General features: G+C 46.9%; 21 protein-coding genes, 1 long non-coding RNA gene and 14 other non-coding genes across 38 annotated transcripts in view; 18 read left to right on the top strand and 18 right to left on the bottom strand.

Annotated features, from left to right (window-relative positions):
- LOC122490300 (histone H2B type 1-M) overlaps positions 1-3,872 on the top strand; it is a 5,155-nt gene extending 1,283 nt beyond the window's left edge. Inside the window, exon 2 of one of the 2 annotated variants that reach the window (XM_043592909.1) lies at positions 3,496-3,872. The gene's annotated coding sequence lies outside the window, so the exon portion shown is untranslated. Of the gene's footprint in view, positions 1-1,987; positions 2,344-3,495 lie in introns of those variants that run through there. The other variant, XM_043592910.1, reaches the window with a different exon arrangement.
- Positions 3,873-17,255: 13,383 nt separating this feature from the next.
- LOC122490303 (histone H2B type 1-C/E/F/G/I) lies at positions 17,256-17,697 on the top strand. Its single transcript, XM_043592914.1, has one exon. The coding sequence runs from the start codon at positions 17,271-17,273 to the stop codon at positions 17,649-17,651; it is 381 nt and encodes a 126-aa protein (XP_043448849.1). The 5' UTR covers positions 17,256-17,270; the 3' UTR covers positions 17,652-17,697.
- A 5,606-nt stretch (positions 17,698-23,303) lies between these two features.
- On the bottom strand, positions 23,304-24,119 carry LOC122490318 (histone H4). The gene has a single exon (XM_043592931.1). It carries the CDS (start codon positions 23,677-23,679, stop codon positions 23,368-23,370), a length of 312 nt encoding a protein of 103 aa, XP_043448866.1. The 5' UTR covers positions 23,680-24,119; the 3' UTR covers positions 23,304-23,367.
- A 5,487-nt stretch (positions 24,120-29,606) lies between these two features.
- On the top strand, positions 29,607-30,299 carry LOC122490283 (histone H1.4-like). Its single transcript, XM_043592893.1, has one exon. The coding sequence runs from the start codon at positions 29,622-29,624 to the stop codon at positions 30,204-30,206; it is 585 nt and encodes a 194-aa protein (XP_043448828.1). The 5' UTR covers positions 29,607-29,621; the 3' UTR covers positions 30,207-30,299.
- Positions 30,271-31,349, bottom strand: LOC122490255 (histone H3.1-like). Its single transcript, XM_043592852.1, has 2 exons — positions 31,329-31,349; positions 30,271-30,801 (listed from the first exon to the last, which is right to left on the bottom strand). Exons 1-2 carry the CDS (start codon positions 31,347-31,349, stop codon positions 30,391-30,393), a joined length of 432 nt encoding a protein of 143 aa, XP_043448787.1. The 3' UTR covers positions 30,271-30,390.
- An 843-nt stretch (positions 31,350-32,192) lies between these two features.
- Positions 32,193-32,668, bottom strand: LOC122490291 (histone H2A type 1-E). The gene has a single exon (XM_043592901.1). The coding sequence runs from the start codon at positions 32,651-32,653 to the stop codon at positions 32,261-32,263; it is 393 nt and encodes a 130-aa protein (XP_043448836.1). The 5' UTR covers positions 32,654-32,668; the 3' UTR covers positions 32,193-32,260.
- A 292-nt stretch (positions 32,669-32,960) lies between these two features.
- Positions 32,961-33,371, top strand: LOC122490308 (histone H2B type 1-K-like). The gene has a single exon (XM_043592919.1). It carries the CDS (start codon positions 32,976-32,978, stop codon positions 33,354-33,356), a length of 381 nt encoding a protein of 126 aa, XP_043448854.1. The 5' UTR covers positions 32,961-32,975; the 3' UTR covers positions 33,357-33,371.
- Positions 33,372-36,024: 2,653 nt separating this feature from the next.
- Positions 36,025-37,508, bottom strand: LOC122490307 (histone H2B type 1-C/E/F/G/I). The gene has a single exon (XM_043592917.1). It carries the CDS (start codon positions 37,487-37,489, stop codon positions 37,109-37,111), a length of 381 nt encoding a protein of 126 aa, XP_043448852.1. The 5' UTR covers positions 37,490-37,508; the 3' UTR covers positions 36,025-37,108.
- A 303-nt stretch (positions 37,509-37,811) lies between these two features.
- Positions 37,812-57,992, top strand: LOC122490290 (histone H2A type 1-B). Of its 2 annotated transcripts, XM_043592899.1 has the most exons (2): positions 37,812-38,194; positions 57,894-57,992. In XM_043592899.1, the coding sequence occupies exons 1-2, from the start codon at positions 37,827-37,829 to the stop codon at positions 57,907-57,909; spliced, it is 384 nt and encodes a 127-aa protein (XP_043448834.1). In that variant the 5' UTR covers positions 37,812-37,826; the 3' UTR covers positions 57,910-57,992. The 2 variants fall into 2 exon arrangements, with proteins under 2 accessions (XP_043448834.1, XP_043448833.1); XM_043592898.1 differs by lacking the exon at positions 57,894-57,992 and having other exon boundaries at positions 37,812-38,280.
- LOC122490213 lies at positions 38,351-50,076 on the top strand. Its single transcript, XM_043592827.1, has 6 exons — positions 38,351-39,491; positions 41,068-41,090; positions 44,868-45,176; positions 47,910-48,025; positions 48,182-48,319; positions 49,551-50,076. Exons 1-6 carry the CDS (start codon positions 39,085-39,087, stop codon positions 49,962-49,964), a joined length of 1,407 nt encoding a protein of 468 aa, XP_043448762.1. The 5' UTR covers positions 38,351-39,084; the 3' UTR covers positions 49,965-50,076.
- Positions 44,115-45,242, top strand: LOC122490317 (histone H4). The gene has a single exon (XM_043592929.1). It carries the CDS (start codon positions 44,870-44,872, stop codon positions 45,179-45,181), a length of 312 nt encoding a protein of 103 aa, XP_043448864.1. The 5' UTR covers positions 44,115-44,869; the 3' UTR covers positions 45,182-45,242.
- On the bottom strand, positions 47,294-49,128 carry LOC122490284 (histone H2B type 1-C/E/F/G/I-like). The gene has a single exon (XM_043592894.1). The coding sequence runs from the start codon at positions 48,445-48,447 to the stop codon at positions 47,911-47,913; it is 537 nt and encodes a 178-aa protein (XP_043448829.1). The 5' UTR covers positions 48,448-49,128; the 3' UTR covers positions 47,294-47,910.
- On the bottom strand, positions 52,724-59,008 carry LOC122490277 (histone H1.3). The gene is made up of 2 exons (XM_043592886.1): positions 56,948-59,008; positions 52,724-55,014 (listed from the first exon to the last, which is right to left on the bottom strand). The coding sequence occupies exon 1, from the start codon at positions 58,935-58,937 to the stop codon at positions 58,269-58,271; it is 669 nt and encodes a 222-aa protein (XP_043448821.1). The 5' UTR covers positions 58,938-59,008; the 3' UTR covers positions 52,724-55,014; positions 56,948-58,268.
- LOC122489049 (histone H2A-beta, sperm-like) lies at positions 56,607-57,880 on the top strand (the record flags this gene model as incomplete). Its single annotated transcript, XM_043590548.1, has 2 exons — positions 56,607-56,615; positions 57,488-57,880. Coding segments are annotated over exons 1-2 (402 nt in total), but the record flags the coding sequence as incomplete, so codon positions are not given.
- Positions 59,009-63,846: 4,838 nt separating the features above from the next.
- Positions 63,847-64,201, top strand: LOC122490314 (histone H4). The gene has a single exon (XM_043592925.1). It carries the CDS (start codon positions 63,865-63,867, stop codon positions 64,174-64,176), a length of 312 nt encoding a protein of 103 aa, XP_043448860.1. The 5' UTR covers positions 63,847-63,864; the 3' UTR covers positions 64,177-64,201.
- An 11,112-nt stretch (positions 64,202-75,313) lies between these two features.
- Positions 75,314-85,392, bottom strand: LOC122490254. The gene is made up of 4 exons (XM_043592850.1): positions 84,986-85,392; positions 77,062-77,194; positions 76,785-76,905; positions 75,314-75,918 (listed from the first exon to the last, which is right to left on the bottom strand). The coding sequence occupies exons 1-4, from the start codon at positions 85,390-85,392 to the stop codon at positions 75,368-75,370; spliced, it is 1,212 nt and encodes a 403-aa protein (XP_043448785.1). The 3' UTR covers positions 75,314-75,367.
- LOC122490305 (histone H2B type 1-C/E/F/G/I) lies at positions 76,766-77,963 on the top strand. The gene is made up of 2 exons (XM_043592915.1): positions 76,766-77,185; positions 77,858-77,963. The coding sequence occupies exon 1, from the start codon at positions 76,796-76,798 to the stop codon at positions 77,174-77,176; it is 381 nt and encodes a 126-aa protein (XP_043448850.1). The 5' UTR covers positions 76,766-76,795; the 3' UTR covers positions 77,177-77,185; positions 77,858-77,963.
- A 976-nt stretch (positions 85,393-86,368) lies between the features above and the next one.
- Positions 86,369-86,904, bottom strand: LOC122490293 (histone H2A type 1-B). The gene has a single exon (XM_043592903.1). It carries the CDS (start codon positions 86,792-86,794, stop codon positions 86,402-86,404), a length of 393 nt encoding a protein of 130 aa, XP_043448838.1. The 5' UTR covers positions 86,795-86,904; the 3' UTR covers positions 86,369-86,401.
- A 51-nt stretch (positions 86,905-86,955) lies between these two features.
- LOC122490301 (histone H2B type 1-C/E/F/G/I) lies at positions 86,956-90,416 on the top strand. The gene has a single exon (XM_043592911.1). It carries the CDS (start codon positions 87,188-87,190, stop codon positions 87,566-87,568), a length of 381 nt encoding a protein of 126 aa, XP_043448846.1. The 5' UTR covers positions 86,956-87,187; the 3' UTR covers positions 87,569-90,416.
- A 5,030-nt stretch (positions 90,417-95,446) lies between these two features.
- On the bottom strand, positions 95,447-95,859 carry LOC122490316 (histone H4). The gene has a single exon (XM_043592928.1). It carries the CDS (start codon positions 95,843-95,845, stop codon positions 95,534-95,536), a length of 312 nt encoding a protein of 103 aa, XP_043448863.1. The 5' UTR covers positions 95,846-95,859; the 3' UTR covers positions 95,447-95,533.
- LOC122490270 lies at positions 95,832-104,277 on the top strand. Its single transcript, XM_043592876.1, has 3 exons — positions 95,832-96,294; positions 97,924-98,062; positions 99,155-104,277. Exon 3 carries the CDS (start codon positions 101,471-101,473, stop codon positions 102,584-102,586), a length of 1,116 nt encoding a protein of 371 aa, XP_043448811.1. The 5' UTR covers positions 95,832-96,294; positions 97,924-98,062; positions 99,155-101,470; the 3' UTR covers positions 102,587-104,277.
- TRNAM-CAU lies at positions 96,608-96,679 on the top strand. The gene has a single exon. It is a non-coding gene; the product is annotated as a tRNA-Met (tRNA).
- Positions 104,278-105,354: 1,077 nt separating the features above from the next.
- LOC122490326 lies at positions 105,355-106,969 on the top strand. The gene is made up of 2 exons (XR_006299128.1): positions 105,355-105,651; positions 106,437-106,969. It is a non-coding gene; the product is annotated as an uncharacterized LOC122490326 (long non-coding RNA).
- A 1,249-nt stretch (positions 106,970-108,218) lies between these two features.
- Positions 108,219-108,291, top strand: TRNAR-UCG. Its single transcript has one exon. It is a non-coding gene; the product is annotated as a tRNA-Arg (tRNA).
- A 4,437-nt stretch (positions 108,292-112,728) lies between these two features.
- On the bottom strand, positions 112,729-112,810 carry TRNAS-GCU. Its single transcript has one exon. It is a non-coding gene; the product is annotated as a tRNA-Ser (tRNA).
- A 4,244-nt stretch (positions 112,811-117,054) lies between these two features.
- TRNAQ-UUG lies at positions 117,055-117,126 on the bottom strand. Its single transcript has one exon. It is a non-coding gene; the product is annotated as a tRNA-Gln (tRNA).
- Positions 117,127-117,601: 475 nt separating this feature from the next.
- On the bottom strand, positions 117,602-117,673 carry TRNAQ-UUG. The gene has a single exon. It is a non-coding gene; the product is annotated as a tRNA-Gln (tRNA).
- A 1,149-nt stretch (positions 117,674-118,822) lies between these two features.
- Positions 118,823-118,904, bottom strand: TRNAS-UGA. The gene has a single exon. It is a non-coding gene; the product is annotated as a tRNA-Ser (tRNA).
- A 395-nt stretch (positions 118,905-119,299) lies between these two features.
- Positions 119,300-119,371, bottom strand: TRNAM-CAU. The gene has a single exon. It is a non-coding gene; the product is annotated as a tRNA-Met (tRNA).
- A 408-nt stretch (positions 119,372-119,779) lies between these two features.
- Positions 119,780-119,850, bottom strand: TRNAG-GCC. Its single transcript has one exon. It is a non-coding gene; the product is annotated as a tRNA-Gly (tRNA).
- Positions 119,851-122,973: 3,123 nt separating this feature from the next.
- TRNAW-CCA lies at positions 122,974-123,045 on the bottom strand. The gene has a single exon. It is a non-coding gene; the product is annotated as a tRNA-Trp (tRNA).
- A 2,151-nt stretch (positions 123,046-125,196) lies between these two features.
- Positions 125,197-125,269, top strand: TRNAR-UCG. Its single transcript has one exon. It is a non-coding gene; the product is annotated as a tRNA-Arg (tRNA).
- Positions 125,270-128,026: 2,757 nt separating this feature from the next.
- TRNAS-AGA lies at positions 128,027-128,108 on the top strand. Its single transcript has one exon. It is a non-coding gene; the product is annotated as a tRNA-Ser (tRNA).
- Positions 128,109-128,436: 328 nt separating this feature from the next.
- Positions 128,437-128,509, top strand: TRNAR-ACG. The gene has a single exon. It is a non-coding gene; the product is annotated as a tRNA-Arg (tRNA).
- A 1,475-nt stretch (positions 128,510-129,984) lies between these two features.
- On the bottom strand, positions 129,985-130,056 carry TRNAM-CAU. The gene has a single exon. It is a non-coding gene; the product is annotated as a tRNA-Met (tRNA).
- Positions 130,057-131,145: 1,089 nt separating this feature from the next.
- Positions 131,146-131,217, bottom strand: TRNAW-CCA. The gene has a single exon. It is a non-coding gene; the product is annotated as a tRNA-Trp (tRNA).
- Positions 131,218-135,298: the final 4,081 nt, after the last annotated feature.

Raw genomic sequence — 135,298 nt, 5'->3', positions numbered from 1 at the left:
AGGTGTGTGACTGTGATGAGGTGATGGTCCCCCCCCCCCCCCCCCGGGGACCGAGGCCCCCTTCTCAGCACCCTGGCCGCTTCCCTGGCGTACCCTTGAGGTGAGGCCGGAGTGAAGGTTGGAAGGGAAGGAAAGCCTTTCAGGCAGGCAGCGGTTTCTGTTGCACAAGCTTCGCTGGCCTGAAGGGTTTCAGCTGCTGGGGAGTGAGGAAAATGTAGACTTTCTTTATTATTCGCCAAGAAACCTGATGAGAAATCTTTCCTGGTGACGCTGACACACCTGCCGGGTCACATCCTCAGGGTAGAAGGTGAGCTAGAAACGAGCACACACACAGACACACACACATGCACACAGACCCACACTCGCCATGGATTGATGGCAAGGAAGAGGGTGCCCCGAGCCTTGGTGCTGAGCAAGGTAGATTCTGCCACCGGCAATCTGGACTACTATCCATTGGTTTCTGGCATCAATATCACAGGGATTCAAACACCCAGGTTGAGAATTAATTTAGGGATCAAGCCCAAGCTGGCTTTGTGCCCCTGAGCACCTGGATAATGCAAACGCAAATCCTCTCTGGGGGAATCAGCTTCATTGTAGGCCTCAACAAATCCCCCATAGGACAGCTGGAAGAAAAGGAATGAGAGGCTTCATACAGGACATTAGCACATTATTCAACAAGACACTGTGACCCAGAATAAGAGCAGGGAAATAAACAGAGTAAAAGGAAATTGACAGATACAGATTTCAAGTGGCTCACTTTAATTTCTCTAAAAAGAAAAAAAAAGAATTTGAAATATGCCAAAGGACTAACATGCTAGTAAGATCCTTGACATATGTCAAAATTCCCCACTAAATTGTTACATGGCGATAGTTCACAGTATTTCTAATAAATTAGTTCATTCAAGAGATAGTTACTGAACGTCTTTGGGTCAGACACTGGCACGGGCACTAGAAATACAAAAAGAGACGACGTTGTCCCAGACCATCTGGAGCCCTCAGATTTGTAGAAGATCAAGAAAACTTACAGCTAATTGCTTCCTTTTTTTTTTTTTTTTTTAAATTCATTACAATCTAAAAAAGTGTTTATCACTCTTTGGAACTCTGCTGGCAGGGGAATAGACTTATACATGAACTACAAAGCTCATTAAATTAAGGTAAAATATTCATCTCAATATTTGAGTACTAAACAGAATCTAGAAATACCAACAGACATAGTGCAAAGTTCAAGTACACTCCCAATAAACCCCCCTCATGTCTGGCACCAACTGCAAAGTTGAAGGGTCTCCAAAACCATCCTCGGATTTGATCATTCACTAGATGACTCACAGAATCCACTAAACTTTATTGCACCCAAGGTTGGGGGGTATTAATTACATCAAAAGGATACAGATTACACATAAGCCAAGGTGAAAGGCGCATGGAGCACAGGCTTCCCAACTCAGAGCTTCTGGTAGGTCCTTTCCCAGTGGAGGCCGGGGGAGGGTTTATGTCTCCCTGCCGCACAACAATATTGGCACAACACAGACATTGCCAACCTAGGGGATTTGTCATATGAACATGGTTGACTGTCCACGTGGCTGAACTTTAGTCAGCAGGCCCTCTGGAGGTAGTCCACATGCCATATGACCCAAAGCCCCCAACATAAGTGGCATTATTACCCTATCCTGTGCAGCCCAGGGCTTCTAGGTAAACAAAGATCATCTTATCATGCAGGACATTCCATGAACCTAGAGATCCCCTCCCAGCAAAGGGCAAAGGCCACATCTCTCTTTGGATAAAATTGGTTCTTCACCATACACATCGTCATAAGAAAAACCATAGGTTTACCGTTTTGATTAGATGGCTATGACTGACCCTAACTTGAATTCTCCAACTATTTTCTTTTTTGATGGTTCTGTCAATGGTTTGGGTTTATTTAGATCAACTGTGGACCCAAAAGTTATAAGGAGATTTCTAATTGAAGGCAATGTTTTTGTACTTTATTCAGACGAACAACTTCAGCAGTCTCCTCCTTGACTTATACTCCCACTGCCCTCCACACCCTGGCGGCAGCAAAGAAGACTTAGGAGAGGTGGTGATCACGCTGGGGAAAGTTCAGAGTTCTTAACCTTCATTTTGGTGGCGTGGGCACACAGCGCTACATAGAAGAAAACGCTCCCTTTGCTTTACATGGACAGCGGCACTTGACTGACCTTTCAACAACCATGAAATTGCTACCGTGGAAAGGGAACAGGAATTGTAGAAAAGTGAAGGACTAACGTTTTCGAATTTTGTCTAAAAGTTTAACCGTGAATGTTAAGCTGCATTTCATAAATACAAAACAATAAAAGTATCACAGCCAAATGGTGGCTATTTTTTAGGAATAGGGAGAAGAAGAAAGGTGAGAGGGACTGAGAAAAAGAATGGAAGAAGCAAATGGCTACTGCGAAAGGGAGCGCCAGAGCCTGAAGACCAAGGGGAAGGCACAGAGGAAGATAGTTGGAGAAAGCCGAGGGAAAAGAGGGAGATGAAGAGCTAGACCTTGTTATGTGTTTGACCCTTCAGCTGGGAATAGAACATTTTACATACCTCAAATACGCCCCAGATTTCTTGGGTTTGGGGGTGAGTGGATGATTACAATGTTACCACATCTGAGAGACACTCTGACCAGCAAATGCACATGGCGCCCTTCAATCCGGCTCTAAACTTGCTCTGTTCGTTCTTCTTCATTACCCTTAGCATAACTGACATGAATTTGCATATTCTTGGTTTCCTCTTCCCATTCTCCAGGCTCTAAGCTCCATTGGGCAGAGTTAGTCCTTTTTGCTGCTGACTCCCCAATGCCTAAGGCTGTTCCAGACACACGGTAGGCTCTCAATTAGGATTTACAGCAATCATAACCGCTTAAAATACACATATAACAATAGGGATAGAGGATGAACTGAATTGTTGCAAATGTTTAGTAGACTTAGCGACTCAGTCTTTTTGGGTCTTACTTTCCACAACTATATAACAATAATAAAATGTTCTAATAAGTAGTGTTTTACTAAGGATTCAGTGAGGTAAATCTTATAAAAGTCTTAAAGTACTATGGACATTTATTAACACTTAACAATTGTCAGCAAGAACTATATTTTCCTTAGTTGCTGAATTAAAAGGACGATCAGAGTAGCCAATTTTTCGCAGGTCAAAAACTAAGAGACAAAATATGCTCTTTGAATGACTTGAATCCCGCCACAAGAAGTATATTTGGGGATTTGTAACGAAGATCATGTTGCTTAGGAATATCTCTTGATTAAGGATGGTTTGAGTCATTCTCTGCTCATGTGAAAATGACTAAAGGTAATATTGGAGTAGAGATACCTCATAGCGCATTATACGAACACGTGTGAAAAGAACTCTCTTCCCTATACAGATTCCTTATACAGATATCAGATATACACTGATATCAAATATCAGTGCTGATGGCAAAATGGCACCTAACACATAAACCCTTTTTTATTTCTTCAATTACAGGAGAAATATGAATGGAAAGAAGAAATGAATGTAAACACTAACTGAAAATGTGGATGAGCTCATAGAATTTATCAAGTATGAACGTCTGTTTTGCCTGAGAATGATTGATTAGTGTGCCTACCCTGCTCCAATCTAACCCATCCTGGTTTAGTGGACATGGATTCCGAAAGCATTATCTCAGTGTAAGAGCCTCAATAAAGGGCTTTAGTATTTTCATTTCACTTGTTTTAATTACAAAAACAGAATTTACTGCTGTTACAGGCCTACAGGGAATCATTATTTATAATGGACTATGTTTGCTGGAGAAGTCTAAATGAGGAGGGTAAAAAGTCTGTAAATGAGATGTTAAGATCAATAAAATTCGTGGAGAAATGGAATTCCGCATTCCTTGTTGACCCACATCATTCCCCGAGATCTCTCCTTTCTAGACACACATTTATTTTTTCACTTTATCTTCTGCTTCAAAGTCTGAGTGGGTAAGGCCTAAGCACTGTTTTGGCTCTAGTAACGATCTTGGAGGTAAGTAGCTTGATTTAGCTCAGCTGACATTAAAAAAAAATTTTTTTAATGTTTAGTTAGAGAGAGAGAGAGAGAGCGAGCGAGAGGGAGCACTAGCAGGGCGGGGGCAGAGAGCAGGAGACAAAATCCCAGGCTGGCTCCAGGCTCTGTGCTAGCTATCAGCACAGAGCCTGAGGGGGCTCGAACCCACAAACCACGAGATCATGACCTGAGCCTGAGTCCCATGGTGAACCGACTGAGCCACCCAGGCGCCCATCAGCTCACATTTATGAGGGCACCTCCAGCATCTGAATTAAGGGAAACACAATACTTCGAAGCAGTCTCAAACGTCCGCGTGCACCAAAATCACCTGAAGTATTTTTTAAAACGTAGATTGCGGGGCCCACCTCACAGATTCTGATTCACCAGATCTGTAGCAGGATCCCATTATTTGCGTCTCTATATTACCCAGGTGATGCTGATGCTGCTGGTCCAGGGAATCACACCTGGAGAACCGTGCTTTCAACTAGGAGAGGGGATTTCCTTGAAATACGAATACCAAACAGCAACACAAACCCGATCACATTCAGGTCTTAACTGAAACTGAAAAGTCCTAAAAACTGGCAGCCGCCCTCCTCCAACCTTCGCGACCCCGTGGCCCGGCAGGCCCCGCCTTCCCCCCCCCCCCCCCGGCCAGTGTCTTAGCCACGGCCCCCCGCCGGCTTCCTCATTGGTCCGTCCTGTCACGCCCCCACCCGCTGATTTCTCATTGGCCCTTCTTGCCACGCCCCCTCACGCCGGCTCCTTCCGTGGGCCGTCCTGCAACGCCCGTCCACACCGTCCTCCTATTGGGCCGTTTCCGCGGCAGCCGGTGGGCCCAACGAGCCTCACGTTGCGCCTGCGCCACGTTACGTGCTTCCGGCTCCTCGGGGCGGGGGAGGGGGGGGAACGCGCGTCATCTTGGCCCTTCCGGCCACCGACGCCAGGCTGCTTCCCGTGTCGCCCCTGCTGGGGCGCAAACCATGGCGACCCGGCCTCGCCGCGCGGCCGCTGGACGTTCGCCACAATCCAGCGGGCCGTCCGTAGATGAGAGCGCGGAACCGAGCGGTGCGCGGACCGAGCCGCGGGGCAGCAGCTTCCCTGGTCGGCCTCCTCTCCGGCGGTTTCCGAGCTGGCCCGGCCCCGCTGCCCAGTGGCCGAGGACACCCTCGCAGTGGCCGCGCAGGACGCCCGGCTTGCACAACCCCGATTTCCCGTCCTCATATTTGTAGGACACTTCCTTCGAGTATTTGAATGTTACATAGTTTCTTTTACGATATGCACACTAACCCATGTATTTAGAACTACTTTGTTTCCAAGCATGTGAGAGGCTTTTATTTTTACTATCTTAAAAAAAATACTCTTTAACTGCTCTATAGGTCGATGATGATAAAAGAGTGCAATATAGGGGCTCCTGGGGGCTCAGTTGGTTAAATGTCGGACTTTGGCTCAGTGTCCACCTCTGCGTTGACAGCGTGCAGCCTGGAACCTGCTTAGGATTCTGTCTCCCTCGCTCTCTGCCCCTCCCCCCCCCCCCAAAAAATAAACATTAAAAAAAATTTTTTTTTAAGTGCAGTATATATGAAACTGGTACCTATTTGTTCGGTACCTATTGTTACTATTCTGAAGCCAGGGTTGAAATTTTGAAATGAGTACCTTGAAATAAGTCAGATATTCTTTAGACGTTAAACGCAGGAATCACAGATGAAGTTATGTTTATCGTGTTGTTCAAATCTTCTATGAGCATAAGCATCTTCCTTGCCTTTTATATGAATTTCGAAGAGTAGTATATCGAAAGCTTGCCCTACACTTGTAGACATGAAGTAACCTTGAATCTGGCCGTTGCTGCCATACATAGCGGCTGTTTCGTCGGGTACATCAAGGCCCTGAAGGTTACATTTTATCCGTGGATTTTTATTTTATCTTTATGAATTATAGCTCTTTCTCATCTCCCGAAGTTCTATTTCATTACTTTTAAAAATGGGCCTGGTTTTGAATATCCCTTGCTTCTTGCCTGTATTATTCCATTTTTATTTCTTCAGACTTTCAGCAAATATTTCATAGTCTCTGAATTTCCATATCGGAAATTCTCTGTCTGAGGGAGAGGAGGGGATCTCTTTTGTTTGGAAGCCTGACTCCTCATAGTGTGTTTTCCTTCTCAATTAGGTCACATTTATTATGAGTTTCTATTTAGACACCCCAAATTTCTGGGAGAGTTACTGGAACGTAATGTGTGTTCAATAAATAGTGGGTGAATAGTTAGTTGGTGATAGATAGATAGATAGATAGATAATAAATAATCTGTGTACCTACAGAATAGGGGTTAAAGAGGTTTCCTTCCTGAAGTGGTTTGTTTGCCTCCACAAGGCACTAGAGGGCGCAACGAACCCGCCGTTCTTTAATCTGGAACCTTTCACTGAAATAGACTCTAGGCTTTTGGTGAAATCCTGCTTGTAAATTTCCTCTACCCTTCTCCACAGCTCCACCTCTGAGACAAAACAGGTTTCGTCTTAGAAATCTTTGCTAGATTTTTTCCCCCCTCAAGCCTAAGCTTTCTCAAACGCTCTGGCTCTCGCTTACTAGGTGTCTCCAGTTCAGTTTAAGGGTCTAGAGTCCTTTTTATCCCCAAGAGGCTGACATTGACACAGTGCAGAATCTTAACGCTACTTGCCCCCAAGGGAACCCAGTCTGCCGTATTTATCAGTAGGGCTTCGGCCACTAGCTGTTTATTGTTCTGGGAGATTTGGGGAGTTTTCCTTGGCTTTTTGTGATCTAGGCCATGACATGCTAGAGTGTTTTGGCAGTTTCTCTACTCCTTAGCTTTTTTGCTTCAGGACGGCTTTCCAGAATATTTTGTTTTCCACACTGGAACTAAAATCGCTTGTAGTGTGTACCTCTCTATCCCCACTAATACTTTGAGCTTTAAAATTTGTTTAATGTTAATATTGCTACGCTTGTTTTCTCTTGATAAGCAGTTTCCAGGCATATTTCCCTTCATTCTTATTTTCCTTTATTATGATTTTTTAAAGCCATACATGATTTATTTTCAGACTCAGGAGCACTTTCTAATGCACATTTTGAATTACATACAGCTTCTTGGTTTAGGAAAAAAATCATTAACATCATAAAAAGATAAAATATTGAACATATTCCAGAACTCTAATGTTGGGGAGGAAGAATTCCTCTGTACTTCAAAGTCCTTGTAGCTGGACTAAGAATCAAATTGATATGGGACGGGTTAACAGTTGAAAGTCAGAATTAAAGGAGTACACACACAGAATTCACACACACGTGGGAATTTCAAAGACCGGCAAAATAAAGTATGTATGTCGTCCTGAACTAAGGAGAAAGGGGTAGGGGTGTGGGACTTCAGGGGGAGGGAAGGCAATTCACAGAGGGATCAGAAGAGCACGTGTTTAGTATTTACACGTTTGCCCTGCTTTGCAAATGGATCGCTCGGATAAAATTTACCTTTGTGAATCACCCTTATTCAAGGAAAGACCCCCCCCCCCCAACTTAGGTTCTTCTGTTTGGTTAAGGGAGGGACAAAAGTTTTCTTGAGCTGCTGGGTCTCAAGTGTCTTGAACTCAAAATGTGTCAAAATGGCATGAGCCGGGAGGGTGGGGTGGGAGGTACACGTCCTGAACCCCTTCACTTTCCCCAGCTGAAACTTCCTTGGGAGTTTCCCTTATTCAAGGTTGAGCTGGCTGGTAGTTTAATCTCCTTGATCTGGTCTCTTAGTCGTGACCACAGCCAAACTCATTTCAAGAGGCAGTGATCAAGGGGTATTCTCCAAGGTAGGCCCATGGTTCAAATACTCAGGTATTAAACAAGAAGCATTTCTATGGAAACAAAAGAAAAGCAATGGTTGATGATTGGATCTAATGTAAACCCAGTTTTGAGCTGGGATAACCAGCTGACAAGACTCCTATATGGCAGAGTTGAAGCCATCTTCAGACAGAGCGAGGGCAGGGACTGGCAATCCGATAGATCTTCCTAGATTGTAGTTCAGGGGTCTCTGGTGATCCTTTGAGGGGCCCATAGAGCAACTGCACACAGATTATCTACGCATGAGTTATTAGGGCAATTTCTTCACAAGTCATTTATACTTAGTTTGCAGGGCTTCGGGGGAAAAGGGGAAGTCTCAGCTCTCAAAGAATTCAAAGTCAGAAAGACGAAAGAAAAATCAAAATGTTAGCTTAGAGACTTGTGGCCAGGCGCTGGAGGACGCCAGAAGAAATCACGATCCAGTTCAGTTTATAACATATAGTATTAAAATCTAATATCTACAAAGATGTGTGATTGAAACGTATTTTCTCCGTATACTCACCCTCATTTTTTACCAAAGATAGCCATATTAACAGTATTTTGTTTGCAAAATAAGTCTAGTTTTAAGATATCTTGGCCCGATTATTTCCATAAGCACAGCAAGAAGTGTGGTTGACGGTATAGACTCTTGAAAACCTGCTTTGCTGGAACTTTTCATAAGGAATCTCGAGATCAAATTGGTAATAGCCTCTCAAGACCAGAAGCCAAGCCAAATGCTTGCCCTCAGACTTTGCCCGCGATACCTGTACATCTGGGTGAATTCCTCTCTTCTTGAGGTCCCCCAGATATCCTGAGGTTCCTGTGCCTGCCAGAAAGTAACCTTCTCTACTCACCTAGTAAGGTAGCTTGGAATTCTGTAAGCAAGGTATCACGGTGATATTTCCTGGCTTTATTGGCTCCATAAAGTCAGCCTTAGTTCCTCAAAGTTGTTGGGTCATAACTGAGTCTCTGCACACCTCTCTCAAATACGACAATCTAGTCAAAGACTCAGTAGTATGACCCTTGTTCCCAATTACGTCTTGTCATAAGGAGAAGACGTACTTATTGAACTTATATAAATAAATATATTGCCATCAAAATATAAGAATTCTCACTGAGACTTTCTGGATGGTTCAGATAGGGACAAGAGATAAAGCTTTCAATTTGTTCACAGAGGCATATTTTGTCAAATTGCTGAAGTCAGTGAGCTAAGGGAAGAGGTTTTCTTAATCTGGAAAACAAAGCAAAACATTTGTTAAAAGTCAGCAATATTTGAAAGACAAAGTCATACACAGCATAATTGTCTTCCTCAATTCGTCCGGTCCCATGTTATTCTTGTTTGCTTGAATCCAGTTTCTCCACTAGTCCTGGAAATTTTTACATAGTTCCGTTTTATGGTCTGAAGGTTACCAGAAACCCACAGAGTTTTTTCCATGAGGGTCACTACACACGAAGTACAGTTGAGGGAAACTCTATAGTGACATCTGAGTAAAAGTACAGCTGTATCTTAGAAAAGACTTAAAATGGTCGTGGTTAAGGATCTGATTTCAGTTTCATTACAAAGCAATTGACAAGGAAACTTCGTTATTTTTGGGGGACATAGAACACTTCAAGACCTCAGATTTCTAGGAGTTTCATATCATTTTAGGTGATGTATCTATATGAATACCCACTAACAAGGTTTATCGCTTCTTTCACAATGCCTCCCATGTAATTTCACATACTAAATAAGCCTAATTAGTTTAATTTCTCATCAAAAATGGTTTTTGAAATGTTACAGGGGCCCGCTAGAAAATTTCACTCAGATTATGGTCAAAAGACTTCATTTTAGAATATGATTCTGGGAAGTATGTCCAAAAAATAATAATAACAAAAGATGTGAATATTCAATCATGGATTGAATCATAAGGATCACAATCGTTGTGAAACGATCCATTTGTAACAAATATGTAACTATCCATTTAATTGTAACAGCAGTAAAAGATACCAGAGTCAAATTCAGATGGTTACATAGTTGTGAGTAAAATTTAGCTTTTTTAAATATTAACACTAGGTTTTCTTAAGTAATCAAAGACCTGATAAATATGGGAAATTATTCTGGCAAACAGAATCATTGTTTTTTTAGGCGGATAACTTAAAAGGTAAAAAAAACATTTGTTCACAATTTCTTATGAAGAGCAGAGCAATAGTTGAAGAAAATTTTGTACTTGTAGCAAAGAGAAAACAAAAACTTTGCACCCACCAGTGTGCATTTGATACTGAAACTTGTTTACTAATTTAAATTTGTCCTAATCTTAGCCAGTACTGACCACATACAAAGTTTCCTTCCAAAGAATCTTTCTCCATAAACCTACAACTTTCTCTATTTAACATTCCGATCTTGACTTGAATGTTCTGTCTTTAAGCAACCAGTCTTGTTTTAAGGCTTTCTTTTGTCTCAACAAATATGTCTTTTTATTACTCATACTTCTTACCAAAAGCACATATCTTACTTTCCTTGCATACAGAGCTGTCATTTCTAGCAGTCTTTATTACATTTATTAAAATGATTTATTACGATGATTAGTGCTTAGGGGCGACTGGGTGGCTCAGTCAGTTAAGCATCCGACTTTGGCTCAGCTCATAGGTTGAAGCCCCATATCACGCTCTGTGCTGACAGCTCAGAGCCTGGAGCCTGCCTCAGTTCTGGTGTCTCCCTCTTTCTCTGCTGGCACTTTGTCTGTCTCTCTCTCTCAAAAATAAACATCGAAAAAACCTTTTGAAAACGATTAATGCTTAGAAACCTTAATTCCTCTTGAAAACTAAGTAGGAAGCAATTGTGAACTGTTACACCACAACTCTTCATATTGGCCAATTTATGAATATGTGATATTATTTTTAGAAACATGGATTTTTTCCTAATATAATCTTTCAGTAAAGCATAAAATGTTTACTCGCAAACCTAAATTTATCTTTAGTTTCTCTGTGATAAGGCAAAAGTAGATAAACATGCTCAGTACTTAATATGTCATTATTTTGTTTTATTTGGAACAGAGCTAGATCATCAACAAACTTAACTTTTACCCATCATTTAACTTACAAAACTTTAAAAGGTTAGCTTTCCAAAGATTTTGGAAGTATTTAGTTTACCTATAAAGCTTTTTACTTATTTACATCTACATAAATTATGTGTTTTAACAATTATGCATAGACTACCCCGCAAAAACTTCATGAAGTAGGCATTCTGGTTTTTTTCTTCCTAACAAATTTTGCAACAGAAATGATGGCGGTTTGGGGTGATGATGCGGTCGTCCAGAGCCAACGGCCAAGAAAGAATTCTTGAAGATGTCTTTGGTGCAAAAAAGTGATTTTATTAAAGCATGGGGACAGGACCCATGGGCAGAAGGAGCTAAAGGGGGTTGTGACAGGTAACTCATCACATACCCTCAGGTTGGGAGGGGGTCAGGGATAGAGTAAGTCTCTAGGGTATTTTGGAAGCAAGGTTTCCAGGACCTTGAGGGGCTGGTGTTGTGAGGAAAACACCATTTATTTACCATTAAATAAAACCTCAGCCGTGAGACCCTTCAGATGTATATCAGGGGGCATAAGCTTGGAGTATAATTGCCATCATATATTTGGAGGTTAAAGATAAAGGAGGTTTGCAAAGGAATTTTTATGTGTTTCAGGAGACTTACAGGATCCTGGGGGGGGGGGGGGTCAAGATAATGTTAAGCCAAGACTTCCTTTTGCCCCCCAGCAAAGTGTCACCATCAAGGCGGCTGAGCTCCTAGAGGGAGGTCACTCTGCTGGTCTCAAGGACTTGTCACTCAGGGGTAGACAGTTAAGGAAATTTAATTTTTCATTTGGCTTAGTTTCCCATCACCATGGCAAGCACTTAAACCCCCTTCCATCTTGATGAGGGTGATATTAGGGCTCCAGGAAGTGGAGTCTATAGGTTTCCGGGGATTAGGCTGTGGATAAGATTGCCTTTTTCTTGCAGTTTACTAAGTAAGCTCTCCATAAACTGAAGGAGACTCCTGTCCTGCAGGACTGTGATCTCCACGAGTCAACCATCTGCTTTCTTTCCTTTCCCCTGTTCTTGGGTGGCCAGGAGTGTCCGAGGAATATCACACATGCCCCACCTGGTGGGGAGGGGTGGGGGGCATGCTGTGGGGGTGGACAGAGGGGAGCTGTTAGCCTGTACTTTGCCCTCAGCCCGCCCCACACCCCCTCATCAGAAATACCATGAACTTACTGGATTCAGTAAACACAAACAGGATAAAAATTTTATATTTTATGGTGATAACTCAAAAAGCACGTCTATTTTAATGAAGCCAACAAACTGCAATTAGCTTCAATACCAAATATCTTCCCAGATTCTGTGAATTTGAAAATCATTTGGATTATTTTCTACCTTTCTGAGTGTTAGAGTGCCCAATCTTTACAAGCGTGTGCCAGCTTCCAACCAACTAAATATTGTACATTTAGTTATATATAAAGCGTAAATAAATATAGTACATATTCATTGTAACAATACCATCCAGAAGTAGAGAAAATCTCTCACATTAAAACATACATGGACATATACACACATATCCTAATATTTGTGGAGAGGACATTATAGGCCCAATTATCTATATATCCAGCTATCGGTTTATTTTTTTGAAAAACTTTTCCCTAAAGTTTGCCTGGCAGAAAGATTGGCTCCTGGGTCCCAGAGAAGATGGGGGTAGAAATTTTACATTAAAAGGCAGAGACAGAGTTTTCTTCAAGGTGTATATTTGGAGCCCACCTGCCTGTTAAGGTAGTTGCTATAGTCTGGGCAAAAAAAGTCATAAATTTGCATTTTAAAAAGGCCTCTTCCCCATCCTCCCTTTTTCTTTCTTTTTTTTTTTTTTCCATTCAGTTTCAGGAGAGTGTGGGACGTGTTTACATTTCAAAGACATGATGAGATTTCTAATTTCAAGGGACATAGAAAGAGCGCAAAGAAATTTTTTTTCTAGAGTGTCAGGGTAACTGCTATTTAGAATTTACCCTCTTTTAAAACTACAGAACAATTTTCTTTCAATATCCTGATTTTTTTTTAATAGTAGCCACAAACATTTTCAAAGGAATATGCAAGATCTGAAAATTGATAAAGACAGGTGGGCTTTAACTTGTTTCTACAGTTGTGGTTGTGGTTGTGGTTTGGTAGAGATTTGTAAAATCAGGACACGTGACCCTAATCCCCCAAAGACTGGATTATAGCCGGAATATCAAGGGATGGCCCATCTTCTTAACTGAATTTGCTTCTTTATATCAGGGAGAATTGTAACTAAAATGGGAACCAAAAGATCTACACCTTTGTAAAGTCTATATGTAGCCGTTTAATCACCTTGTTTTTCTGGGCACACAATTTAAATTTGGTTTCTATTAGCCCCTGAGTATTGGCCTTTTGCAAATCATTTGCAGGAAGGCCTAGGAGACACGGTGATCATCTATTTCTTCAAGAAGGCAAAGTTGTGAATGGAGTCAAATAATCTTTCTAATTACTCTCTAAATTTGGTAGGATCTTTTTTTTTTTTAATTATTCTTTTTTTTTTTTTTCAACATTTATTTATTTTTGGGACAGAGAGAGACAGAGCATGAACGGGGGAGGGGCAGAGAGAGAGGGAGACACAGAATCGGAAACAGGCTCCAGGCTCTGAGCCATCAGCCCAGAGCCTGACGCGGGGCTCGAACTCCCGGACCGCGAGATCGTGACCTGGCTGAAGTCGGACACTTAACCGACTGCGCCACCCAGGCGCCCCTGGTAGGATCTTTTGAAAGGGGCTTTATAGTTTAAAAGCTCTGCTGTTGCCCAGGGGACACTTTTTTTTTTTCCCCCCCTGCAGGGGCGAGTAGGGAAGAGTGGATCTAGGCTACCACTGCCAAGGACATGGTGTAGCAATGCTGAGGCTTGACAGAGCCCCATTACAGAGCCTTGGAAAGTAAGAGCATGGGCACCACTACGGCCAGTCTCCGCTGCTTTTGTTAAACTCATTTCCAGGCTTTCAGTAATTACGTGAGCAACATCTATGCTCGGAACCAAGAGATTAGGCCAGTGATCTCTGTAAATCCTGCAGAGAAAGGGGAATTAGAAACAGGCAGATGCGGCCAAATTTTAAGAAGGAGAATTTGCAGTGGCTGTGGACATTTCCTTTTGTCTTGTGTCTAATTTCCGTTCTATTACCTCATCAAAGGAGTCACCAAGGTGAGCCGTTATAAGAACTCTGAGAGCTCTTTAAATATATTTTTCAACTACAGCCAATCTAAAGGATCCATTGTATGGCCATTGACAAGCAGGATCTATTAATAATGACTTAAAACAAAAAGCCTTTTAAGGGCTTACTCCAAGACACAACAGGTGTCCAAAGAGGGCACAGAGGATGCAGACTCCTGATCCAAAAGTTTAGTTCCTAATTACTCTAAGAAAGCAAAGGTGTTCAACGCACAGGCAGTGAGGACGGTATAGTGAAAAAGATGTCTCTGGTCTCCCATGAAAACATGATACACCTCCAGTCACAGACCCACGAATCAGTGATAAGTGGGTAGGCGCTTCTGGAATGGAACTTTCCAGCTCTAAGAAGTGGGGAAAGTTGAGATGACAAAGATTCCTACGGGCCAGAACTCTCATGACAAACACACCCGGGAGGTGGCACAGCCAGCCAGCCAGACAGGGAATCTAGGATCCCCAGTCTATTCAACTGGCCATCGACGTGCACCTGATAAATGTACCCTCCAATTGGTCGAGACCAAAGAGAATATTCTCATTGCTCAGAGGCCAAGCTCTTAAGACACAGACCAAAACAAAAGGAAAGTATTAACAGATCTAAGCCTTGGGTCTCATGGAGCCAAACTAATTCCTAAGAAGTATTTGCTGTGGGGTTGGGGACTGCGGGTTGTTTTACAGTGTACTTCCATACACAGGAGTTTTCTTTTTTTCTTTTTTCTTTTTTTTTTTTTTTGATGTTTATTTACTTATTTTTGAGAGAGAGAACTCAAAGTGGTAGAAGGCAGAGACAGAGAGAGAGAGAGAATCTCAAGTAGGCTGTGTGCCCTGTCAGCACAGAGCCAGATGCAGGGCTCTAACCCACGAGCCGTGAGATCATGACCTGAGCTGAAATCAAGAGTCAGATGCTTAACCGACCGAAATCCCGCAGACGCCCCCGCACAGAAGTTTTCTCGAGCTGGTGTACCTACTATCCATATAACCATTTCCAAGAGCAACTCACCTTACCGCGGGAGTTTTCTTGAGCCGGCCAGCCCTCTAACAGCTTCTAAGTGTTCAATCCATCCTCACCAATTCCGGGGTGAGGGCTTCCAAGAAGTCCCTTAGCAACGAATGACAAGGAACGTAAAAGACACAGACAAATGAAAACAAAGCCCATCTCTGGGAGGAAATGGATCGGTTACCAAAGGGTACCCGGCCAAATCAACCAAAGAGCCCTTTAGCCCAAAGAACTAGTTCCACAAATATTTTCTCCTGCTAATCTAAATGTCAACAGAAAGAAAAAGGACGCTCACCACTCTTGCTCCATCAGACTCCACAGACAGAGACTCCAAGAGGCTGACGTGGTAAGAAATGTGACCTTCCAGCTACATGTCAGACGACCCAAGGATCTCTAAGCTGCTGCAGTATCTAGGACAAACAGTGTCCAGTGAGTTAGAGTACCCTGTAGACTATGCCAGCCTTTGGGGAGCATGAATTTCTGTCTGTCCCTTCAAAGTTCCTTCTACACAAGTTGGCATGAAAAGATTTACAGGAGAAAAGCAAATTTAAGGTATACATACAGGGAATCCACAAATACATGGAAATTCCAAAGATAGGCTAAATGAGGTCAATAAATCATTCTCAACTAGGGGGCAGGGGGTAGGGGGTTGAGATTACAGAGGAAGGGAACGCACTTCATAAGGCAATGAGAACAGATGTTTGGTCATTAGATGTTTGCACTTTCATTCACATGGGATGGGGCTTCAGAGCTGACAACCAAGAAAGGATTCTTGAGATGTTTTTGGCGCAAAAAAAAGGTGACTTTATTAAAGCACAGAGACAGGACCCATGGACTGGGATTGTGAGTGCCTGGTTATACACTATGGAGTAGGAGGAGTGAAGGCAAAAGGGAGGCCTCCAGAAAGACTTGCATATGCTAAACAGGACTCCTAGTAGATGCCAGGGGCCTTGCTATTGCCAAGCTAGGGTTGTTTTCCCACTAGTAAGACCTTAACATTAGGACACTAGGGGGTTCCTGGAGAAACATTATACTCTATAATTGCCTCAAATATTTGTCAATGGGCTGCAGGTTATAAGGAAATTTAATGTTACCTGCCCTCTCCTTTAAAAAAATTTTTTTTAATGTTTATTTATTTTTGAAGGAGAGAGACAGACAGAGTGTGACTGGGGGAGGGGCAGAGAGAGAGAGACACAGAACATGAAGCAAGCTCCAGCTGAGCTGTCAGCACAGAGCCCCACGCGGGGCTCGAACTCACGAACCCCCGAGATCATGACATGAGCTGAAGTCAGCCACTTGACCCACTGAGCCACCCAGGGGATGCTACTGGCCCTTTCTTTCTTGCCTTTGTTCCCACATCACTATGGAGGGGACGGTGATGTTGGGGCTCCAGGAAACTGAATCTAAAGGTTTCTGGATATTAGATTATTGATAAGATTGCCCTTGTAATTTACCAAGATATTTGCAAACTGATGAAAATTCATATCCTGCAAGACTGATCTCTATCAGTTAACCATTTGTTTTCTTTCTGTTCATTTGTTATTAGGTAGCCAGGAGAGCCTGAGGAATATCACTCCTATCCTGTGGAGGGGGGCCTGTGCTACCTTGTGTTCTGCCCTCGGCTTGCCTCATGCTCCCTCATCAGATGGATCACTCAGAAAAATCTTATCTCTATTAATAACACTTATTTTGGGAAAGACTCTACTCCCAATTTAGATTTATCTGTATGGTTATGAGAGGGAGAAAAGTTTCTCTTGAACCTGCAGAGTCTCAAGCGTCTTCAGCTAAAAATAACCCACATGCCAGACAGGCACAGTAGAGGGGGGTGGCCAGGCCTAACCCGAAACACTATAAAATAATCAGCACTTCTTACACAAGATTGCTTCCCTGGCATTCCAAAACAAAAGAACAGGCCTTCTAATATCCAAAATTAATCAACAAATTAATCTATATTGCTACACACTAATCATAATTTGTTCTAAAATGGTTTAACGGGACTAAAGCAGCCAGGAAGAACAGGGGGAAATTTCTCTCCGGATATGACCAATAGGAGAATACAGCTCGAACCAATCAGGCCACACGACGAACCCACCAATCAGAAGTCTCAAAATGAATCCTACATTTGCATAAAGCTGCCTACAAATAAGCAGGATCCTGGCGCCAACCTCAGTTTTTCTCCTTTCGGAAGACGACAAATTTGAAATGCCTGAACCAGCGAAGTCGGCCCCGGCCCCGAAGAAGGGCTCCAAGAAGGCGGTGACCAAGGCGCAGAAGAAGGACGGCAAGAAGCGCAAGCGCAGCCGCAAGGAGAGCTACTCGGTGTACGTGTACAAGGTGCTGAAGCAGGTGCACCCCGACACCGGCATCTCGTCCAAGGCCATGGGCATCATGAACTCGTTCGTCAACGACATCTTCGAGCGCATCGCGGGCGAGGCGTCGCGCCTGGCGCATTACAACAAGCGCTCGACCATCACGTCCCGGGAGATCCAGACGGCCGTGCGCCTGCTGCTGCCCGGCGAGCTGGCCAAGCACGCCGTGTCCGAGGGCACCAAGGCCGTCACCAAGTACACCAGCTCCAAGTGAGTGCTGGGAGGCACGATCCAACCCAAAGGCTCTTTTCAGAGCCACACATTTTCACCACCAGAGCTGTGCGCTGACACGCGCTGGGGTCTTTCTGGGCATTGTTAGGTTACCGGGGACACCCGCGGGAGAACCCGCTACGGGTTCTTTGGTGGGAGATTCTGCCTTTGGCTCGGATCGCCGAGGGCTGTACAGACGGCGCCAGCAGCATAACCGCCCGTGGGCAGAACGGCTAGCGCTCACTTTACGGATCCTTGCAGGTTCTGGCCCCTTTCCTAAGGCTTGCACACGCGCGGAGGCTGCTGGCCGCTTCTCGAAGCTGACCCCGGTCGCCACATGGGAAGTGTCACTCCATGGGCGTAAGCAGCCACAAGGACATTTGAAAAGCCCGCCGTGTAAGGGCGGGACTTCCTCTCCCGGTGCCGCGGAGACTGCGGCCCGCCTTCTTTGTGGGCATCTGATCCTCTCACTGCCCTTCCCCACCCGTTTGCCCAGGACTCCAGGATCCTGCTTAGGCGTGTGTCTTGGGTCTTCAAAACGTGTTCACCGGCTGCCGCTCTCCGGTGAGGACACAACGGTTTTTAGCAAAAGTCTTTGATCTTGCTTTACCTCCTAAGCTGCTCTCAAAAAGGTGCTTGTCGTTACGTTTGGCTTTTAGGGTGTAACGGGACAATATATTCCTCTCCCGCTCCCCTCCCGGACTCCCAAGTGACTTCCAAAAACAATTCTGGATATTCAAGCGCTACAGTCGCCTCACAAGTGCAGCCCCCAGAATACGAAAGCTGGCTCAGCTGCCCCGAGTCCGTCCTTTTCCATCACTTGGCAGAATTCATCCACCTGTCCTGTCATCAGCTCTGGCCCCCAGCTCAGTTGAGCAAAAGGGCGATCCTGAGAACTCGGGGACCCAGGGAAGTCAGAGGGTGGAGAGCAGGAAACGTGGACTCAGGACATGCGTTTTACCATCCTGATGCTGGACACCAGGGTCTGGAAGGCGAGAGGTTGTGATCACGTGACGCCAAAGAACCTAAACCTGAAAAATTAAAAGCAGAATTTGTCTCCTTCCCTCTTTTCTACAGACCCTGCGACGTAGAGGCTTCCTTGTGAAAGTCAGATGAGAAAGTTTGGGTTCGTGGCACCTTCCCTGTAAATGGAAATACCAAGTACACCCAAGAATCCCTAACTCTGTCCTCCAGAAACTGCACTCGAAAATCACTAACTCTGTCCTCCAAAAACTCCTAGCCAGCCTTCCTAGCCAGTCTACCTGGTATCCCTTTATTCTCTCAAAAAGGCAAAATAAGTATGCAACACCCCCCCCCCCAAAAAAAACAAGTATTTGTTTTCACATTGCCAAATGTACAACTGCATTTCAACTTTTTGTGATCACCTTGATTTCAGTTTGAGGTAATACTAAAACTCCTCTGTCCGTAGCGAGTCTCCTTTTCATTCCAGGGAAGTAGTTTTGTGAGAAAGCATACGTGACCATGTATCATCCCTCTCGGTGCCTTTCAATGATCCGCGTGCTGGCTGCACGATATCAGACATCAAGGCCCGTAGACAGCCACTCACTGAACGCTCAAACCAAGCCTCAATGGATGATTTCCCCCCCGTTTTTTTGTTGCTTTGCTTTTTGTTTTGTTTTGTTTCTTGCTTTTTCACACTTTTTGGGATGCCCCCTGACCTCTCCAGCCTCCAGGCCTTTGCAAATGTTCTCTTCCTGAAATGTCCCTGATTCCACTTTTCTCCCCAAAACACACAGTTTTGTAATCAATAACTCTCCCTTCGGCTCGCTCAAAACGTTGTTGAGGAAGCTTCTGAACTGCCCTGTTAAAGACTCTCACAGCTGCAAAGATCTGGCCCTATTCTCAGCCCCAAATTCCTCATTACTGACTGGCTGGGACCCTCAGGACTAGTGTGGTGGAATCAGGGCCTGCTCCCTGAGACCAGCAATAAAGGATCCCTTCTCTACAGCGCAGGCAAGGAGGGAGGGGGGACCTGAACAAACCCGAGGCTGGATTAGGAGGAGGGGAAGTGGCACTGACTGCCTCATACAGACGCCTTCTAGGCAGAAACAAGGAACATCCATTTGTCGCATTGGCATTCAAGTGCCAAGCACTGAATTATGTACCCAAGATACAGAGCAGCGCTGCTAACCTTGAGTGTGCTTCAAAGTCACCTGGAGGCTTGTTAGAGGACAGAGTGCTGGCCCCACTCCCAGAGCTTCTGTCGTCTCCTTAGCTCTGAGGGATATCTGGGAACTTGGCTTTCGAGCAAGTTCCCACAGATATAAATACTGCTTCTAGCTGCTCTGCTCTGAGCACATCTGATACATGGAGAACAAGCTGACCAAAGCCCCTTCCTGTGTGGAGGTTTCTGGTGGTTAAGATGAGGTTATGCTAGATGAGGACAGAAAAATCAGAAAGCAGTTGAAGGGATTTCTTTCTGCATTTTGTCAAATGGTGATCGATTTCCTCTGTGTGGGGCGTTAAGCGACAGCAGTAGGCATGACAGACGAGAGACTGCTCTGTGGGGCTGAGATCCTAGTGGGAGAGGAGAGAGAATCAACACACTGATTCCTCAATTCGATCATTCCAAATAGGAGTTCTCACTGCTATGAAACTATGGGAAATAAACCAGGTGCTGTGATACTGACCAGGTGACGGAACCAAGGAACCAGGGGATACGACTCAACTCGCAGGCCAAGAGACTGTTGCTACAACAAAGCTCTAAGGCAGGGAGAAGTCGCTGCTCAAAAATACAAGTTCTGTGTGCTGGGAGAGTAGTAAACAAATATGAGGTGTTCGGGGAAGACACTGAGGGTTAAAGGGGGGCCTGAACATGTTGGACCTTAAGCGCCAGGAAGGCACCCACACTTTTATTGTGTCGTGAGAATCTATTAGAATTTTAAAGCACGCAGGCTGCTGTGTGGGAAATGGGATTTATGGGATTCAAGGTAGAAAGAAGCAGAAAACAGAATTGAAAAAAGATCTGGGTTTCATAGGTGAAGAAACATGTTGGTGACATTTATTGAGCACTTTCCATGTGTTTTAGAAACCGTAACAGTTTCTTTACAAAGGTTAACTCATTTCGTGCTCTCAACTTCCACGGATTATCTAGACACAACTATGCTCTCCTTCTAATCGGCTGGGGACGAGCAAGGTGTGGGGCTGGGGTTGGAAGCAGAATGTGTGCCCCCAGCCTGTATGCTTATCCACCACTTGCAATGCTGCTGAAATTCTTGCATAATGACCAAGAATTCTAGGAGAGGATGAGGTTTCAGAGACCGGGACATGGCAATGTTTCAATCCCCTAAAGCATTCCACAGAAGGTAGCAAGTAGTTGTACATGTGAATCTGGGAACCAGAGCAAAGTGGGGACCGAACATAGAAATTGTGACAAGAGTTTGGAAATAGAAATGTTGTTGTTGGCATGCAACGGAATTGGAATTTTCCCACGGGTAAAGAAGAAAGGAAAGAAAAGAAGATGGCCAGAGATCCTAAATGGTGAGGACAAAAACCAGGAGATTAGAGTCACAGAAGTCAGGAAAGTAGTGTTTCAGGAAGGAGGACGTGTGTGACCAGCCTGGTGTGATGTCTACTGAAATGACAACATGGGAGACCTTTGCATACGGTAAATGGAACCCACTGGGAATTCGAGTTACAGGGAATAACAGGCAACCCAGACATTTGGGGCAGCTTCAGGACTCAGGATTCTTGCCTTGACTCTGGGACCCACGTGTCCCTACTTTGTTTCCTCTCTCTTAGGCCATCATGTGATTGACGCTGGCATCTCCCTAGCTGCATCTAATAGATTGCCTTTTCTACAAACAAGGAAAAGGGACAGAACAGAAAGAACAGAAATAGACATGAGTGCTCAGGGTGTGTTAGGAGAACGTCTTTCAAGAGGTTTTTTTTTTATATATTGTTTAAATAATATCAAAAACACAGAGTCAGGTCTCCAGTTCCTTTTTTTATTTAAGGGATAATGGGAACTTGTAAACTTAATATATGAATTGCTCAAGGACGTAGACGACTGCATTCTTACGCCTTGTTAATATATTTTTCAAGACTGGCGATGGAAGTTCCAAGGGCCTTAACTAGGAAGATTCATGGACTTCTTCCTGAACCGGGCTGCAAATCCATGTCTCATTGTTTTCATTTACTCCCAAATCGTGTGTGATTCAGTCAGTTTGGACTTCAGGCCTCTGAAAATCATAATTTCTCAGATGGGGCTAGCTTGCATTTCCAAACTCACTTCTCAAGAATAGATACGCCTACGGCCCGCAGTGAATAAATTGGGATATTATCGTTCAATATGTGCTCTCTGTATTAGGTCTGCCCTTTCCTCTCTTCAGTTCTGCATCTCCAGATCCCAGATCCTGAAGTCCTAGACTCCAGGTTGTTGACAAGGATCCAGGGAGCCCTGGGGTTTCCCTGAATGAGCCTCGGAGGGGACGTGACTCCCATGAAATGTCTATGCCCACATGCATATTTTCTAACAGATTCTCAAAGGACTTATTCATCCACTTATTGTAAAGATCAACTCTGCTAAAGAGGACAGCACTTTCAAATATTCAGATTACAGCTGCCTAAAGTATTTGGACAGTCCATGCATTTCTAACATGAGCTCTTACCCTGCGCCCTGTCCAGAATGGAACACGGCGCAACACACAGGAACACAGGAAACAGACCCATTTGGAATCAGCTTTCCTTAAAGCGCTGTCAGGTGGACAGAGGGACTGTCCACACTGCTTCATAAACTGAGAAAACAAATCCGTGTTTGGTGTGTAAAGTGAAGGGCTGTAACCGAGACTCCATAAATTAGCTTAAGGACAATTATTCATGTCACAGGACACATCTGTTGTGATTAACTCAGCTGCTGCTGATCAATCCAGGACTCTCCCTCGAGTCGTTGCTGTGCTATCCCCCAGGCCTGAGGTCTTGTGAGGACAAACAAGATCCACACCTTATCTGGAGGCAAGAGGGGAGGTTTTAAAGCCCACACCTGGGAATGAGTTCCGCTGACTTCCTGACTCTTCCACGTGCTCACCTGTAGCCAGAAAGGCCAGCACCTGTGGCCTGGGGTTAGAAAGCTAGTAGTCCAGCTATGCCTTTATCATGAACAGCCTTCAGAGGATAAAGACCAGAGTACATTGCAAACATCCCCAAGACTCTTCAAAAAAACAAATACACCAGGACATCAGAAGATAGAGTGAAATGCTGGCGGTTAGTACAAGGTTTCCAGCAGCTTAAAAACAGGATACAGATAACCCACCGCAGGACAGCGTTCCTCTCAACAGCAGACAGGCTGAGAAGGCGGGGTTTCAATCACGAAGACCCTGGTTTAAAAAACAACTCACAGGATTGTGAGGGGGGGACGTTGGAACGGTCATCTGTAACGGAGACTAAGTGGAGAACAGGGAATGGTGTCTGAAGACTGAGATGAGCCCAGACTTGGTAGAACAAACCTGAACATGGACAGCTGCCAAGAAGATGCCTTTGAAACCGGGGGAAAAAACGGGTCCTGGAGGAAAACGGCCTAGAGAAAGCACGCAGGCGATCTCTCCACACTACCTTTCACGGATTGAACCTCACAGCCTGAAATAGATTTAAATAAACAGCAGAACCAAAAAGCATACCAACTCTTTCTGTGACTAAATAGTTGGCCCTGAAAAGGGCCTTTGGGTGAGAATCATATGCTTTTGATAGCGTGAAGGAAATACTTAGCCCCCGAAGCCATAGAGAGTGCGGCCCTGGCGCTTGAGCGCGTACACCACGTCCATGGCCGTGACCGTCTTGCGCTTGGCGTGCTCCGTGTAGGTGACGGCGTCCCGGATCACGTTCTCCAGGAACACCTTGAGCACCCCGCGGGTCTCCTCGTAGATGAGCCCGGAGATGCGCTTCACGCCGCCGCGCCGGGCCAGCCGCCGGATGGCGGGCTTCGTGATGCCCTGGATGTTGTCGCGCAGCACCTTGCGGTGGCGCTTGGCGCCCCCCTTGCCCAGACCCTTCCCGCCTTTGCCGCGACCAGACATCGTCACCACACCACCGCAACGCTACGGAAACACCACTCCCGTCGGCGTCAAGCAGCCCTTTTATAGCAAAGTGCCGGACCTGTTTGAAAACCCCGAGAGCAGGGGCGGTAACCACACTCTGGGCCCGCCCATCGCTCGTGTCTCCTTTGCTGCGAGCGGCGCCGACCGGGCGGGGCCCCTGAGGCCGAGTCTGGCCCGGAGGGGCTTCCGGGAACCCTCCCGGCTCCGCGCAGCCTTGCAGCCGGCACTCCGGGCGACGCTTCCTACACCTTCCACACAGAAGCCTCACGCTTGCCCCTCACGTCTCCCAGACCAGCCCGGAAATGCTCACCGAATCCTCGCCGTCGTCCCCGAGACGCTTGAGGTCAGCTTTGACGCTAAGCATGTCTTTATTGCCAAGTGTCTTCTGGTCTTCTCGATCGATGGATGTCTGCGTCCCTCACCGAGCCTCGCTGAATGCAAGTGTCGAGAACCCTGTGCTGCCTGCCGGGAGTCTCCAGTTTATGATCGGATGTATGGTCCCTTAGGGACAGCTTCTGGCTGCCACTGTCCCTGCATCACAGCCCAGTCCTCCCCCCAGTCGCACACGCGGAGCCAAGCTCTGGAGACAGCCTGCTGCCACGCTCTCCCTATGACCTGGGCGGTGTCTGCTCGGCTTGTTCTTTGCGAGTACGTAAGAAAGTCCAAGCTCTAGAGCAGTGAAGCTTCCAGGAGATTCTGCATGGAAAGTGTTGGAGGCTGCACGCAAGCACTCACTCGACATTATTATATGTTGTTGTGAATGCTCTCCGCTCCTCTCCTCAGTAGTCACCCCTCTAAAGTGGGTGCAGCTCCTAAACGAAGAGCGCACCCTGGTTTGCTACAACGTTCTTTTGACAACTCCTTCAAATAATAAAACACTTACACATTTGACCTGCCATTAATCTCTTTGAGAAGTTCCCGTTGACTTTGTGTAGATGTGGCCTCTCCTCCAGGCTCTGTGAGGTGCACCTGCTTCATCGAAGCTTGTTTTCTGACTTCCTGGTGCACGGGAACAAAATCCAGAGCGGGGCTCTTAGCCTCGGCTACAATGGCAGGCTTCAGGACTTCTAGGAACTGGCAGAGAACAACAGTTCCGTCTTTATTTGCGCTATTGACCAACGGAACCCTGGCATTGTCTCCACTGAGGCACACAGGCAGCAAACAGTGTGACCGGCAGGACCCGCGATGTATTCTTCTCACTGGCAGGTGCAGCCGTCAGTATTGCCAATGTCTTTCAAGCATATCACCCGTTCTACACTGTGGTAATTGTTGGTCACGAGGGCAACCTTGGGACTTTTAATGTATTAGTAAAGAAACACATATGTGAACACTTCAACAATTTTGGGTTTTGATAAGTTTGATTCTGGAATTTTAATGTAATTCTTTTCCTTTATAAATTCTCTGTACATCATTTAAGAATTCATCGTACATATATAAGCTTCATGGGATATCCAAAGAAGTCCATGACACGAAATGATCACTGAGCCTTCTTTGGGCTCTTCAGAGCCTTGAAGGACTCTGGGTTTGGAAAATATGCAGACAGGAGCACTGGGAAATGCCGTGAGCATTGGAAAGAAAACCATAGGTTAGTAACAGTAGTCAGACGTTGTGTAAAGGTACATGGCAATGGTTTCTCCACCCATCCACAACAAAGAAGTTATTTCCTCACCCTCTTTTCTTTACAGAGCTTATCTTGGAGAAAAAATAGTGCGTCTGTGTTTTCACGTTTCCCTTAGGAACATAGAGAACTTTTTCTATGGATTAAGCCCCGTCTCCTGTTTTTTCAGTGGAGAGATATTTCCTAGGTTGAGGAGCTATAGTCTGTATATAATATATTATTATCCAAGTCATCTCTAGGTGTGTAAACATGTCCCTCTGGAATTAGCTTCCCGGTCTGTCACAAGAAACACAGGACGTTGTCACCCCTGACTATCCAGAGATAAGAGGAGACATCGTTTCATTTGCTTTGCTATATAAGACATGTGATATTTTTTTCTCCTAATTGTAGTCACCACTGTGCTGAGTTATATGAAAGGAAATCTGTTAATACTCAGCATTATGTGTTCCTCTCCGTCCTCTATATTGCTAAGAAGGGTCATTTTGTTGACACTATTCTTTCACTTCTCCAACATGTGAAGGGGACCAAAACGCAATAAGTTTCATATTCCTTTATCATATCCGGTAGGATATGGTTGCTGAAACATGCATCCTTTTGTATACATTGATGTAAGGATCAAAACTCTCTGAGGAGAAATGTAGTTGGCCCACTCTGAGCCTACTGGTGAACATTGGAGCCATCTATTTATTTCCCAGTTGCTTGGACCTTCAATGGACTAAAAGTCCCCAAACAAATCAGGTGTGGCTCACTTAATAAAGAATGGGGGGTTAATAAATAGAATTTACAGAGATGACAGGTGGAAGGCTATCTTTTGATTGGAAACTACGTAGATGAGATACGTTATGTAGAGAGTATAGACAGAGGGTATCTGGTATACGGAGGTACAAAGGCAAATAACCAGCAGGCACCCAGAAATACAAGTTTGACATTTAGGCAAGAGGACAGACCTGAGGGAGAGACTTCGAAGTTACCCATAGAAAGGTAATTCATGAACCCATGAAGGGGAATGGAGCAGTACCTTGGAGACTCCCTCCATTTAGGTGGCCAAGAGACAGCCCTTCCTTTGTTGGTAAGGCACCTCCATTATTTCCCGGATCTGGGTTGTAATTCTGGCTCTTGTCTAGACTGACCACCGTCACAGCCTTCTTACGACATGGCCTCTCTGTAATTCATACTCCTCCTTGCTGTCTATGAATATTCCTCAAGTGAGTTTCAAATTCAACCATAAGAATCAAAACCTCTTAAGAGGATTAGGAATACATAAGTAAGTACACAAAGTAAAAATGATTTATGTTGAGCTGATTGCCCATCTCATCTCACCCATCTGAGTTGTGTTAATATTTAGTCTTTAGTAACATTTCTTACGTTTTTCACATTTCAGTTGAATGTGCTACAGGAAGTAATCAGTCATTTCTGGATTTTGAAGGGATCGAAAAGGAGTGTGAACCCCTCACCTTTTGAGCTTTGCTCTGTGTGTTCCCAGCATTTCTTACTTTCAACATCCTAGCAAAACACAAGACGGGTACATGCTTCAAAATAAACGTGTTAAAGAGAAAGAATTTGAAGAGTGATGAAAATAAAAATTAAATGCCTTTCCACCATAAACATATTTCCTATTCAACATTAATAATACAAACCTATCTCCTTCATAACTAAGAAATGTACTAGTGAATATAAAACACGCTTTTATAAAAATTGCCCTGGTCTCAAATGAACTGTGCGTGGAAGTGTAAGAATGCACGTGTGTGTATGAGTGTGTGTGTGAGATGCATGTGTATATTCTTTTTTTTCCCAAATAAGCCTCAATTTTAATAAGTTCCTCTACATACACATTTGCTACTGAAAATTGAACTACCACAAAAAACTTTTATTACAACTCTAATTTTTGAAACCCAGAAAATCTAGCCTATGCACTCTGCCATGACTATAATTATTCTCTCTAGCCAAACCACCCAATAGTCTCTCTATATTCCTCCTGCGCAAGTCACTTGGCTTCCAATTTGATGTTACGGGTTTGGTTTTTTTTTTATGTTTTTATGGTTGAGAGAGAGCATGAGTGGGGGAAGAGTAGAGAGAAACACACACACACACAGAATCTGAAGCAGGCTCCAGCCTCCCAGCTGCCAGCACAGAGCCCTACTCTGCAGAGCAATAGTCGGACGCTTCACCCAACTGAGCCACCCAGGAGCCCCATGGTAGGTTCACAGATCTTCATGACTTCTGGCTTCTCAAACACACAGGCACTACTCAAAACCTACTAGGACTTCCTTGGGTCATATCAAAAAGTGGAACTAAAGTATATTGAACTCACTCAAATGCAAACTACAGGATTCCTCACAAAATATTGGTACCAAGGTAGAAAAGACAACACAGAGCTAATATCACAGATTATCAAAATATCATAGTTTGTCTGTGACAGAGCAGCTCTCCCAAGCTGCTGCATACTGATTCTAAAATTACCAGCAAGAAAAACACCATATAAGGTTTATGTTTACATAGACTCGATGTCATAATTATTCTCTGTGCTGGTATCCTCAGGAGGTCTAGGATACAGGTAATAATGACATCTACATCTAGATCTTTCTACTCTGGATTCATCCGTGGAACGCTGGTTGAACTAGCGATGGTCTTTAATAAACGACATCAGGCTTTCCATCGTTTCTTTCTGAGCAGTTAACACAGTCCTTACTCCACCCCTCCTCCTGATGCTGAGTATTCGGGCCACAAGTCCCTATGGTTCCTTCTCCCTGTCCTGCTGTTGGGGTGGATATTCTGGTAGAGGGGAAGAAGTCTGATGCTAGGGTCGAGAGTCAATTTACTAAGGTTCTTTATTAATACTTCGAAGATGGTTTGACAGCTGAGCCTCCCCGGGAATTTTCTTCACTGGCCATCTGAGAAGGTTCCGGGCCACAGGATGGGTAAAGCTTCGTTGGCAAATCCATCGAAAGCCAAGTCTCAGACCGGAGCTCCCTCTAGACCTTTGGATTTCAGCAGAAAGTAATGAGCACAACTAGCTACAAAGTAGCCTGGAAAGAACGAGATAGCCGAGAAAGGGCGAGAAACACTGAGGCTCCAACAAACTATGGCGAGAGAAAGAACACGTGTATATTCTTTGATTCTGTTACTTTATTAGGTTGCCCAAGTTTATCTTCCCCAAGCATGGCAGATTTCTGTACCGAAAAGCTTATTAATATTTTAATTACCGATCGCCCCCAATAAAGTCAGGGTAAAGAAGACATTTTTTAAACCATAAGGGAGCCTCTTTTATAGCCCTCCTAGATATCCTCTGTTATCATCTGCGGGAAACATAGGCCAGACAACCAGGTCAGGACCACACATTGCTACATTTCCCATTTTCCTCAACAAATCGGGAATGCTTGAAACCCCCAAAGTAACTAACCCTCCAAATTGTCACTAGGAGCAATGATGAAGCCTTTTTGGACAAAGTAGTGACTGTCCTTGTCAGTACAAGCTCTTATTACGACCATCATTTACTATCACTCTTGCAGAGAAATGGGGAAAGAGCCTGTGCTAGTTCCCTTCCTATGAACCAGATTTTCCGGGTCAGTCTCAGTGAGAACTAAGCAGTTGTTGAACGTTCGAGAAGCCAAGAATGTAGACTGTTACTAGAGAGCAAGCTATTGACAGCAAAGACGGGAGGACTTCTATTTTATTTTTTTTTTAATTTTTTTTTTTCAACATTTATTTATTTTTGGGACAGAGAGAGACAGAGCATGAACGGGGGAGGGGCAGAGAGAGAGGGAGACACAGAATCGGAAACAGGTTCCAGGCTCTGAGCCATCAGCCCAGAGCCTGACGCGGGGCTCGAACTCACTGACCGCGAGATCGTGACCTGGCTGAAGTCGGACGCTTAACCGACTGCGCCACCCAGGCGCCCAGGACTTCTATTTTAAACGAAACTCGTGAAGTTGTCTCCCTGACCTGTGAATCTCTCAGAGTGTCAGGGGCTTTTGGAAAAGGCTGAGACTGACGTCGTAAAACCTGGAAGAAGAAAACAGGCAGATCTCAAAGCACGAGCTGTCCCGCGTCGCTATACAATAGAGTCGCTGTGATCCCTCCACGGGAAATTTTCATTTTTTTGCTTTCCTCAAGGGTAACAAACACAATTCCGGGACAGAGCTGAGACTAGGTTGCGGTCAAGTGGCAAGGCTGAGCTGGGAACCAATCAGCGCGCCGCGCCGAGCTTGTATATATACACACACACACTCCAGGGCTAGGCAGCTCAACTCCGAGACTTTATTATTATTATTGTTTTCTGTACCTTCCGCCAGCCGAGCCCAGAATGTCCGAGGCCGCGCCCGCCGCTCCGGCCCCCGCCGAGAAGACGCCCGTGAAGAAGAAGGCCCGCAAGTCCGCAGGTGCCGCCATGCGCAAGGCGTCCGGGCCGCCGGTGTCCGAGCTCATCACCAAGGCCGTGGCCGCCTCCAAGGAGCGCAGCGGCGTGTCCCTGGCCGCGCTCAAGAAGGCGCTGGCGGCCGCCGGCTACGACGTGGAGAAGAACAACAGCCGCATCAAGCTGGGCCTCAAGAGCCTGGTGAGCAAGGGCACCCTGGTGCAGACCAAGGGCACCGGCGCCTCGGGCTCGTTCAAGCTCAACAAGAAGGCGGCGTCCGGGGAGGCCAAGCCCAAAGCCAAGAAGGCGGGCGCGGCCAAGCCCAAGAAGGCTGCCGGGGCGGCCAAGAAACCCAAGAAGGCCACCGGGGCCGGCACCCCCAAGAAGAGCGCCAAGAAGACCCCGAAGAAGGCGAAGAAGCCCGCAGCGGCGGCGGCCAAGAAAGTGGCCAAGAGCCCCGCCAAGGTCAAGGCCCCGAAGCCCAAGGCGGCCAAGCCCAAGAAGGGGCCGGCAGGAACTCAGAAGTTTGGCTAACTGAGAATACCTAAAGGCTCTTTTCAGAGCCACACAATTAAGCTTATGCAAGGACTTGTAACACTTGGTTTCTCCAGGATCTTTCACAATTTAGGAGAACAAGAACAAAGCACTATCTCATAGAAAAGGTCACTGGCTCTGAAAAGAGCCTTTGGGCATTAAAGTTTTCACTGGCTGAAGGAACTTAGGCCCGCTCCCCGCGGATGCGGCGCGCCAGCTGGATGTCCTTGGGCATGATGGTGACGCGCTTGGCGTGGATGGCGCACAGGTTGGTGTCCTCGAAGAGCCCCACCAGGTAGGCCTCGCACGCCTCCTGCAGCGCCATCACGGCCGAGCTCTGGAAGCGCAGGTCGGTCTTGAAGTCCTGCGCGATCTCGCGCACCAGCCGCTGGAACGGCAGCTTGCGGATCAGCAGCTCGGTGGACTTCTGGTAGCGGCGGATCTCGCGCAGGGCCACCGTGCCGGGCCGGTAGCGGTGCGGCTTCTTGACGCCGCCGGTGGCCGGCGCGCTCTTGCGGGCCGCCTTGGTGGCCAGCTGCTTGCGCGGGGCCTTGCCGCCCGTCGACTTGCGCGCTGTCTGCTTCGTGCGAGCCGTCTAAAACTTCCCACAGCAGTTAGCTGCGGGAAAATGCAACCATACCATCCTCGGCTACTATATACCACGAGACTCCCCCTGTTTGGACAGGTATTTGTTTCCTATGGCTCCAAGTGAAGACATTGGTATTGACCTTCACTCCCCGATTCACATGACCTCTAGTACACTTAGACCCAAAATTAACATCTTCCATAAAAAAATAAAAATAACAGCTTCTTCCGATCCACCACTGCTGGTGTTTTCAACACTTTCCGGCCTCTACCTTATTTACAGTGATATATCACTTATCTACCTCGCCTGTTTCTTCACAAAGTTCTTTGGCTTTTGAAAGCAGAATCTAATACAAATTATTCCAAAGCTATCTATTGTTGGCTGAATAACAATTTAAGATATGACCTCTGAAACCGGCTTTCTTTCGATCGTTTTGAAAAGACACCCTATAGATGTTACTGGCCAAGTAGGTTTTTCTTTTAAGTTTGTTTAAGAGAGAGGTGGGGGGCAGAGAGAGAATCCCAAGCAGGCTCTACACAGATGGCCGAGAACCCCATGCCTGGCTCCAACTCGGGAACTGTGAGATCGTGACTTGAGTCCAGAGTCAGACGCTTAACCCACCGAGCCACGAAGTGCCGTGGCAAGGTAGTATTTTACCTTAATTCCACTTTAGGAAGACAAATTACACGTCTATTTCTTGATGTCTCTATTCAAACTCAGATTTTTAGGTATGTATTTATACAAGTCCTGAATGCACTGGCCATTAAGCCTGATTTGGTTTCATATTTAATGTTGTAAGGTTATAATCTTATTAACACGTACTTCCTTTACACAAACCGAAGTTTGTGTAAAATGGTGTTGAAAGATACCCAGAGTTGTAAGTGGTACAACATTACTGTGTGTTCTTAGTACCCATTGAAGGACAACGGGCTCTAGGGCATGTATTGTATTCCGATTGGCAACTGATTAGGCCCCAAGCTCATTAACGCTGGATCTGGTTTGTTTATAAAGTGTGAATTGCAGGTGATTCTCTCCATTAAAAGGCAAAGTGCTTTCAATAGCAGATATGAAAGGTCCAGTTCTCTCGTCCTGTAGGTCACTAACTAGATTTGGATCTCCATTTCCAACAAAGAGGAAACATCAACCTTCCCATTACCTGATGGTTTACAACGCTGGGGACTGCAGCACTGATCTGTTTAACCCTTGTGACACATCTCTACATCCGTCTTAGTTTACTAATGGGAACTATGTTTATGGTAACTCTGTAGTGAATGGCTTGTTCACCTTTGTGAGGAGTTGGGAGCACGTACCCCTATTCCTGGATTGACGAACTACCCTGAAGTGCATTTCCAATTAGCTACAATTAAGAAGGAAAATGTCAGCCCTTTTCATGAATACGGGGGTGGCTCTGAAAAGAGCCTTTGGTTAAAACTGTCCCCTCAATGACCTAAGGTGCTATTTTTCCAGCTTACTTGCCCTTGGCCTTGTGGTGGCTCTCGGTCTTCTTGGGCAGCAGCACGGCCTGGATGTTGGGCAGGACGCCGCCCTGCGCGATGGTGACGCGGCCCAGCAGCTTGTTGAGCTCCTCGTCGTTGCGGATGGCCAGCTGCAGGTGGCGCGGGATGATGCGCGTCTTCTTGTTGTCGCGGGCCGCGTTGCCCGCCAGCTCCAGGATCTCGGCCGTCAGGTACTCGAGCACGGCCGCCAGGTACACCGGCGCGCCGGCCCCCACCCGCTCCGCGTAGTTGCCCTTGCGGAGCAGGCGGTGCACGCGGCCCACCGGGAACTGCAGCCCGGCCCGCGACGAGCGCGTCTTGGCCTTGGCGCGAGCCTTGCCGCCCTGCTTGCCGCGTCCAGACATTTTAATACTCTCCAACCAGTTAGCTTGGTAAGGAAAAGTGAAACGGGGGCTCAGATCCTCTCAGCAAATGAGAAGCAATTATACTTGCAGGCCGAATTGTAAATGACGCGTTTTGATTGGCTAAAACTATCCAGAAGTTTGCAACCAATTACAAAGGACGCCTAACCCCACGCAATTTTCACGTAACTGCCTTACACTTTAGGACAATTTCTCCAATCAAAGTCTAACTCGTTTAACGCCTCATTCGCACAGGCGCCCTACGAATATTAGGAATGCTAGAACCAGGGCTTCTGTTATCTCAGAAGCAGAGTTTTTCATCGTCATGCCTGAACCAGCCAAGTCCGCCCCGGCCCCGAAGAAGGGCTCGAAGAAGGCGGTGACCAAGGCGCCGAAGAAGGACGGCAAGAAGCGCAAGCGCAGCCGCAAGGAGAGCTACTCGGTGTACGTGTACAAGGTGCTGAAGCAGGTGCACCCCGACACCGGCATCTCGTCCAAGGCCATGGGCATCATGAACTCGTTCGTCAACGACATCTTCGAGCGCATCGCGGGCGAGGCGTCGCGCCTGGCGCATTACAACAAGCGCTCGACCATCACGTCCCGGGAGATCCAGACGGCCGTGCGCCTGCTGCTGCCCGGGGAGCTGGCCAAGCACGCCGTGTCCGAGGGCACCAAGGCCGTCACCAAGTGCACCAGCGCCAAGTAATCCTGACAAAATGTCTTCGTATTGAACCCCAGGGTCTCTTTTAAGAGCCAGCCAGTTTTTCAGCGAGAGTTGTAATGGCTTTAATAGTTTATGTGACTGCTCAAGAGGTTTTGTTTTATTTTGCGGAAAATATCCGGCTTGCCTTGTGTGGCACCGACACCTTAAAGCACACATACATTGTCACTGGTAGAGAGAGAAAAATGTCCAACGTAGTCAACGGTGTCTTGTCTCCACCGCCCATTTTGACTAAAAGCCTGGCCAAAGTGGTGACAAGTAAGTTTCACTTAAGCTGCTGTGATGCGGTGTCCTTTACACATAGTTTCTGTGAAAAGCAAAGAGGGCTTAGATTTGGTAGGACTGCTTTGTTAGTGCTGTGTTGTGGTAAAAAGAAACTGGTTGCTTTCCACGTTCAGCATTGTACCCTTCTAGGAGTTTTATTTGCTTAAGGCAGTATAACTTGCAAATAATAGTGGGAACGGGCCTATGCACGAAAACTGAAAAATGAACATCAGTGACTCCAAGACGGGGTCACTTAATTGTACTGAGCATTCTCCCAAGGCTTGTTAAATGAAAGGTGATCGTTGGCAAAACGCCACAGTAATGATGCCGGCCGTCCAGGAAAGAAACAGCCTTTATACTGATATTTTGGTGTCTCTCCCTTAAAATTGTTATTTTCATCCAGGGTGGACTTTATGTCAGGTTTTTTCTGTCTTGACCAACAAAAGCTCTTTTTATATTTAAAAAAAAAAAATTCACAGGTCATTGGAGTTACACCGCTGCCCGGGTCCATGCAGATATATAAACTGGTAATGAAAATATGCATTTTTCTGCCTGTTGTTAGGAAACTACTTAAAGTTATAAACTGCCATGAATCCATGAATGGCATCCTACATGACTTAAATGCGAAGAATGTACGTACAAAAATTTTTTTTTAATTTTTTTTCCAACATTTATTTATTTTGGGGGGGAGAGAGAGAGACAGAGCATGAACGGGTGAGGGGCAGAGAGAGAGAGGGAGACACAGAATCGGAAACAGGCTCCAGGCTCCTAGCCATCAGCCCAGAGCCCGACGCGGGGCTCGAACTCGCGGACCGCGAGATCGTGACCTGGCTGAAGTCGGACGCTTAACCGACTGCGCCACCCAGGCGCCCCCAAAATATTTTTAGGAGTTTCACCCAGGTCGGAAAAAAGTAAAGCTATTCTGTATTCTTGTTTAATTTCTTTCATGAATAACAGACTTTCTACTCCCCACAGAACACAGATGCACACACACAATACAACATAACAAAGAATATGTAAGCCTTCAAACAATTAACAAAAGCAAGAAGGAGAGAAAAGTAAAAGAAAGAAAACTAAAACTGCAGGATTGGGCAGTTTATACCACCGTAGTCAATGATTGCTTTATGTAGTAGTCCCAGAAGGAAAGAAATATCTAAACAAAGTATATATGACTTTCCTGGGGTACAGAAGCGCCCTGAGAATGTGTACGACACTGTGCCTACGCGTTCTTCCCCCGCACAGAGCAGCAAATATATAGCGTTCTATCAAATTCTGAAAACACTATGACCTACTGCGCTAGGCAGAAAAATGCCATCCCAATTATATTTAATTTCTAATCTCTACGGATCTGTGAAGAGGTTAGGGTCCAAGACAGAGGGCAGTTAAAGTTCCAGATGGCATCAAGATTGCTAATCACCTGAATTTTAAAAAGGGAATTTATCCTGGATTATCCAAGTGACCCAATGAAATGCCATGGATGCTTAGAATGGGAAGAGGCAACCTGAGTACAGAACCAGAGAGATAGCAGGGGGCTGATGTGGCCGGAGACTTCTGGCTTTGAACACAGAGAAAAGGAATGGAAAGCCAAAGAAAGAAGATAACTTGGAGCAGCTATGAAAAGCAAGGAAACAGATTTGCTCTGAGAGACCCCAGAAAGGAATGCAGAATTCCTGACACCTTGACGTTCGTTGAGTGAGACCCATGCCCAAATGCTGATTTACGAAATTAGGAAATTATAAATTTCTACGGTTTGAAGCCACAACGTTTGTGATAATTTGTCAGACCACCAGTAGGAAATTAACACATCCACGCAGCTTAAGAATTATCGATTCCGGATTCAATGACATTCTCTAAAATTAGAGTAGATAAATATTTAAATTTAAATGTGTAGATGCACGGAAATTCTCCCTAAATATTGCAGACTCCCATAGTTTTGAAATGTCTCTAATTCTAACGGCGGCAACTTCCCATTCCTTCTTTGCTAGTGTTCAAAATGTCTGGATTTATCAGCAGTAACTCTTCTTCTTTGAGTAACACTTCCTCCACTCACTATAGTTGTATTATGTCTGATTATAATTCTTCTTCAAAAAGTTCGCATATGTTGCATGTAGAGGAGTGATGGAAAATTTTAATTCGTAACGTCCATGAAAGCCTTATGAATTGTAAAGCCCTCTCGAAGGCGAGTTTTTACCATAATTCTTGCATTTGTTTTCACAAAAGTGTCCATCGAATGGTTTATTTTAGTCATTTATTATGTAGTGACATGCTCATTTTATAAAGTAAGACACAGTGGGTGTGAGAACCAAAGTTGATTTACATGGCAGAACATGCCAACCAATGTCTTCTGACTCAAAGATGTCTAGAGAGAATTCAGACACTTCGCATCGAATACATTTCTCACCACTTTTATTAAGGACCTTAACATAGATTATCTCCTCTCTCCAGCACTAGGCTCCATATCTCATCTCCTTCCTTGGTGCCTTCTTTGTTCAGCCTTCCTTAAGTGTACGAGTTAGCCAAAAGAGAAAGCGTTGGTTGGCCTAGGAAAGGAAATCCCACATCCCTATGACTGTCAGCTGACCTCAAATTCAATTCACTTCTGTCTCCTGGAATAAATACTTTCCCTGCCTGGAAGAAATGACGCTGATAAACCTGAGACCGGCAATCCCTTGAAAGCAAGAAGCGTATCTTGTATGATTCCCAAAGTGCCAATGGAGAGAGGAAGTGCACTACCCAAATGCTTTCCAACGTAAAGGAGTAATGGCCCTTTAAATCAGTGGAGGCTGAGGGCCATGCATCATTCAGGAAAAGTTTTCAATTTTCTGGATTTTTACTAACAGAACTTAAAAGTTACACACGTCGCGGAATACTTAAAAGCCGAAACTAAGGTATTCCCAGAGACAAGTGAAGGAAACAGTAGCCACATAGAGGGCTTAAGGCACACAGGAAACAAGTTGTCAAAAATTGTAAGGTTGGGGAACAGGCAAGGTGGAATTCAGCGTGAGAACGAATGGGGGAGGGGGGGAGGGAAGAAGGGGGGCGTGGGACACAAGGGTGGAAATGATTCTGGGAGCCTAGAAGCCAGAGAGGGTGGACGGGGTGGTGGCATTGCTGTTGCCAGAGTAAGGCAACTGCTAGGGTTTCAGGAAAAGGGAACTTTCTTTTCACATCTCCCTCGCTGCCTCCAAAACCTTTAAGACCCAACTGCAAATCACATATATGCAAATTTCCAGGCCCCGTATCGTGTTGGGTAGGAAAAGTGTAGAGAAATTCTGAAGTAAAGGACATGCTTTACCAAGCACGGAGGAACAGGTCATGTTTCTACTTTCAAGAGTATCTAAGAAAACGCAGTGACAAAACTGGGAGGATGTGCTATTAGAGAAATCCTTAACGTGACAACTCTTTAGATGAGAATTGAAGTGGCTCTGAAAAGAGCCTTTGGGGTTGGTTAACAAGAAGCTTACTTGGCGAGTCTACTTGGAGCTGGTGTACTTGGTGACGGCCTTGGTGCCCTCGGACACGGCGTGCTTGGCCAGCTCGCCGGGCAGCAGCAGGCGCACGGCCGTCTGGATCTCCCGGGACGTGATGGTCGAGCGCTTGTTGTAATGCGCCAGGCGCGACGCCTCGCCCGCGATGCGCTCGAAGATGTCGTTGACGAACGAGTTCATGATGCCCATGGCCTTGGACGAGATGCCGGTGTCGGGGTGCACCTGCTTCAGCACCTTGTACACGTACACCGAGTAGCTCTCCTTGCGGCTGCGCTTGCGCTTCTTGCCGTCCTTCTTCTGCGCCTTGGTCACCGCCTTCTTCGAGCCCTTCTTCGGGGCCGGGGCGGACTTGGCTGGTTCAGGCATCTCAACTACTAACAACTCAACAGACTGACTAAAAAAAACAAACCCTAAAATGTCTGTCTCCAAGCGGAGTCTCCTCTTTTATAGGGCATCTATGCAAATAAGGTATGCAGAAATACCCCGATCTGATTTGATAACGTCTTGGGTGACGTGAATATGTAAACTTGATTGTGTCATATCTTCCTTCTTATTGGTTGGATAGCGAACGGTGATCTTTTTAACCAATCCCAGCTCGCGTTTTACACTTCCATCCACCAGTATAACTGGCATCTTTTTGCTGCTTCCAGGACATTTCTTTTTCGCTTTTCCTGCGGGCTTTCTCTCGCCGATACCACTCGCTATGTCTGGACGCGGAAAGCAGGGCGGCAAGGCTCGCGCCAAGGCCAAGACGCGCTCGTCGCGGGCCGGGCTGCAGTTCCCGGTGGGCCGCGTGCACCGCCTGCTCCGCAAAGGCAACTACTCGGAGCGGGTGGGGGCCGGCGCGCCGGTGTACCTGGCGGCCGTGCTGGAGTACCTGACGGCCGAGATCCTGGAGCTGGCGGGCAACGCGGCCCGCGACAACAAGAAGACGCGCATCATCCCGCGCCACCTGCAGCTGGCCATCCGCAACGACGAGGAGCTCAACAAGCTGCTGGGCCGCGTCACCATCGCGCAGGGCGGCGTCCTGCCCAACATCCAGGCCGTGCTGCTGCCCAAGAAGACCGAGAGCCACCACAAGGCCAAGGGCAAGTGAAACGTTTACGGAATCTGCTCTCCCAATCCCGAAAATCAAAGGCTCTTTTAAGAGCCACCCATCTTTTCTGGGAAGTGCTGAAATACTACAGAACTCCTGAGACGTTTGTTTCCTTACTTGCTAACCTTAAGTAGCCTATTTCGAAGTTTCCTATTGTAAACACTGGACAACTCCTCCCGGTGCTCCCACACAATGGTCAGATGAGTTTAAGATGTTACATGTCTAATGCCTGGAGGTTTATGAGACATTACATAAAATGCTCCCGCCAATTGCAAATGCACAAGCCATTCGCAGTAAACCAAGTGGCAATTCTCTGAGGTCGTAACTTCGGGGTGTAGGTTACGTATATAACAACGATAGTCATCGAGAGCATTATCTGTATGTTGAGATTGTTTAAAAGCGTAGTGTATACACATGTACGTAATTATATACACACTCTGGTCAAAGTTGCGGCCACAAAGTCAAACACGCATGAAAGAAATGAGAGAACAAAGGAGACATACCTGACCAATCACATATCAGGGCGGGCTTTTCGAATTCTGGGGCGGCCTGAATTCCCGCTGCAAAAAGTTGTGCGTGTCCGTCTTTTCACACAAAAAGGAAATGAATGAAGTCCGCTGAAACACACGAAATGAAACCTCGGTTTTATGAACTCAATTTAAAGTGCATTAAGAAGAAATATAAACTGGAATAACTTTTGATTCTATATTCAAATCTTACTGGAAATCCAATCATTTCTCGGAAAGGCAACCTGAGAACCAATTAGATCACAGCGCGAGGCCTGCGAACCACACTGATCTCTCCTATAAATAGGGTCAGAAACGGCTCCTCGCTACTCTCCGGTTTCCTTTTCTGTGTAATTGTCATGGCTCGCACGAAGCAGACGGCGCGCAAGTCGACGGGCGGCAAGGCCCCGCGCAAGCAGCTGGCCACCAAGGCGGCCCGCAAGAGCGCGCCGGCCACCGGCGGCGTCAAGAAGCCGCACCGCTACCGGCCCGGCACGGTGGCCCTGCGCGAGATCCGCCGCTACCAGAAGTCCACCGAGCTGCTGATCCGCAAGCTGCCGTTCCAGCGGCTGGTGCGCGAGATCGCGCAGGACTTCAAGACCGACCTGCGCTTCCAGAGCTCGGCCGTGATGGCGCTGCAGGAGGCGTGCGAGGCCTACCTGGTGGGGCTCTTCGAGGACACCAACCTGTGCGCCATCCACGCCAAGCGCGTCACCATCATGCCCAAGGACATCCAGCTGGCGCGCCGCATCCGCGGCGAGAGGGCGTAATTCCCCAAGGCTGTTCCCTCCGGACTTTGAAAAAGGCTCTTTTCAGAGCCCCCTACTTTGTCAAAAACTGTTGTAACTCTTTCTTTCCGATTGCTCCCTTGGTGAAAGTAAGTTTCTCTTTTTCAAGAATACTCTGAAACTGTATTAGATGGATCTGCCGGTTTTTATAACAAAGAATCGGCTTTGGATTCATAGTAACTCTGTGTAATGTGTAACATTCCGTTACTTAGTCTTTCAAACTGCAGTTGTTTGATGAGGGCACAGAATGGCTTGTAGGTATTAAAGGTCAAAAGGGATACTATTGTTGAGGAGATTTCCCTCTTTACATGCAGCCTTTTATATCCTTTTGGGGTTGAAAGCAAAAAGCAACGTTTACGATTTCCGTCCTCAGCAGAGTCAAAGTCTAGGTGAATCAAGTGAAATGCATTATTTCTTTTTAATGGATCTCCAGCCCACTGGATCGGCCCCAGTAGGCTACAAAGTAAATACAAACCTGATTCCTTTTGAGGTGGAGAAATTGGTCTTCATGCCATTACATTTTATGTTATCGAAGTGTCAAGTTCAAAATAATAAGGTGTCTCATTGTGCATTACTCTGATATATAACCATCAGTAAGGGAACATTGGCAAGATGAACCTGGTTCAAAGCAATATAGGACATTATCAAGATCAGCAATAGTTCAAGAAAGTGAAGGCAACTAGGAGAGTCTCCCCACAATATTCCTCTTTGACATAAAAATTGGGGGCTAAAGGCAGTTAAGCAGCAATGACAGAAAAAGTGTTGTGGGCCCTTCCCCTTTTCCGCCTTAAGACAGGATATAAATTCTATCCTGGAGACTCTTAAAAGCCCAGAGAGGGACCAGAGGAAGCCGCAGACAAACCTTACTGTTAGCTTCCTCCCATATACCTACCTTGCCATGGTTTTCGGTCCTTCAAGGCCTAAAACTGCCTTCCCTTGTCCAGTCATTTCTCCACACATTCTTTGTTGAAGACGCTGTGTAAGCTGCAGTGCTAAGGTACCTCTTCCAAGGGTTCTTCCCTGGGTTTCTCCCATGTGTACGCGAAATAAACACGTTAATAAACTTCTCATTGTTTTTATCCTGCTAATCGGTGTTTTGTAAAACGGGCCCCCAGCCAAGAACCAAGATGGATAGAGGAAAAACTCACCTCCCTTACAAAAGAATGAGGACTGGAATAAAACCAAAAGAGCAAATTTCGATCCAGAAAGTGTTATTCTTCTACAGCACAATTGCAACCTTTAGACGATCTTTTCTAATGACATGATTTTCATCCCCAACCGACAAAAATCACTGAAATTATCAACATCCTACAAGTTACCTAAATTCATAGATTTTTCACAGATCCTGGACCCTAATAAGCAGTCTACCAGAAGCACATCCCCTTGAAATAAATTTAAAAAACAAAAAGACTGGCAGGCCTTTTAAACTACGCTCATATGAGACAATGTAAAGAAATGCAGTCTATCCCTTTTCCTTAATTAGATATTTGGATATTTCTTAATAGGTTTCAGATCTGTTCCGGTCTGTGACCAGAGTCTTTCCCTTGTCCTCAGTGACCTCATGCCTGATGATGAATGTGCCTTCTCATTTGCGCTTTCCACCTCCCTGCTTACCAAGGATTTACCATGACACTGAGGGACTAGTGTCGAATCTCCCAGGCCTAAAGAAGTAGAAAGTACCAGCAGCTCTGAGACACCCTGTTTATCTCCAAGTCAGAGCCACATGACATCACTTGTTTAACTTGTTTCACAAATGTGAAATTGTGATTCAAAAAATATAAAATAAACATGTGACACAGAGTACTTAAATCGTCAATGACTGAAAAGGGCAAAATGCTCTGAAAGGTTCACAGAATATTGAAGAAATTAGGGTATTTATAAACAACTTAACACAGAAATATTGGAATAGGATTATTGAATGAGGTTAACACAAAATTAATAATGCCCAAGAAGCCATAAATCGTTGGAGTTAGAGCTGTTCCCCCAGACAGAAAATACTTACAGCTCTACCAAATAAACCCCTGCTGAATTTGATACATCCTATAATCAATAGTAAATAGTGAGATGATCAAAGTCCATGGTCCTGCAATTCTTGTGTAGTCTTTAACCTTTTATGATACTAAACATCATGGCCCATCCTTTTGTTCCCTATTTCCAAGCCTCAGATAAAGTGTCGCATACTGTGAATCCTTACTGGAAAGAAATAAAAACATAGGACCTGCAAGATAAATTTCTATGCAACTGAATGATGTGACTCCTTGACATTGTACTCATTAATCAAATACACAGTAGACACTGTAACCTTTTATTGTTTCTAGACTCCAAACTGATTCACCTGATTTTCTTATCTGTCTCTCTTGGTCTTAGGTTCCAGAAACAGTAAACCATTCTCGGGCCTTCGTTTTCATGAGATGCTTTTACATTTCCACAGTGATTACTTTGCTTCTTAAAAAAAAAAAAAAAGATAAGAGATTCTACATTCTCTTGTACAGAAGCTTAAGCTCTTTTGAACTATAATTGCATTAGCAAACATTTTTGGATGTTCTCTCTCTCAAAAAAGTATACTTTTGGAAAAAAAATATTAGCATAGAACTTCAGGAAGTCTCCATCAGCCTGCCCTTAAAGAATTCTAAGGTTGACAATTTTTCGAGTTACCCCTCTTTTCTTGCTTTGATGGGTAATGTTTTCTTTGGCAAGCCTGTGTTCGCTCCCTAACATGATTTTATTTTTTTAATTTTTTTACAATGCTTCATTTGAGTTTGGGGCCAGTCTCTGGGCAACTGTATTTCTTAGAAACACAGATGGCCCTTGAACAAGGCTAGGGGTGCTGACCCCTTGCATAGTTGAAAATCTGGATAAAACGTTTGATTCCCCAGAACTTAATGACTAACAGCCTACAGCTGACCAGTAGTCTTACAGATAACATGAACAGTTGATAAACGCATACTTTGTATATTGTATTAGATATTGTATTCTTATAATAAGGTAAGCTAGAGAAAAGAAAAATGCTATTAAGAAAATAGTATTTGCAAGCACATGGATGGAACTAGAGGGCATTATGCTCAACGAAATTAGTCAGAGAAAGACAGGTCTCATACGACTTCACGCATATGAGGAGTTTAAGATACAAAACAGATGAGCATAAGGGAAGAGAAGCAAAAATAATGTAAAAACAGGGAAGAGGACAAAATATAAGAAACTCTTAAATACACAGAACAAACAGAGGATTGCTGGAGGGGTTGTGGAGGGGGGTTGGCTACATGGGTAAAGGGCATCAAGGAAGACACTTGTTGGGATGAGCACTGGGTGTTACACGGAGGGGCTGAATCACTGAAATCTACTGAAATCATTGTCGCTCTGTATGCTAACCAACTTGGGTGTAAATTTCAAAATAAAATTAAATAAATAAATAAATAAATAAACAATAAATAAAATTATTCCTGTAAAAACAGAAAGAAAATCATAAGGAAGAGATAATACATTTGCAGCACTTTATTGTGTTTACTGAAAAACAGTGTGCATATAAGTGGATCCATGCAGTTCAAACCCCTGTTATTCAAAAGTCAACCTTACATTGAATTCCCACCATATTTCAAAGCGCATGATGGCAAGGTTGGGTGAAAAATCATGAAGCAGAGAGGGGCAAGGAAGAATCCTGGAGCAGCGCTGCCTATAGAAAATAATGCAAGCCACGTACGTTATCTTAAATTTTCCACTAACCACATTTTACAAAGTGGAAAGATGCAATCACTTTAATAATACATTCTATGTAATCCTACATCTCCAGATATATTTGTTCCAATCAATGTAAAAACATGAATAACGCAATATTTCGATTCCTTTTTTCATCCTAAATCCTCTAAACTGGGTGTACATTTCATTCAATCTGCTACTAACTTTTGATTGGAAATAACATGATTTGCATTTCCATACCATAAACTTTACTGTTGGCAAATTGAGTTCACATGTCCACGTTGTTCAAACATACGCCAAATTTTCCAATAACTGAACAGAGTAATACCTCTTCAATTTAAATTATTTAATATTAAACATTCAGTCCCTCACAGCATTAGACACATTCCGAATGCTCAAAAGAGGGTCCAGAGCACTTTATCAGACAATGCTTTCTTAAAAGGAATTGTGTTTGGGGTGTGAAGGTGGTGATGGAAGCTGGTGGTTACATGGGAAAGTATATAAATTTAAATGTAACCATGTAAGGGTAGCACTGACCTCGAAAAGCGAAGATTTGCCCATACATAGATGTAGAGGTCATTAGGAAGAAAAACAAAAACAAAAACAAAAACAAAACCTGAACATAAATCCAGATTACAAAATACCAGATTGAGGGATTTAAGAATATGGAGGGGCGACTGGGTGGCTCAGTCAGTTCAGAGACTGACTTCGGCTCAGATCATGATCACAGGGTCCATGAGTTCCAGCCCGGCATTGGACTCTGTGCTGACAGCTGGGAGCTTAGAGCCTGCTTGGGATTCTGTCTCCCCCTCGCTCTGCCCACCCCTGCTCATGATCTGCGTCTCTCTGTCTCTCAAAAACAAAAAAACGTTAAAAAAAAAATTAAGAATATCGAGAAGGAAGGCAAGCCCTGGGGCAGGAAGACAGAATTTTCTCAGGCAAAGTGGCCGTCCCTGTGTCTCACACTGGACCTGACATTTACCCTTTGACTGCCAAACCATCTTTGTGATTAACATTTCCGTCCTGCGGAGGAAGAACCTACAGTGAAAATGAGAGAACACAAGCCGCAAAGCAGGACGTGGGCCTCAGAAGGTGAAGTGCAGGGAGTGCAGGCCGCAAGCCAGGGGACAGGCCTCCCCATGAAAAGCCCCCACCCGTCACACTCGTGTTCGTGTCAGGCTGCGGACTGCAGTTCTTTTCTCGCTCCCTAAGAGCATCCTCCCAACGTCACTACTTGACCTCGATGTAAAGTGGACCAAACTGCTTGAATGGGAGGACAGAAGGGAAACACTCCAATACATTTCAGACATGCGACTAGAATTCAAACCAATGCCGAATTTCGACTGCGACTTGCCCGAGGTGTGTAAGGGTCCTCACAGTTCAGCCCGGAGAAGCAGATGTTAGCTTGACAGCTGCCATTATTTCGGTCCCTTGATTGGCCTGAGACGTTTCCTTACAGGCCCTTAAACAGAGCCTTCTTGCGTCTCCCCGGCTACGCGCGGCCTCGCGCACTTGTGGGCGGGGATAAACTCGCTGCCCCGCCCCAGGCCCCGCCCCAGGCCCCTCCGGCCCTGTTCTCAATAAGGTCCGCCACAGGGTTATAAATGAGGACTTGGTCGCTGTGTAACCTACCTTCGCTGCTCTGACTTACTCACCGGGAGACATGACTGGCCGCGGCAAAGGCGGGAAGGGCCTGGGCAAGGGGGGCGCCAAGCGCCACCGCAAGGTGCTGCGCGACAACATCCAGGGCATCACCAAGCCCGCCATCCGGCGGCTGGCCCGGCGCGGCGGCGTCAAGCGCATCTCCGGGCTCATCTACGAGGAGACCCGCGGGGTGCTCAAGGTGTTCCTGGAGAACGTGATCCGGGACGCCGTCACCTACACGGAGCACGCCAAGCGCAAGACGGTCACGGCCATGGACGTGGTGTACGCGCTCAAGCGCCAGGGCCGCACCCTCTACGGCTTCGGGGGCTAAGACTTTGCCTACGAGAAGTGAATTCTTTGCCAATCCTAAAGGCCCTTTTCAGGGCCACCTATCCATGCACTAGAAGGAGCTAGCGACGCTGTTTATTTCCTTCTCGTGGGAACTGAGGTTACTGAATGTATTTTGCGATCTGAGTTCCATGACTTCCGTATAATTTAACCATGTTTACTCCTTGTCCGGGGGCATTAAACATCAAGGCAGCCTTTAAGATTTATGTTCACGGGCTGTGTCTACATGAGATTGTTTTCTCATGTTTGAAACATTTTTCAAATCCAGTTGCTATCTGGAAATAAAGCTTGAATATGAACTGGAGGAAACACCATTAGCCTACTCTGTTCAAGAAAAAGCAAAGTGAGAATGCCCAGCTACTACGTGGTAACTAGGGGGAAGGGTTTGATGTGAGAAGCTTAGACCGAGCTGTAGACTGCGGCCACCTATAAGCAAGCCTCCTAGGTGGCACGTGGGGACTTTTTCGCGCCTTTTCTCCCTCATATTTGGATTATGTAAAATTATTGCCAATAAAATGTATATTTAAGCCACAATGATTTGGGAGTTTGTCTTAACCTTGTCACATCTATTCCCTGATATCCTATAATAAAAGCAGCAATGTTAAGTCCTCTCACAAACCCGCTGGTGCCTCCTTTAAAGCCAGAAAGGGAGCTACACAGACACCTAGCCCCGTGCTAGGGCTCAACCACCTGCAGTGTTTTCTGATGTGTCCACACTTACAGAGGAAAGGGGGAAGAGGTCTCCGAAATAATAACCAGGCAAATTGTCTTCTCTGTCTTCACTTCAAGAGAAAGTCACTGGCAGTAGCCTAATTAAAAGCACGTCAAGGTATTTGTAGCCTTTGTCTTTACCTCTTAGCATCAATTCCTGCCTCCAGGCAAATTGAACTAGAGTAATGAAGGGACAGGGGAAAGGAGGAAAACCGCTATGTTAGTGAACTTTCTTTGGGTTCTTAGCCTTGATTTTTCTTGATGGGTCCTGTGATGGACTCGTAGGGTGTCCGCCAGGATTCCCCCTCCTAGTGCTCACCCTTGTGATCTAGCCCCCTTTGGTGTGGACATGACTTGTGACTTATTTCCAACCCACAGAGTACTACAAAGGTGACTGGATGTAATATTTCTGTATATGATTATTGTTAACTGACGTGTATGTTGTGTAATATCTATCCTCCTTGACTTTAGCATGCTGGCTTTGACGGACCAAGTATCCATGGCAGCATGCACAAACGCCAAGAAACCCAGGGGCTCTTTAGAAAGGGAGGGAGGCCTAAAACCAAAAGCCTACGACCATTCAAGCCAACAGCCAGCAAGAAAGAAAATGAATTCCTCAGCCCTACAAGCACAAAGAAACAAATTCAGTTAAGCAGTGACTTTGGAAGATGATATTTCCCCACGCAAGCATCCAAGAGACCTCTATCCGAGGTAACATCTCAATAGCATCCTGATCTAGGACTCACCTAAACTCTGCCCAGACCCACAGACGCTCACATTGTACATGTGTAGTGTTTTAAGATAGTAAATTCAAATGAATTGTTGTGCAGCAACAGCTAACAGTTAGCTAACACATGTAGCGTCTTCAATCAGTGTTCCATCTAAGATACCATAACTGAAACTGCAATCATTATCTAATGGAAGACATACATTTTAAAAAGGAAAAGAAGGGAGGGGGGGAGAACAAACCTATAATGGGAATATTCCCTTTGACAACTGTGTAACCCTCACACATATCTCCAACATAAGTATACATAGGTCATGCCTTGCAGGCTTCCCTAATACCAAGCCTATAAACAATGACGTGCTCAACAGCAATACATCTAACTCATTTTTTCAGCAGCACAAAAGCAAACCGTCTACTTTTCCATAATTAACACACGAAACCCAATGATTTTCATCCATATCTTCTGTGATCCCTGCCTACCTAGATCTTTTCTTATTTTTGTTTCATTTTAGGTTTCTCTGTCTAAATGAATACAGAACGATACAGCAAAGGCAAGAAAAGAAAAACTATGTAAAAGTGGATCAAAATTAGGGTTTAGGAAAATGACTCAACATGCTGTGCAGTTCATTACATCAATAACATACAGGCAAAATAAAATGGATGATAAATTCATTTTAATGTACATTTGAAGAATTGTCGAAACAGTCTACAATAGATGCTATGATTAACTTCTGCAGTTCAGTAATACCCATGCCTAATTTACATCTATTATGGGATGAATGACATTCAGAGTTTGGTGTCCTGTGCAAAATAATTTCTCATTGCACGAGTTGGCCTTTGTGAAATACATATAATTATGTTGTTATAATGTGGGCATTGTAATGAAAACAAATATCCAAAGTACATGTACTTAAGCACAGACAACTGTAAGTTACAGCCACCCAGTGTGAAATTATTTTAAAGTCTAATGATTGAACAAAGAACCAAGTAAAAATTTAAAGAAACCACACAAAAACTATTCTTTCAGGGCTTTAGCCAAGTTCCTACTATACACATTTCACATAATATATGTGGCTCTAAAGATTAACATAAGTTCCAATAAACATCTCATACTATAACAGTTCTCACATCTTATGGAAACAGGGCTGTAAAAAGACAAAACATGCTTTTAAAGCCAGTTGAGGAACCTTGCTATTACAACTCTTTATATGCAAAAGTGAGTGGCTCTGAAAAGAGCCTTTGGGGTTCAGTAAGAGGGCGCTTCCTTGGCGAGTCTACTTGGAGCTGGTGTACTTGGTGACGGCCTTGGTGCCCTCGGACACGGCGTGCTTGGCCAGCTCGCCGGGCAGCAGCAGGCGCACGGCCGTCTGGATCTCCCGGGACGTGATGGTCGAGCGCTTGTTGTAGTGCGCCAGGCGCGACGCCTCGCCCGCGATGCGCTCGAAGATGTCGTTGACGAACGAGTTCATGATGCCCATGGCCTTGGACGAGATGCCGGTGTCGGGGTGCACCTGCTTCAGCACCTTGTACACGTACACCGAGTAGCTCTCCTTGCGGCTGCGCTTGCGCTTCTTGCCGTCCTTCTTCTGCGCCTTGGTCACCGCCTTCTTCGAGCCCTTCTTCGGGGCCGGGGCGGACTTCGCGGGCTCAGGCATGACAGACAATACCAAAAGCAGAAAAGTTGTGACCAACAAGGAAAAGAGTGAGAGGGGGGAAAAAAAATCCCGAGTATTTATATCACGTATATGCAAATGAGGCTCCAAAAGTCTGAATTTTGATTGGACCAAAACTGACCAATAGATTAATAGCATGCAAAAGCAGCGTTGCAAACCTGCTTTTTTATTGGACTAAAAAACTAACTCTTCCAGAGAATCCAATAGGTTAATTTACAATACCGCTTTATTGCTCAAAGTGCATTCACCAAAAATCAAACAAAAAAGAAAAAAGAAAACCTCTCAATAAAACCTTCTTTTAAATTATGAAAGTGGAAACTTTCGAACTGGCACGCGAAAACGAGGGAAGGAAATTCTATTATATAGCCCAGTAGAGTCCTAACTACTGCTCCTTTGGGTTTGTCATAAATTATCCAGGACACCTCGGGTCTCTTCTGACAAGAATCATAATATGCTAGACTATTATCATTAAGATATGTTGCAAAAGACTCTCGATCAGCGCCATCTTTTTCAACTTTCAGCATTGCAAACGTTTTCCTCAATGCTCACCCCATTAGACCCCGACTGACGTTTTAAATCCATTAAAACCAAACATCAGAGTCCAATCACCAGTTTGAGTCAAATACGGTATTAAAAAGAACGAGGGGCTCCAAAACATTGGAATTTTAACGTGCGAATCCGGAAATATAAAATTCCTTATGTGTTAACATTGTGTCCTAGACCATACTGGAGTGAACTAGATATTTGCTGTAAATAAAATGAAGTGGAACTCATGAGCTATTATACAGTGGGATTTTCAAATAGGACAGGAAATACCTTCCGGATGAAAACGAGATAACTATGCAGAAAATGGCGGATTTTTTAAAGAGAAATTCTCAAGTACTGTCTTGTTTCAAGAACACCGTATTTTGTATAGACAAACAGAAGAAAAATTCAACAGAATTATTTACGAGAATTATGTAGTTTGTCGGTCCTATTTGTTGTGTGCCAAGCATCACAAGGGAAACAAATAGCTTAGTGATTTTTTTCCCCCAAGGGGGCGGGAACAAGTCGGTTAATTGAAATTAACCAATCAGAAACTAGCACGGAACAGATGAAACCAATGCTAAATCTCAGGGAGCACTTCCGGAATAGAGCTCCAGTTGACTCACCGGGATGGCCCACAATCCAATCAGAGTGATTCTCCCCCTGTATAAATGCAGGGGCGAGCTGTTACCCTGGTTTCCTGACTTTGCAGTTAGGCCATGGCTCGCACGAAGCAGACGGCGCGCAAGTCGACGGGCGGCAAGGCCCCGCGCAAGCAGCTGGCCACCAAGGCGGCCCGCAAGAGCGCGCCGGCCACCGGCGGCGTCAAGAAGCCGCACCGCTACCGGCCCGGCACGGTGGCCCTGCGCGAGATCCGCCGCTACCAGAAGTCCACCGAGCTGCTGATCCGCAAGCTGCCGTTCCAGCGGCTGGTGCGCGAGATCGCGCAGGACTTCAAGACCGACCTGCGCTTCCAGAGCTCGGCCGTGATGGCGCTGCAGGAGGCGTGCGAGGCCTACCTGGTGGGGCTCTTCGAGGACACCAACCTGTGCGCCATCCACGCCAAGCGCGTCACCATCATGCCCAAGGACATCCAGCTGGCGCGCCGCATCCGCGGGGAGCGGGCGTAAACTTGATTTCCTGATTCTGTGCCAACTTTGAACCCAAAGGCTCTTTTCAGAGCCAACCACTTTGCTCTATAACAGATGCCGTGACACTTAAACAAGTAAGTTCCATTGTTAACCGAGCTCAAACAAACTTGTAGCAGGCCTGAAAGACATTTAGGGCTGTCTTAAATTAAGCTCTCAAGCCTTTGGTCTCCTGAAGTTTTCCTAGTGTGTTTAGTTACATGGTTTTACTTTCAAACCCCCTACTTCTCCGTATGTTGCATAGGTCTGGCAGGTTTCGTTCTGGCTCTCGGACTTATGGGTTTTATTCTAAACTTCGAGTATGGTCTGTTGCACGTTTTTGGTATCGTGACCGTTCCCTTGCCTCTTCCATCCTACAGGCTCTGACTTTTGCAACGTTACTTGGCGCTGTTCGAGGGGTGGCCCGTTGTGTCTTTGGGGGCCTGGGCTGAGCCTTCAAGGCTTCTGGTTATCTGTTTCTCCCAGGGTTCACCGTGTTGAACTTATAGAATCCCAAGCCCCAGAACCCTTGGTCGGCACTTACCAGAATTTGGGGACCCAACTCACTAGCAACCTCCAGACCTTTATGAAAGGTGATCAAAGATCTCCCCCTAAGCCTCTTAAGGGGAGCCAAGGTTTGGGTTATTAGCTGGAGCACAAAAAAGTAAGAGGGTAGCGTTTCCTGAGAACTTCTTGCCGTCTATCCTTCCCGGTACATCTACCAGACTAAACAACCAAGAGCGGTTTGGGTGGGTCTCAGAAAGTACCTCTGGAAATGAACGCAGGAATGAGGATCCTTTCTACTGACGCTTTTAACGCAGGAATGAAGATCCTTTTAACTGACGCTTTTTTTTTTTTAAGGTTTTAAGGAATTTCTACACCTAAATTGGGGCTCGAATTTACAACGCAAAAATCGAGTTGCATGGTCTATTGACTGAGCCTTTAACTGCCATTCAGAAAGGCACTTTTGGTTTTCCTAAATTCTCTATCTTACTCTCGATTTAAATCTTATGAGACTACCTCATATTTATCAGTAAAACATGACAATCCTTTGGAAGCTGGAGAGGTTTCTTAAATTATTCTGTTCACTGCCTATAAGAAAATGGTTTGATGCTATTATTTTTTTTTTAAAGCGTTTTTCAACGTTTATTTATTTTTTGGGACAGAGAGAGACAGAGCATGAACGGGGGAGGGGCAGAGAGAGAGGGAGACACAGAATCGGAAACAGGCTCCAGGTTCCGAGCCATCAGCCCAGAGCCCGACGCGGGGCTCGAACTCACGGACCGCGAGATCCTGACCTGGCTGAAGTCGGACGCTTAACCGACTGCGCCACCCAGGCGCCCCAGTTTGATGCTATTATTAAACAGATGTTCCTTTTCCATGAAAATAACAGGTTTCTCAATTTCCAAACCGGTAACCGAATAGAAGGGAAATCAGGAATTCTGTTCTAAAACCATTCAGGGAGTTATTTGGAAATGTAGAAGAATGTTTACTGATTGGGATACACATACTACTTGGAAGGATTTCGTCTCTCATGTATTTAAACGCTTCAGCAAATTTGAGTTTGAGATAGGAAAAGGTATCCTTAACTATAGAATTGAGAAGCTTCTATCAAAAAAACCCGAAAACTTTTAATGGACTGTTTCACCTCAAGGGTCACTAAAGAAAGGGACTACTGGGGTGGTATACTTAACATTGACAAAGCTATACATAAAGTGCACAGACAAGTCAGCCAGCGTAAAAAGTCCTAGAGGTGTTATAGAAGAAATTTTTGTTCTTGCAACTCTTTCAGACATAGAGACTTGGGAATTTGGGAATAGGGAACTCTGGATCCATATGGAAAAGAGCTTAGCTATCCATAGCTAAAATCAGTGGAGTGTTTTATATGTGTAATGTTGGATAAAGGCATTCATATTAGAGTGTGGTTTCCTACTTCCTTTGAAATTCTAGCACAGTGAGTTTTTTAATCTGTGTTCTGTCTCACCGGATGTTGGTCATCAGGATATGAGGACCCAGTGGGCACAGAAAACATCTTTTTAGGTCATTAAATCCACCAGAATATGTAGAATGGTCCTTCGCCTGAACAAACCCTCAGAAAACTTCTTAGTTAAATTGGAATTAAAAAAAATTATTGCACAAACAGATTACTGTTTACTACAGTCCTGACTATAGAAATAAAACAGTAGGGGCACCTGGGTGGCTCAGTCGGTTAACTGAAGTCGGTGTCCAACTTCGGCTCCGGTCATGATCGCTCGGTCCATGAGTTCAAAGCCCCACATTACGCTGCGTGCCAACAGCTCAGAGCCTGGAGTCTGCTTTGGATTCTGTGTCTCCCTCTCTGCCCCTCCCCTGCTCGCACTCTGTCTCTCTCAAAAATAAATAAACATTTTTTTTAAAAATGGTAGAGTTTGTGTAATTTTCATATACAATTTTCCTAAGTAGAAATAAATTTATTGAGTGGTTACAATGGGCCAGAAGTCAGGTATAAGGTTCCACAATGTAAGAAAAAATAGTAGTACTTGATATCAAATTGCTTTTTTTTTTTTTTTCCAACGTTTATTTATTTTTGGGACAGAGAGAGACAGAGCATGAACGGGGGAGGGGCAGAGAGAGAGGGAGACACAGAATCGGAAACAGGCTCCAGGCTCCGAGCCATCAGCCCAGAGCCCGACGCGGGGCTCGAACTCACGGACCGCGAGATCGTGACCTGGCTGAAGTCGGACGCTTAACCGACTGCGCCACCCAGGCGCCCCGATATCAAATTGCTTTTAATGAATTTTTATTTTATTGGAGAAAGATCACAAATTACGACTCAGGTCACATTTCATATGTACCTACTGGTAATTAAGTCGTATATGCATTTCGGGTTTATCTGGTTGCCTGAGACTACATCACTTTTTATCACTGTATAATCTCCGAATGACCAGGAACTTGCTCTCATGGAAATGATAGCTCAAATCAAGACAATTCAGAAATTTTATTTCATTTTGCATACACTTCCTACCACAACTGGCAGCAGAAGGATATTGATTTTTTATATCTGGAGATTTTTTTGCCATGAAAGCATTATAAATATTTTTGGTTTTCTTTTTGTTGTAGTAACCCCAACACCTTCGGCAGCATAGCACGAGTCAGAAAGTAAGGGAGGTAATACCTAAGTCAAGCCATGGGGAAGAGGGCCATAAAAGGGGCAGAGAGATTTATTACTCTTGGCTTCCTTCATAGAAAGACAGAAAATAAAATGACTCATTCTGATTCATATCTGGGGATAATCCCACCTATTGGACAGGATTAAAAACTCAGTCAATTAAAATGAGATATCGCCTCACACTTGGCAGAATGGCGAAAATCAAAAACACCAGAATCAACAGGTGCTGGCTAGGATGTGGAGAAAAAGGAGCCCTCACGCACTGTTGGTGGGAATGCAGAGTAGCGCAGCCACTGTGGAAAACAGTATGGAGGTTCCTCCAAAGGTTAAAAATAGAACTCCCTTAAGGCCCAATAATCACATTACTGGGTATTTATCCAAAAGATTTTGTAGAAAACACTAATTCAAAGGGGTATAGGCATTCCTTTGTTTATTGCAGCATTATTTACAATAGCCAAACTATGAAAGCAGCCCAGGTGTCCATGGATAGATGAATGAATAAAGTAGATGTGGTATATAGACAATGGAATGTTATTCAGCCATAAAAAACAGAAGGAAATCTTGCCATTTGGCAACAACTTGGATGGAGCTAGAGAGTATAATGCTAAGCGAAATAAGTCAGAGAAAGACAAGCACCATATGATTTCACTCCCATGCGGAATTTAAGAAACAAAACATGAACAAAAGGGAAAAAAGAAAGAAAGACCAACCAAGAAGCAGACTCTTAACTATAGAGAACCAACTGGTGGTTACCAGAGGCGGGGGGTAATGGGTTAAATCGAGAATGAGGATTAAAAAGAACACTTATGGGGAAAACAACAACAACAACAAAAAACCTTAGTCAATGAAAAACACAAACCTTAGAGTAGTGGAAAACCATGACTGAGGCCCTAAGGTGTAGTTTAATGAGAGAAAAGAATAGAAGCATTATAAATTTGCCATTGATAATAATGGCACCCAATTGTTAAATGTCATCAAAGCACATTATCAGAGGCGAGACATGTTAATTAGGGGAATTTATTCAAGGAGATGGAACTTGAAATGGAGCTGGGAAAACTCTCCCAGGCAGCGAGGAGAGAATGGCAGGTGAAGAAAGTTGTTTAAAAAAAAAGAAAAAGAACAAATGAGAAGGCACTGAAAAGAAAATTTGAGTTGTTATTAGTGCTAGTTAATGCAAGCAGAAAGTATTATTATGAAAAAAAAAAAAATTGACTGCAAAGTTCCCACCTGAACCTAAGGCGATGGGAAGCCAGTCACCCTATGCATAAGACAGATCACAGAATGACCAGAATTGCAGAGTTCGGGGCTGGAGAATTAGGACCCTGGGTGGGAAACAGTAGAATCATCCCAAGCCGGAGAAGATACAGAGAGCATGTGAGAAAGGCGGAAAGATCACTTACCGAGACTCTAAATAAACATCAACCTGATTTAGTGACTGAGTGACAGGAACAATTGGGGCCTCAATACAGTGACAGGAATTCAGTGTGCCGCCTCCCTTTATAAGAAGTCAGGCAATTACGAAGCAGAAGGAGAAAGTGGTTACTTCAGACTGGTCCTGAAAATTGTATTTATATTGATTGATCGATTGATTGATTGACTGGTTGTGTGCTTCTGAGAGAACTACTCACAGGGGCGCCTGTCTGATGTTTGCCATCTGTAAGTGTCAATCTCTCAGGTTTTTCTAAACCTGGGCTTTTGCAACAATAACGGACAGACAGACCCTCTTGGTTCACCAAGAGAGCATCAGAAACCCAAGCATGAGCATTTCAAGAGACCCTCAAGGGAGACCGTCCCAGGGACGTGGTCAGTGATGAAACACGGTGACTGGGAATGAGCTTCCTGTTCCCTCGTCCTCTGGGTGCAGAACACTAAGACAGCGGTGGTCTTCCTTACCCAGGACGTTAGCTGTAACAAAAATTGGGGGAAGATGGGAAAAGATTTAAATAAGTTCTGATGCCTGTGAAAACCCTGTCCTGTCCCAGGGAAAAGAATCCGAATACGAATATATGGAAACCATAGAAAAATTAGGACCTTGATGAAACCATACTTAGCTGTGTCTGAGGCATTCCAAAGGGCTTGTGAAGTAGTTAAGTCACAACGGGCCTGAAACAGAATTACAATAACTCTACTACCTTCTGGAGGAGGCTGAAAATGAAACCAAGAACTCCACTCCCTTTGTAGCTGATACAATACATGGGGCACACGACCAAGTAGAAACAAAGAAACTTGTACTTGAGACCCAGGTCCACCGTTCAGTGACAAGCCAATTCTGGGCAGATCATCCTTCCAAGCCACAATTTTCTTTTTCTTTTCTTTCTTTTTTTTAATTTATTCAGAGAGAGAGAGAGAGAGAGAGAGAGAATCGCAAGCAGGCTCCGCACTGTCAGCACGAAGCCCAGCCCAGGACTCGACACCTAACCTGAGCTGAAACAACAGCTGAACGCTTAACCAACTGAGCCACCCAGGCACCCTCAAGCCACAATTTTTTTTTTAACTGTGAAACCAGCATTTTAACTATACCTAATGCAAAAGCTTCATAGGGAGGTGGTGACAGAGTGTCCTGTAAACTGTAAGGAACTGCAGAGACACTCGTAGTCATTTTGACCACTCACTGAATGCCCCGTGCTGGCCTCATTCTCTGATCCCACCTGGCTCTGCATCAGAGTGGGCTCTCTCATCCTGTGTACGAGAAAGCGCACGGGTCTCTTGCCACTTCTCTTTTCCGATCCATACAACCTCTTGTCTTCAGAAAGATTCTTTTGAGTCAATATGTCACATTCCCCCATTTATCCAGATCTCATCCTCAAACAAGTCACTGTCATAAAGAGTTTGGGGGGCTCTTTCTGGAAAGAAATTATGAGCTGCAGCTGTGATTCGGAAAAGTTGAACCCCTGCTTAGAACAGCTAGGAAGAGGGGCGCCTGGGTGGCTCAGTCGGTTGAGCATCCAACTTCGACTCAGGTCATGATCTCACAGTCATTGAGTTCCAGCCCTGCGCTGGGCTCTGTGCTAACAGCTCATTGTCTGGAGCCTGCTTCAGATTCTGTGTCTCCCTCTCTCTCTGCCCCTCCCCCACTCACGCTGTTTCTCTTTCAAAAAGTAAATAAACATTAAAAAAAAAAAAAAAAGAACAGCTAGAAAGATACTCTCGGATACATCCCCCAGGCCTGTTTTAACAAAGTTTGAAAATAATAAATGTTAATAAGCTATTAAGCCGTAAGCGTAGGGGAGGAAGGCTGCAAATCGAGAAACAAAGTCAAAAGGGACTTGAACCTTGAGTAATCTGTGCCCACTGGAGATGTGATCAGCAGTATCTGAGTTCTTTGGACTCTAAGGACGGTCTGAGGAAATCTAGACACCTTCTCCATACTTAAAGCATACTGGATAAGAAAGCGACATTAAAATGCAGTTATCAAAGTGTATTTCTTTTAAGGATGTGTATGCAATGATGTGTTTCATCAGGGACACATCAAATAACAAGGGGCACCAGGTGTAATGATGAATGTCGTCAGTGCCAAGAGCTCAGAGTGCAAACTTCATTTCAAAATACCTTCAGTACTTGAAACTGATAAGAAAATATCTGTGGTTGTCATTACTGGAAAAGCCACAGGCACTAGCAAAATGCATTGTGATTAATTGCCTACACACATAATTGAGGGAAATGACAAATTGCATGTACTCTTTGAGAAAATAAAGATGTTTCCCCATCCACCTTTACAGCCCCATAATGATCAGATTTTTGCCAAGATTTCCCAGTAAAATCAAGTGGACTTCCTTGAAATTAAATAAATAAATAAATAAATAAATAAATAAACCAACCAACCAACCAACCAACCCACCTCGGCCCTGGTGGAAGATCAACCCATGTAGAATCCAAATGTTTTGCTCTGGTCACCGCAACTCCAACTCCGGGAACTTTCTAACAAACCACGCAGACTCCCAGAGATTTTTCTTTTATTGCGTTTCACCCTTTGTATTCTTTCATTATTCGGCATAAATATTCAAGCCAACCATGCCTCCCTGGGACCTCTCAGCAATCCAGGGGAAGGAAATCTGGCAAAGAGGATGAATAACAAACCACCAGAGAAGACTTTTACCCTTTTTAATGTTCCTTAGCCTCGGGGTGCTAAATAATCATTCAGCTTTAGAGGAGAATAGCGTGAATAGTGCCCCAAAGGAGGCCTCAAACTAACCAAGGGGGAAAAAACAAAAACAAAAACAAAAACGATTTTCTACTGCTCCACAACATACACAAGCTTTAATGTCAACCTCTAACTGGCGCAGTATTTTTCTACCACTGGGGGCCCAGCAAGTCAAGAGTACCTTCTGATTGGCTAACTCAGAACAACATCTGCAAACCAATGGGAAAGAAACATTAGGAAACATCCAGTGACTATAATGGCCCCTTCTTCAGACCGGCTTTTTACACAACAGCCCCTTCTCCAAGCACGTGGGGGCGCGGGAAGCAGGGCGGCAAGGCTCGCGCCAAGGCCAAGACGCGCTCGTCGCGGGCCGGGCTGCAGTTCCCGGTGGGCCGCGTGCACCGCCTGCTCCGCAAGGGCAACTACGCCGAGCGGGTGGGGGCCGGCGCGCCGGTGTACCTGGCGGCCGTGCTCGAGTACCTGACGGTCGAGATCCTGGAGCTGGCGGGCAACGCGGCCCGCGACAACAAGAAGACGCGCATCATCCCGCGCCACCTGCAGCTGGCCATCCGCAACGACGAGGAGCTCAACAAGCTGCTGGGCCGCGTCACCATCGCGCAGGGCGGCGTCCTAAGACCGAGAACCACCACAAAGCTTAGGGCAAATGAGGAGTTACCCACTCACGGTTCCTGCCCCAAACAAAGGTTCTTCTCAGAGCCACCAAACTTCTGGAGAACGGTAGCCCTAGTGACAGCAGCTTACAGATTAGAATTGCAAGGAGAGGCGGCAGGTTCCTCTAGAGCCACTCAATTCAAAAGCCGCGGACCAATCACCTGCTCCGGCGGGAGTATTTGAACAAGAGGAGAAAGGAAACTAAAAAGGCTGACGACGAATGAGTGTCAAGACGAAACACAAAAAGTACCTTAGAGATACCAGTTAAGCTCTTCCACTTGAAATAGTGGGGTGGCTCTGAAAAGAGCCTTTGAGAACTCGGAGGCAGGACATACCGCTACAACCTTCACTTCTTCTTAGGCGCAGCTTTCTTTGCCTTTGTCGCCTTAGGCTTGGCAGCTTTGGGCTTGGCCGCTTTGGGCTTCGGGGCCTTGGCCTTGGCGGGGCTCTTAGCCGCCTTCTTGGGTTTGGCCGCTTTCACCTTCTTCGGGCTCTTGGCCACTTTCTTGCCCGCAGCCGCCGCCGCCGCGGGCTTCTTCGCCTTCTTCGGGGTCTTCTTGGCGCTCTTCTTGGGGGTGCTGGCCCCCGTCGCCTTCTTGGGTTTCTTGGCCGCCCCGGCAGCCTTCTTGGGCTTGGCCGCGCCCGCCTTCTTGGCTTTGGGCTTGGCCTCCCCGGACGCCGCCTTCTTGTTGAGCTTGAACGAGCCCGAGGCGCCGGTGCCCTTGGTCTGCACCAGGGTGCCCTTGCTCACCAGGCTCTTGAGGCCCAGCTTGATGCGGCTGTTGTTCTTCTCCACGTCGTAGCCGGCGGCCGCCAGCGCCTTCTTGAGCGCGGCCAGGGACACGCCGCTGCGCTCCTTGGAGGCGGCCACGGCCTTGGTGATGAGCTCGGACACCGGCGGCCCGGACGCCTTGCGCTTCCCGGCGGCAGCGCCGCTCTTCTTCGCCTTCTTCTTCACAGGTGCCTTCTCTGCGGGTGCGGGCGCCACAGGAGCGACTGGCGCGGTCTCCGACATCCTTCCGCGTTGCCAACTAAGACAAAAAGTAAACTCAAACTGTCAGGGCGGCGCGTCTCGGAGGCCGGCGGCGGGGGGTTTATATAGCGAGTGGCTGAGTGATGATTGGTTGCCTGCGCCGTGCGCCGCGCCGCTCAGAAGGGCTCCTCCGCTCTGCAGTGTGGCTGTGTTTCTTTCCCCTTAAAAAAGAAGAAAAACGTAAGAAATCTGGGCATGAAATAATTAGAGATTTGGGGGAAACGGATCCGAGAGTGTTCAGGCTTCATCCCTGCCTTATTTGCTATCCCTAGTTTCAAAACCAGTACCCTGAAACTTTCCCGATTCCCCCAACTCTCTTTAAAACTTCGGTCAAATTGAGACAACTTTCAGATTTTCCTTAAAAATACTATTTCTCTCTGTTCCCATTGCACGTCTGTCTTCCAGGGCATGGATCTGCACATTCTTTTCTTTGCAAATTTATATAAGTAAGCTCATTTTTATTCGAATATACAAGGAAAAACGCTTTTTTCTCGGGAGCAGTAGCACAACTCTCCCGCAGTTGTTTGCACTAAGCCCTGGGAATTGGCAAAGGGATAGAAAATTCTACGTACACGATGGATAACTATTTTTTTTAATAGAATCTTTTTTAAGTCTTTGAGTGACCGGTGTGTAAACTGGATTTGATCCCCGTATTGGGGGGATTTAAACATTTCAGGAAGGATGGGGGGCGAGGTGGCTCCGTGGGTTTTCCAGATAAACAGTTCTTAATAGCAGCTTTCCTAAAATACTGTATAATAGGTTTTTCAGACCTAGGATCGACATTATACATCAACTGCAAAGAGGAAAAGAGAATCATGAAACAATAGAATGGCGGGTCTACATCATTCATATGAGTTGAAGAATAGAAAGTTACGTGTTTATATCCCATCCGTCTCCTTGAAACTAAATTACTTAATGACAGACAGCCTAAGATTTTTTAACTCCAATATTTAACATAGAATTTCGTACATGTTTCCTGTATTTCAAAATGAAATTTCAAGTGCAAATGTTATTTGACTCTTTTTCAACATCGCAAGTAGGGACACAAGATTAGAAAGAAAAAAATGTCATTGAAATCACTTTCTGGACTTTCATAATTCTCCCTGGGCTTTTGACTAACAGACTATGAACTACGCTGTGACAACCTAACTTACTTGGCTACCTCTGCCCACCAAAGGAGTTGAACAAACATTTCACGGCAGGTATGACCCACTTTATTATTCCGTCTCTTGTAGTTTGCAACACAACAGAGCTAATGAAATTGGGTAAATATTGGATAATGAAGCACAAATTTAATATTATCAACCAAAGAATCAGATAATGAAATTCAACTACATGCTTGTGAAAATAAATATTTTGGTGTTATGTTTCTTCTAACAAATATCCTTCTTTCCAAAAATGTAGTTATTCCAGCTTCCATCCAATGACGATTTAGGAATTTTCGCACATAAGTCCAAAATAGGATAATCAGCTTTAAAGATGTCGTCTCTCCACACTTAACTAATTTCATAAAAGTCACTTGGCTTATTTTTAATGAGTCCGGTATTGGCTGGCACTGACTGAATACAAGTCTGTGGGACTTGAGCCCGTGTTATATACCAAATACAAATACTGTGTATAAAGAGGTAAACTTACAGGATGGAATATGCAGCATTTAGTTCTCCCTCGGCAGGCATTTTAGGAGTGTCTAAAAGGGACTGTTTGTCGTCCTCTATAGCGTCATTGGCAATAGCAATGGCCCCAAACATTTTACAGGCCCTTTTCAGACCGGAGCCTACTAGCTAATATTATCTAGACCTAAAGATAGAATTTAAATTGAGATTTTTAAAAGTTTACCATTTGGGTCATCATGGTAGTCAAAACATCAATTGTTGAATAATCAGTGGAATTGTCCCCTAGGTTGCAAAGACTCAATTTCAGATAGGTGAAAAGTGGGGGCCTGGGTGGTTCAGTCGGTTGAGCATCCAACTTCGGCTCAGGTCATGATCTCACGGTTTGTGAGTTTGAGCCCCGCTTTGAGCTCTGTGCTGACAGCTCTGAGCGTGGAGCCTGCTTTGGATTCTGTGTCTCCCTCTCTCTTTCTGCCCCTCCACCACTCATGCTCTCTCTCTCTCTCTCTGTCTCTGAAAAATGAATACACCTTAAAAAGAAAAATAGGTGAAAATTTCCTACAGCAGATGTCACCACTGCATTCTTGTACAACTCTTACTGGTTCGCACATAAGGGAGAGGACATCAGGGCTATTTCCTTAATTGTAGGTAACATCTGCCCTTCCTAGAGAAGCAATAGTTGAGACTTGATTTCACCTGAAAAGTTCTTCCCCAAATGTTTAGACAAGGATGGGGTTTGGCTGTTCTAGTGACTTCTACTGTCTGAGACCCAGGTACTTATCCTCTCTGTAACTGTAGCATGGACGAGGATCTAGAAAGCTGGCTCACCCCCAGGTATTATACACTTGAAACGTCCCGCCTTTTATTTTCGTAGCCCACACAAAAAAAGTTGCGTTTATTACTTTTGAAGCCCAAATCTGCATATATGTTAAAACAATTGATTTTTCCGTTAGACCGAGACCTGAACCGTTTATTTTATACATGTAAAAATAACTGAGAGGAACTCCAGTTAGATGGGTGATGGGTAGCTCACTTATGAATTCATGTTCTCCCCATTTTGGTGTTAATCTCCCTCTCCTCATAGTAAACCACTGTGAGAGGTCTAGATAGTGCTCAGCAGGTCAGCCCAGAGCAGCTATGCTTAAATGTTCCAAAATTCAGTGAATTTCGAAGTTCAAGGAGAAAGGGGACTGTGTTGAATAAATACCAAACGAGTGAATTAAAAATAAAGGCTATTAGGCAGATAGAGCATTGTGTTAGAACCAGATGTGTTCAGAAGGACCACAAGAAATCACATCTATTTTAATTTCCTATCACGATGATCTCATCTGAGGACACTCTTCCACTTGAAACTCCTCTCCAAGGTGAACCATATCTCATTGTATTTCCTCAGAAGCGCACTACAATGTCAAAGTTGTATGACAATTTCCTTTTTATATGTTCTTCTCTATCCAGATCTGGTATACCCAGAAGGTGCCTGCGCTCTATCACACTTTGAAAATATTCCAACCCCCACTTCCTGCAGTAAGCCTCATTTTCAAATACCCTTCCCAGTCTGGACTAGAAGTTCCTCAGAAGAAGTTCACTGTCACAGCACAACCCAAGAGAACTTACATGCAATGATGAAAACGTTCTGTATCTGTACTATCACACAGACAGCCACTACCTACATACGCTATTGAGCAGTTAAATGTGGCTGGAGTGACCAAAGAGATCTTGAATTTGATTGAATTTTAATTAATGGAAATTTAAATGAGCACATGTGGCTAATGGCCAACATTGGGAAGCCCCGCTTTAAAACCACTCTTCTCAAACTTGAATAAGCGTACCATCCACTTGAAGATCCTTTTAAAAATGCCCTATCAATTCAGGAGACTTGGCGTGGGGCTGGAAAGTCTGTGTGTCTTAAGCTCCCAGGTGATGTTCATGTTGCTGAGATACAGCTGGTCCACCCATTGCTGCCAGGCAGAAACTAGTATTCTGAGCTGATGTCTGACTCCTCACCGTTTACTTTTCTCTTCCCTCTCCTAAGCTTTCAGTTCTTTGAAAGAACGTGTAGGATGGTCTTTGCAGACCTGGTATTTATACACCGATCTTGGCATGTAAGTTCTTGAATGAAGAAATTAGTGATTCTTCTTTGGTGCCTGGGACGTCACTGTGTGTTAAGTCTGCAGGTAGCTGTAACTGAGCTATATCTCAAATAGTGTCTAAGGGAAATGAATAATCTTCTGACTGCCTATATCGTAAGTACCAGCAGAGAAGGAATTTTTAATTACCTTTTATAGCACGTAGAAGTCAGGTTCTTAATGTGAATATATGGAAGATGCGTAACTGTTGGAGTTTGTCTATTAAGCATATCAATGCGTCATCTGTGTGACGCCTTAATTCACTAACCTTAACTCACTGAACGAGTTTCAGAGTTTCTTAGCGGTATTTTTATTAATCCTGTTAATTTGCAAACTTTTACTCAGCATGATGTATCTGCAATGTTTTACTGACATAGATCTGTGGTAGGTGGCAAGATCCTAAGACCAGAATTAGAAGACCTCAGTTCTACCCGGTAAAATACCACTTATGAGAACAGGGTTAGCTCTCCAAGCCTGGGATTCTTCATCTTTACAATGCAAATAGTGCTTTATAAATCTGGAATCAGAATAGAAATTCAATTCACATTTGCTCCCCTTCCTAGAGTTCCTTATCAAGAATGCTGAAAATCACGTAAACGTATATCTTCTGCCAGAGGGGAATGATTGTTCCATGATTCACCAAATTTAAATAAATGCTGCTAAAATTGTAAGAAGTCATTCTTTTACTTTTAAAAGAAACGTCACATCTAAAAGCTAATTTTAATTGTTTACAAGTTGTAATTTACCACTACAAATTACAATTACAAATTACAATTACAAATAACAATGCCTCGCTTTCATAGGCACCTGTAGGGTCACCAGCTCCTTTCTATAAATGGTAAGAGGTTACGAGACTTCTCCAATGCCGATTGTCTGAGACCACCCCCCCCCCCCCCCCCCGCAGGCACAGGACTAGCCACAGAAAGCGACAGCTCCGACCCGCGCGAGGAAACGGACGCCAGACCAGCCCACCCCCCTCCCGGCGCCCCGCCCCCGCGCTCCTCGCCCCGCCCCCTCGGCCGCGGCCCGCAAGGCGGAAGTGGGAAGAGGCGGGGCAGAGACTCGTTCCCGCCCGCGCCGTTCCGGTTTCCTAAAAGGTCCGCGACCGTAGTATATAAAGGGCTGCAGCCGCCGGTAAGGTACCACACCGTGTGACGACTCGCTACTACAGCTATGTCAGGTCGCGGCAAGGGCGGGAAGGGCCTGGGCAAGGGGGGCGCCAAGCGCCACCGCAAGGTGCTGCGCGACAACATCCAGGGCATCACCAAGCCCGCCATCCGGCGGCTGGCCCGGCGCGGCGGCGTCAAGCGCATCTCCGGCCTCATCTACGAGGAGACCCGCGGGGTGCTCAAGGTGTTCCTGGAGAACGTGATCCGGGACGCCGTCACCTACACGGAGCACGCCAAGCGCAAGACGGTCACGGCCATGGACGTGGTGTACGCGCTCAAGCGCCAGGGCCGCACCCTCTACGGCTTCGGGGGCTAAGCTTTGCACCTGCAGCCTCCGCGCAATCCCAAAAGGTCCTTCTCAGGGCCACCCACTCGGTCACACGAAGAGCTGTTAACCGAGGAAGGTTTGTCCGTGTTCCCTTTAATTCTGACTGCAGGCAGGCAGCCACGTGACCTGGCCGCGGTCATGTGCGCGGAGCCAGGGGAGGGAAGCCTCAGCTGGGAGAATGCTGCATCCAGTGCGTGTGTTCTGGCTACTTTATGGCGCGGGCTTTCTCGCCAGCGACTGCACTCTTCTCCATTTTCCTGTCCGGCAGGCAGCTGGCCTTGAGGCCACGCCGGACCTGCCCTGCTACCAGTTTTCTGACACAGAGTTCGTATTTGTCCTCATTGTTAACAGGGCCCACAAATACCACCAGTAAGTTTTGATTGGACAAGTTTGCTAGGTGCATATCCTAATCTGACAGTGATGGCCCAAATTAAGTCTCCATATTCCTCTACTGGCTCCTTCCCATCTCTATCTGTATGTCTATCACTATCTCTATATATCTATATACCTATATCTATATATAATTCAGTATCAACTTAACCCATACCTCTATCATTCACTACGTCCTTAACGTTTTATTAAATCTCCAAGTAATCTTGAGTAGGTCCACGTCTCAGTCACTCTTCATGATTATGTGACTTCACCACTCACTAAAAATACCCTTGCCGAGCGCCTGGGTGGCTCAGGCGGTTAAGCGGTTAAGCGTCAGACTAACTCAAGTCATGATCTCATGATTCGCGCGGGTTCGAGCCCACGTGGGGTTCTGCGCTGACAGCGCAGGGCCTGCTTGGAATTCTCGCTTCCTCTTTCTCTGCCCCCCCCCCCACTTGCGCGCATTCTATCTCCTCAAAAATAAAGTAAACTTAGGGAAAAAAAAAATACCCTTGCCATGGTTACCAGTGACCTGCTAATTGCCAGGTCCAAAATCACACCAAAAATGTCATCCCTGCTACAGCTAATCCTGTTGCATCACTCATCCCTCCACAATCTCCCAAGTTTCTGTGGTAGTTTTCTTCCTGACCCAGATCCTGTGTTCTCCGTGATTCTTCGGTTTGCTTTCTGGGCCCTATTCCTCTGCTTGTGATTCTTTCCAATGAACGAATGGGTGTTCTCTTCACATCAGTCCAGAGATCCTCCTTGAGCCATCTCTTCCCGACTGTTCCATCGATGGTGAGACATCCAGGCACCCAGAAAAGAACCGAGTATCAGCTGAAAAGTAGCAGAGTAGGCCACCCCAAAATATGGCACTTTGGCATGAGGATTATTTGAGCTAAAGGCACTTGGAAAACAGCAGATGCGAGAATGGGGCTCTGACCTTCCCATTTCTCTCTGAAAGCAGAGAATTATCCCGTGTGAAAGGTGTCACCCCTGTATCAGCAAGAGAAGAACGCTTGTCACCAGAAATAAGGAGTCAGGGCTGAGAGAAATCCGTACAAACAGACCTTGTTAAAAAAAGCCCCTTAACCCCCCTCTCCTACTTTTGTTTTTATTTCATGACCACTAATCTTTATTCAACCTAATCTTTGTTACAACCTAAGTATGTAAGCACTTAGGCCTAACCACTTTTTGGGGTCTTCATTTTCCTGTAAAGACCCCAGTGAACACATAAAAACATTAAATAACATTTGTATGCTTTCTCCTTGTTAATCTGTTTCATGTCAGTTTCATCCTCCGGCCCAGCCAAAGACCTCCAAAGGGCAGAGGGAAGTTATGCCTCTTCCACACAGCCTTCCAATCCTATTCTCAGTGCCTTTGTATGACCGCAGGGTCCTGACACTTGTCCGCCTGCGTCCTTCCCAGCTACAATCCCTCTGCCTCGCCACAGGGACCTGAGTGACTACACATTTCATGATGCCATCTGGGCAAGACTACAAAAAATAAAAAGCCTTCACTGGTTCTCCTAACATCTGCAGAATAAAATCCAAGTCTTGTGCTTTACCTGGTCCCGGCTCACCTGCACAGGCCATCACCAGACCCCTTCCCCCACCCCCCACGGACTTCTCTAGCTGAGAATACGGAACAACTCATCCTACTTGGAACTTTCTTTTCATCAGCCGTCTCCTTTACATATACTTCTCCATCCATAAAGAACCTTCGGCTCTTTTTGGAGGTTTCCAGGATCTTTTTCCTGAACCACTCACTCGTAGGTTCGTTGCGGGGGCCCTGTCCCTAAGGCTAAGGAAACACACAGCCTAACAAGGAAAACAGACAGAAGCTGAGCCTGTCTATCAGAGATGCACAAAAGAGCACTCAGCGGGAGGTAACTCAAAGCGGAAGTCAGAGTTTGGGGGTGTATGTACCTAATTTAGTAGGGGACAGGGAGGCAAGAAGGGCTCTTATGGAAAAGCAAATGACTTTTTGAAAGATACATGGACCCTAAAAGAATAGATGGCAGGTGTGATAGTCTCTCACAAAGTCTGTCTGGGTGTGGTACCAATTTCTCCTTTCCAACAAGACACTAGAGTTGCTCCTGAGGAGCGGACAGATTTTGGACAACCGAGTTATTTTGAGAGGATCTGTGCCAAGGTCCAGCCCCAGCAGGTCCAGGGGTTCCCGAAGGATGAACGGCGTTGGCGAAAAAAATTAAAAATAAAAAACTAAATGGACACAGACAACAACAATGTGTTAGACTGGCTGCTTTATTGTAGCAGGGGTGGCATTATATTTGTTAGCAAATTCCTTGTAGCCGCATTATCTATGTTTCTAGGCATTACCTAATTCTAAAAATGTTCCTTTGTGTGATCACCCATAAAGGAACAACATAGTTGTTTTCTTGTAACGTTCCCTCCTGCCCTTTCAAGGTCATCTAGCTCCCGACACCTCAAGTGGAACGTTTACAGGGATAGGACTTTTTAATTGTTTCTTTGAACCATTTGCAGTATAAGGAACAAAGGTATTCGCTTTGGTCTTGGGTGCCTGAAGGGAGCCAAGAGGGCCCTGGGAACCCACGCTTAATGCATTCCCAGAGAAACAATGTATGCCTAGGAACTAATGAACCATTCTGTACCTTAACCCACCAGGTCCAGTTATCATCTGGAATGCCTCCTGGGGGCCAAGCGGGCCTAGGGGTTGGAGTAACTTGTATCCATTGATACATTTCTTTGTTGCCGGAGTGGAGATTTCCAACCCATTTGCCCCCCCCCCCCCCTTGGCTGGGAAATACATGGGCCCATCCTTCCTTTAGGAAGAGAAGTCTTTATAGGGGGTGGCAAGGGCTGGATGTGGGGCCGCACAATTTCCCCGCGGACAATTTCTTTCCCCAATGGTCCTTTTCCCGGGGGGCCTGTCATGGGCAATTCCCCAACTGACAATTCCCCAGGTACTTTCATTGGTAGGGGAGCTGCCCCGACCAACGCTAAGGCCAAATTACATGAAAGCGGGAGCACAAGAAGCTTCACTTCAACTTGTGGGCCACCCTGCAGTCCCCATCCGTCCACCGCCCAGGCCCTGCCATCAGGCTGGTTCGATAGCTCGGCTTCCAGCAGATCTGCTTTTAGGCAAAGAGAGATTTCAGGAACCCAAATGCTTTCAACACAAAATTCATCCTTACGCTTTGTATAAGCACTTCTATAAAGCAGCATATTTTCGGGGGGCATATCCGGATCCCTTCACCCGTTTCAAGAGAACTGCACCTGATTCTCCCAAGCCAAAAACACACCCCTCCACACAAGTACCCAACACAACTTCAGAGTCCCCTCTCCAACTTTGGTGCTACCACACCCTTAAACAGTCGTTGGTGATGACGAATACGTTTTCCCCTCGAGATTTCTGGAAGGCTTGGACAATATCTTCATCTTAACATTCTCAGGACCCAGATAAATTATTAGCACATGTTATTCACTTAGTAAATATCTGTGCAATGACTACATGATTCAGTGAAATGAATAAGCTATCAAAGGCCACAAATAAACTTTTATACGAATTGCTCCCCTTTAAATAATATTATCTGCCCCCCTAGAACTTTTTCCTCTTACCATTTTCCTTTACACAAATATCAGGCTTGTGAGTGCCAATCACCACAGCAGCCTTTTTATTTGTTTGTTTGTTTATTTATTTATTTATTTATTTATTTTAATGTTTACTTTTGAGAGAGAGAAAGAGCGAGAGTAGAGGAGGGACAGAGAGAGGGAGACACAGAATACAAAGCAGGTTCCAGGCTCCGAGCTGTCAGCACAGAGCTTGATGCGGGGCTCGAACCTGCGAACTGTGAGATCATGACCCAAGCTGAAGTCGGATGCTCAGCCAACTGAGCCCCCCAGGCGCCCCCCACCACTGCAGACTTTTAAGATGCAGATTGCAAGCCCTTAATTTGTAAGGAAAATAATTTGATGGGTCCCAACCCTAACCCAAAGTTTTCTCACAGAAATGCTACTTTCATAAACTTATACGTATTGATAGCGAGCCAGTTTTTCATCACTGTTTACTGGGATAGCAATTGTTGCTATAGAATTCCTAAACTTTATGTTGCCAGCATGTGTTTATATAAGAGAAAGAAAATAAAAGAGGTATTAGCAGCAGCCTTTTTTTGGGGAGGGGGGGGAGCTCCACATTTGGTTCCTTTTCTTTTTTTTTTTTTTTTTGGTAATCTTTATTTTTCAGAGAGAGAGAGAGAGAAAAGAGAGAGCGGGGGAGGGGCAGAGAGCGAAGGAGGCACAGAATCCAAAGCAAGCTCCAGGCTCCGAGCTGTCAGCACAGAGCCTATCATGGGGCTTGAACCCACAAACCACAAGATCATGACCTGAACCAAAGTGGAGGCTTAACCAGCTGAGCCATTCCGGCTCATGTTTCCTTTCTTATGTGTCATGCCAAAAAAAAAAAAAAAAAAAAAAAAAACAAAACGGTTTTTCAGTTCTGTAGCTAGGGCTCCACTTACCTACAATGTAGATTTCCTAAAAGTGTATGGTGTTATATTTTTAGCAGATTGACTTATACAGTGTGAAAAATAGCTATGGCAACAGATCTTTTATGAAAATACTTAATCACCCAAATTAATCCAAATTATTTTGAGTGAAAGTGGTGTGTTTATTCAGAATTATTGGCTGCACTTCTGAATCTAAGATTAAAATTTGGATTTACCTCTATCCATTGATGTAGCCTTTAAAAAAAAAAAAAAAAAAAAAAAAAAGTAGGGATGCCCTGGTGGCTCAGTTGGTTAAGCATCCGACTTCGGCTCAGGTCATGATCTCATGGCTTGTGAGTTCAAGCCCCGCATCTGTGCTGACAGCTCAGAGCCTGGAGCCTCTTCAGATTCTGTGTCTTTCTCTCTCTCTCTCTCTCTGCCCCTCCCCTGCTCACAATCTGTCTCACAAAAATTTAAAAAAAAAAAAAAATTAAAAAAATTTTTTTAAAAAGCAAGGAAATGTATAGAAAATATCAACCATCTTGTGTAAAAAAAGAAAATATCACCCCATAAAATTTTAGCTTCAAGTACATGTGTTTCTGTTTGTTTTGTTTTGTTTTTAACCGTGGAACCTGGAGTGAAAATATTTGCAAACCACTGGTCCATTGATTTCCTTTATAAACGCATTCGGCTCCCAGCTTAGAACTTGGCCTCACTTACCGAGGCTTCTGAAGGGCAATGCTCAGGCTCCCTCCCAGCCACCATGGAGATATATGTGGCCAGGCTCCACCAATGGGTCTCACCTTCGAAAGACTTCTCTTCGAAATGGAAGGACGTGACAGCAGAGACTCTTCAGTGAAATGACTGAGTCAGTCAAATGAATAAGCTATCAAAGGCTGCCAATAAACTTTTATATGAATTGCTCTCCTTTAAATAATATTATCTGCCCCCCCAGAACTTTTTCCTCTCTCACCATTTTCCTTTACACAAATGTAAAGGAAAGCCATGGCTTCCAGGTGGATGACCCATAGCCCCAGGCCGATTCTGCAGACGAGTGTGGGGTTTTAGACCCGGAAGTATCTTCAGGCCTGGTCCCACAGCCCTCCCCGGAACGCAGTCTATCCCTTTACCCTCGCCCTTCATGTGTGATCAACCAGAGTCAGACTTTCTGGTTCCTAACTTTGAATTATAAAAAAAAAAAAAAAAAGTGTTAAATGGTTTTAAATACTTTCTGGTAGAGTTTGTGTATTTTAGGTACTTAAAGTTGTTTCACAACAGTGATGTGTAGGAGAGGTAAACTTCGCAGGAGAAAAACAAATTTTCTTTTACCTGTGCACGGGAACCTTCACAGGAAAACGAAGACCCAAAAATGTGGCTAGGCGTGTGTATTTACACACTAGGTTGGAAACGTTGCTCAAATGCTTTAGGGAGGCTGAAGAAAGATAAGGGGTATTTTAACAAGGTCTGGTTTTACAGATTACTCTCCATCTCAGGTCCCGTCTCCGATAAGAATATTCTTTCCTCCTGGGACAGGGAATTTTATCTCCTGCTTTCGGGAAGAAGAAGGAAGGTCAGAGCACCCTTCTTGCCTCTGCTGTTTTTCAAGTGCCTCAGCTGAAAAGAATCAATATGTTGATCATCAAGTCAAATTGATTTCATTTTCTTTTTTAATTTTTTTTTTAACATTTATTTACTTTTGAGACAGAGAGCATGAACAGGGGAGGGTCAGAGAAAGAGGGAGACACAGAATCTGAAACAGGCTCCAGGCTCTGAGCTGTCAGCACAGAGCCCGACGCGGGGCTCAAACCCACAGACTGGGGATCGTGACCTGAGCCGAAGTCAGACGCTTAACCGACTGAGCCACCCAGGCGCCCCTTGATTTCACTTCAATATCGAAGCAGCAATTATTGAGATGGCATGCTCTGAACCCCCACAGAGGCAAAAAGGCTTTAGTCCTTGTGGTCATGGCGGACAGAATACTACCCAGCCCAGCCCACCCATGAGGATGGGTCCAGATCCCCAGAGCCTGTGAATATGTTACCTGACCGAAAAGGACTTTGCAGATGGAATTAAATGGAGGGTCTGGGGTGGGGCGCCTGGGTGGCTCGACTGGTTAAGAGTCCAACTCTTGGGGCGCCTGGGTGGCTCAGTCGGTTGAGCGTCCAACTTCGACTCAGGTCATGATCTCGCGGTTCATGAGTTCGAGCCCTGCGTTGGGCTCTGTGCTGGCAGCTCGGAGCCCAGAGCCTGCTTCGGAGTCTGTGTTCCCCTCTCTCTCTGCCCCACCCCTGCTTGTGGTCTGTCTCTCTCTGTCTTTCAAAAATGAATAAACATTAAAAAAAATTAAAGAAGAGTCCAACTCTTGATTTTGGCTCAGGTCATGATCGCACGGTTCGTGAGTTCCAGTCCCATGTTGAGTTCTGCGCTGACAATGTGGAGCCCGCTTGGGATTCTCCCTCTCTCTCTCTCTCTCTCTCTCTGCCCCTCTCCAACTTGCTCTTTCTCAAAAATAAATAAACATTTCAATGGAGTGTCTGGAGATTAGGAGATGATTCCAGATTACACAAGGGAGCCCGGTGCAACCACAGGATTGTTGTGAAAGGAGGTATGAGAGTCACAGAAGTGGCCATGGAAGCAAAGACTGGAGCCATGTGCTTGGCAGACACAGGAAGGGGCTACGAGCCAAGGAATGTGGGTGACCTCTAGAAGCTGAAACAGGCAAGCCAAAGAATTCCCCTCTAAACCTTCACAAAGGAATGCGATCGTACCAACACCTCCATGGTAACTCCTTAGACCCATTTTGAGTTCTGACTTCCAGAAGTGTAAGCTAACAAATTTCGGGGTGTTTTTTAAGCAACTAAGATTGTGTAATAATAAAACCTAACTGAAGTAACCTTAACCTTCCTTTGTCACACTGTGAAAATTTGACTGAGATTTTACCTGGGAACTTAAACTACATTGGCCATAGTGGAACGTAGTTTCCAGAGTAAAAGGAGAAATTATTTTATCTCTAAGATGCTCAGTTTGGATTCGTAATCAAATCAATACTTAATCTCCTTCTATGTGACAAGTGAGAAGATGGACTCAGCTACCAGATGGTCAAGATCATCGAAGCATAATGGTTAAAACAATGTAGTGGTAACATTCCGGGCACAATGACCACCGGAACATAACAGAGAGCCCAGAAACCCTCACACCCAGGAGCACTTAGATGGGGCAGAGGTGGCATAAGAGACCTGCGAGGGGTGCCTGAGGGGCTCCGTCGGTGAAGCGTCCGACTTCGGCTCAGGTCATGATCTCACAGTTCGTGAGTTCGAGAGCCCCACGTCAGGCTCTGTGCTGACAACTCCGAGCCTGGAGCCTGCTTCGGATTCCGTGTCTCCCTCCCTCTCTCTCTCTGCCCCTCCCCTGCTCATGCCCTGTCTCTCTCTCTCTCAAAAAAAATAAAAAAATTTTTTAAAGAGACCTGCAGGGAAAATATGATGCTGTCTGTAAATGATGCTTGGAAAGCTGGGTAGCCACATGGAAAACAAATGAAATTAAAGCTCCCCCACCCCAAGGATTAAAAATGGAAATGTGAAAAACAAAACATAAACTCTGAGAAAACAGCATAAGTAAATATCATCATGACCTGGGATTAGAGAGGACATTTTTAAAATAAGACAGAAAAAAGAAAAGACATAAAGTAACAGATGGGTACGTGCAACTGTACCCATCTTAAAAGCAAGGAGTTCGGTTTATAAAGGCGACTACGTAAAAAGCAAAACTACAAGTCACAGAACTGAAAATGATATGAATCTAAAATCGACCAAGTGCTAGGATCCAGAATACATAAACCCACATTTGTCTAGTTAATTTAATTAATCAATATTTATTCAAATCGATAACAAAAATGGGAAAACGATCTAGAGATTGGACAAAGGCCTTGATCAGAAACTTCACAAATGAGAAAAGCCAACTGACAAGCTGGTACCACACAGATCATCCCTACGTGACCGCACGTCTTCCAACTCAGGGGTCTCTTCTGTCGCCCTGCTGTGAGGGCAGCCCAACCAGAATGAAACGCCTATCTGTGGGTTGCCCTATTTCCCTTTGAAGCCACAGGTCCCTGTGCCTTTAGCTCAGGGTGGCCTATAAATCTCAACTGACAGGGCACCTGGGTGCCTCAGTCGGTTGAGCATCTGACTCTTGATTTTGGGTCGGGTCACAGTTCGTGAGATCGAGTACCACATCAGGCTCTGTGTTGAGGGCGAAGCCTGCTTGGGATTCTCTCTCTCCCTCTCTCTCAAGATAAATGAATAAGTACTTGAATGAATGAATGAATGAATGCATGAATGCATGAATCAATCAATCAATCAATCAATCAATCAATCAATCTCAACTGACAGACTTATCCCTGGGTCTCATACTCTGATGGGGCTCCCACATACATAATTAAGTTTGTTTTTCTCCTGTTAATTTGTTTCTATAGCAATTTATAGCCAAAGAACCTCCAAGGGTAAAGGAAAATGGGTTCCTCCCTAGTAGCTTTTTCCACTAAGCCTTAAGCCCTTGAGATCCATGCAAGTTGTTATCTGGATCACTAACCTCCCTTTTTATCACCCAGCAGGAATCCATGCGTGGGTGTATGAAAACATTTCACATCCACCCATTGAAAGATACAAGTGGTTTCTAATTTAGGGCTATTGCAAATAAAGCTGCCATGAACTTCCATGTACCAGGTTGTTTTGCCCCTGCCCCTGGCAGTTTTGTGTTATTCTGTACTTCCTGCAGTCCACTTTAAAATGACATTTTTTAAGACACAAAAGTGCTGCTATGCTATCTGGGAGCCTAATAACCTTTTGAATAGTCACAAAGGAATCCCACGGTATTGCTATTATCATTTGCCAGGTTGCTTCAAGGTTCAAAAGTATTGCACCGACTGAACCATAGTTCCCGTTGTTCTGAAATCTGACTTCTGGGTTCTGTAGCCAAAGATTTACCCCACCAAGAGACTCCAGTGTTTGCTGAATAAATGCTGGTATCCCCATCCTGTGGCTCCGGCCATCGGATTTGTGTTTCCACTGACACGCAGAGCTGTTCGCTTGGTTCCTGAAAAACCTCCAGCCTTTCCTAAACCTCACAGCGGGATAAACCCTGGGATGAGGCTAAGAGTTCCCCATTACCGATGTCCCTAAGACCTGACTGCGCGTACAAATCCTGCATGGCGCTGGGGATTGTCATAGGACTCTGAATTTGTTTGAGCAAAGGTGGGAGCTGTTGCCTCCTTGGTTCTTTGAGGATTAACAGATTATTCACCACCACCTGTGAAAGCTCTGAGTCCTGCCTTAGAGACTACATGGTTCTCATACGGGGTGTAGACACATTCTGCACAACCTCGACTCTTCAGTCAGTCACGAGCTGCAACAAGCCGATTTCCGGGGGGGGGGGGGGGGGGGAGCTAAACATACTTAGCTCTCACTCCAGGCCCCCGGGTTGGTGCACTGGCGCCCCGCGCAGTTCTAGACAGGCTGCTGCCCACACTGCGGCTAGTGCTGCTGCATGAACTCTGGAACTGCTGTGGAACCCAGGTTTGGGGTACCGGTACCCGACCTCCATTTCCAGCCCAGAAAGGATGACGGTCTTTACTGGAGGATGTATTGCTCAGTAAAGAAATAAACGCACTGCCACCTCACTGCTCCCACGCACGACTCAGCACGCCTTCATGAACATCAGTGTGCGCATGCCCTATCAAACGCAGGAACCCAGTTCGCTTCCTGTCATTTCAGAATGAAATGTGAAAACCCACGCCTGGGTTCCAGGTAGGTCCGGCATCAACTGCTGCCCTTTAAAAGTGGCATCTAGCCAGCTGCTCTGTAGATTTCCCAAATCCTGAGTGGTCAATTTCGGGATTGGACATAAATTGCCGCTACTACTTCTCAGACCGGGTAAATACACCAGTCCAAGGCGGCCGTATGAACCCTTCACTACACTCCACATGGTCGAAGGCAGGAAGGAAAAGCCAAGATCTGTCAAACACCCTCCGCTGCAGGATGCAGTGCCAAGAGGCCTCCAAGGGCGCACTCTGGCCTAATCAAGGTAAGGATCCCGAAGTTTCTCGTGTTCAGGTGGAGGCCAGAGTAGGAAGCTGGGGAGTCAGCTCCCGCGACAGGTACCAATGCTACTCAAATCTTGGCAAATGCCGCTGCCCCTAGAGGTCCTCCCACATGGGGGGAGGGGAGAGATGGGAGAGGAAGTACTGCGGACATTACTGCCCAGGATACAGCTCTTTAAGTTGAAACGAGAGGTGGCTCTGAAAAGAGCCTTTGGGTTTAAGGTCGGCGATCCTTCGTTAAGAACTTAGGCCCGCTCCCCGCGGATGCGGCGCGCCAGCTGGATGTCCTTGGGCATGATGGTGACGCGCTTGGCGTGGATGGCGCACAGGTTGGTGTCCTCGAAGAGCCCCACCAGGTAGGCCTCGCACGCCTCCTGCAGCGCCATCACGGCCGAGCTCTGGAAGCGCAGGTCGGTCTTGAAGTCCTGCGCGATCTCGCGCACCAGCCGCTGGAACGGCAGCTTGCGGATCAGCAGCTCGGTGGACTTCTGGTAGCGGCGGATCTCGCGCAGGGCCACCGTGCCGGGCCGGTAGCGGTGCGGCTTCTTGACGCCGCCGGTGGCCGGCGCGCTCTTGCGGGCCGCCTTGGTGGCCAGCTGCTTGCGCGGGGCCTTGCCGCCCGTCGACTTGCGCGCCGTCTGCTTCGTGCGAGCCATAACGGGAAAATGCACACCAGACGCCCAACTGAAAGTCCCTTTGCGCTGGCTCTTATTTATAAAGGCAACGTCCTCCTGATTGGTCCGAATCTTCAAATTCCGCGCCGTGAATTGAGCAACCTGATGGGCCTTCTGATTGGCTACCAGGACTCACTTTAGAAAATCTCGTAATCCTGAAATGTACTATGTTCCCAGAGTCTTCCGTCCTTTATTCAGCCTGTAGTTAATGTTTCACGGTACCTTAACTGGTTTTGTCTTAATCCTCTTGTCTGGAATTGAATTTGGGAAGAGGCGAAAGTGAAACCTCTCCAGTTCCTGAGAGCTTTCAAAAACTCTCCGTCTGAACGTGATTGATCCGGTTCGGTATCGTCCTTTGTCATTTCTCAGTTTCTGAGCTTGAAGCCACGTGTTATATTAGCCAAGGAAGCGCCGTATCCCATAACTACCAACACACCAACAAACATTGGCATCACTTCCAGACACTCTGCTCCTAGGAAACATAAAAATCGCACCGCTGTTGAAATGTGACGGTCCTTCGCTTCGTGAAAAAGCCTCAATTTTGCCGACTTTGAGCAAACCAAACTAGTAATGCGATGGCATAATTTTCTTAAAATTTAAATACTTAATTTTTGTGTTCTCTTTATTGCATTTAGTAACCGGGTAACTGCAATTTGGCAGGCAGATGTCATAAATTTGTCAGGTTTTTGTCTCTGGGTCGGGATCTAGGGAGACACAAGACTTCATAAACAGGTATTACAGACAAGCTATACTTTTGCAGTTTTGAAAAGGAAAACTCTGATGGTGGAGAAAAGGGTCTAGACTTGCTTTCACACAAACGACCAATCAGAAAGTAGATTTAAAATCACCTTATTTGCATAAGGTGTTTCTACTGGCAGATTTGCTCCAATCAGGAGTTAAGAGAGATCAAGCCGCTATTTGCATACGAGGCATATAAAAGTAGGCCAGCCTGACGCTCAGCTTTCAGTCTGTTAGACTTTTTTGCTACGTTTGTGCGCCATGCCTGAGCCAGCCAAGTCCGCCCCGGCCCCGAAGAAGGGCTCCAAGAAGGCGGTGACCAAGGCGCAGAAGAAGGACGGCAAGAAGCGCAAGCGCAGCCGCAAGGAGAGCTACTCGGTGTACGTGTACAAGGTGCTGAAGCAGGTGCACCCCGACACCGGCATCTCGTCCAAGGCCATGGGCATCATGAACTCGTTCGTCAACGACATCTTCGAGCGCATCGCGGGCGAGGCGTCGCGTCTCGCGCACTACAACAAGCGCTCGACCATCACGTCCCGGGAGATCCAGACGGCCGTGCGCCTGCTGCTGCCCGGCGAGCTGGCCAAGCACGCCGTGTCCGAGGGCACCAAGGCCGTCACCAAGTACACCAGCTCCAAGTAGACTTGCCAAGTAAGCGTCCTGTTAGCCAACCCCAAAGGCTCTTTTCAGAGCCGCTCAACCTTTCACATGAAGAGCTTTAATCCTGGAGTGTTGGTAGTGTTAGGCAAGAGCCATGTGGCAGTTGAAATGCTCTTCTCGGTCTTTACTTTCCCATTCTAGTTTCCTCAGTAGCTTGTGTTCATGAAACATGGTATTAAGCCAGCCCTGAGCAGAAAAACTTGTTTCGAAAACAAGGCAGTGCTTGGCTGCTTAACTATTGAGAGTTTCAGAAAATGAAACTAACTTGGCAGGTTTTTCGCCAGGGCTTGTACTGAGAAGTCTTGGGCTGTCCGGATGAGCCTGGACGAGTTCTACATATTGGCATCCTTTATAGGCAAGCCTGTGTAGAAAGCACAATGTGCTTGGTGAGTCTGAGTCATTGTTCAGTGGGAAACAATAGGATGCTATATACCTGATGGCGTGAGAAACTAATTTCCTAGTAAATGGAAGGGGTTGGGAGGGAAACCACTGAACCTAAAGGATAGATGTCTATTGAAGAATAACCCCAAACTTTAGTTGTTATTCTGCAAGTAATTGAGGCATTCCGTGCTTCTTTGGAAAAGTAAACAGGATTTGTAAGAGGAAGGAGAAGGTAAAGAAGCGGCAGAGAACAGCCTGGAAACACCGCCTCTTGGTTTGCAGTGATGTCTGCCAGCCAGCACAGGAGCCAGGCCTGGGCCGTCTTCCCTTAAGAGGCTTGATAGGAATCCTCAACAGAATACACTGTCGCCTATCCATTTACAAAATACCTTGAGACTCATGTCATCAAGAGCCCTTCAGTTACTGTTCTCACTTTTGGCAACTCCACCCTCCTAGGCATTTCTCTGTTGGATCAGGGAGTGTGGAACAGAGGGGGTGGTGGTTAGTGCACGGGGTTGTAGGATCACAGATCCGAGTGTGCCTAACTTTCTTCCCTAAATGACGTGTTGAGGGGAAGGACTAGGACTCTGAGTTTATTTGTGTATTTGTTGAGAGCCTCAGAAGGTGAGCTTCAGAGAGTGACAGGTACTTGGGGAAGACCTCAGTGAGCAGGATAGAAATAATCTTTGACCTCACAGGGCTCCGAGTCTAAAATGGACATTTCAATAGGAGTCTCACAGACTAACAGAAAGGGCAAACCTCTGTCTGAAGGTCACTTTAGCATTGCCAAAAGTCAAATGGATTTAATCTTGAGTAGGACAATGACAAGGGAAGAGGACGTGGCTAGAGGGAGAGAAGATTCGATGTGCAGGAAAAAAAAAAACCACGCAGAGTTTGCATTTATGGACTAGAGTTAACAACAGGTGCTATATATTTATTTATGCTTTTCATCGGGCCATGTCTCATTTTGGGTTCACGGGGATTGTGTACAAGTTCGGTGCCTAACTAAAATGTAGGATCTTACTGAAATGCAGAAAGGAACACTATCATAGATCTTGTCCATTAATCTTCTTAAGGACTGGTTTTTGTGGACACCCTTGGGAGTGACAGACAACCTAAAATAGTCACTAGTTAAAGTAGATAAAAGACGGTTTCTCTCTCATGAACAGGTGTATAAATGTAAGCTCGGGCCTGGCATGGGGTCTCCCTAAGGAGCTCATCTCCCTTTGTGTAATGTGCGTTGGCTCTGTCATTGGAGAATATTCTCAAATATATTCTGCTATTGGATTCTGCTATGGAGGACCAACCCAAGACCAACAAACTGGATGGCCGCAACTCATAAGAAATGTTAAGTGGGTAATTCCTAAGTGAGAAACTTACGAGAAGTGTTATGGGGGTAAGCAAGAAATTGTATGAGATGGAGACAAAATTCAAAAGCTGTATTGACTAAAAATCATACATTTGTTGCCTGGCAGACATGGTGCACATAGAGAAAGCAAGCAGAGCTCGTGTGCTACTCGGAGGTGGGAAGAGATGAAAGAGAGCGAGAAATGCCAGAATTTGCGCCACACCAAATATTTATGAGGTACTCAGTATTCAGTCTTACATTGACCACCCCTTGGTGACTTCCACTTTAGCCCCATTTGCCTTCTGCAGACAAACACCCTCGTCAAGGGCATGGCTGCTTGGGATGTCACGGGCAGCCAATACGGGGAGGCTGTGTGCCCAGAAATGGCCTGCCTGGTAGTATAATTGAAGACATGAATGGGGGGTTGGGGGGTGCCTGGGTGGCTCAGTGGGTTGGGCGTCCAACTTCAGCTCAGGTCATGATCTCACCGTTCATGAGTTCGAGCCCCGCATCAGACTCTGTGCTGGCAGCTCAGAGCCTGGAGTCTGCCTTGAGTTCTGTGTCTCCCTCTTTCTCTTCCTCTCCCCCGCTGGCTCTCTCTCTCTCTCTCTCTCTCAAAAATAAATGGACATTTTTTTAAAAAAAATTTTAAAGAAGACATGCGGGTAATTTCCTACCTTTTTACTCTAGCTGTCATTCTCACACCTTGCAGCCCAAGAGGTCTGCTCCAGCTACAACTCTCTTGTTCACATTCTATCCTGAAGGAAGGAGAAACTGGCATCCCCACCATATACTGAAATCCTGAGAATGGGGTAACCCGGCCTTTGCTAATATGCCCTTGGCCAAAAATACTCGATGGCCACACTAGCTACAAAAGAAGCCGGGGGAGTGGCATTACTACATAAGAGAGGAAAAGCCAATTTCAGGGAACAACTGTGTGGCTGTCCCTGCCACAGCTCCCACCTAAAGACAGAAGGTCTCCCTCTCTCTCTGCTCCTCCCCCGCTCATGCTCTGTCTCTCTCTCCTTCAAAAATAAATAAAAACATTAAAAAAGAAAATTTTGGGGGTGCCTGGGTGGCGCAGTCGGTTAAGCGTCCGACTTCAGCCAGGTCACGATCTCGCGGTCCGTGAGTTCGAGCCCCGGGTCGGGCTCTGGGCTGATGGCTCGGAGCCTGGAGCCTGTTTCCGATTCTGTGTCTCCCTCTCTCTCTGCCCTTCCCCCGTTCATGCTCTGTCTCTCTCTGTCCCAAAAATAAATAAACGTTGAAAAAAAATTTTTTAAAGAAAATTTTTAAAGACAGAGGGAGACTGATGAGTTCCTACCTCTTCAGGGGGACACTGGAGCTTCCTGGTACAACACAACTGAATTGTAAATATTGGCAATAATTGCTTCGGCTGCAAAGAAAATAAAATGATACCAGTCTAGTTAGAATCAAATTTCCCCGTTGAGATGAACAGTGATCACCGCCACTGGGAAGCCGGGGCAGGCGGTGTGCGATCAGCACAGGCTTGGGAGATCAGGAAAACACCTGGGAAGGTAGAGGGAGGCCAACAAGGTCAGACTCAAAGCCCGTGAACAAGGTCAGGCTGAATTTGGAGTCCAGTGACAGCCCACTGTTTCCATGTACATTCTGAGGGCCACCATCCGGTATACAAGTTCCAGCCTCACCTGCCTCGGGCCTGACTTCTGCACTTTTTACCTTGGTAGCTTTTCTCAACTCATTCCGAAGATCTCACCATCAGGGTAACATTCGTTACGCACCGAACCTCCAGAAGATTCACTCCTCGCCTTTTGCTCTAAAAAGCTCTGTTCTCTCATTTGGAACCTCAAATCTCTTACTTTTGATTTTAAGTACACTATCACACAATTGAGACCCTTTCCTGAATCAGGCTGGCAGTCCTCCCTGAGCTTAACACTCGTCTATACCCGCCCTTGCCTCTTGGTTCACCATCCTCACTGTGCGCTCGGGAACCTGGAGTGATACTTTCTCAAAAAATATTAAAAACACGTGAATCAATGCCGAGTTTCCCTGGGAACCCCAGCTTGAGAACACAGAGGACCCTGTCCTCTGGCTGCTTGTCAGACCGTGACCCTGAATATGCTCCCAGCTTAGGACCTGTTCAGTCATCACTGTCCTCTTCTCTGTGGAATGATCTTCTCACAGATGCGTGCAGAACCACCTCCCTCCCAGGCTTCCTGCCTCTGCCTCGGTGGCACGTTAGTGGGGGAGTCCTCCCCACCCACCCTCTTTAAGACTACAACCTTCCACCACCCATCCCTGGCAGTCCTTAATCTTCTTGGCCTGTTTCTTCCACCCCTGAATCTCTTTACCCACCAAAATACTGTGTTTGTTTATTTTTATTTCCTGTCTCCCACAACGACAAGGACAATGTCCATGAGCTCCACCCCAAGGGAACCTTACCCATGTTACTCACTGCTCTATTTCCGGCACCTCCAATGACCGTGGGGCGCGTTGTAACCGCTCAAAAAGTTTTTGATGGGTGTTCAGATAAAGCAAAATTAAAATATGCACGTAACACACAATGGCCATGCATTGTCTAGCACCGGAGATAAAACCCATGGCTGAATTATCAAAATGAGCACCTCTGTGAAGTAGCTTACCTCGCTATGCTTCAATTTCTTTGTCGTTGTATTTGGGCTAATAATGGCCCCTCACCCATAGAGTTATTGTGTGGATTAAATAAAATGATCTATGCAGGCACCAAATTACACTTTTGAACTCATGAAGTCATGGTTCTTTTACCACCTAGACAATTCCCCGAGACAGGGATTGTTAACATCTCTACCTGGCAAGTGACCTAAGGGAAACCCAGATGCCACCCAGAGCTTGGAACAGGCCACCAGTGGGTGTAGATTCAACCAGCAACACTGCTGCTGCTGATTGGCTCACCCAGCGAAATACAGCTGGGGGGGCTCACCACTGTTCCTGATACGCGAACCTCTGGCCTAGTCCCCGAAGACGTTCATGTCTGTCGTCTTGAATTTGCAATTCAAACAAATGGAGTTTGTTACCTGAGCGTACACATTTTGCCTGTGGCCATGAAACTAGCACGTCTGAAGTATCAGGACATGAATTGCATTTCACCTCTAACCTGCACAGGTTTGCTCTTTTCTCCTTAAGCATAAAATGCTAAAAGGTCAGCTTCTATTTGCTAGACCTGGATAGAAAGAAAAGTGTGCCCTAATTTTTGTCCTGGAGCACAACTGGGACGACCTAAGTATAAAACAGAACCTGCTTAACTGAGAAACACACAGAAATTCCTATGTTCAACTGCTCCCAAAGCCTTGCATCTCAGAGCTAAAGTCTCCTAGGCCCTACTTGATCTGACTTTTTATCTCTCCGCCTTCACCTCCTCCTATTATGCCCCGCCCATTCCATGCAGCCGGAGGGGGTGGGGAACACCTCACGACTCCCCTCCCCTCTCCTCTCCCCTCGCCCCCTTTCAAATCTATGCTGAAATTGTATCCTTGTCTTCATGGGTGCCTTATCTAAATTTCAACTCCCCATAACATTCCTTATTCGACCTTCATTTTTCTTCTTACCATCTACCACGCTACCTCTGATATTCATCTGATTTGTTGTCTGTCCTTCCTGGACGTGTAAACTCCACGAGAGCTGAGAATTCTGTTTTGTTCTCCGAGCATTATTCCCAACGCACAGAACAGCACCTAGCACATTGTAAACTCTCAACAACTATATGTGTGGAGTAGATAAATTTTTAAATTCATCAGTGTTGAGAAATGTTTGTTGGGGGAATCATCACGGATCATTTTGGGCTTTAAAATGGTAGACGTGTTTTTGTTTTTTTATTTTTTTTTAATGTTTTTTTTCTTTTTGAGACAGAGACAGAGCATGAACGGGGGAGGGTCAGAGAGAGAGGGAGACACAGAATCCGAAACAGGCTCCAGGCCCCGAGCTGTCAGCAAGACCCCGACGCGGGGCTCGAACTCTTGGACCCTGAGATCATGACCTGAGCTGAAGTCGGAAGCTCAACCGACTGAGACAACCAGGCGCCCCGGTAGATGTGTTTTAAAATATTGAGAGCGGAAATGATACGATTTTTTTTTACAATGATCAAGAGGTACAGATAAAACATATTTGGCTACTGTTGATGATGTTGAAGCTGGTGCAGGGTATACAGAGTTTATCAAACCATTATTTCTTCTTGCCTATATTCTGAAATGTCGCATAATAAAAAAGTTCGAAAAATGAAAATAGCTGTGGGGGAGAAGATAATTTGACAAAGGCCACGGAGAAAGACCAGGTGAATACCCAAACAGCACTTCGAGCCCAGTGTCGGCCCAGAAGTCCAGGATGTTCCTTTTTGTAGCATCCCTTAAAATCTGGTATTACCAGGACGCCTGGGTGGTTCAGTGGGTTGAGCCTCTGACTCTTGATCTGGGGCTCAGGTCATGATCTCACGGTTCATGAGCTGAGGCCCCTGCTTGGGGCCTGTACTGTCAGCACAGAGCCTGCTTGGAATTCTCTTCCCTTTCTCTCTGCCCCTTACCCCCTACCCCACCGGTGCTCGCTCTCTCACTCTCTCTGAAAATAAATAAACTTAAAAAAAAATTTTTTTTTAATCTCGTGTTGTCAGTTGCCCAAAGCAGCCCTGTCTCTCATCATAGACTCACATTGGCCCTACCCTCAGAAATTCCTACAAAAGCCAGATATTATTCGATTCATTGCAGCGAGGTAAATAGTTATCAACCAAGCCAGAAAATCCATATATATATATATATATATATATATATATATATATATATTGTCTCTGAAAGCAAGCTACAAACCTGATTCTACAGATATAACTCCTTGCTAAACTGGGAGTCAGGAGTTAAACAGGAGCTAACCACAAGATTGGAATTTATGTCGCATCTGGTCTTGACCCTAACTTCCTGTTGGTAGCATCTGAGCTTTCATAATTACCATTCCCTAGAAGCACCCCATAGACTACAACTAAAATGGTCCTGACTGGACATCAGGCAAAGATATTTTTCACAAAACCTCTAATTGTCTGTAATGTGTCATCAATATTGAGATCACAGCTGTTAAATCAAACTATTTTCCCAGGAACGTGCAATTGATTTGGAGAACATTTAACTCTATGACATAAAGAAGCATGCTGTTTGCAAATGATTATTCCTGGTGAGAGTTCACAGGTAGCTTTCTTGATGAGGCCAAAAATATCATTTTTAAAAATGGGCTTCTTAAACTGGTGTCAGTGACAAGCACATAAGGTGAACTTGGTACAATGCAGCTTCTGACCAGGCCTGGGGGGATGGGGGGTGGGGGGCACGTGGTGATGAGAATCTTCATCCCTACAAATGCCCTTGCTGGTGGGCACACCCTTTATGAGTCAAGACTGTAGAAACCACCAGGACTGTTATAGGCTCTGTGACCAGTAAGCTCATTAGAAACCCTGAGTCTAATTCTTTTACAGTCAACGATCAGGCTGTACTGTTCTAAGTTTTTACAAAAAAAGCCAAAAAAACTCACTTCACACGATAAGGATAGGAATTAATCAAATTGAGGTCTCAAACATGAAAAAACTAAACATGCCCACAGCTCCAGTTTTCCAACTGCAAATACCCAAACCGGTGGGAACTTTGTGTAAACAGCAAACGTACAAGCACCAGCACCCACGCTCACTTTTTGGGAGTAAAGATCCACAACTTCCACATGTCCCCATTAACTAGTCACGTATGAAATAGTGGATCATCCCACTGCCAGGCCAGAGCAGCCCTGACTTCCCGAACTCACATGCCCCTTCCCCAGAGCCAGAAGGTACTACCTTAGAACTTTTCCACTAAGTAGTTTAGGGCACACCTCAAGGTGCAGAATACAGCGAAGTTTCTGAAGACAGCCAAACGCCATTCACCAGACCAACTTAAAGACAGAAGGCCAACAGGGAATCAAGTCTCGAACATTAAAACCCCCAGACGGCTTCCAGTGGAGAGTCACAGCAACTTTACAGAAAAAGTGGGTGGCTCTTAGAAGAGCCTTTGAGTTGATCGAAATCAAGAGTGGGAAAGCTTTACGCCCGCTCCCCGCGGATGCGGCGCGCCAGTTGGATGTCCTTGGGCATGATGGTGACGCGCTTGGCGTGGATGGCGCACAGGTTGGTGTCCTCGAAGAGCCCCACCAAGTAGGCCTCGCACGCCTCCTGCAGCGCCATCACGGCCGAGCTCTGGAAGCGCAGGTCGGTCTTGAAGTCCTGCGCGATCTCGCGCACCAGCCGCTGGAACGGCAGCTTGCGGATCAGCAGCTCGGTGGACTTCTGGTAGCGGCGGATCTCGCGCAGGGCCACCGTGCCGGGCCGGTAGCGGTGCGGCTTCTTGACGCCGCCAGTGGCCGGCGCGCTCTTGCGGGCCGCCTTGGTGGCCAGCTGCTTGCGCGGGGCCTTGCCGCCCGTCGACTTGCGCGCCGTCTGCTTCGTGCGAGCCATTTCAGAGAAAGCGAAGAAGTAAGCCAAACTGACAAGGAAGGCCAAAGGCGTTGCCTTTATATATACTCAGAAACATTCCGATTGGTCTCGAGTTTTTCAAAAGTCCCGCGCAATGAAACCATTGGCTAAAGACTGAATGACCTGATTGGTGAATTAAAACAGACTCCGATTGGATGACTAGTTCATCATTTCAATCCCTGTAATCTTTGTCATAGTCACCGATTTTAGGATTTCACACTAATATTCTGGCTCAATTCATCTCAAAACCAATTAAATCACTTGGAGGTCGGGGAAAAATGCCAATTCTGATTGAGGAGACCTACGTAATGGGGCCTAACGTTCCCAGGACCACGCTTTCATCACAGATTTATGTATATTTTGTTTCAGATGGTTATTTTTACTGAACTGAACCTTGAGTGGCCTAGACTGCCACTTGTGTCCACTCTGGGAAACCACAGGTAAAACGCCTCGTCCCGGAGACGACGGGAGATCACCAGTGCACAAGAAATGTTTATTGGACTTCCTTAAGGTGGCCAAATAGCATACTGCTTCTTTCAATTCAGAATTGAAAGAGCTTGCTCCGATTTTCGATCCTGTAGTTTTGCTGTTTTTAAGGGTCTTAAGGGACTCTAGGTTACCGTGCCCACCCGCCATTTTTCACAGGGTTCATTTATTAGACTCTCCTTACTTGTGGTTATTTAAGCGTTTTACTTGCGCACAACTTGGGAAACATGGGAATCCAACCTATCCTGATGAGCACTAACCCAATGCTGTACTTAAAAACTGTTAAGCTTTTTCAGAAGTCCTGTTTTCCAGGATCCCAAAGTAACGTCAACAAAATAAATTGCCATGAATGAACTGTAACCAAAGGCTGCAACCGTTTAAATTTTACGCAATTATATTGCCTCGATTTGAGTTACAAACTCTTTCATGTGAAAATGTGGACGGCTCTGAAAAGAGCCTTTGGGTTATAAAAGCTTTTAGCTTTAGTGCACACTGGGATTTAGATTCACTTGCCCTTGGCCTTGTGGTGGCTCTCGGTCTTCTTGGGCAACAGCACGGCCTGGATGTTGGGCAGGACGCCGCCCTGCGCGATGGTGACGCGGCCCAGCAGCTTGTTGAGCTCCTCGTCGTTGCGGATGGCCAGCTGCAGGTGGCGCGGGATGATGCGCGTCTTCTTGTTGTCGCGGGCCGCGTTGCCCGCCAGCTCCAGGATCTCGGCGGTCAGGTACTCCAGCACGGCCGCCAGGTACACCGGCGCGCCGGCCCCGACCCGCTCCGAGTAGTTGCCCTTACGGAGCAGGCGGTGGACGCGGCCCACCGGGAACTGCAGCCCGGCCCGCGACGAGCGCGTCTTGGCCTTGGCGCGAGCCTTGCCACCCTGTTTTCCGCGTCCAGACATGATGATGCTGTGACTACAAAGCCAGAAAAAGAGACTGAGCCTACCTCGCAAGAAGCTAGACTATTATACTCTGCAGAGGTTTGATAAAGCAGCCTATGCCGTTGCCCGAACACAAATTCTAGCCAATCAAGAAGCACGTCCAAAACAACAATGTTTCTAATTTACATAGAACGTTTATGGTAGAAAGGTCAAATTATTCATGGTTGAACTATGGGGAAGAGCCAATGAGAGTTTAGGATAAAGAACAGCCTATCAGAAGCTAAGATACTGAAGAGTCCAATCAGAAATCGTAATTCTGCGATCCCTAATTTGCATACACACCAAATAAAAAAGAGGTCGCTTGCCCGTAGGCGTCTTTTCCTCCCGTTCGCCTAGAGGTGTTGTTGGGACGCAATGCCTGAGCCAGCGAAGTCCGCTCCCGCCCCGAAGAAGGGCTCGAAGAAGGCGGTGACCAAAGCGCAGAAGAAGGACGGCAAGAAGCGCAAGCGCAGCCGCAAGGAGAGCTACTCGGTGTACGTGTACAAGGTGCTGAAGCAGGTGCACCCCGACACCGGCATCTCGTCCAAGGCCATGGGCATCATGAACTCGTTCGTCAACGACATCTTCGAGCGCATCGCGGGCGAGGCGTCGCGTCTGGCGCACTACAACAAGCGCTCGACCATCACGTCCCGGGAGATCCAGACGGCCGTGCGCCTGCTGCTGCCCGGCGAGCTGGCCAAGCACGCCGTGTCCGAGGGCACCAAGGCCGTCACCAAGTACACCAGCTCCAAGTAAATTTGTTCACCGTCACAGCACCAACGATTTCAGGCTCTTTTAAGAGCCGCCCATATTCTCATTTAAAGAGCTGTAATCTTCGGAACTTCTAAAACTGCAACTTGTTTTCGTCACGTTTAATTTGCTGAGTATTGGTAAACTCTGAATTTGGGAACAAAGGTTAACTTCTGGCGTGTGCGGACCATCAAGAAGCAAATGTGTAAGTAACTTGATTATGGTGCATTTGGCTTGGCTCCTCCTGACAACTGGAGATAGTGGACCTAGGGTTGCCCCCACCTCGAGAGGTTTTTTTTTTTTTTTTCACCGCTTTTGGTTTCATTTTGTCCTCCCCGTTACCTTTGGGGGAATTCCCTTCAGGAAAACCTGGAGTCCTAGTTTTGAGTGGCCCTAAATGAAAACAAGTGTTAACCATTCTTGAGGAAAATGAAACCACTTTTTTGTAATTTCTTGTTGGCTTGTGAGTGGCTACAGCGGCACCTAATGGCGCGATGTGCCCTCTGCAGCTTGACTTTCTAAACTTAGCGGATCTGCTAGTCCTCAAATCCACATCCTCCCGATTCCACTAATTCAGCGAACATTTTAACGTAGCTGAACATTGCCTCTTGGAAAAGATCAGGAACTCTATCCACTGGGGTTTTCTACCCGGCTTAATATACGAGGGTGAAAGAGACGCTACCTAAAACTGGGTAACAAACAGGAGGTGGGGGGAGTCCCAGAGTTCTTCCGAAGCCTCCCTGTGTCCTGAATAGTCTTGGCCCCAGTTACTTCTTCATTCCCTAGGATTTTAGTCCAAGGAAGAGGAGTTCAAAGGAATTTACATTTCTGTGCTTGTCCTTCGCCTGATTTCAGCCTACAATCGCCCGTGAAACGGAATCTTCCATTGTACAAGCGAATGTCCTGAGAATTGAGATTCAGCAGCCCTTTACATCACTAAATACTATATGGAATATATATCACGGATATGGAAGGTAAGAATCACCAGGTAGCAAATTTAACTTTTCTGGCGCTGTGGTGCAGAGGGGGAAAGCATGAGCATTGGTGGTGTAAAACTGAGCTCAAAAAACTCATTTTCCACTTACTAGCTACACGTCTTTATCTACAAATGCCTACATGGTAAATTTCCGTGAGCATTAAATAAAGCGGCTCCGTTTTGTAATGGGGCTTGTGAAGGTTCTCTCGGCCCCACATGCAATTAAGGCATTCAGTTCTGGCTCTCCAAAGCTAATAATAAGTCCATTTAGAAAATAACATTCATGAAAAGAAATACACAAGCAGAAATGGACACCATAAAGGGTGTCCAAAGATACAGTCCTGGCAGCCTGTTTCAAAGCTACCTTTGAGCAAACTTCTTAAACCTTCTGTGAGCATTTCCTTGCCTCTAAAATGGGAATAATAATTAGTACCTACTGCATGGCATTGCTGATGATCAGTAAAAGATCACAGTAAGAGCGCTAGGACAGTCCCTGCAGAGGGACAAGTCATCCAAGATAGCAGCTATGGCTAAAGCCTCTGATTGAAGGGGTAGGAAAGGTGCCCATGTTAGTATCTGAGTCCTGAGGCCTTGAACAAGGCAGAAGACCACAAAAGTATAAAGGCATGGGACACCAGGTAGGGTTCTTTGTCAATCTAAACCCCTTCTAATAGTGTGAACCCCTCCTTAGAATCATCTCTCCACCCTGAACTCTTTTAAGGACAACCTAGTGCCTGTGGCTGTGAGACTTCCCCACCTCTGCCTGCCGGTTCAAGCAACACGTGCCTAATTTTCCAGGGACTTCCTCTTGCCTCGCCTGAGCCAGCGGCACCTCATTTAACAGTAAGGTGTGCGTGGGAGTATGAGGAAGGGCCGCTGGAAACACACAAGAGCCGTTAGTAACTTTTTTTTCCTTTTTTGTTCCCATGCCTCCTGTTCTCTTTGCCTAACCTCGCTGTGGTGTCCGGCCAGAACGAAGAATCATCTTCAGAAAACCAGCTGGCACTCTTAAAGTTAGAAGAGAATCACGACATTGCTGCCTGTGGTCCTTCCCAGACGAGGGAAAGCCAGGGCCGCCCTACAGACGGCTGTGCTGTTGCCAACAACTTCCAAGACAATCAATCTCACTTCAAAAAAGAACGATCCTCGAAGGAAATACAGATAACCGCAAAATAAGAAATCTTTATACCAAATAAATGTGGTCCTTTCTACCAAACAAATTTAATTAACTTTCAATATTAAGGAAAACTTACTGTGCTGACCTTACGTTTCTCATTTTGACACAGAATACAGAGAAAAGTGGCCGGGACTAACACTATTCTTAGATGAGCATCTGGGAACCACTGATTTGTTCAAGTCCCTTCATTTCAGAATTTTAAAAAATGTCTCTGAATCAGCTCAGCTAATCAGAGAAGGGGCCCGGGTCAAAACAGATTTCTTGACTATTTCCCCTAAAATTATACCTACTTCTCACTTCCACATGTTTGAAGACTTATATTCTATTATTATAAGTAATCCGCACACATATTAATATCATTAGCAGAATATTATGAAGTAATCCACACAATGAAAATTCTACTTGATCTTTCATATTCCAGCAAAGCATCCTGTAATTTTTTTAAGGCACTCAACAAAGCAACTGTCAACCAATAGACAGATGAATTGTGACATAATCAGGCATGATCACACGCTCTAACATTGCTATGAGAGCAAACGAGCTTTAGCCACACGTGACAACGTGACAACTCAGAATAAAGCAATTCCCGGAAACCAGATGTGATCTAATACTGTGTCAACCCATTTAGGCTAATTGTGCCGTGATAAACAATCCCCAGATCCCAGTGACTTACTACAATGAAGGTTCTTGTTTTGCTCATGTTTATTGACTGTGGGTGAGTTACTGCTCTAATTCCACCTGTCTTCAGCCTAAGAACCATGCTGGAGGAATAGGGACAGATCACACAATGGCTTACTGAAACGACACATGTCAGTTTCACTCATATTCACTGCCCACAGCAAATCACATGAGCAAGCCTAATGCCATTAGGGCAGGAAATAAAATCCTCTCACCAGATAGAGTTGCAAATGTCTGGAACGATAGGGCATTCTTCCACAGATACCATTTTTTGATAGCAAAGACTAAGCACCAAAGCCACATATTACTTAGATAGATTTCAGTGCATGTGTGATTTTAAAAGGATAAGAAATAAAGGCAAGAAAATGACAGAATTCAAGACTGTGGCTATCTCTGGTGGGGTTGAAGGGGGACAAAATTAGGCCAAAGCAATGGATTGGTAATATTTGTATAACCGGGTTGGCAATTGGGTTCTTTAATGTTTATTCATTTTTAGAGAGAGTGAGAGACAGAGCGGAGCGTGAACAGGGAAGGGGCAGAGAGAGAGGGAGACACAGATTCCGAAGCAGGCTCCAGGCTCCGAGCTGCCAGCACAGAGCCCGACGCGGGGCTCGAACTCACAAACCGTGAGATCATGACCTGAGCCGAAGTCGGACACTTACAACTGAGCCACCCAGGTGCCCCAGCAATCGGGTTCTAAGGTGGTCATCATCATATTATCCTTTATAACATGTACACGTAGTTCAGATATTCCTTTGTATATATTGAGAATTATAAAGCTAATAAAGGAAAATGTGCAATTATATTGGTGGAATCACCTCACGTTCCACAAAACAACAGAAGCCTCCTAAGCTATTAAAAGTTGCCTATACTGGGTTTTGTTTATAAGAAAGAAAATCACCCCTTAGATCCCAAAAGTCTGTAGAGGCCCACAAGGGACAAAGCAGGGCACTTTGCCAAAGTCACTGCTGATACACACAAAATGTGTATTTCCATGGATCCTTCTAGAAATATTTTTCTTTTCTGCAAGGTTGCTTGTGTAGCCTTTTTCATTTCATTAACTGTAAATCCGTTTAACCTTCACTTCATTCCTATCTATTCATCCAGGCACTTGAGAGTTTCAGTACAGTTTCACTCTAATGGGGAAAGAGATACACATGCACCATTGAAATCCAGTATGCTAAGAGCAACAACTGATTTTGAAAAAGATAATTGTTCCACAGTGAGAAAAACTGTAGGGAAAGACAAAAGGAGACACAACTTTGCACAGCTCCCTGTTGTCCAGAGTAAAGCCCAGATCCCCGTCACGGGCCTGACAGGCCTCCTGAGCCTGGCAGTGAGCCTCCTGGGCAAGCATCCGCTTAGGACTCCCAATACGGACTTGACTTATGCTCTTTGGACACCCTTTATGGTGTCCATTTCTGCTTCACATTTCATGGGCGGGGGTGGGGGGGTGTTGACTTCCCAAATAGACTGCAAGCTTCTCAAGAGCAGAGAAAATGGACTGGGGGGCATCAGGGGTTGGCATGCCATCACAGAGAGCCTCCCTAAAAGGATATTTGACTTAAAAAGGGAAGAAGGTGAGGAGCGATAACTCCAAGGATCTGGGAGCTGAGAGGCCCATGTAGAAAGAAGAGTCTTTATAAAAGATCTGTGTACTTGGCCTATTTGAGAAAGTTCCAGGGCCAGTGTCACTGGGCTAAGAAGGAGAGGGAGGGTAGACAGTTTGAAGTAACAAGGGCCAAGAGAGTAAGGACTTTGACTTTCACTTTAAGCGAAATGAGAGCCGTTGGAGGGTTTTCAGCAGAGAGGCGACTTGATCTGATTTCCTCTTTATTATAATCCCTGGCTGCTGTGTGAAATATAGGAGGGCGGAAGCAGACAGGGCTGCAGAAATAACGATAGAGTGACAGCTGCTTGGCCAGAGCAGCAGCGATGGGAAAGAGCTGGAAAGGGAAATGCCTTCTTGCTGTGTTTTCCAGGTACAGCTGACAGGACCTACTATGGACTGGAGAGTCGAAAACAGCTCCAGCTGAAAGGTTGGACTCGCCGTTTTCCAAATTCAAGATGTTGATGAGAGAGGCTGGTCTTGCAGTGGTGGTGTCGGATTTGGAAATGGATATTCATGGACTTCCAAATAGAGAAGTCAAGTGGGTAGCTGGGTCTCTGAGTGTGGAGTTCAAGGGAAGTCTCTGGGCTGATGACTTAACTTCTTCTACATTGTTGTATAGACGGCATCTCCACAACAACAGGGGAACACCAGCTCAACAGATCAGAAACGTGTGTTCTCAGGGTCCACTTTCTCAGATCAGCAGCTGGTGAAGGTAAGGGAAGAGAAAAGCAGCTTCAGACACAGAGCTCTGAACGTTGGCCTCCACAAACAGGCTTCGGGAGGCCTGAGAACTCACTGGAATTGCATGCAAAATATACGGGGAGGTTGTCCATTTTGAGAAGGGTGCCTATTATCTATTGGTGGATCCCCAAAGTGATCTCCCGTGGTTCTAACTTCAACAGATTATTTGAGTGAGAGCTCCACTGTCATTGCACACTCTTATGACTGAGGGCAGCTTTCCACATCTGTAAAATGACACTATTTTCTTCTGCTTGTTCTGAGAGTCACAGGAGAAAGGGAGAATTACAGAAACGCGTGGAAAACCATCAGTGATCTATCCACATATCATGAATACAGAGCAAACACTCCTTACTTACCTGACCTAGGACTCGGTTCTTGAACTGCTTCTCTTCATTACCAACCCTCTTTCCTAAGAGATCTCATCTTCTCGCATGGCTTTTTCACAACTCCCAATAATATTTCCAGCCCAGATCTCTTCCCTGAACTGCAGGTTCATATATCTAGCTAGCTTAGTTCCTACCTCCCTCTTAGAAATGTAATAGGTATCCCAAATTCTGCATGTCCAAAGCTGAACCTGTGATTCTCCCCAAAACCCGTTCCTTCTATATTCTTATTCATTTTAGCGACTGGCATTACCATCTTCGATGCAGTGGCTAAAATCATTGGGATTATCCGAGAGTGTTCTAATTCTCTCATACCCTACATTCACTAGCTAACAAGAGGGCCAAGGGCAAGTTGTCCAAAATATACGATGGTGTAGTATTTCGAATTGAAGCTACGTGGGAAAAAGCACATGCAAGGACACTTAGACTCTCCTCGGTCCCCTCAAAATGTGGAAATAAAACTACCATATAAAAGGAACCCCTCACTGGACTAAGTAAAAACACATCATTATCACCAGAAATAGGAACTTTAAAGCCAAGAAAGCTATAGAAACAATCCTGGTTAATTTCACTAGTGTACTACATCAGGCCAAATTCCTCTTAAAAGTCCTTACTAATTAAAGCTCTCAAATGTGTGTTTTTAATACTGTCCATTCCTCACGAATGCATTTTCTCTGTCTAGAAGGTATAAAAACTGCCCTGCATTATTCATTTGTTTGGGCCTCAAATTCCTTACCGGACCTCTGGACGCAGGTAATAAAACCTTTGGATTTTTTTTTTTTTTCCTCCTGTTAGTATGTCCTCCTGTAAAGTTTAGTCCAGCTGGAAGACCCTGGAGGAAGTGGAATACTTCTGATGACATTTTCGGGTGATGGAGCGGTGGTCCGGAGCCAACAGCCAAAAAAGTATTCTTGAAGACACCTTTGGTGCAAAAAAAAAAAAAAAAAAAGGTGATTTTATTTAAGCAGGGAACAGGACCCTGGGCAGGAAGAGCTGTCCTGACAGGTAACTTCTTATATACCCTCAGGATGGAAGGTGGTCAGGGATAAAGTCTTTAAGGAATTTTGTCAGCAAGGTTTCCAGGACCTTGAGGGACTAGCTGTTGCTAGGGAAACACAATTTATCACTGTGTAGTAAAACCTCAGTCATGAGACCCTTCAGATATACATCAGGGGGCCACATGCTTAGAGTATGATTGTCAGCATATATCTTGGGGCAGTTGAGATAAAGGAAGTTTCCAAAGGAATTTTTATAGGTTAAAGTAGACTTACAGGTTCAGGGGTGGGGAGTGGGGGGCGGTCAGGATGATGTTAAGCCAAGGTGCTCTTTTGCCCCTAGCAAAGTGTTATCATCCAGCCAGCTGAGCTCCTAGAGGGAGGTCACTGCCGGTTTCAAGGACCTGCCAATGGCTGTAGGCAATAAGGGAATTTAGTTTTTCGCTTGCCTTAGCTTCCCACATCACTATGACAAGCGCTTACACCCTTCCTTTGTTCTAGGGTAGCCAGGAGTGTCCTAGGAATGTCACATATATCCCACCCGGGGGCGGGGGAGGGGTAGCCTGTATTTTGCCCTCAGCTCGCTCCACGCTCCCTCATCACTTCCCTCCCCACGCTTAGCAATTTGGGGTGAAATATCCTGATGCCTATATGTACACGTTTTTAAAATGCCACCACATCTCCTTAAAATTAGGTGACACTTACATATTGACCATTAAGTGACATCCTTATCTCCGTGAGGTTTTCATAATACGTCATAAAATGTCGCCCGCTAGGCCACGCAACACCTGCCAGATCTGACTCCCCAGCCGCCCAGCCGCCCAGCGCACGACCCCGGGGCCTTCGGAACCGCGGAGCGAGCCTGGCAGAGCGCAGCCCAGCCCAGGGGCGGGGCGGAGGCGGGGCCAGGCGGGTGGCGGGAACGCGTCTTTGTTCCGCAGCCGTCCTCCCGCCGCCGACCCCGCCATCTTGGACGCGGGAGCCCTGCAGGGAAGGCGCACCCGCTCCCTCCCGCGTGGGCATCCCCTTGCTAGTATTCCAGAACCAAACCCACCTGACTTCGAACTCGAAAGTGCTCGAGGACGAAGGAAGCGCCTTGGAAATGCTGACGATACCACGTGGCCTTATCTGTCACCCAAAACGATGGGCAGCCCAAGGCTTAGACAAGCCGACTGCGGCAGAGCCACAGCACGGCTTAACTAAGCCCCAACGTTAAAAGCCCTCGGATTAAGATAAAAGGGCACGACAGAACGGACAACTAACAATTCTCATACACATTTGGAAGCTGGGCCGACAATATAACACAAAACTCCTAGAAAGTAACCAAAAGCTACAGATCTTTCGTGACAAACGTGGGCGGCCCTGAAAAGGGCCTTTTTGTGCTTGTGGCGGTAGAAGGTCCGAGGCGCTCAGCCGCCGAAGCCGTAGAGGGTGCGGCCCTGGCGCTTGAGTGCGTACACCACGTCCATGGCCGTGACCGTCTTGCGCTTGGCGTGCTCCGTGTAGGTGACGGCGTCCCGGATCACGTTCTCCAGGAACACCTTGAGCACCCCGCGGGTCTCCTCGTAGATGAGGCCGGAGATGCGCTTGACGCCGCCGCGCCGGGCCAGCCGCCGGATGGCGGGCTTGGTGATACCCTGGATGTTGTCGCGCAGCACCTTGCGGTGGCGCTTGGCGCCCCCTTTGCCCAGACCCTTCCCGCCTTTGCCTCGGCCAGACATGTCAGCACCGCTTAGTCACCTTCCGGAGAAAGCATGAAAGTCGTGGAAGCAACCTCCTTATATGTGCAGGATGCGGACCTAATTGAGGACTGGAAGCGCGCACGCAGGAAGGGCCGTTGCCCGGCCCCGCCCTCCGCGGCTCACTCCAGTGACGTCACTGGAGGCGGGGCCCGGACCCTCGGAGCGTGCCCTCCGCGGAGGCGGCTGGAGGGTCCGGGGGCCTGTGTGGGACCTCGGTCCTTTTTCGGTGCGTCAGACTAAAAAAGTGAGCGTTTTGCTCTACGTTTTGCTGCGTGAGGGGCCTTGGCCGATCGCCGGGCGCCTGCGTTGGCCGGCGACCCCGCGGACCGGCCCTTCCCGCCCGAGCCTTCCTCCGGGCCTCCCGCGGCCGGGCGTCACCCCCACACCGAGCCCGAGAGGGTGTCCTCCCAACGGCGACCGCGGGCCTGGTTAGTGACTCCGAGGCGGAATTCTCGCCCGCGTGCCTTTCCCGGTCTTCCCCTTCCTTCCCTGTTTAGTAAAGCTTGTAAGCCTCGCTGAGTATCTGGCCGCCTCTCCCCTCTGCCTCCGGAATTTCAACGGGGTGGTAACGCTTCCGTCTCTGCCCCTCTCTGATTCTGGAGGCGATATTGTTCCGAAGAGAATTGGCAGTTTGTGGTAACCGAGGTGTTGAACCGGCGACCTCAACGTGGGTGTTTCCAGTGTCAGCAATCGCCTCTGAACAGAGTTAAGAGCATTATTAGGAGCCGCATTTCGCCGGAGAGCAGAGTGGCGCAGCGGAAGCGTGCTGGGCCCATAACCCAGAGGTCGATGGATCGAAACCATCCTCTGCTATCTGCTTTTCCTGCAACGTTTTAGTTTCTGTGGCCTCGTTTCACAGTAGGGGAAGAAAATAGAGCCTGTTTTGCTTCATTCGGGAGTGAAAATTATTTCCCGAAAATAAACGTGAAACTGTTTACATTCTCCAGAGAGAAAAAGACCGTCGGTCATGGATACTCAGTTATCATTAATTAAGATGTTCCCCCACCACAAGCTATATTTCTAGTGGTTGCCAAAGGGATCGTGACAGTCCCATTGCCCTATGAACCTGGGAACACGCTAAAATAAGCTGAGTGTAAGGGTGAGGACAGGGATGGAAGCCGAGAGAAGGCGTTTTCTTTCCTTCTATATGTAATTCAGAAAAGCTCTAGTTAGTGAGCTGTGGCCACGTGGCTAAAGCCATAGACCAATCTGCTGGGCCCTCCCAGCGCCAAATCTTTGCAACTACCAGAGTCGGAAACTTTGGAATAAATAAGTAACAGCTTGAGACAGAGTGCAAAGTTTTGGTGGCCACGATCGAACTCTGACCTGAGAAACCACTTATGTGGTTGATGCTGGTAAATGTGTTTCTACCGCCTGCCTCCCTTTACCAGTCTCCAACAGAGGTGCTCTCCTCTATGCTCATGTTTAAAGTGTATGTTTTATATTTCTCTCAGAAAAGATCCCTGTTCATATACTTACGTTGTAAGAGGTCAACTTATAAGATATCAGAAAGCTTATTGTATATAAGTTCAGCTTAAACTCACCTTTCATGAATAATTGAGATAATAGCTTTTGTAGTTCCCTAATACAGAAATTAACCGCCCTATGTCGCTGTAACTTTGTATGCTTGCTAAATAGATACCTTAGGCTGCAAAACGCTCCCCCAACCCTTTTACCAAGATCTGGCCTAGGCAACACCAACGTGTAAAAAGTCACCAACTCACCGCCCCACGGTATCTTAGGTGTCTAACTACAGTTGGTCATTTTAGACCCTCTTAGGACAAAGAACTTTAAATTGATAGGTTCCCACCAAAACTAAGGTCTGTGTGTCACAATAGAATTGGCTTCCATGAAATGCTGTAAATTGCAATTGGGTAACTAAATAATGACCTATTCTGACTTGCTGAAATCCATAGACGCTCACTGCTACCTTTGTTCGGGGCCATTCTCTACACTTTCCTCCTTAAGATCAGGAGATCAGGTTTGGCCCGGCCACGAATAAAATCTTGCCTCGCTTCTATTCGGCGTCTGGTGGTATTTTTTTTTTTTTCCGACAGCACCCTGTTTCATTTGGAGGTTCCACTGAGATTCTATGACCACCCGAAATTCGGAGGCTGAAGCGGAACAGCTAGGGGAGAGCCCCCGAGACACGTTCCTCGGCCCCGGCCTTCCGTTCTCAGACCTGGCTTAAGCAAGGTACGCGAGGCGGCGCCTATTTTCTGTTTTCTGTTCTCTGTTTTCTGTTACTGGCCAGATCTGATTCTCGGAGGGAAGGCTGGATGCAGCTTAACTTCCCCCTAGCTGGTGTCTGGTGGAGACGTCCCAGCCCCATCTGGGTCTCCGGACCGTCTGGGTTGGGCTTGATCACCCCAACCATTCGTTCTATGTTCAGTGCTCTGTGTGCCCCGTTAAACGTTTCCAGTTAGCCTATCTTTATCTCTGGTGTGACCCACTGTTTAACCTCCGTCATGGGTCAGTCTTCGTCCGAGCCTTGCTCCCCCCTTAAATGCATGCTAAATAACTTCTCTGGTTTCAAAAAAAGAGGAAAGAACTATGGCTTTAACCTAAAGCCGTCCTGGCTGCGGACATGTTGCCCACTGGACTGGCCGATGCTCTCTGGGGTTGACTGGCCCCCAGAAGGCTCCTAGAATCTTAACCTTGCTTATGCCGTCCGCAGGATTTGTCATGATGTTCATCTCAACCAGGAGCCATATGCTGTGACTTGGGTCGACCTCCTAAACGACCCACCTTCCTGGCCGAGAAAGTGCCAGAAACAGGGCCAGAAGCTGTCATCCGGCATCTCCCTTTCCCACTCCCCTTCCTGTTCTCCTCCAAACTCCCGAACCCTTGCTTCCCGTCACTCAGCCTTCAAAGAGGCTTTACCCAGTGCTTCAGGAGATACCCGAAGGGAGGGACTTGTTATCCGATTCTCAGAGACCACCTCCTTATCCCCAGACCCCATTAGCTCCCCAGGAACCAAAAGCCGCAGGAGATCCTTTGACTAGTCCCCCACATACCAGATCAGGAGCCCTCTAGAGAGGAGAACACCAGTCCTCTGATGCCCCAGTTCCCATCCTTCCTCTTAGGCAAACGGCTCCGGCTCCAGGTCCAGACAGGCGGCCAACACGCCCGATGGTTGTCTACACTCCTTTCTCCACCTCAGACCTCTACAACTGGAAAACTCAGAACCCGCCTTTCTCTGAAAACCCCCAGGGCCTAATTGACTTATTGCGCTCTATTTTCCCCACTCACTTACCTACTTGGGAAGATTGTCACCAACTCTTGCAGGTCTTACTGACTTCAAGGAAAGGGCCCGAGTGCCCCCGGAAGCCACGAGAGCAGTCCTTGGCCCAGATGGAATGCCTACCACAGACCTTCACAGAATTGAGCACGTTTTCCCTTCCACGCCGCCCCAGTGGGACCCTAACACGGATAACGGTAGGGAGTGTCTACTCCAGTATCGCCAGATTCTGTTACAGGGGCTTCACGCAGCGGCACGAAAGCCCACCTATCTGACAAAGATTCAGGACACAGTCCAAGGACCAAATGAGTCGCCTGCAGCCTTCCTAGAAAGGCTTTACCAGGCTTACTGCTTATAATCCCTATTGACCCCGAGGCAACAGAGAACCGTAAAACCATTAATATGGCTTTCGTTTCTCAGTCGGCCCCAGACATCCGTAATAAGCTCCAAAAATTAAAGGATCCGAAGGAAAGGTAATTTCAAAGTTGGTGGAAATAGCCCAGCGAGTTTTTCAGAGCAGGGACAGCCCTGCCATTATGCAAGGGAAAGAAATAGGGAAAGCCCTAGTAGCAGCCTGGGGAAAACCCCCCAGGCAACAGCAAAGGACAGGGAAGACCTCAACCCCGCCAGAAAGGACCCCGAGCAAAGCTGGGAAAAAAATCAATGTGCTTATTGTAAGGAAGAAGGCCATTGGAAAGATAAATGCCTCAGCAAAACGCCTCCCATCCTGGTCGCCCAGGAACAGTGACGCCACCACAGCTCCCTTCTTTCCCTGAATCCCCAGGAGTCTGCGGTTACCCTCAACGTAGAAGGGAAAGAAACCAGATTCCTAGTTGACACTGGGGCTATGTATTCTGTTCTTAAAGAACCCTTAGGACCTGTGATTAAAGAAAAGGTATACATTCAGGGAGCCACAGGACGAACGCAAGGCTACCCGCGGACTCGTGCCCGAATCACTGACCTAGCTCAAGGGACTATTACTCATTCCTTTGTGCTCATACTGGATTGCCCATCTTCCCTTCTGGGGAGAGATCTGTTGCACAAGCTTAAGGCCCAAATCTCCTTTACCGGAAATTCTACAGACTTGAACCTATAGCCACCTGCCATTCTAGTTACTTGCCCTATATCAGAGGAATATCTACTCCTGGGAAAACTGGAGCGGAAAGCCTCTCCATTAATAGAGAAGTGGAAAGAGACAATTCCTACAGCTTGGGCTGAAACTAACACCCCCCCCCCCCCGGACTAGCCATTCAACGAGCGCCGCTAGTGATCCAGCTAGCTGCCACAGCCACCCCAATCCGGGTGAGGCAATATCCATCCCATCAGCCAGCGAGCGAGGGAGGGAATTGCCAAACACATCAACCGCTTGCGAGAAGCTGGGATCCTAACGCCATGCCATTCCCCCTGGAATACTCCCTTGCTTCCTGTCCCAAAACCTGGGACTTCAGAGTATAGGCCGGCACAAGACCTCAGAGAAGTTAACAAAAGGGTGGAGACAATTCATCCTACGGTCCCCAACCCCTATACTCTCCTGAGTGAACTCTCACCAAATTACCTCCTTTACTCCGTCCTGGACTTAAAGGATGCATTCTTTGCTTTGCCGATTGCGAAGGTCAGTCAGCCTATTTTTGCCTTTGAATGGACAGACCCAGATGGAACCTACAACGGACAGTTAACCTGGACTCAACTGCCCCAAGGGTTTAGAAACTCCCCTACTCTTTTTGATGAGGCGCTTCGAAGGGATTTGGTCCCCTACCGGGAGAGCCACCCAGATGTTAGGCTGTTACAATATGTAGACAACTTGCTCCTAGCCACTGACTCCTTAGCTGCACAAAGGCTACGGAGGACCTGCTAAGGGAATTAGATGTCCTGGGATATAAAGTTTCCGCAAAGAAGGCGCAAATTCGCTTGGACTCTGTCATATACTTGGGCTACCAACTGCGTGAAGGCAAGCGATCGCTGGGGCGGGAAAGAATCCAAGGTATCCTCAACATTGCCAAACCCACAACTAAAAGGCAGATCGGGGAGTTCTTAGGGGCCGCTGGGTATTGCCGCCTCCGGTTACCTGGTTTCGCTGAGATGGCAAAACCCCTGTACTCCGCCACCGGGGGTGAAGGAACTGAGATGGTCCGGAGAGAACAAGAAGATAGGGCTTTTGAGCAAATCGAGAGCGCCCTCACCCAAGCCCCAGCCCTAGCTTCACCTGCTATTACCAAACCCTTCCAACTATTTGTGCATGAGATCCGGGGTCCTTACTCAAGCTCTGGGCCCCTGGAAACGACCTGTCGCCTTCTTGTCCAAGCGGCTGGACTCTGTTGCCACCGGGTGGCCCGGTTGCCTCAGAGCGGTTTACCGCCACTGCCATGCTGGTTGAAGAAGCTTCCAAACTAACGCTTGGGCAAGACCTTCAGATCACAGGACCTCACGCAGTAGCATCCCTGCTGCGCTCCCCACCAGACCGATGGATCAACGCACGAATCCTCCAGGATCAGGTATCGCCACTAGACCCTCCACGCATCACTTTCCTGAAGACGGAGGCTTTAAATCCAGCCACGTTGCTGCCGGATGGCGACTCAGAGGCCCCACGCCACGATTGCTTGGAAACCGGGAGTACTCTGACGGGACTGAGGGGGGACTTAAGAGAGCAACCTCTGCCAAAGGTGGACTTCGAGCTGTTCTCTGATGGCAGCCGTTTTGTCAAAGATGGACTCAGACACGCAGGTGCAGCTGTAGTGACTCAGGACCAGGTTATCGGGGCCCAAGCCCTTGATGCTTCTGCCCAAAGAGCAGAGCTGATGGCTCGAGCCCAGGCCCTCGGATGGGCAAAGGGAAAAACGGTGAACGTTTTCACTGATAGGAGGTATGCCTTTGCCGCCACCCATGTTCCTGGAGCTCTATATAAGGAAAGAGGACCGTTCACTTCAGGAGGGAAGGAAATTAAAAATACAGAAATCCTGGCCCTACTGGAAGCCTTATGGCTTCCTAAAAAGGTGGCCATTATACATCGCAAGAGCCACCAAAAGGCAGACTCGCCCCAAGCAAAAGGAAACGCCGTTGCTGATGCCACGGCCAAGGCCACAGCGGAAAGACCTGTTCTCCCGATTAAAATTTTGCCTCTGCTGCCTCCACGCTTTCTCCCCACAGAACCATTTTATACCAAAGAAGAGCTACGCCTGATAAAGACCTCGAGGGCAAAAAGAGATGACCAGCATTGGTATCACCTCGAGGATGGACGCATCTTCATACCAGAAGCTATAGGACGGACCTCGCTCCGGCAAGTCCACAGCCCCACACATCTAGGGGCAACCAAGTTGTCTGAACTAGCCCAAAGAGACTATGTTATTCCAAACCTTATTGAAATCGTAAAAAGCCTAGTCGACCGATGCAAAGCCTGTGCTCAGACTCACCCATCTCCCAAGTTCAACTTTTCGGGACGGCGACTACGCGGACAGATGCCTGGAGAAATTATGGGAATTTGACTTCACTGAGACGAGACATGGGCCCGATGGCTATCATTATCTCCTCGTTCTAGTGGACACCTTCTCTGGATGGGTAGAGGCTTTCCCCACGAGAACAGAGTCAGCTCAGATAGTGGCTAAGAAATTACTCAGTGAATTGGTTCCCCGATTTGGCATCCCTACTGGTCTGGGGTCAGATAATGGCCGGGCTTTCATAGCCCAGATATCTAAAATGTTGGCCAAAAGCTTACAAATAAATTGGAAATTCCATTGTGCCTACCACCCCCAAAGTTCAGGGCAGGTAGAAAGAATGCATAGAACTCTAAAAGAAACCTTGACTGAATTAATTCCAGAAACTGGCGAAAACTGGGTAGGCGTCCTTCCTCTTGCCCTCCTCAGAGTACGCTGTATACCTTACGTAAGAGGCATCCCCCCCTTTGAAATCCTATTTGGAAGACCACCTCCCTTGCTTCCAAAATTAGGAGATGAACAACGGGTGGAAATCTCAAACCAACACCTAGATTTCATTCCCCGGTCTCGATTTACGAGGGAACCCATTTCTCCTATCCTAGTGCCCCTCTTTGTAGGACTGGGCGGGGGGGGGGGGGGGTCGCAGGATCCATTGGCGTAAGTACCGCCGCTTTCGTCACAGGGGATCAGAACTTCAAATTACTAAGCAAACAAATTGATCAGGATATATCAGAATTAGAAAGGAATATTGATAAACTGTCTGAATCTGTAAACTCTTTAGCTGAGGTGGTACGTCAGAATCGGAGGGGCCTAGGCCTGTTGTTTTTACAACAAGGAGGGCTTTGTATGGCCCCTGGGGAACACTGCTGTTTTTGTGTCAATAACTCAGGAATCATCAAGCAGAGCCTGAGTCAGATCGGACCACGACTAGAGGAAAGAGAAAGACAAAGACGAATTCATCAAAATTGGTATGAGTCTCTATTTTCCTGGTCCCCTTGGCTAACGACTCTCCTGAGTGCCCTTGCGGGACCCCTTATCTTCCTCTTCCTAGCTATAACTATAGGACCCTGTTTGGTAAGACTACTACTTCAGTTCGTAAATTGAAAAATAGGATCTGTAAAGCTTATGGTGTCACGTAGCCAATACGTCCCATTAGCCCAAATGCCAAAATAAGGCTATTCAAAGGTTTGAATAACTAACAAACAGGAGTGGGGAATGTAAGAGGTCAACTTATAAGATAACAGAAAGCTTATTGTATATCCGTTTGGCTTAAACTCACCTTTCATGAATAATTGAGATAAAAGCTTATGTAGTTCCCTAATACGGAAATTGACCGCCCTATGTCGCTTCTGTAACTTTGCCTGCTTGCGAAATAGATACCTTAGGCTGCAAAACGCTCCCCCAACCCTTTTACCAAGACCAACGTGTAAAAAGTCACCAACTCACCGCCCCACGATATCTTAGGTGTCTAACTACAGTTGGTCATTTTAGACCCTCTTAGGACAAAGAACTTTAAATTGATAGGTTCCCACCAAAACTACGGTCTGTGTGTCACAATAGAATTGGCTTCCATGAAATGCTGTAGATTTCAATTGGGTAACTAAATAATGACCTATTCTGACTTGCTGAAATCCATAGACGCTCACTGCTACCTTTGTTCGGGGCCATTCTCTACACTTTCCTCCTTAAGATCCGGAGATCGGGTCTGGCCCGGCCGTGAATAAAATCTTGCCTCGCTTCTATTCAGTGTCTGGTGGGTTTTTGGGTTTGTTTTTTTTTTTCCGACAGCACCCTGTTTCAACGTGATACTGTGCTAAGCATGAAGTGTTCAAGTAACCTACAGTCTAGACATGCTTTTAGACAAGTATGCAAGTATGTATAGTACAATAAGATATTTCTTTTAAAAGGTTATGCACAGGGGCGCCTGGGTGGCGCAGTCGGTTAAGCGTCCGACTTCAGCCAGGTCACGATCTCGCTGTCCGGGAGTTCGAGCCCCGCGTCAGGCTCTGGGCTGATGGCTCAGAGCCTGGAGCCTGTTTCCGATTCTGTGTCTCCCTCTCTCTCTGCCCCTCCCCCGTTCATGTTCTGTCTCTCTCTGTCCCAAAAATAAATAAACATTGAAAAAAAAAAATAAAAGGTTATGCACAAAGTGCGGCGGGAAGAAGGGAAAATGAGGTTTCTGATAGCCCCGCCATCACCCACGAGTTGAGTGATTTTCCAGAAGGACTCACGTGACTCAACATATACTCAAAGTTAAGATTTATGACAGCAAAGGGAAGAATGCAGACACAGAGGGACAAAGATCCGCACGAGCAAAGACAAGGCAAGTCTTTCTCGGCCTCCGTCTTCAGAGATGATGCGCACACTTCTCCTCTCCGGCTGTGAGCTTTCACAGGCACCAGTGAAAGCTGTGGCTGCCAAACAAAGTCCACCTGAGTCCCGGAGCCCAAGTTCTGGAAGGGACCCGGTCACCTGCCTGCCATACCTACCCCACACCAGCTACGTGTCAGCAATTTGCAAGTTTACTTCAAATAAGCTGACGACGTGCTTCATAGTGCCCCACCGCCTCAGGTGCACAGAATAACATCATTTCCCAGTAACCGTGTGAACATTCCAGAGTTTGACGGACGTCACCGCGACTGCAGAGATCTGTGGAATCCGAGGGAAATAGATTCGCGGCATCACCCTTGCCCTGGCAATGGCCCAAGTCGGGAAAGGTGGCAGATTTTGAGTCCCAACTTGAATAAGAGCTTAGCAGGCAGCCGGGAAGAGGCTTCCAGATGGGGGGGGGGACAAGCCCAAGGAGGCATACCGGTTGAGGGTTTCTAAAGAACTATAAAGCATTCAGTGCGATCGAACATGGAGGGGAGAGAGATTGCTGTATTCAGCAAAGTGGCTGTATTCAGATCACCTCCCATTCACCCTGTAGCTGGAGGCGGTCTGCCCCCCACAGTACACCAGACGGCCGGACAGGCCATGCTCGACGCTGGACGGATGAGATTGGTAGCCGTTTCCGGTCACACGCACTCACAGCCCGGAAGGGGAGGGCGCCGCATGCCGCGCAAGGTCGCTCGGCTGCAATCTCCAATCGACTGAGCCAGCAAGGGCTGCGGGAGGTAAGCCTCGTAGTTACCAGGGGGCAGAGCGACCCCTGGTTCCCTCCAAAAGATCGATTGGCTTATTTTAACAGCTTCCAGGACTGACAGGGAGGGAAACCCATGAGGCTGAGGGGCTGACGGGATGTACCTGGACAGAGGAACGGGCCCGGGGTCTTATCTTGTGAGAAGAGGCAAATGCACAGGCCGTTTGGGCTCAAAGATGTGTCAGAGGAGCCTTGGAAATGTTCGGGCCTACACTGGAATTCTGAGTTGTGGCAGAAGCGACAGGGAAAGGGCCAGGCATAAGGAAGGGAAGGTGCAGTGCAAACAGGTTTCGAATTTGTCTATGGGCAGTAAGAAACCACCACCAGTTTTGATCAAAGGAGTAATAGGATCACATTTTCTCAGTAGAAAAAAATCTCTGGAGGGGCGCCTGGGTGGCTCAGTCTGTTGAGCGACCGACTTCGGTTCAGGTCATGATCTCACAGTTCATGAGTTCGAGGCCCGCTGACAGCTCGGAGCCTGGAGCCCGCTTCAGATTCTGTGTCTCCCTCTCTCTCTGCCCCTCCCCCTCTCATGCTCTGTCTCTCTCTGTCTCTGAAATAAGTAAACATAAAAAATTTGTTTAAAAAAAAAAAAATCTCTGGAATTTCCAAGCTGGTGGCCTGATCTTTGACTGTTTTTGTTTTGTTTTGTTTTGTTTTGTTTGCAGGGGAGGGGGGGGTGTTGGTTTTTGGTTTCATTGCAAACTATGCAACAATGTCTTTCATAACATATGCGGTTTTAAAAAATCATTTCTTCAGCCTCTCCATTCACAGACAAGAATAAGCGTACTAACATCTTGGAACTTGGCGAACGTGATCGTTGCCAAGGGAGGAGAAGATGACCCGTAAAGCACGCTAGACCAGGAGGCCAAAACATCTGCACACCCCTGCAAACAGGCAGGCGAACGTGCCAGACAGACCGAACCCCAACTCAGCCTTCACTGGCCTCCGTCGCATAACCAGGCCCGTATCAGCAGCCCGTTTCTGGTCAACAACCAGCAAATGTCCAAAGTTTTCACCATCATCTCCTGCCACAGGTATCTGGGATATAGGTCCCTCGGGTCTCACCAGAAACTGTGTTGATGCCTGAGGGGAAATGTCATGGAAACCGAGACACCAGTCATCCGCAAAAATTCTTTGGCAACCGCCCCCCTGGTTTTTCAGCTCCGCCGGAGGCTGAGTTCCAGCCCCACATCTCACTCTGCACTGGCAACGTGGAGCCCGCTCGGGGTTCTCTCCACCCTTCCCCTGCTCGCTCGCTCTCTCTCAAAATAAATAAATAAACAAAACAATTCTTTGGGCTGGATATCCTCGCTGGGGAATCTTCCCGTAGATCATGACTCCACCGGGTCAGGTCTCCACCGGGACAAATCCGTAGTCAGATTTTTGGGGGATGAAGGAATCTTTGAGCTCCATAATCCCCACATTAGAGGCGATGGCAAAATTCCCAAAAAATATGTGTGAGACATGGAGCACATGTTTATTGAGCTCCTACTATTTGCCTGATGTTATTCCATGGACAGGGAAAGAAGGACCACGTAAAGCATCCCATGTCTGTGCTCCGGAAGCTGCTGATTTACTAGTCAACACAAGCCAAGATCTATCACAAATGAGCCAAGAGGGCCAGTGCTCCCAAGGTCTGGGACTTAAGAAAATTAAGGAAATGCAGCATGTGTAGATTGTCGACAGTATCCTTAAACAAGGTCACACAGATTCACTGATGAACTCGAAAGAAGCCATCCAAAATATCAAAATATAAGTGTAAATCTCTTCCACTTTATTGGGCCCAGCACTCTACAGAGCATCATCAATTCTATAAACCCCTCGGCCATAGAATGGTTTCATTGCAACGCGTTCCGGTGTTGGGTCATCTACCAAACGTAAAACTCGTTAACCATGTCTGTGACACCTCGACACTGTTTCTCTCTTCATGTACGGGAACCTCAAATAATATCAATGAGCCTGGACCACTCCAAGGGCCTAAGCGACTCCAACAAAAAGCACGCTCTTCTCCAGATAGAGACACGCTGTGACAAGCGCTCTGGTGGCAGGTGACAATGATCGCAGAGTACCAGAGTGTGGGCAGGGGATACTTGTTTGGCCCCGGGGCCTGCAAGACAGCGACAAGGACGCCGGTGCGGGTGCTGACTGCCTTGTGGGGGCGGTGACACGATCGCCGGGCCGGCGGGCGGCCCGGCACCGAGGGTCTGAGACGAGTGACTGTGGCGGAGTATTAAGAGGGAAGGCGCTCTGAGTTCGCCTCTATCCCTGGATGCAGACGAGATGCGCTGCTTTGGCATCTCTTCGGTCCCACGAACAGGTTCTCAGCCCGGGAGTGGGAATGGGAGTGACTTTTCTCCCCACGCTGGGCCCATCATGATTGTCAGATCCTACCCGCGGTGAGTCCCGACTCCGGGGCCTCAAATAACCCGGGTAATCTAGTGTAGAAAGCGCGGGCGGCGGGGGCGCTCTTTTGAGACTCAGGACCCGGCGAAAGCTCATTATACTTTCCAAGTGTTGCGACACGCACGCGTGCTTGGGGACCACGTGGCCTAACGGATAAGGCGTCTGACTTCGGATCAGAAGATTGAGGGTTCGAATCCCTTCGTGGTTAGCGCTGGCTTTTTTTTTTTTTTTTTTTTTAATGCATTTATTCCCTCCCCTCCCCCTCAAAGTGGCCATATCTCACGCGGTGGGAGGGACCGCCTGTCACCTGTTTTGCAAACCCGTTTCCTACCCTCAACAGGCCATTCTCAAAAGCCTTGGAAGGACCAGTGTTTCCAGGGGAGTCGGATCTGTAAAGCGAAAGCGCTGAGCCTCAGACTGACGCGGGGCCCAGGGGCGGGCACCGTGGGAACCTGTCGTTTGTCCCCGAATCTCTTCTCTGGTCTCTTTCTCTTCGGGGCTGAGTCTGTGCGTCCTTGGAGGTTCCGGCTGCCGCTGCAGCCTGTGTCACTGGTTTTCACTCTTACCCTCCTTTTCCCCTCTTAACTGCCTTTTTGCCTCCCCTTGTGTTGCCATCAAAAGGATGAGAACAGGTCATACGCAAACCTGAATTACAGAACGGAAAAATTAAGGTCAAAGAACCCAGCTGTTTCCAGAGTGTGCTGGCAAACAGGAAGACAGAAGGAGACAGTGGTGCAAAGTACACACACACACACACACACAGAAAAAAACCCCACATTTTTGTGCCTAAATAACTGAATCTGAAACTTTAGGATGAACAAAGAGTGATTTCCAATTCTTGACTTCCTGGTGAAAGTCTGTTCAAATCACATGGAGTGCATGAATGTCTTTGCTAGGTCAGAGCACTGTTAAAACAAGGGAATAATTACCTCTTCCTCTCCGCAGCCTCTCTTTTAGGTCTCTGGTATGACTCTGGGTTTCTCTAGACAGTTGTCGAGTCCAAATTGTAGAGCAAAGTTGCGGCCTGAGCGCCAGTGCCCAGAGGTTGAGATTTCTCAGAGGAGAAAAAGTTGCAGCGCGTTAATGTCGTTAAGAAACCGCTCACTGCCTCCTTCCTCACAAAATGTACCATTGACACTAAGTATCCCTTTCTAAGCCAGAGAAAGGACAGCATCTCAAAACAACCAGATAAAGTTATGGTTAAGAAACATTTAAGTTGCTCGCATGTTTCTGGTTTCCTGAGAACACGCAAAAGCTTCCCCCTCCCGACCGGATTGGCATTTAACCCTCTGCACTGACTTTTTTCACCCACACCTTCTCCAGGAGATTCATGGAAGTAGAAATCCTGATCCAAGAAGACAAAAATGTCCCTGATAGAAATTCTTTCCCTCTTTCTTCTTTTTCTTTCCGTTTCTCCTGCGTTCACAGCAAAGGATACCAAAAGGAGTAGACAGCCTTTCCAGAGCAGAAAGTGTCAAAGAGAAGAAAATCAAAAACAACAGGGCCATCTGCAGACATCCCGAACTTTAAATGGTCATTGGAGCTTAGGGGCTTGTCCCCAAATCCAGAGAATAAGAATATATGGGCCCCCCAACAGATGTGTAAGCTTTTCCGCTTTGAGAAGGGGATTCAGAAAACAAATAACACTCGCTAGAGATGGGAAAAAGTGGCTGGAAGAACAGAAATAAAGAAGAAAGATTCCTGGATGTGGATTACAAACACAGGGCATCGGGCCCTGCTGGACAGGGGCAGAACAGATTCATAAGTGTAATATGTGTTTGTGGAGCGCACTAAGATTCTAGGATACAGGATCTAAGTTCCTAGGATCACAGTACACAAAGTATGCAAAAGTCCGTGTCCTTAAGAGACTCGGCGTGGGGGGAGAGGGCGAGGGGAAGGGAACAACGCAGAAAACACAGAGGGGAATAAGTGGGTTATATAATGTATAAGTAAATTGTAGGATATATTAGAAAAGATAGTTTTGAAAGTGTCAGGATTTGTATCATGACCGGGAAGCAGCAAAGACTGCATGTCGCAGTCAGCTACTGCCCCGTAACAAACACACAAAACCCAAACGCGTAGAAGACACTCCAGTAAGCATTTATTACTCAAGCGTCTGAAGGTGAATGACCTAAGCCAAGCTTAACCGAAGGCTGTATTTTTGAGCTGCGGGTACACCTCCACTTGGCTCCTCGGCCCCCTGCTGCAGGGGCTCTGGTGAGTTTGAAGCGTGTTCCTTTCGGGACCATGAGTGAAATCGCAGCCGCTCCCTGGAGGGGATGTCCTCTCACGAAGATGGCAAACGTATTTAAAGGCCCTGCTTGACTTGTGTCTAATATCTCATTGACCCAAGTCATCCTCAGGCCCCAGCCCAGAGACAAGGGACGACACTCCATCTCTTGAAGAGGAACTGAGGAGTTAGTTACGAGGCAAAGGACTCGGATAAAGACAGGAACGAGGGGCATCTGGGTGGCTCAGTCGGTTGAGCTTCTGACCTTGGCTCGGGTCGTGATCTCATGCTCTGTGAGTTCAAGCCCCGCTTTGGGCTCTGTGCTGATTTTGAATTTTAGCAATTATTCATCCTTTCCTTTTATCTTAATATTCCATATTAAAAATGAGTTCTCACGTGTATGAATTCTACACACTTTGAGAAAGAGAAGAGTAGCCACTGATAGCCAGGAACTGGTCTGACGCTCAGAGCTCAGCCTTAGTGTTGCTAGGAGCTGGCCTGGCATTCCCAGCTAAGCCCTAGGAAATTCCTGTTGAACATAAATAATTTCCAGGGACACCAACCACAGGCAAGGCCACCTTGTGACCATGACGAAGCAAGATGAAAACAAAACACTGTCCGTAATCATGTCTGAACGCAGATGAAAAGCAACGAAGGCAGATGAAAAGCAATAATGTTACGCATGTAACGAAAGTTACCAAACCTCTCCTCCTTCCCGGCTCACAGGAGGGACCACTGCATTTTTTCCAACCCATTTTAGCTCTCGTCTTGCTTTGATCCTCTCACCTTGGAGACAAAAACTATTAAGGTACCCAACCATCGAGTAACTGAGTCACTTAATAGGTCACCATATTTTGCCCCCCTCCTTGTAACAAGACAACAAATCCAACTTTGATCAACCACGGTGTGTCCTTCGTAGGTCTTGGCAGGAGATCAATTATCTTGAATTTTGAAGCATTAAATATCACTGAGATGAAGCCAGTTAACTTTTATGAGATACCTTCCCTTCATCCATCGCTTAGCCAGGCTAGGGAAAGATGGATTAAAAAGTTGAACATATTCTCTGCATGTCGTAAGAGTGACAAACTGTTCCGGTTTGCTGGATTTTACCACGCTATGGTTTTGTTTAGATACCGGCTGTCTTGGGCCATGTGGTAGTGTTTAATTTTTACTTAGGAACTTTATCAGGGTTTCTTTTGCGATTTTTTTCATCTAATTTTTAATGGTCTGATGCTTTCTTTCATTTAGGAGTTTGTAAACCATCTTCAAACTACATATACCATAGAAGCCAGATATTCTTAGATAAAATTCAAAATCAGATACTGCTTCAGATTTTGTGCTCCGTGGGCCTCAGTCCTCGTGAGGTTTTTCGAAGATCCGCTGGCTCATGACAAATGTACTTAAGAATTTTCTAGATATCAAAAGTCACAGTGTCAGTTGCAAGATCGGGACGTATTGGAAAGATCTCATCACCCGAAGAACTTGGTCCGCCCGAACCTTAATAAGGAAAGGCCCGTTATGTGAGTTTTTTTAAAACAGTTGCCTTGGTTTCTACCTTAGTTTCCTCATCTGTAAAATGGAGACAGGTGACAGAGGGGGGAGTTTTCAAAGAGATCATCCCTACAGTCCCAACAAATTGTGTCGTTGTATGCGGTATACCCGACCCTTGCTGCCTAGTTCATAGTAAAGTGAAAACAGGTGACGGCGGAGATTTTATGGGATTATGTGCCACAATTGAGATGCAGATGGAAGAAGGTGAGCAAAGAAGGGAGAAACGAATAGAGGCTGGGGCGCTTGGAAAAGATCTTTGATTTAAACTCTTTCAGCCAAAACACAAAACGGAGAATGACGCCGGGGCGCCTGACTGGCTCAGACGGTAGAGCACGTGACTCTCCATCTCGGGGTCGTGAGTTCAAGCCCCCTGATGGACTAGGATTCTACTTTAAAAAAAAAAAAAAGAATTGCTTTTCTTTGCGGATTTACGCGAAAGGTACGTGCGAGGTGGGGCTTGCAAAAGGACCTTTTGCCGGAAGGGGGCGCCAGCATCACCTGTGCGCCGGCACCCGCACTGGCGGCTGGACCTCACCTGGGAGACGTGAGGTCACGGCGGCGCGGGGGCGCAGGGAACCGGCCTGCGACCTCCGTCGGGACCGCGGGCCGGAGGGGCCGAGTGGCTGACCCGCGAAGGAAGACGCGGGCTCCGGGACCGGAGTTTCGGGCGGCCGTTCCCATCAAGGCGATGGGAGCAACTCCACCCTCCGACCCCTCTGTAAAACGGTTAAATGGGTAAGTTGCAAATAGCCAAAGTTACCGTTTCTGTTTCTTTCCCTACGAGGGCTGCCCACAAGATCGGGCCACCCCCTCTCGCTCGCAAAGAGCTAAAACCTCACTGCCCTGGCCGCAGGGGAACAGCCGCGACGAGGATGGGATTCGAACCCACGCGTGCAGAGCACAATGGATTAGCAGTCCATCGCCTTAACCACTCGGCCACCTCGTCACCCGCTGGCGGCGTCTCGGATAAATATTATGTTGCTGTCTCGCGCACAGGTCTATTTTTGTCATTCCCATTGTGTTATTCATGAAGTGGATCCCTTTGCTCCCTGGAAGGGGCCCTCTTACCTTGACAAAGCGACAAACAAAATAAAGAAGAGACTAACGTCCGGGGGAGGAGGATGTGAACCCGAAGAGAAACAAAACACTCTTCCTAAGGAAACATGGGAGCCTCTGACGGCGGAAGGGAGTTAATGACTGCTTTGGTTCTAAAAATCTAACTGGATTTCGTCGTCCCTCTTAGGGCCCGTACATCGGAACCACGGACTGCATCTATTAGCGCGGGAGATTCCTCGGCAGGATTCCCAGGAGGATGGCCGTCCCGGGCACCATGAGCGCTTCTTAGAAACAGTCACCTCTCCAGGAAGTCCTGGAGGGTGACTGGGCGAGAGCTGGAAGGGAGGCGTGAAAGTCAAACTGTAACCTGTCCCGAATGTCAGGCCAAAGATTTTTGGACTGTATGGAAGGATCGTAGGACCATCCGAGGGAGCTGTGTTCTGTGCTGGTTCTATTGGTTTTGTTTGTTTCGTACAGTACGTTTGATTTTTTAAAATTTACTGTCATTTTTTTTTTTATTGCCTATCTCGATGCCCGCCGGCCACAGATCCCCGGGAACACGCCGGCAGGTGGATCAGGGGTCTGTTGCAGCGGCCCCAAGGAAGAGCACACGTCTCCAGGGATCTTGGGGAATCTCAGTTAAAGGGGTGTTTTTAAAGACCTTATTAAAACAAACATGCCTTCACGTTTCACCTCTGTCTGCCAGATTGTTGACGAAGCACAACAGTCTTTCATGATTAAAAACAAAAACAAAAAAACTGTCAACAACCTTGGTACAGACAGAATGTAGAGCAACATCTTTGAGGCCACGCAAGCTTCATATGGGATATAAGCCAAATCCTGGATGGATCCATGCTTGGATAAGCATATGCAGACAATTGAAAGAGGACGTCTCTATCTCACAGCACTCACAAAAATTAACAGGAATTGGATTAAAGACATAGATATAAGACCAGAAACCATAAAACTCCTAGAAGGAAACATAAGGGGGAAAACTCCTTGACATTTATTTCAGCAACGATTTTTTGGACAAGACCCCAACAGCACAAACAACAAAAGAAAAAAGTCAGCAAGTGGGACTAAGGCGTCTGCGGGGCAAAAGACATCGAGAAAATGAGAGAGCAAACTACGGAATAGGAGAAAATATTTGCAAACCATACATTGGAGGAGGATTTAATACCCAAAATAGAGGAAGAACTCATACGACTCAAGTCTTAGTTAAAAATGGACATAACAACAATCAAGTCCTATTTAAAAATGGCCGGAGAACCATATAGACATTTGCATGGACCAGACTGGCACCATCTCGGACAGATCTACTATGACGGCCACCCTGGGACCTGAAGCCTTCCTGAGCACGGCCCCCAGACACACTCCCACCTCCCCCACCCCCACATACACACATTCTTTCTGTCCAACCCCACCCTGATAAGTACACCTTCGGGCACAATGTCCTCAGTCAGCTCTGGAGATACAACTGTGAGTCTCCAACATCTCCTCCAGGAAGTCCTCCCTGTGTGCTCCCAAGCCTCCAAGGCTATAAAAGCAGGTCTCACAGGAGGTGGGGTCACCCAAGACACGCATCTGTCCCTAAATCCCCTTGAGAAACCATTTCTCCTCCGACTAGACTTGTCGGCCTTTCCCTTCCATCTTCCTGCTCCCTGGGCTTCTGGACGTCGTTTTGTGTAGACCTCCCTTTTATGGGACATTTCTCCAAAGAAAGCATCTAACTAGCCAACCTGTTCAACATCGCCAATAATCCGGGAAATGCAAGTCAAAACCACAAGCACCCCACATCCGTTAGAATGGCTATCATCATCAAGTCAATAGATAACAAGTGTTGGTAACTCTGTGGAGAAAAGGGATCCCTTGGCAGTGCATATAATACAACAGGTAAAAGGCACAAAGTTGTCACCGTTTTTAAGTTTAAGTGAGTGATGAATTCTAAAATGTTGCGGGAAAGAAAAAGAATTTATCTGGGCTTGGGAGTGTCAGGACGGGAATTGTAAAACATGATGTAAAGAAAGATAGATAAAGGAAAACTACAGTCACTAAGACCTGGAAGGAATGTTCCCAGTGGGAAGGTCCCAGCAATTCCTCTCAATAGAGCACTTGGTGACTAAGCAAAAGGAAAAAACGAGCTACCTGCAAAGTATGAGTCCTAGGCGAAGGCCAGAGCCAGATGGGTCTCACTCGGCTTTGGGATCTCTAGGGTCTTTGAAATCCAGTGCGGTAGACATATTTTGTGTGTAATTCCTTCCACTGAGTGTGGGCTGGACCTAGCGACTTGCTCCTAACATACAGAACACAGTAAATGTGACAGGATGTCACTTGCGTGATTAGATGACACCAGGTCGTGGTTTCCAGCTTACCCAAACGTTTGCCCTATTGCTGTCTCAGCCTGCATGCTTTGAGAAAACAAGCTGTCGTGTTGGTAAGATCCATGAGGCAAGGAACCACTGACGGACTCCAGCCACCAGCCAGCCAGCCACTGAGGCCCTCGGTTCCACAACCTTTGAGGAACTAAATCCTGCAACACACGTGTGAGTTTGGAAACAATGGGATCCTTCCCCACTTGAGATTTGAGGTGACTCCGGTGCAGACAATACTTTGGATGCAGGTCACAAAAGACCGGGAAGCAGAAGACCCGGCCACATTGACCCTAGAGACCCACCGCAACTGTTAGACGAAGTGTATCTTGTTGTAAGTGCCAATCTGTGGCAATCTATACAACAAATAACCCACAGAGTCAAGAAGGCCTGATGGCCCTGAGATCCGCTGGCAGCGAGGGAATGCCATTGAGAAGGTAAAAGCACAAGGGACCATAAGATTGCCAGATCTGGGTTCAAATGCTAAGCATTACACCATGGAGCCCTTACAGAAGAGTGTCTATTGAAGAAAAGACGTGTCTGGAAGCTGGATGCATATTTTACCTTTGGAAAAAAGTCCTGATCAATAGAATCAATCTAAAGAGCATTAATAGAGCAATTAATTAGAGCATTAATAGAGCATTAATAGAGCATTTATACTTGCCATTCGTTAACAGAGGCTGTGGTAGTCTGAGTCATGCATTCTAACATAGACCCACATCCCAATCCCCAGAACCCATGAATACATTACCTTACCTGGGAAAAGAGACTTTCTAGATGCGATTACATCGAGGAGTTTGAAATGAAGAGATTATCCTGGATTTTCCAAGAGCACCCAAAGCAAGGTCAGACTTAATCATAGGAAACGTGACCACAGAAGCAAGAGGTGATCCGGGGAAGAGACCTCTAGAAGCTGAAAATGGCAATGAAACAAGCCTCTTCCCCGGAGTCTCCAGAAAACCTGCTGACACCTTGATTTTAGACTTCTGATCTCCACACCTGTAAGAAGGGTGATTCGTGTTGTTCTCAGCCACTAGATACGCGGTAATTTGCTACGGCAGCAAGGGGAAACTAATACAGAGGTTCTAAAACATGACCATGACTGGGGCTTAATAGGCGTGAAGAAGTTTTGCGGGGCTTTTTCCAGAACACTGTTTAGAGGCCAGAGGAGTTTATAGAGGCTCTTCTCTTGCTGTCATTGAGATCACTGGAAGATGTGCTCGAACTAAGGACAGGAGAGTCAACGGAAGGATCCAATGCCTAGAGGGTTAACCGTCACACCACGGGATCTCTGTATAACAAACCTTCAAGGGAAGACGCGTATCCTCTTGAGTCTGGTCACTTGATCTTCAAGATGTTCGGGCATAAATTCAATCTAAGGAACATTAAGAGAGAGCCTCTTGTCTAGAGAAATTGGAAAGGGGTGGCTGGGGTCTCACTCCACGGCTTGGACGTTTTCGAGGTCAGCGTTAGCCTCCAGAACATTTGTGTGAACCGCGGGGGAGAAAAGGGGGGGGGGGTCTGATACGTGAGCCGTTAGGGCCTTAAGACTAAAGAGGATCAGGTTGACATCATGAACCCAGGGAGACCAGAATGCTTTCCATGAGGACACAAAGTACTTCGCTTCTCGTAAGTCTGAGAAGAGAGTAAGGAATCACAGGAGGCTCTTCTGGGGAAGAAAGCTCAAGTGTAAAGTTCATGCCCCCACACACAGCAGGATGCACTGGCAAACTGAAACGTGGGGACAGGCGACCAAAACCAAAGCAGGTCCCACCGAGATTTGAACTCGGATCGCTGGATTCAAAGTCCAGAGTGCTAACCATTACACCATGGGGCCACCGCATGTGTATTTTGAGGGAATATCTATGAATATTAAATGCAGGGTTTGTCGTTCTATTCAGCATGTTATGGACTATAGTATTTATATTTTTTAAATATCAGTGGGAAATCTGCTATATCCCAGACAGCAGATACTCCAAAACAAACAGGACAACTGGGGCTCACACGCGTAAACAATGTTAAGACCAAGAACCTGCTGGAACCCAAACCCGGAACTGAGGTCCGGGGTGTGACACAGGAGTATTTAGGGCATCCAGAGGATAACCTGGTTTCCCAATGAAGGGGTGGGGGGGGGGGCGATGCAGAGGAGGACACAGAATTCCAGAAAAGCACACAAGCCACGCAGCTCTGCAGGACAGTGTCGCCCTGCTAACTGGGATGCTGAGTGCTGAGGTGCCCAAGTGCACAGGTGTCTCTGGCCAAGTCCAGGTACGGGGGTGATTTAAGAGAAGAGAAGATACTAAAAGGTTGATAGGTCCCACCGAGATTTGAACTCGGATCGCTGGATTCAAAGTCCAGAGTGCTAACCATTACACCATGGGGCCGATGACAGTTGGGTCCCCTGGCAAGTGTTTGGAAGCTCTTTGCAGCGAGTCGCATGCGTGTGGTTGGATCTCTGTCCTGAACAGGTGCAGAAGGTCCACGTTCCCTGGATCCAAGGGGGCAACAGACTTGTTCGGCTTGGGGGGGGGGGGGGAAGCCCCACGGAGCTCGTCTTTGCTTAGAATTTTCACCAGGGCCCACAGAGGACTGGAGTGCCAATGTTCCTAGAAAAATCAAAACTGTGCATTTCCTGAATACCTAACCTGGACGATGAACGTTTGTCTGCCTATAGGCTTATAGAGGAAAGTGTCAACGCTTAAAATATCTCTTCAGACATGTACGAATATAGAAAACTCAAGAAGAAAAAAAGTTAAAGGTAGCATGGGAATTTAATTTCAAGGATTAAGAAGAACTTCTACATTTCCAAGTATTTTTACGTCCTTTTTTTGCTTATCCGCTTTCTCTAGTGGATCAATTGCAAGTGTAATAAAAGATTAATTTTTGTTATATTTACTCTTATTTCTGTTGCATATACAGTATTGTGTATCTGCCAGTTTTATCAATCACCACAGTTCTGTTTTTCTTAGTAAGATTTAGCCAACGTCTGAAAACGATGCCTGAAAACAAAGCCAATGTCTGAAAAAACTGAAAACAGTTTTGAAAATTCTCTATCCTGTGCATCCTCTCTGCAGTTCTGGCTTCCTAAGTGGAATAAGAGGGCTCCAGAAGGAGGGAAGATTGGAAATCTCCTGTTTGAGATACTGCTTCCAAAACACCAAATGTGCTCACGAGTAAGAGAGTGATGCACTGAGTGTGCCCAAATTTCGGATTTCGGATTTTGGTTTCAGAAGTCAGACCCGAGCTGGATAGGGAATTGGAAATTAAAAAAATAAAAAATAAATAAAAGATTAAAGCCTGGGCACTTTTCGGCATCTGTATAGTGGTTTCAGAAGAAATCCCTAATGTTTTCCCCAAATCATTTTCAAAAAGTTTCTTCCCCCGCTGTTATACTAAAGGACAACTACCTGCTTACAGTTTCAAGGACAAAGATAACATTACCCAGGAAAACGGTGTATTTCGTGCTGTTTTGTGTGCTTTGCAGCTTCCAAAGTTGATCCAGCAGGTGTAACACCTGGAAAGAAACACTACTCCGTAGTCGGCAGGATTCGAACCTGCGCGGGGAGACCCCAATGGATTTCAAGTCCATCGCCTTAACCACTCGGCCACGACTACGCGACTGCTCCCCAGCTGTCTGGATATATTCCCATGAGGAATAATATCTTCCCTGCTTGTAAATTGATTTTCCTGCTGGTCTAACAACTCTGGACCGCCTGTCATCATACTAAAAAGAACAAGGTTTTGAATATCGAGACGTTGATAACAGAAGTTATTACGAATTGTAACGTTTGCCTGTCGTGGGAAATACCAAAGCCCCTGCGGAGGTCTCATTCAATCCAACAGGTGCGGGGGTACCCAACTCAGAGATTGAGTTACAAGGGACCAAAGGGAAGCAAAGACAGGAAGCAGGTGTTTGTCCCAAATTCCCTTGGGGATTCTTACACCTCCAGATCTGGTCCACTCTCTTTTTCTAAAATTTGAGGCTGAGCCAAAGAAGGGGGCCGAGGAGATAGCAGAGGATGGTTTCGATCCATCGACCTCTGGGTTATGGGCCCAGCACGCTCCCGCTGCGCCACTCTGCTCCCCACACCAAGCTGGCTTTTCAAATTTAAATTTCAAGGCAGTAAATTTTGGCGCCTTCCTACTTATGAGATATCTGGATGCTTTTCAGCGATTGTCTCGAAGACTGAGAAAGGATACCCCCGGCTCCGTGCACTGCCACGCTCCGCCCCTCAAATGCCAGCGGCTTACAATTCGCCCCGGAAAGACGAGTGCACGCCAGCTCCAGCAGGATGACGTCTCAGGTCATGGGGAAAACCAAATGCATGCCAATTGGCATCATTTCTAAGCTGAAATTGCAAAAGGAGGGCTTGCTTTGATCTTTCTCAGCCAGACGGGGATACAAGAAACACTGTTACTTTAACGTACTTTTAGCTTGTAAGTTTTGGGTCAAAATGTTTTCACCCGCGCGCTGGGTAAAATGCAAACGCTGCATTGGCCGGGAATCGAACCCGGGCCTCCCGCGTGGCAGGCGAGAATTCTACCACTGAACCACCAATGCTCTGTGAGTTTTCTCCTCCATATTTGTCCTTATAGCTATAGTTATACCGTCTCTGGAAAGTAAAGCAGAGATTGTACACTTTTTTCCCTAGGATTTCTCTAAACCCAATCAAAGAAAAAATTATACCTAAACATTCTAAGAAAACCTGTGACTTAGAAGAAGTGAAACTGCTGATATGCGGCCCTTGGAGGCTTTTGAAGGTGAAAAAACAAGTATAAACACCCAACATGTAAAAATGTCTTTTCTCCATCCCCCGCTTCCCCCCTTACATCGTTAATGAAAACAAATTCCAAAAATCTCTCCGTTAGGATGCAAGCCAATTCGGTTAATTACTGGGTCAAAGCGCTCAATTCAAGGTTGAAACAAGTTACCACATTTTGGAAAAAAGACCTATCGTCACTCTGCCGTGAAGACCCAAGTTTGTATGAGAAGGTTATGGTCATCAGACGCGAGAATGGTACAGAAAATGCTGAAAGTAGGAACTCTCCCGAATCCTATCCCTTACACACATCCCCGTGACTTGCCCTTTGGAGGGTGGCCACTGGCCGCCGAGGTCGGTGTGGGGCTTGGGAACCAAAAGCCAGGCGGGACCTGGAAATAAATAGAAGTTATATCCCTTGCTTTTGAGGACTTTTCACTTGTCTGGAGAAAAAGCCAACACAGAGAAAACCATTGACGATCCATGAAAATTATCTTTACCAAAGTGAGCCTCGAGTTTGGTTTTCTGGGAGGTAATGGGCTCTGATAGTCCGGGTGATCCGAAGCATGTGAGAGCCAGTTTTTTCACATGCCTCTATCTCCTTCCGGTCTCTATCTCTTTGCACCTTTTCTTCAGAATAGAGAACTCACAGTATTTACTTGGCAGGTGTGATTAGGCCGCTCTGAAGGGGAGGAAGCTCCAACAGCAAATTGATCTTCAAGTAAGAATTGGGGCCATGAAATAGGTTTCTCCAAACAGGAGAAATGGGTTTGAAATAGGTTTCCCTAGCAACAGAAGAAAACAGAACTGCACGGCATGAGACATAAAAATCAACCTGATCAAGTCACGTAGTGCCTTCGTTCTTGTTTACTCGTGCCTAAAGGGTGCCTACATTCCTCCAGGGGCGTCGAAGGTAAATTCAGAGGATGGCCATTAAAGCGGTTTGAAAAACAACATAAAACCACCCGTCAAATATTAGTTACTGGTTTCTATTCCATGTAACTTTTTAGTGAACCTTCGAACGTCAGAAATGTTTCCGTATTTCTATCGGAAGCAGATATCTTCAGTATAACACACATCACTGGTGTTCGTGTCGGTGGGGCTGTGTCCCCCCAGGCTGTCAGTTAGGCTCTGACAGGAGGCCTGGAGGCCAGCATGGAGGAAGCCGTTACCGGCCAGGGGAACGAACACGTTATGCAACTTGATCCAGTGGAGTTTTCGGGCTCATACGGTCCAGTTTTGTTTTCTTCTGTTGCTGGGATTTGGAAAAGGCCAGAGGCCTGTCCGGGCCCAATGCCCCGAGAAGCCCCATCACTCGGGGGCCGAAGGGAGGAGCCGTGGCAGGGAGCCCCCGAGCAAGTGAGGAAGAAAGAGCAAAACTCTGCTTCCCACCCCCAAGGAATACATATTCGGCCCCCCGAGTTAACAACTGTCAATTGAAAACAAAAGAAAGAAAGAAACACAACGCATGGGCAGTTCCAGCGCAAACCTCCCTGCTCGCTCTCCCTGCTCGCTCTTGAGTGCTCGCTCTCTCCCTTCCCCCTTCCCCCTCCTCTCCCCACCCCCTTTTCTCCTGCTCTCACATCTCCACAGTGTACTTTCCGCTTTAATAAACTTTCCCCCTCCTGTGCTACTTGTCTGCCCTTGAATTCATTCTGGTGACCAAGACCGAGAACCTTCGGCGAAGCCCATGGAGCTGGCTGAGGCCAGGCCCAGGCTCACCTGGCAACAGAATCATGCAGCAAACAGGGGAGAACATTCCTTTCAGAGGAAAGGTCAAGGACAAAGGCCCTGTCCTGGGAAGGAGCGACACGTATTTGAGGAACCGAAAGGCCTGGGCGACAGACGCTGGGTTGTTTTGTTTTAAGGAGGAGGATAATCAAGACAAGATCTGTGTGTACAGACATGCGCCATAAGGACTTGGATTTCACGGAACACGAGGAGATCTGGGACGAGGTCCCTGTCAACACCCAGGGCAAGAGATGTTGATGGAAGAAAAGAGGTCCTGGTGGAACAGAGAAGGAGATGGGCTGTGACGTTTTAGGAAATCACACTCAGTGGGACTCCTGCTCAGACCTGGGAGTGAAGAAAAGAACGTCCCCAGGATGGTTCTAGATTCCTGGTTGGGTGGGGGCGGGGCGGGAATGAAGCAGAGAAGGAGGCACACCCTGTTGCAGGCAGCCGGGCGAAGGAACAGTCCAGAAAGCAACCAGAGCAGAAAGAGGGAAACAGAAGACTGTGCCTCCCCCGACGTGGTGACTGTCCAAGAGAGTGTTTCCATGAAACCTTTCTTTAAAGAAGGTTGCAAAGGACGCACTGTCCATTGGGGGGGTGGGGGGGGACTCTTCCCCCAGCGAGATTCCCCTGGCAAGCCAAGGACAAAAGCAGAATCACAACGCGTGCCACAAAACTCAGATATTCTGTCCTTTCTGTCATGTTAAAAACAGGACCACGGGCCCAAGATGGAGTCACCTGTGCTAAGCCCAATCGCCACACCGAGACCTAGACTTACCAGTTACAGTGTTAGCATGTCCCAGAAATGGAATCTGAAACCAGTCAGCGAGAAGTCCCTGGGTCAGCACGAGGTAGGTAACCTGCCTGATAGACGCCCGTCATCCCTTAAAGGAACGGGACTCTGCCTGAACCAGCCTGTGTTATGCTAGTATAACTTCCTTGTGCCCAGGCCCTTCTGCCTATAAGAGTCTCATTCTGTACAGCTCCCTGGAGCTCCTTTCTCTCTACTACAGAGGATGCTGCCCCGGGCTTGAAAGGTTGAATAAAGTCAGTAAGATCTTCAAAATCGGCCCAGTAAATTTTGTTTTTTAACAATCACAACTCCTGGGAGGCCTCTCAAAGTCACCTACTGGGTATACCTTGGAGGGAAATTGCCTTGCTTCTTTACCCTAAAAAAGGTTGTTTGCAATTGACCCCGACGTGATTTGAACACGCAACCTTCTGATCTGGAGTCAGACGCGCTACCGTTGCGCCACGAGGCCACGGGGAGAGGGCCCTTTATCTGCCAAATTAGGATTTAAATAATCCTGTCTCCTCTCCTCCAGATTCTAAAGATTTTCTTCTGTTGATGGGTGGGTTGGATGAGCTTTCTCCCCACTATCCACAGCTTGGCTAAGGCCTTGCTAAGAAAGTAAAGGAATTGACCACACTAAATATTAATACAAAAACCCAAAGGCTCCCTTCTCGGGAAAACTCAGTGCTTTCTCAGGCTCAGTCCTTCCAACTCTCCAGAATTCTCCTGTTTTGAGAACTCTCCTGGGCTTACTATTTGGATCCGCAGCGAAACAGGAATCGTGATGGCAAAAACCTTGGCCCGACTGCTTTACCCGTCATTCACGAGACTTCTCCCTCTTCTGAAACGGGCTCCTGGCGCCGCACCGGCCCGCCTCCCTGCCTTTCTCAGCACCCGCCAGGCCCACCCCGACCTGCTGAAAAGCTGCCGGGTCTCAAAAGCCCAGCGTAAACGACATCACTGCCGGAAATTCTCCCGGCTCTGGCTCCTCTCCGTCAGAATGTGCGGCCTTCTGGTCTGTATAGTTTGTACAGGAGCAGCAACTCAAATCCGGTGGCTACATCGCGAGCTCTTCCCACTTTTTAGTAGCCTGCGCTTGATCTTCCTGCAGTGAGTCTCAAAACGCGGTCCCCTGAAGCAGAGCATCAGTTTCAGCTAGGAACTTGCTAGAAAGGCACATCTTTGTCCACGCCGCAGAACTACCGAAGCGGGGACTCTGGGGGTGGGCCCCTGCCGCCTGTGTGCCAACAAGTTCCCCAGGCAATTGTGATTCGGGGGGAAAGGCGGAAAATCACTCTCCGGCCTGGAGATCACCTACTTTCCTCTCTCAAGAAAATAAACTTCCTGTCCCCTTCCAGGATGGAGGATGGACAATGTCTGAGCCAGCAGGGGCCGCCACAGCTAAGTGCCACAGATTGGGTGCTTTAAGCAACGGATTTATTTTCTGGCATTTCCAGGGACTACGAACCCAAGATCGACCCTGTCAGCAGGTCTACTGATGGCTGTCTTCTCCCGCTATCTTCACTGGGTCTTTCCTCTGTCGTGTCTGGGTCCTAATCTCTTTTTAGAAGGACACCAGTCCCGTTGGAGCAGGGCCCACCCATATGACCTTCCCCTGCTTTGTCTAGGTCTTTAGAAGCCCCACCTCCAGATACAGTAACATCCTGAGGGGCTGGGGGTCAGGCCTTCAACATTGTGAAGGGGGGCCGGTGGGACACACAGCTCTGCCCCTGACTTGGAAGTTTCCAGATGGAAGCCCCTGCTGACAATTCCTGAGCCCCGCCCTGGGGTGCCAGGATGGAGGGTTCACGGGTAAATGCGACTGCCTCTTTGCTTTTCCCACACTATTTGCTTAGGCCCCCGCTTTCTGGAGTCCGACGACCTCCCTCGGCCTGCCAGATGGCAAGATCTTGTGGCCGACATCTCCTGTCCCCAACTTGTCCCACTGGAACTTCTATTTTGGAGTTGTTCTGAGAGGGATTCGCGCAGTGCGCAGAAATGAATTCTTGTGTTTATCCCACCATCTCTCCCTGCCACGGTGGGCCCAGGGCACAGGGAGCAATCCGGTTTGGTCTTTGCCTCTCCCGGCTCAGCCCCGCGCTCACGGTCCCCTCAGGGCTGTGGCCTCTGCTCCCAGGTGCCGTCCAAATATAAAGCACTGTCTGTTGGTTATTGTCGCTTCACCTTCTCCTCCTCCGCGGTTATCTTGCTGGAAACTTGACAACATTTCTGACCCTGCGGCCCAACTTGTTTCCCCCGCTGGACTGTAAGATTTCTTTTTTTGTCCTCGAGATTTTATTTAAATCCCAGTTAGTTAACATACAGAGTGATATTGGTTTCAGGGGCAGAATTCAGGGATTCATCACTTACTCACACCACCCAGTTCTCCTCCCAACAAGTGCCCTGCTGATGACCGTCACCTAGTTCACCCACCCCCCCACCCACCTCCCTCCATCAACCTCTGGATGGTTCCCTACAGTCAGGAGTCCAGACTGTCAGACGTCTGAGGCCTTGGAAACGCCTTGCTTTGCAATAATGATTTCACGATGCTGCAATCACAGCGCCAAGATGATTTTCCTTCCCCAAATGTTGCCCACACACCCCCCTCATGCCGCGGAAGGACCACGTGGCCTAATGGATAAGGCGTCTGACTTCGGATCAGAAGATTGAGGGTTCGAATCCCTTCGTGGTTGCTGCGGGGCTCGCTTATTACACTCCAGGCCCTTGCTGCTGTTTTCTCGGTCCAGTCCGTGAACAGATTCTTCTCCTTCTGACGCTAACCTGATAGTTTTACCCCCCACCCCCTCCTCCCAGGTCTCCTCCACACCCCCGCCTCCGTCTGTGACCCCGCTGCCCTCCCCGCGAGTGACTGGCCCTCGATGTCGCTCACCCCCTCTTCTGGTCGGCAGCTGCCCCCGGGAGCTTCTCGGAAACGCGGACCTTGCCGGCCCGTCCCCGACCCTCTCGGCGGGGCGCCCGTCTGGGAGCCCGGGTTCCAGCCCGGCTGCAGGGGGCGCTCCCCGGCCCCCCGCGCCCGCTCGGCGCCCCGCCCCAGACCCCGCCCCGCGCTGCTGAGCGCCCGCCCACCTGCACCCCCGGGAACGCGGGAAAGCGAGGCGGCCCTGGGCACCCCAGGAAAGACCGGAGGCTGGGGAAGGCAGGAAAGAGGTCACGCTCGACGGCAGCCTCTAACAAATGTAGGCAAGGGGTAGGATTAGAAGACCCACCACCGTCCGCAATCCCCAGAGAAGTTAAGAGACTCAGCAAAGAGCATTAAGGATCTTAAAACCCTTAACAGGGTCAGCGGGAAACAGCACGCGCGTGGTGGTAAAGGACCACCCCCAAGGTTCCCTGCTAATTGCAAAGGAGGAGAAAGCTCGGAGGGGACCGCTCCGTCTTCCCTGTCAGTTGGATGCCCCGACAAATGCCTCTGGATGGGAACTAGGTACTCGAATCAAAACGATCTAATCCATCACTGCGATTTCACTTCTGGTTTAGAGAGCAGGGAGGAATCAATTAAAAGTTGCCTTGGGAGACAGGGAGACAGAGTCAGAATGTGAGACGTTTTAGAAGATAACCGGCTTGGATTTTTTTTTTTTTTTTAAGTCAATGTCAGAACAGTAACAGCAACAGGAAGTTGGGATGCTGTTCTAAACAGAAAGGGACTAAGGAAATGTCGCAAATCGAAGGCAGAGGCTCAGCACCGAGAACCCGCACCTTGTGAGGACGAGCAGACGCTTCCTCGCTTCAGGACTTCCCGGGCTCCCTGGACAGCGTGGCCGGAAAGGAAGCTGAGAAGGTCAGATAGCTCCCATGACGAGGGCCTCTTCTGCCGTTTGTGCCCTTTTTATAGGCCGCAAAGTACCTTTTAAGACTTTAAAGGAGGGAAGGGACACAGTCAGATTTGCACGCTCAGGTAAAGACATCGATCGGTGGTGACCCAGCCCGACCTACGCCATCTGCCCCAAACTGCGTCTCTGGTGTTCTCTCTCACCGCTGCCCCTCCCTGGGCCCCTCCAAAATGCAATATTCCAGCCAGACAGAACTTTCTTCAGTTTCTCTCCTATTCTGCGAGGTTTAGGTCTAGAACACCATGCACCTTTCCAATTTGGCCAGCTCCCACACATCCTTCAGATCTGAGCTCGAATATGATTCATTCCCCATGTATTCACTGATTACCCATCTACCCGTTCAGAGGTAACAAAGGCAGAACCGGAAACTGTGGAGTCTAATGAGTGACTCTCCAGGCAACCACCCAAGGTGGTCACGTCTGGGACCTAGCACTGCTCCAATAGGCCACGTGGCTCCCTGGACCTCTCACTTGCCATACCCAATTGTAAATGTTCACTTCTACCATTGTTTACTCTAGAAAGCCCTCAAAGGAGGGGCTATATTTTTCTTGCTTTCCACTGAATGAGCAGCACCTAGCAGAACGCATGACACGTGATTGTGCTCAGAATAAAATTTTTCAAAGAATGAAGAAATGAACCCATTCAGAGACAAGAGCCCGGAGGCCAAAATACTGCTAAGAAGTTGTTGCAATCACTCCTGTGAAAAACTGTAAGAAGCTGATCTCAGAAAAAGGGCCTGTGGCTCGGGAGGAAGAGGCAGATTTGAGGAAAAAAAATTAGGAGGTGGAACTGAAGGCTTGATAATCTACGGGCTGTGGGGAGAGAGTAGAGAAAGGAAGAAAGTTAGGGGGAGTTCTGAGTCTTTGGCTTTGGCTCCCGATAAAATCCGGGTTGTTGAAGGAGGTTCGAGTTTGCGGAGAAAGGGTAGAGCGTTCATTTTGGGACATAGTGCTTTTGAGATGCCCGTGCACGTGCAAAAAGAAATTACCAAGCCGGCGTATATTATGAAGCCCAGAAGAAAGGTCTGGGCTGGAGATCATTTTCAGCGCATGAGCATGGATAATCAGTCATGTTTTATTCTTCTTGTGTCCACAGAATGGAGCTATTGACGAAGTACAGAATCTCCCATCTGCACACTGATACACCCACGCTCCTACACATACAGGGAAGATCGTGATAATAATCGTTGCGTAGTTTCAGAAAAGCGGCGATCCTGGGGATCTGTTCTTGCTCTGACGGTGATCTTTGCAAATACATCTTAACTATCATGCACAGAGTATCAGATACAGTTGTTCTCCCCCTTGGGAGAGAAGGCCCCCATGCAGTGAAGCAGATTTGACTGCCAGAAATATTTCCTCCTTCCCTATCCCATCCAACAACATTCCATCAGCCGCTTTAAAATCTGATTTGCATTCTAGAAAAGACCCAAAAAGCATTCTCAGGTGGCCACGTGCTGGAACGCAGGTTGGGTGAGTCTTCTCTGGTGTCATGAGAGGGGATCGTTTGTTTCGTCCTCTTGTGTTACTAAATCCTGAAGTAGCCTAGAATGCATGATATATGGTAACATGGAGGAAGTGGGAACAAAGCGTCACAGTAGCTGTAGTCGTGGCCGAGTGGTTAAGGCGATGGACTAGAAATCCATTGGGGTCCCCCCGCGCAGGTTCGAATCCTGCCGACTACGACGGGCGAGTTTTATATATTTGCTCTCGTACTTGATCTTCAATTACAGCCAACTTTTAAAACCATTAAACATCCGTTCAGACGTTTGCAAGTTACATCAAAATGGAGGAATTCTCACCGACCGCGAAGGAATCCTATTGGATGAGTGAACTAAAACAAAAGAGCCAATAGAACGCTTTCGTTTGAATTCTGAGGTTTCGGGCTTGGAAATCCCGGTGACAGGGACAAAGGAAGTTGGAAGAGAAGATTCCACACATTCATATTTAGAGCGACCTAGTAAGTCTACCACCACCTTTTTCCCTAAGCGTAAAGCGTGCCTGCATGTGTGGGGGCCAGTGGCGCAATGGATAACGCGTCTGACTACGGATCAGAAGATTCCAGGTTCGACTCCTGGCTGGCTCGCCATTTTGGTTATCCACCTCCCCTTTGGAGGTTCACAATCTCCATCTTCCTTAGGCCTCTGTAATTATATATATAAATATTTTTAAGCCCTTTTAAAATTTTCTTTTGTAATGACACAAAATAACAAGAATGTTAATAAGACACGCCTCAACTGTAGTTCATATTTCTGTTTTTGCATATGTAAATTTTCTTCACATCACATCGTTCAATGGTTTTCAAAATCGACTAGTCCTCACATGAGATGATCAATACCAAATAGAAGGAAGACCTTTCAAAGGCATCGAAGTTTCACAAAAAAGAGTATTTCTAAATACCAATTCTTTTCCTCTCTCTCTTTTTTTTTTTCAAGATTTAATTTTTTAAGAGCAGTTTTCGATTCACAGCAACACTGAGAGGACGGTACCCACGCATGCCTTCACACGTGCACAGCCTCCCCTGTTACCGACATCCCCCACCAGCGGGGGGACATTTGTTACAACTGAGGAACCTACTTTGATACATCACAATCACCCAAAGTTCATAGCGGACGTTACAGTTCACCCTTGGTGTTATACATTCTGCGGGTCTGGACAGATGTGTAATGACGCGGATCCATCATTACAGAACCGCGCAGAGTATTTTTCACGCCCCTCCCCCATCCTCTGCGCTCTCTGCCTATTCATCTCCCCCCACCCCCCCATCCCCCACGCCCGGGCCACCACTGATCGTTTAGCGTCTTCGTTGTTTTGACTTTTTTCACAATGTCATACAGTTGGGATCATATCATGTGTAGCCTTTCCGCTTGGCTTCTTTAACCTAGTAATAGGCATTTAAGTGTTCTCGGTGTCTTCTCGTGGCTTGGTATCTCATTTCTTTTTCATGCTGTGCAATCTTCCATTGTCTGCAGGTCCCACAATTTATTCATTCCATTCACCTACGGAAGGGCATCTTGGTGGCTTCCAATTTGGGCAATTATGAGTAAGCTGCTACAAACATCTGTGCTCATGTTTCCGTGTGGACACATATGTCGACTCCTCTGGGCAAATGACCAGGAGGGCAGTTGCTGGATGGTATGTATGGTAAGGGCATGTTTCGTTTTATAAGGAACTACCAAACCCTCTTCCACAGTGGCTGGGCCATTTTGCCTTCCCTTCAGCAATGAATGAGAGTTCCTGTTGTCCCACATCACTGCCAGCATTTGGTGTCAGTGTTCTGGACTTTGGACATTTTAAGAGGTGATTTTTAATTTTCATTTCTCTCATGACATGTGATGCGGAGCACCTTGTCATATGTTTTTTAAAAAGGGCCTTAACAGACATCACCGAACATATAGACGGCAGATGGCAAATTTTGTTAGGTTTTTATTTCTATCCTCCTTTCTACATGCATATAATTTAAAGAGTCAAACATCGCACTAGATTTGAAACAAGAATTAACAATCTCTTCTTTCCCTCTCGCTGAGCTGAAGATTGCTTTGGGACGAAAAGGACTATACTTAGCAGAGGATGGTTTCGATCCATCGACCTCTGGGTTATGGGCCCAGCACGCTCCCGCTGCGCCACTCTGCTCCGGGGATGTCCCTCTTCATAATTAACCTTCAGTTTCTGTCTGGTTTGCCCATTCCTCCCGCTGCCCCTGCAATCTGTAGAATTGGAAAATGGGTTCTCTTTTTTCTCTTTAGAGTAGTAATGATTTGTCTTTTGTAATTCACTAGCCCTGGGCCTGAACTAACGCCCAACAGAAGGGTGAAGAAGAAATGGAAAAGCTTATTGTGGGTATGCTTCTCCGGGGCACAAAGGCGTGATTCGATGTGACACCTGACACTGTGTATTGTGTGAATGTGTACGTTAGATCTGGAACAGAATGCCTGCCTGTATCCCACTGTCGTGTCTTAAAGCCATTCTAAGTTATACAAAATAATAGACTCTGATGAAGGAAACGTGCTTGCCCTTTGCCCTGTGCTGTGGTGTGATGGTTCATAATCTTTGGGGGGGGGGACGGAAGTCTTGAGCCCCAGGTGAGAGGAAAACGCACATTCCCGCACATATACCTTACATTGACTTTCAGAGGGTTCGTGGAACTTCCAGCCCCGAAGACTTTCTCTGAATTGGTGCTTCACTCCCTACAGACTCAATCTGACAAACAAAAACGTTCAGGTTTTCTCGCGTCTGGAAAGGAATTGACCTCTCCTGTGCCTTGCAGTGGTAGGGGATCGCAGAGAGCCAAGGACGGCCTGGCGATGCGACCGCCCCGGTCTGGAAAGGCTGGCCCATGTGTGGAGCGGGTGAGCTAAGGTCGCCTACTAGAACCGGTCGCCTGGGAACACCTGCTAAGCTTGCGAAGATCGGAGGGACCTACAGATGAAGAGATGGGTCCGCCAGCACGGAAGTGAGCGTTTGGAGAGAAGGCAGGGAGGGTTGGGAGTATGAAGGGACGAGCCGGTGAAAAGTGAAATCGAGAACGTTTGCAGTGGGTCTCTATGGGCCCCCGGATGCAGTAACAATATCGTACGTTCCTGCGTTTGCTCGCCTTTTATTTACATTTTAGAGGTATTTTAAGGAGGGGGTCCAAGGCCGGAGAAAGCTGAGAGGGCACCTTCCTACACCCCCATGCGTCTCCCTTCTCAGACCAGAGCCTCCCCCAGAGACTAAAACTACTGACCCCGACGTGATTTGAACACGCAACCTTCTGATCTGGAGTCAGACGCGCTACCGTTGCGCCACGAGGTCCCCGAGGGGCCGTGGGGTTTCTTTACCTGTCAACCTGATCCGTGGAATCGATTTTCCGCACCCGGTGAGGACCGCGCGGGTGGAACGCGGGCCCTCCCATCACTCCCCGACTCTGCGTCCCAGTTGCTTCTACTTGACGGTCCTTCCTTCTCTATTTCACTCCTGGTTTTCTCCATCTTTATAAAAACAAACAAAAAGAAAAAACACGTTTGCGAGAGTTTTGTTGTTTTTCTCTTTTTTAGAAATATGGCTATTGAAGGTCGGTCGCTCTGGACAGGAGTGGGGGGGGGGGGGAGACAGCAAAGAAAAATTGTGTTCCCCACCCCCGCCCAAGTCAGAGGTGCAACCAAGGCGGGCTTGGGATCTGTTTCCCGAGTTGCTCGTAGGTTCCCGCGGTGTTTCGGGGAGGGGACGCGGAGGCTGACGCGGGGCGGCCCGCGGGGACCCGAGCCGCACCTGCCGGCGGATCACGGCGTCCCTGCCCCCACCCCGCGCCCCCAGTTCTCCTGCGCGGCGGGGAGACGCGATTGCTTTCCCGCTGCCAGGGGTCCTTCAGGGTCTCTCACTGGGTCTCAAACTGCCCCCGAAAAAGAGCAAGAACTCTCTTCCTGTGTGAGCAAGTAGGCCATTCTGGCGCCGGGGGTTGGCTGGTGAAAGCACCTGTCTTGAAAGTTGGAGACCCCGCTTGTGCATCTCAGGGAACGTTTTCTGCAGACCTGAAATCACGCAGACCATCTATCTCCTCAAAGAGCGAGAGGTGTCTCTGAATTCCCAGAAAAGGACATGCGGGAAAGTGATCCCCATACCTTTCTCTGGAAATTAGGGTTTCCCTTTCTTAATCTTGAAAAATGGGTCCGGCGCCCGGGGTGCGGGCTGGGAGTTGTAAAGGACCCTGGATACGGGACTGAAGGACCTCGCAGGTAGCGGTGCGCCCTTGGTAGGTTATGTCCAGGTGCAGTCACTCGGTGGGGTGGGGGGACGAGATTAGGGAGCTGGGTGAGGGATATGCTGGAGCCCGCCTCATTGGGAGGTGAGGTGAACCAGGCTCTCAGAAAACAAACCTCCAAAGGTTCGGCAGAAGCTGAGGCCACTTAGGAAAAGAAATGGGGGTACAGGTGCGCTGCTGGCAGAGAATTCAGTGTGGCCATAGTCGACTGACAGTTAAAAGTTATGCTTTCCTCCCCTACCTATACAATGGGGATAATGTTAGTAGTGCCCACCTCCTAGGCTGGTGTTGATAAATGCAATGGGCTCGAAACGGGCTTATATATTCCCATGTTTAGAACGATGCCTACCGGACAGCGTGAGCTCTCGGGAAAGGTTAGTTAGTGTAGGAGACACCGGTTGGCTCAGCGACAAGAGCACGTGACTCTTGATCTAGGGGTTGTGAGTTTCAACCCCACGGTGGGTGCAGGGGATATTTTAAGAGCAGATAAGCTTTAAGGAAGTAGATGGTCCTGCGATTACTACCCCTATGAAGTTTGCACGCTCACAGCCTGGTTTGCGGGAGACCGGAGGTAAAATTCACACGTGTCCACTGCTACTTTCCTCCACAGATTTGGAGTTCCGTGTCATCACGCAGAATTAAATGCATTGGCTTATTTCGGGTGTTAGAAATACTCCTTTAAAGAAAAATAAGTAAAATCAGGGGGAAAAAGTAACATTGTTATCATCCCAAGGTATGGGGAAAATCAGAGGGGGCTGCAGATGAGTGTGTGAACTAACTCAGACCCGCGCCTGAAATTTATGAATGTCCGTTTCTTATTTATTTCTGGCAGCTGAGACTTAAAACTCGGTGACACACTTCAGCTCATAGAAGTTTCCTCGTTCGTGTATTTTAGTTCGTGCTTAATGCTCGTTCACAGCACAGCTGATTTCTGTCTGGTTGTTTATAATCCATTTTTGCTAATATTGGAGGAATTCAGGATCATATTTTAAAATTAAATTGTTATCCATTCTCCCTAGCAAGTTCCCAGAGCTCCAAGCTGCTTCTCCCTCTTGCCTTGTTTTGCTGCCTGGGTAGCCTTTTCTTTCCCAAAGCGGGAGGCCCACCATCCCAGGCCTTATAGTCCTGATTTTGCTAATTACCTTCTTCCGACGTGAGGCTCAGGCAAGAGAGTTTTCAGGGCCCCTCAAAGCTGCAGTCTTAGCATCGAATCACCCTTACTGTTTGTTATGATCCTGAAGCATGGTTCTGATAGCTGGCTTTGTCTTTGTGTCCATGTTTTCTGTTTCTTCCTAGTATCTGGTCCAGAAACTTGGATCTAGTCCTGAAGATCTAAGGAAAGGGACTCCAGGAATAAACCCTTTGGTTCTTGCCAGGCCCCTCCTCCACACGGTCTCCTGCCCCACCCCCGCCCCCCATCCCCTACCTGCTGGCAGTTCCCCGCGGAATCAGTACTTACCTGGGTCTCCAAACGTCTTTGTTCCTCTCACACATCTCATTACTGAGGACTTGACACCCTCCTTAACAAGAGACATTGCTGAAATCTTCATGGAACCACCTCACCTCCGTGGGGTCGTCTCCCCTCCCCCAGGCTGGGTTCTCTCCTGATTCCTGCAGGGGGCCACCCTCCGAGTCTCCCCTCCCCGCCCTGCTAGGTAGGCCACGATTCAGACCGCCTCTGCAATGCCAACATAAATTTGTGTTTAAGGGGTCGACGACGGGGGTCAAGTGTCATTAAAGTGTGTTTGAAACCGAAGGAAAAGATTCACACCCATTATGGTGGTTATTACCGAAAAAGAAAAAGGTGTTGGCAAGATATGGACAAACTGGAACTCTTACGCATTGCTGGTGGGAGTGTAAAATGATACAACCCCGTGGAAAACAATGTTGTGGGTCCTTGAAAAATGAAACCTAGAATTACAATCTGACCCAGGAATTTCACTTCTAGGTATATTGGCAAAAGGGTTGGAAGCAGGGACTCAGGCAGCTACATGATACAGCCGGTGACATTGTATCATACTGTATGACTCCCCTTACCCAAGGAATAGCCTAGAACAGTCAGCTTCAGAGACAGAAAGTTAGAATGGTGGTCAGCAGGGGCTAAGAGGGAAGGGGGCAGAGTTCTTACTCAATGGGGACAGCTTCGGTTTAAGATGATGAAAAAGTTCTGGAGATAGAGGCTGGTGATGGTCTTACTGAATTGCCACTGAATTTACACTTCAAAACTGTTAAAAATGGCAGGTTCTTGTTTTGTTTTGTTTTTAAGGTTTATTCATTTTTCAGAGACAGAGAGAGACAGAGCTTGGGGGGTGGGGAGGGGCAGAGAGAAAGGGAGACACAGAATCTAACGCAGGCTCCGGGCTCTGAGCTGTCAGCACGAGCCCGACCCCGGGTTTGGACCCACAGACCGTGAAGTGAGATGCCTAACTGACTGGGCCACCCAGGCGCCCCCAAAATGGCAGATTCTTATTAAGCAAGCTGAACAGAATGGATTAGAAGAGGGATCAGAGAAAATGAAAGGCCAGACTTGCTGTGGCTGGCAAGCATCCAGGCAGCTTGTGACCCCCTCCAGCCCTCGAGGACTTCCTTTATTGCTTTACCACCAGAGCCTAGCTCTGGGTCACTTTTGCAATGACCTCCCGGAGCATATGGCCCGCTGACGCACAGCCTAGGGGGCTCACGACTGACCTTCTACTTGGCAGGAGTAAATAACTTAACCTTAGCAGCAGCTGGCCCCTCAAGGTGCTTTAGCCCCCAGCCCCCAACACCTCCCAGTCGCTTCTCACCAACACAGGTACCGCTCTTTCTGTCCACCGGTCCCATCCCCGTGCTTTCATAAAGGCGCTGTTTTGCACTGAAACCATCTCAAGAATTCTTCCTTGACCGTTGGCTCCCCAGCCCCAGGTGACATCAAGAGTAGACAGGATAGACGATAGATAGATAAGCAAATTCAAATATAAAAGGACAAAAAAAGAGTGTACAGTATCTATAAATTTGATTGTGTGTCCCAAGTTATAATATAAAAGGTATTTCTCACTGTGTGTCACAGTACAAAAAAAAAAAAAAACAAAAAAAAACAAAAAAAAAAAAAAAACAAAAAACAACCTGTGAGATTATGTGAGATCGAAGACATAG

This window comes from Prionailurus bengalensis, chromosome B2, assembly GCF_016509475.1.
Source record: "Prionailurus bengalensis isolate Pbe53 chromosome B2, Fcat_Pben_1.1_paternal_pri, whole genome shotgun sequence".
In the NCBI taxonomy this organism is placed as follows: domain Eukaryota; kingdom Metazoa; phylum Chordata; class Mammalia; order Carnivora; family Felidae; genus Prionailurus; species Prionailurus bengalensis.
Note: the sequence above shows the minus strand (reverse complement) of the source record. Positions and strands in the feature narration are given on the sequence as shown.

Bases quoted from the DNA above. Each gene is read 5' to 3' on its own strand.
- LOC122490316 (XM_043592928.1), bottom strand. From the start codon at position 95,845: ATGTCTGGCCGAGGCAAAGGCGGGAAGGGTCTGGGCAAAGGGGGCGCC.
- LOC122490293 (XM_043592903.1), bottom strand. From the start codon at position 86,794: ATGTCTGGACGCGGAAAACAGGGTGGCAAGGCTCGCGCCAAGGCCAAG.
- LOC122490305 (XM_043592915.1), top strand. From the start codon at position 76,796: ATGCCTGAGCCAGCCAAGTCCGCCCCGGCCCCGAAGAAGGGCTCCAAG.
- LOC122490291 (XM_043592901.1), bottom strand. From the start codon at position 32,653: ATGTCTGGACGCGGCAAGCAGGGCGGCAAGGCTCGCGCCAAGGCCAAG.
- LOC122490290 (XM_043592898.1), top strand. From the start codon at position 37,827: ATGTCTGGACGCGGAAAGCAGGGCGGCAAGGCTCGCGCCAAGGCCAAG.
- LOC122490254 (XM_043592850.1), bottom strand. From the start codon at position 85,392: ATGGCTCGCACGAAGCAGACGGCGCGCAAGTCGACGGGCGGCAAGGCC. The intron at 77,195-84,985 runs GTAAAGCTTTCC...GTTGGCTAACAG, and splicing joins CGCATCCGCGGGGAGCGGGC to GACGCTTACTTGGCAAGTCT. The intron at 76,906-77,061 runs GTCGAGCGCTTG...TACACCGAGTAG, and splicing joins GGATCTCCCGGGACGTGATG to CTCTCCTTGCGGCTGCGCTT.
- LOC122490308 (XM_043592919.1), top strand. From the start codon at position 32,976: ATGCCTGAACCAGCCAAGTCCGCCCCGGCCCCGAAGAAGGGCTCGAAG.
- LOC122490314 (XM_043592925.1), top strand. From the start codon at position 63,865: ATGTCAGGTCGCGGCAAGGGCGGGAAGGGCCTGGGCAAGGGGGGCGCC.
- LOC122490255 (XM_043592852.1), bottom strand. From the start codon at position 31,349: ATGGGGTTCTCGGCCATCTGT. The intron at 30,802-31,328 runs GTAGAGCCTGCT...GGGAAGTTTTAG, and splicing joins TGGGGTTCTCGGCCATCTGT to ACGGCTCGCACGAAGCAGAC.
- LOC122490307 (XM_043592917.1), bottom strand. From the start codon at position 37,489: ATGCCTGAACCAGCCAAGTCCGCCCCGGCCCCGAAGAAGGGCTCGAAG.
- LOC122490317 (XM_043592929.1), top strand. From the start codon at position 44,870: ATGACTGGCCGCGGCAAAGGCGGGAAGGGCCTGGGCAAGGGGGGCGCC.
- LOC122490303 (XM_043592914.1), top strand. From the start codon at position 17,271: ATGCCTGAACCAGCGAAGTCGGCCCCGGCCCCGAAGAAGGGCTCCAAG.
- LOC122490301 (XM_043592911.1), top strand. From the start codon at position 87,188: ATGCCTGAGCCAGCGAAGTCCGCTCCCGCCCCGAAGAAGGGCTCGAAG.
- LOC122490213 (XM_043592827.1), top strand. From the start codon at position 39,085: ATGGCTCGCACGAAGCAGACGGCGCGCAAGTCGACGGGCGGCAAGGCC. The intron at 39,492-41,067 runs GTAATTCCCCAA...CCTTGTCCTCAG, and splicing joins CGCATCCGCGGCGAGAGGGC to TGACCTCATGCCTGATGATG. The intron at 48,320-49,550 runs GTGACCAACAAG...CTTTGCAGTTAG, and splicing joins ATACCAAAAGCAGAAAAGTT to GCCATGGCTCGCACGAAGCA.
- LOC122490270 (XM_043592876.1), top strand. From the start codon at position 101,471: ATGCTGGTTGAAGAAGCTTCCAAACTAACGCTTGGGCAAGACCTTCAG.
- LOC122490318 (XM_043592931.1), bottom strand. From the start codon at position 23,679: ATGTCTGGTCGCGGCAAAGGCGGGAAGGGTCTGGGCAAGGGGGGCGCC.
- LOC122490283 (XM_043592893.1), top strand. From the start codon at position 29,622: ATGTCCGAGGCCGCGCCCGCCGCTCCGGCCCCCGCCGAGAAGACGCCC.
- LOC122490277 (XM_043592886.1), bottom strand. From the start codon at position 58,937: ATGTCGGAGACCGCGCCAGTCGCTCCTGTGGCGCCCGCACCCGCAGAG.
- LOC122490284 (XM_043592894.1), bottom strand. From the start codon at position 48,447: ATGCTATTAATCTATTGGTCAGTTTTGGTCCAATCAAAATTCAGACTT.